The 123,774-nt window shown below is 43.2% G+C and overlaps 1 protein-coding gene across 1 annotated transcript; it reads right to left on the minus strand.

Annotated features, from left to right (window-relative positions):
- Positions 1-18,285: 18,285 nt before the first annotated feature.
- On the minus strand, positions 18,286-105,300 carry LOC115577862 (pregnancy zone protein-like; the record flags this gene model as incomplete). The annotated part of the gene is made up of 26 exons (XM_030410745.1): positions 18,286-18,395; positions 18,606-18,647; positions 19,166-19,271; positions 19,355-19,423; positions 19,521-19,611; positions 62,743-62,861; positions 71,188-71,222; positions 73,293-73,567; positions 73,848-73,994; positions 76,209-76,395; positions 76,465-76,627; positions 76,950-77,024; positions 77,291-77,447; positions 77,778-77,853; positions 81,233-81,409; positions 95,126-95,209; positions 95,295-95,346; positions 95,444-95,565; positions 95,714-95,840; positions 97,205-97,430; positions 98,271-98,436; positions 98,556-98,643; positions 98,746-98,895; positions 99,286-99,435; positions 104,980-105,125; positions 105,237-105,300. Coding segments are annotated over 26 exons (3,099 nt in total), but the record flags the coding sequence as incomplete, so codon positions are not given.
- Positions 105,301-123,774: the final 18,474 nt, after the last annotated feature.

The following is a 123,774-nucleotide window of genomic DNA, read 5'->3' on the forward strand; positions in this document are numbered from 1 at the left end:
CCAGAATTCGCCCGATTCCTCCTAGACAGGTTTGTAAATTTTATTTCATTTATGAAATGTAATGCGGGACGTAGTTTACAGCAATACATGAATTCATGTTGTTACAACAAAGCTGGCTAACATTACCACTAGATTAGCTCTAGTTACTACACTCGTGAAAACGACAACAAACGTCTTAGATCACGCATCCATTTCAGCTGTGTGTATGCTTCAGCCCAGCCGACCTGCAACGATGCATCGGTAATATCCTCTGTCATTATAAATGATTCAGTTTCTTACTTAGAACAAAACATCCATCACAATCACTGTGACTTTGCTGTAACGCTAGCTCTGTAGCACCGTGGGTAATATATATAGCTGGGAAATTGCAGCGCAACAGCAGCATTACTTTGTTTAACCGGCGGCATATTATATTAAGTAGAAATACAAATAGACACATTACCTCGTCCCTATGCACGCTGCAGATGGCTGCTAAAAAAAAAAAAGTTTCCAAAGCAAGTCCCGTCGTCTTTCCGACGTTATCAAAACAAATCTACACGCGCCGGCCAGACAAACGTCTTCACGACAGTGGGCGCTAGAGCTCATGGGAAATGCAGTCTTCATTCCGGCAAAACACTACCGCTTTCGTCCAGCGGGGCCGCCAAAATCAACACTAAATGAAAAGTCTGTACAGGGGCTTTAATATCGATGACAATTTATGCACATTCTGTGAAAATGACATTGAAACCACGGACCACATCTTCTTCTCATGTGATATAATACAAACATTCTGGTTTAACATTCACAATTGGATCAAACAAAAAATTGTATTGTTTCCAGCTATCTCTAGAGATGATGTTACTTTTGGGTTGATCTTACAAAACAAAAATGATGAACTCTGTTGCAATGTAATACTTTGTCTAGCCAAATTTTTCATCCACCAAGAATAGAGTTATGAAGTCATCGCCCAAATTTATTGTCTTCATGAATGAATTTAAATTGTACATGAAATCTCTAAAACTTCTAACAGAAATTAAGGCACAAAAATTATATGATAACTTAAAGAATTTTTATACTGAAATAGATAGTTAAGACTAATTTGAATCCCCCTTGAAAAAAAAAAAAAAAAGAAAAAATCAATGTTTATTCTATTTTATATACTTATTTTTCATTATTTATTTGAGATGTTTGTTTTAATTTTATTTCAATTGCTCTGAATGTATTATATTGAAACACTAATGTGTATGTTCTTATTGTGAGTTGACTTGCACTAATGTTGGATGATGTTCACCTGGCATTTTCTATATACTTGCGCAATGTATGTACTATGAAAAACGTGCCAGATTTGTTTATTTTGTACGGTTTCAATAAAGGAGAGGAGAAAAAAAAACAAAAAAACACAAACAGTATTTTCGGTCCACCGCGCTGCTCTTCTTCCGGTCTCCAAGCCCTCGAGGACGCGCATTCAGCGTCAATTAACGTCACGTCCGCAGGGCTGCGAGGGAAATTCGGACCCCAAATAGCAGTACATTATGCAGCACACAGCCTGTTCAAGGCAATGGGGAGATATGTGTGTGGGCTCATTCTTTTTGGTTTTGAACGCTTCATCACCCATTAGCATTAAAATACTTATAATGAATGTTTATTTTTTCACAAATCCTGCCCTAAGTTCCTTTTAATGGGGTGAAGCTGATGCGAGCTCAATGTGCAGCTGGGGTGTTGGATGTCTCCATCGCAGCAAGTTGAGACCTGATCAACTTCACGGCATTCACACCATATTCTTCTGCTGAGGAGAACCAGCTTGACAGTTCTTTCAAGATTTAAAAAATCATAGGACTATACTGAAAGCAACTCCAAATGTCTAAGTTGTTTTGAGACAATATATATCTTATCTGAGGGTTAGGAAAACAAGTAAGGCTTAAGGTAAACAACTAGGTGCTGATAGTACCTGTGTTCCTTTGGCAATTTCTCTACTTCCTCACAATCTGAAGAACTGCTGTCAATGATGACAGGTGCATAGATACTGGTGTATGTGCTGTAGAAGGAAGGTACACGAATAATTGCCTTTTGTATTAAACAATGGGATACATGTAATCTAGAAAGTATTCTGATACAGATGTTTTGTTGTTTTGGCTCTGTAGTGAAGTCATTTAACCTAATAGTTGATGTTAAATTTCAAATCCACTGTTCTAAAGTATAGAGCCATAACAATGAAAAACCATGTCTCTATCCCAATACTTTCTTACTGTACTGAAGATGTCAGAATAAAAACTCTTAAAGTTATGTTTTATGACTGACTTGTAGAAGTCACTGGAAGTAAGCTGATCTTCTGAGGTGGTTGTCTGTTGGGGCCTTGTCACACTCTTGGCCTGTATCATTGATCACATTACACATCACAGCACAATAATAGTTAGAACATAACATACGTAACCTGAAAACAAACACAAGTGCAAGTTTATTATAGAATATTACATACCTGTCCATTAAATGGATGGGATGTTGTGGTTGACCTAAAAATGCAAGTAATTACAAATTACTTAGTAGAAATTGTCATTGTGTTGTAGAGAACATAAAATGCTTTCTGAAACATACGGACATTCATGTCGCTGGAACAGGGATAACAACGTGTTAGCAGTGTTTACTTACCACTGACTACACTCTGGTGTACTGCACTCAGGACTTGTCCATAGCTGCCAAATGTAAACATCAAACCCTAACTTATTCATAGCCTTAACACTGAATCTAACCACTGTATATGCTTATTCTCATAATTGATGTCCAGAACATTTTACTGTAACTTAACTGTACAGCACAGACATCTTGAACAAATCAATCCCTGAGATGTACCTACCACTGTGTCAGAAAGAGGTGACATATTGGATGGCACCCTAACAACAACCTCATCATCCTCCTCCTCCTCATCCTCTGAGTCATCTCTGTCACCTTCCAAAAGATTTTGTGATCACTCCATTTAAAAATATATGCCCAAATAACATGCTAAGCAACTAAACTGTAGCTGGAATCAAACAAACTCAAACCACTAATCACAAAAAGAATCTGATTTGTTTTGCGTGTATATGTATTGTCTTTCATTACTTACTCAAGTCCTCAAGGGTGCAGATGTACAATGTGATCCTTTGATAAGCTTTTCCAATGGCCTCTTTGTACTTTTCAATTGTAAAGGATGTCTCAATCCCAGGGATATGTTTTATCTGCGAGCCATCAGCATAGAGCAAGACATAATCTCCATCTTTTATGTCTTGGTTGAAATCTTTTAATTTTTTCCAGGCAGCTGCCAAAAGTTTCTCTGATGACCACTGAGGTTCAACTTGTAGAGGTAGAGTTTTCCCTCTTATGGGCTTAAAGCCACGCCTTGCTCATAATCCCAACAGAAATCTAGATGAGAAATCAGAGGCAGAAGATAAGACTATTGTGTCAGACACTGCAATTTAACAGTATCAAACATCAATATTAACGTACCTTGACTGTTTTCATTGATCTATTTTTGGATTTTGAAAATGTCTTCCTCTCAATTTCTTTTAGTTTTTCTGTATCTCATGAACTGATGCACAGCTGACTTTGCTGGGATGGAACATGCATCAGTCCCTAAGAGAGAGAGAGACTGATTAAAAGTAGCTCCCATGTTAAGGCCGAGAGAATGGAGGTGGACCCAAAAGTGAGAGACTGCCTAAGAGTTGGCCACAAAAGTTTATTAAGAAAAGTTCAGAAAGGCCCAAAAATTCAACAAAAGGTGTCTGCGGCTGGAGGCAGGAGGCTGGTCCACAGGAAACAAAAGGGCAGTGAGGCACTGCACTGGTGAAAGAAACACGAGAGGATAATTAGGGCAAAAGGCTCCTCACACTGAGGGAATCACACTAGGAATCTCACTAAAGGTGCAGACAACTGGCTCTACCGATGAGACGGAATTATCTGGCACAGGAGTTGAGTCAGAGCCGGCTTCTATAGTAAGGTTGATTAGGTGGAGATGGAAACCAGGTGTGCCTCGCTGCACTTGCGTAAGTAGGTCAACTCGGCCTCCGCCGCCCTCCAGCACTGCAGGTGAAACAGGGGAGACAAGGAGCAAAAACAAAGTGCACAACAAAAACATAACCAAAGAATAATCAAACGCAACCCAGGCCATAACAGTACCTCCCCCCTAATGGATGCCACCTGGCGTCCTACCAGGCTTATCAGGGAATCTCTCATAAAAATCAGACAACAACTGAGGGTCTAATATCAAAGACTTGGAAACCCAAGAGCACTCCTCGGGATCGTACCCCTCCCAGTCGACGAGGTACTGATAACCACGGTCCCGCCTGCGGACATCCAAAATGCACTCCACAGTCAACCACAGGTTTTAGAAGTGACACATGAAAAACTGGGTGTACCTTGAGTGCTGCTGGTAGCTTTAGTCGGACGGCACTGGGATTGATGATGCGGTCGATGATGTATGGACCGATGTATCTGGGAGCCATCTTTTGGGAGTCTGTCTGGAGAGGAAGGTCCCGTGATGACAACCAGACCTGCTGACCCACCTTGTATTCAGGGGCCGGTGTACGACGACGGTCCGCAGCCGTTCTTTCCAGGGCAGCACGGGCTTCCCGCCAGACTCGGCGGGCTCGTTGGAACTGGGCTTGCACAGATGGAATGGCAACCTCTGTCTCCTGGCAGGGGAACAAGGGGTGTTGGAAACCGTGCGTGACCATGAACGGGGGCAACCCAGTGGCAGAGCTGACCAGGGAGTTGTGGGCATATTCTACCCAAGGCAGGTGTGTAGACCAAGAGGCCGGGAGACGGGAAGCCACACAGCGAAGTGAGGACTCCAAACCTTGGTTTGCCCGCTCTGTCTGGCCATTGGATTGTGGGTGGTATCCGGATGTGAGACTGACCGAGGCCCCCAAAGTTTGGCAGAAGGCTGTCCAAACTCGGGAGGTGAACTGGGGACCTCGGTCTGAAACGATGTCCTGGGGAATGCTGTGCAGACGGAAAACATGCTGTACTAGCAGGTTGGCAGTTTCCAAGGCTGTTGGGAGTTTGGGGAGGGGGATGAAATGCACCACCTTGGAAGAACGGTCTACAATAGTGTGGATGGTGTTGTTACCATCAGAAGGAATGGGTAAAGGCTGCAGGAGACCAGCAGGGGGGCGGTGAGAAGATTTACTACGGGCACAGACAGAGCAGGCCGCAATGAATTCCCTGGTGTCAGCTGCCATTGAAGGCCACCAGAAACGCTGTCGGATGAGGGAGAGGGTCGAGTGAATGCCTGGGTGACAGGCCAACTTGGATAAGTGTCCCCACTGTAGTAACGGAGCCCTAGCAGATGGTGAGACGAACAGTCACTCAGGGGGGCATCTGTCTGGGGCTGGATGAACCTGGAGGGCTTCCTGAACCACCTGCTCCACCTCCCACCTTTACCGCTCCCACCACACAGGATGGCGAGAGGATTGTCTCCGTCACAGGCTTTTCTTCTGCAGGGGCGAACTGGCGTAAGAGGGCATCGGGTGTAAGGTTTTTTGGGCCTGGTCGATAGGTGAGAGTGAAGTTGAATCTCCCCAGGAAGAGTGCCCACCGAGCTTGACGGGAGTTCAGCCTGCGAGCTGAGCAGAGGTAAGACAGGTTTTTGTGATCGGACCATACGATGAACGAGTGAACTGCTCTCTCCAACCAGTGCCGCCATTCCTGCAGTGCCAGGACCACCGCCAGCAACTCTCGGTTCCCCACGTCATAGTTCCTTTCAGCGGGGGTGAGACAACAAGAGAAGAATGCACATGGATGTAGCTTTTGGTCCGCAGCCAGGCGCTGGGAGAGGACAGCCCCCAATCCCGAATCAGAGGCATCCACCTCAACCCCGAACTGAAGGTCAGGATCTGGGTGAATCAACATAGGTGCATTAGTGAACATAATTTTCAGTTCATCAAAAGAATTCTGAGCAGCAGGTAACCATTCAAAGGCTTTCTTTACAGAAGTTAACTGGGTGAGAGGAGCGGCAATGCAGCTATAGTTCCTAATGAACCTCCTGTAGTAATTGGAAAAGCCCAAGAATCTCTGCAGTTGTTTTTGTGTAGCAGGAGTAGGCCAATCCTCTACTGCTTTCACCTTGGTTGGGTCTGGTCTGAGCTGCCTCTTCTCCACCACATACCCTAGAAAAGTCACTGTCACTGTCGTAACATGGAATTCACATTTTTCAGCTTTTACAAACAGTTTGTTTTCCATCAACCTTCTCACCAGTTCTCTGACATGACTTACATGTTCATCATACGTGCGTGAAAAAATTTAAATGTCATCCAGGTACACAAATACCACTCTGTTCAATAGGTCTCTTAATACATCATTGACAAGTGCCTGAAAGACGGCAGGTGCATTTGTCAAACCAAGGGGCATCACCAAATGCTCAAAATGTCCCAAGTGTGTGATGAACGCCGTTTTCCACTCATCCCCCTCTCTGATTCTGACAAGGTGATAGGCATTCCTTAGGTCTAGTTTAGAAAAGATTTTTGCTCCATGAAGTGGTCCAAAGGCGGAGTAAGGGCGTAGGGTGTTGTCCTTTTTCTCAACGAAGAAAAATCCAGCTCCTACTGGAGATGAAGATGGGCGGATGAGGCCTGCAGCTAGAGAATCATTGATGTATTTTTCCATGGCTTCTTTCTCTGGCTTACAGAGGTTGTAGAGTCTTTTAGTCGGGAGAGGGGAGCCTGGGAGCAAGTCTATGGTGCAGTCATAAGGTCGGTGTGGTGGAAGTGAAAGGGCACGGTCTTTGCTGAATACTTCTTGTAAATCATGATATTCACTGGGAATGTTAGGTCTATTTCTTCAGGTGGTTCTGGAGCACTGGGGCTTTTCTCTGGGATGGCTGAGTGCAAGCAGTGTGCATGGCAAAAGTTACTCCAACTACGAATGGTGGTAGTAATCCAGTCTATGTGTGGGTTGTGTGTTTTCAGCCAAGGTAAACCAAGAACTATGGGAGTCGACGGGGACTGAATAATATACAGTTCAATGAATTCCCGGTGGTTGCCTGACAGAGTTAGCTTTAAGGGTTCAGCTTTGTGAGTGACGACTTCCAACTGTCTGCCGTCTATAGCCAATACCTCTTTAGAGGCTTCTAGTTTAATCACTTGGAGGCCATGATGCTCAACGAGGTTAGAGTCAATAAAATTCATCATCTGCCCCACTGTCCACTAAAACCTGGACCCGAATTGTCTGTTGTGACCAGTGCAACATACCTTTCACTAGGACCCGGGCGGGGGAGGATGAGGTTCGGCTCACCAGTGCCCCCCTTTTCACTGACGAGCCTGGTCTTTTGGCACCTCCGGGCATTGGGCGAGGAAATGTCCCTCCTGAGAACAATAGATGCAGAGCCGATTGCGCAGGTGCCGCTGTCTCTCTGCTGGAGCAAGTCGAGCTCGTCCCAGCTGCATTGGCTCCTCTTGTGGCACTGGAGCAGGTCTACCGGGGGGAACCTCCGATAAAGTTGAGGGAGAAGGGGGCGGCAGGGAGGCCGCTGTAGTGTTGTTGGAAGGTGAGGAGGGAAATGGACGGAACCTCTGCCTGTCTGTTCTCTCCCTACGTCTCTCTCTCATTCTGTTATCTAATCGAATCGCTAAATCCATCAGCTCATTCAACGAGGAGGTTTCATCTCTTACTGCTAACTTGTCTTTAATCTCTCCTGACAAACCTTTCAGAAAAACAGCTTGGAGCGCGTCGTCCCAACCGCTCTCAACTGCTAAGATCTGAAAAGTTACTGCGTACTGGTCGACTGGCTGACTTCCTTGTCTCAAGTTCAGTAGCTGACCTACAACCTCCCGTCCTTTAACGGGATGATCAAAAACCCTCTTCATTTCTTCAGAAAAATGACTGAAATCTGAACACAATTTCAGGGCATTGACCAGAGACTGCCAAAGCCCAGGCAGCAGCTTGTCCTGAAAGCAGACTCATTACAAAAGCTACCCTAGACTGGTGAGTAGAGTATGTAACAGCTTGCTGATTGAAAACTAACGAGCACTGGTGTAGAAACTGTGCACATGTCCCAAAATCGCCTGAGTACCTGGCAGGGATGGGGATGCATAGTTCACGTGGTTGTCGTGTTGAAACACCAGGGGAATCCGCCGCTGGCGGTGCTGTCAGCGGAGGCTCTGCAGAGGGGATTGAAGGAATGAACAGGTCCGTGAGGGAATCCATCCGTCCACTGAGCTGTGTTACGCTGGTGGTGAGCTCCCGAAGATGTTCCAACACCTGACTTAAAGTAGTCTCCTGTTGACCAACCAGGGTGCCTTGGTTTGAGAGCGCTTGTCTCATGCGTTCGGTCTCTGCTGGGTCCATTTTTGAGGCCAGATAATTCTGTTAAGGCTGAGTGAATGGAGGTGGACCCAAAAGCGAGAGACTGCCTGAGAGTTGGCCACAAAAGATTATTAACAAAAGAAAGGCTCAAAGATTCAATAAAAGGTGTCCACGGCTGCAGGCGGCTGGAGGCAGGAGGCTGGTCCACAGGAAACAAAAGGGCAGCGAGGCACCGCGCTGGTGGAAGAAACACAAGAGGGTAATTAGGGCAAAAGGCTCCTCACACTGAGGGAATCACACTAGGAATCTCACGAAAGGTGCAGACAACTGGTTCTACAGATGAGACCGAATTATCTGGCACAGGAGTTGAGTCAGTCTTCTATAGTGAGGTTGATTAGGTGGAGATGGAAACCAGGTGTGCCTCGCTGCACTTGCGTAAATAGGTCAACTCCGCCTCCGCCGCCCGCCAGCACTGCAGGTGAAACAGGGGAGACAAGGAGCAAAAACAAAGTGCACAACAAAAACATAACCAAAGAATAAATCAAACGCAACCCAGGCCATAACATCCCACCTAAAAACATCCCACATTACAATGCGGTACAGTAAATAATAACCCATACAGGCAGTTCAGTAAGATAATATTAGCTTTGGGCACAATTTGAGATGAAAAAGGTCTTCACCTGCAGTCCTAGATACTGTAGAGGCTGCCTAGTTTATAAAGCTGATATCTCGGCCACAGGAATGGCAAAATTTTGGCGAGTTATCCAATCCGACGCCACAGAAAGGACAATACATTTTGATTTGAAAAAGACGTTTAGATACCATGTTATACTGTCTTCTGCTGTCCGTTCTTTCCTTATAGAATGGGTCGGTATACATCTTAAAATATTATTCCTGCTGTCAATTTTTTTTCGTCCTTGAACGTGACTTGGTGACGGTTCTAAGTAACTATAGTAAATAACTATAGCCAGCTAACAGCGTGTTTCAAACTATATACAGTCTATGGTTTCACAATGAATTAACCGTGTGTATTCATTTGATCAGGTTATTAGAATTAGCAGGCTAATTACAAGCAAAAGGCTAACGATAGTTTAGCAGCAGATCACTGCAATAGGCTGAATCATGTGATCACAATGTTAAAATAAATAAAAAACACATACTTTTTATCTCATTTTCCAACACCACTGATGGAAAGAGACTGTGACTGCGATGCCTGTGACTCAAAATCCGCGGCAACAATGAGCCTGTCCGCAGTGTTGACAACTCTTTTCCAATGAAAGTAGCTAGGACTAGCTCTAAAAGTCGCCAGATGACGTCATACGCTCATTTACATATTGATGACATAATCACGTACCATTTTCCATAATACTTACTGGTTGTGTCTCATGCAGTGAGGGGGAGATTATTTTAAGCAAAAGATTGATAGAGAAATCTTTACCAAATAATCACACTACAACTCACTACAGGGACAAATATATTTGAAGTAAAAACAGTAAAGGGAGGGAGAATATCAAACGAACTATGTGCATTTTTACAAGATAGAGGAACATCCTAATCTGGAGAAAGGGTGAGAGAGAAGATCAAACGTGATCTAGACTCAGCAGCTTAAGGTTATGACCGGTAAAGTACCAGTGGAACCGCGAAAGAAGTCGGAGAATTAACCGATCAAAACAGAGTAAACGGCAGCTGTCCGGTCTCAAATTCTCAGAGCGAGCAGCTGCGGCTTCCGCTCCTGCCTCCTGTTGTGGTCTTTGCAGCGGGTTTTTCTAAATGCTGCGCATGTGTTGTCAAATTGATGAAAATGTTTTCTCAATTTGCTTGTGTTTTGTCTTTTTGCATGTGTTTTCTTAAGTTGCAGTGCTGTGACCTTTCAGGGCCACCGTAAAAAACCATGTCACGCTATATTTACCAGAGACTCGTCAAGCACTAGGACCAAGCGGAAAACGGCCACTGAAGCTGAAGCCTCTTTCCATGAGTTTAGACCTGCCCACAGGCTTGTGTGATTGGCCATCCCCGCTGTCACTCCATCTTGCTTGCACACCGGTCTGCTAGTTGCCCAGGAGTCCTTATTAATCTGCCACTGTAAATTGCACTTAATTCTTCTCATAAATACATTTCTTTATCCAATATCTTTTCATAGGCTTTGTCATGGGCTTGTAGGCAAATTCCTTATTTTCACTTCATGCAGTGCGTAGCCTAAATGACTTTTCAATGGGCTGCCCTGTCACTCGACAACCAATCACCGTTGTCACCGCTTCTAAGTATGGAAGCGAATCTGTTCCATAATTCAAATTAAAATGCATTAACAGAAATGCTTTTTCATTTTCAGAATGTAGCTGCATTTTTTGACTCATAAATAAAATTAGTAATAAATCATCCAAATTGCATTTTCATTTTCTTCTTCAAGACTGCTCATTATGTAACTTAATTCAAATGATAAAGAAAAGGACATTTAAGATTTAATTTTCAAAAGATGGCCCAGCAAATAGGTACCAAAATTCAATTTGAAATGTCAAATTTGAAAATTAAAATGCATTAGCAGAAATGCTTTTTCATTTCAAAGTCAGAGCTGCATTTTTTGACTCATAAATAAAATTAGAAATAAATCATCCAGATTGCATTTTCATTTTCTTCTTCAGGACTGCTCATTTTGTTACAAAAATAAAAAGAAAACTGCTTTTTCGTTTTAAAGCCCGCCCCCCGCAAAAAAAGGTCCAAAATTCAATTTGAATTCGCAATGCCAAGCGGCGCAGGAGAGTGACGTCAGCGGCCTCTCTTCTTCTTCAGCTCCCAGTCTGACCGAACATGCTACGCATCTACTTTAGGGGGCGGCGGTGTGCTTATTCGACACTGGAGCAAGAGAAGGGACAAGAGGAGAGTGTGAAGGCTGTGTTGGTAGCATAGACTGTGGTACATGTTTTCAGAAACAGCGGGGAAATCACCACCATGTCCAGTTCTGTACTGCGGTCAAGCCAGCCATGGTTCACGTTTGCTTGGTTAAATCAGCCGCACATTTTTTTTCCAGTGCGCAAATTCTCTAACATTTACGGTGATCGTAATGAAGCCACTCTGAAGAGCTGCTGGCAGTGACTGTGGGTCAGACTGTAGTCTCACAGTCAGACACATGAAACACACACGGTACATTACAGTCAGTATTGCCTGTAATAAACTGACGGTATCAGCGCTGGACCGTACGTCGACGTCGCCCCCAAATTGGATGTGGCAGCTCAGCCCCGTGAACTAATACAAGTCAATGGAGTGAACTTTATAAAGCTCCTTCTACAAAGTGCTATAAGCTAATGTCTCTCTCTCTCCCACACCCACGCACAGCAGCGGGTCACAAAATCACCGGCCGCTTTATAGCCTGTAGCTAAATTTTATTTATGAGTCAAAAAATGCAGCTACATTCTGAAAATGAAAAAGCATTTCTGTTAACGCATTTTACGACTCCTACATAAAAACTTTGAGTCCGATTTAGGACTACTCCTGACGTTAAGATAAAAGTCTTTGTGAATCCAGGCCCAGGTGTTTATTTTGGACCAGGAGTTTAATTCAGCAGTTGTGCGTCCTCTGCAAGTTAAGTTGTTGCTGCAGAGGAAACGACTCATCTCTGCTGTCACTCACGGTGGTGTACAATTGTTTCGCCATCGCTCTGATCATTTTGCCGGACTCTCTCTCGTGGCGTGCCTGTTTGCTGATAACCCATCCCCGCATGTTTATCTCAGGCTCCTCGCTAGCCTTCTTCCTCCCTTCAGCAGGCAGCCTGGCCCTGCTGCTGTCCTCCTCGGACAGATGCTGAAGCTCAGTTTGATTTTTTCGCCCATCTCTCACCCTCTTGGGGTCGACAGAGAAACGTCTAGCAGCTGCTTCTCCCGAGTTTTCATCTGCATATTTTACGACAGAAATTTTAAATTTCAAGTCGTAGTTTTAATTTTTTTGCTGCACCGGAGCCATGGCGATCATCAGTGTGATAGTGACTGACAGAAAGCAGCACAATACATGAAAAAGGCGAAGAAGAAAAACGTGCAGTGTCAGTGAACACGTCTTCTTCCTTGATTGAAAAAAATAAATAAGTTAGACTCGGCATTTATTTGGAACCAGCGGTTATTTATCAAAATATACACCTGCACCCGACGCTTAAAGAGGAACCTGTGGTTAATTGAAACCCGGCTATTATTTGGTAATTTACGGTACTTGAAGAAATGCGTTACACCCATCCTGCAACACCTTCACTGGCTCCCGATAAAGCAGCATATCCACTTCAAGATCCTCCTCATCAATTACAAAGCTCTCAATAATCTTGTAAAGTGTCTTTGAGTTTTATTGAAAGTGCTGATAAATAAAATGTATTATTATTATTATTATCATAACTGTAGAGCCTCAACAAGATTTTAAAAAACCTTATATTTAACGCCAAAGAGATGCACTTATTTGTATTATTTTTATGTTGAAAGGCAGCAACTGTTTTAAAAAAAACTCCAACAATGAAAGATTTAAAATACAGTAAAACCTCAGATTACAAATGTGATTTTATACATCCAAACTCATGAGAATTGTGAAACTAAGTTTTTTCCTCTAAAAAATTAGGTCTGTTTACCATATATTCCAAAAATAAGTGTAAAATTGGTGGTACTGGATGGAGTAAAGTTGACTAACAAGGTGAAACATGCTTCACAACCAGTCAAACCAGAAAAGTGAACAGTAAACTAAAAGTAGCAATAGAAAACTAGAAGAACTACTAGAAAACACAGTGAACTGAAAGAGTTGGAGTTTTATTAAAAATACTTGTGTCCCCCCCACCTCTGCAATCAAAATTTCGTCCTTGCCCTCATACGTTGAGCTGGAGACACCATTCCAACTTTAAACGAGTCAGCAGACCTTGAACTATTGACCTCGTATTCAGTTTTTTAAAATCTTGTATGGTTTTGAAATAATCACAGTTTTAGTTTTAAGGATTTTTCGTCTGTTGTCTGATTTTATTATGGGTGTGTATTGCGTCAGCTAGAGTGCGTGACATCATCGCTAGAGTGTGGAGCAGCTCGAAAAATGGGAGAAAAAATTGTCTTCACCTTGATTTTGATCCCACATCTTTTACTTGACATAGACAATTTATGCATAGAAATGTAGGAGATGGGTTGGTGGCTTTCAGCTGATGATCTTATTTCAGATGTAGGACTTACAGTTTTGGATTTAGAAGCCCGAGAGCGACAAGAACTTGAGCAGCTGCCCCATAATCCTCAATGTTAATTTTGAGGCTAAATTTCTGGAGGAGAGCAGACGGTAACTGATTTGTCTCTCGCTTTTCTGCCCTCATTTCTCACTCTTTCCCATTCATTCTTATGGGGACATTTTCATCTTTGTCTCTCCTACTTCTCCAGCGTGTGTATCTGAAGAATGCATGTGTATTGCGTGAGCTAGAGTGCGTGACATCATCGCTAGAGTTGAGAGCAGCTGGAAAATCTGGAGAAAGAATTCTCTTCAGCTGGATTTGGATCCCACATCTTTTACTTTACATAGACAATATATGCATAGAAATGTAGGAAATCTTGTTGGCTTGCTCCACATGGTTGCTCCTGCTCCAGCATATGTGCAGCCATTTTATGCTGTTTCGGCCCTCTTACTCTACAGCTTTTCATCCTTTTTTCACCCTTTTAAGCTCTTTCGGCCTTAAACCTTTCACCTTTTTAGCCTTTTTTCACAATTTTAATGTCTTCCAGCCCTCTTACTCTACAGCTTTTCATCCTTTTTCACCTTTTTAAGCTTTTTGGCCCACTGACTTCATCCTTTTTAATCTTTTTAACCTCTTCCAGCCCTCTTAATCCACAGCTTGTCACCTTTTTTTCACCATTTTTTTTTCTTTATATGGGTGTCGGCTACTTTGGTGTCTCTTCTTTCTTGATCCTCTATATGTGTGTAATAGTGCTGTGTGTGACATGGAGCTTCAATTTCCTTGAAGGAACCAGCCAAAAGGATGAATAAAGTTATAATATTAGAAAATAGTATCATGAATTGAAACAAAATAAAGCTATACACTAATCAAACATTATCAATTATAAATAAATAATTAAATAGCTCCAACAATTGCTGATGGGTTACAATACAGTTGTAATGTCTTCTTCACCATATTTTCTCTTAATTTAGACACTTGCCTTTGTCGGGGTGGTAGTTTCTGACTCGCCACTCTTTGTTTCGGACAATCATGGAGATTCGTTACGTTGCATCAAATCCATTTTATTTGTAATGCACGCGTTCAGTCTTAAACATGAACTTTCTCCTTATAAAATAACAAAAATGTTCCTGTGTGTGTGCGGTCAAAAAAAAAAAAACGCTTTCCCCTTCTCACCTTGATTTTCACCTGTGTCTGCAATTACGCAAACATTTAAAGGATTAGGTCACTCCCCTCTGGCGACCACAGATGCAATACATATTAAGGACAGCAGGGAGAAATTCAAACATACATATCCATGAATAATATCAAAATAACCAAGACTAAATACTCTTATAGCTGTCAAGGTAATTAATCAAACAATTATATCATACAGGCATAATAGAATTAATCAGAATAAAGTAGATGGGCTCTAACAACAGTGATAAATGTGCTTACTGTGTAAAATTCAAATACTTTTGTTTGCATGCAATGGATCAAACCAGCTCGAGCTACAAAGCTAAGTCAGGACCAACAGCAATGAGCCATTACTAGCAGAAAAAAATAAATAAATTATGGCTTTACTTGTCAGGTCTGGGGACCAGGGACTCAAATGCAGACAAGGGTTGATGCTAAATACAAGAGAATTTATTGAAGATTTGCACAGATCAGGTTGAGGTTAGTGTGGCAGGCATTCTTGTGGCGTCAGGGAGTGACGGTTGCGTTCAGGCTCCAGGCTCGAGGTCGACGACGCTGGCAGGTAGTCTGAGGCGAGACAGGGAAAACAGAATTAGCAACACGCTAAAATTTCACGAGTGGTTCGAGGTGGCTGGCGTTTCTCACAGGAGCTGATTCAACAATCCGGCGGGGTCTGGAAGGCTAGTCCTAGTATAAGTAGGCGAGCTGATTGCAGGATGATGAGCTGCAGGTGCGTCGGCAGTATCCTCCGTGACCACGCCCATCAGTGGCTTCCAGAGGAGAGGGAGGAGAAGGGCAGAACACAGAGATGGACACAAAAACAAAACACACCAAGCACACCAAAAGGAACAAAGGAAAACAAAAACTACATTCACACACATACTGAACCGGAGGTCCAAGTCATGACCTGCGGGTTGTGACATCACTCTAAGGACTATACAAAAAAGAGTTAGGACCATGTGGTGAAGTTCCAACACTATAGTATGGCTATGTGTTGACCTGACCCATCCCATTTCTTCTTCACATTCTCTGATTTCCAATTAATTACAATTAATCTTCTGGCCAGCAGGGTGGCAAAAGCAAGTACATCCTTTTTGGACTTAGTGAGGGAAGGAGGGGTAATCCCAAATAGTGCACTCAGAGCATTTGGCCTTATTTTTTCCCTAACTACCTCTGACAGGGTGTTAAAATCTCAGTCCAGTAGTTATATAGAGATGGACAATGCCAGAGCATGTGTATTAAGTTCGCAGGAGATAGCTGACACCTATCAAAAGTTGGAATTATACCCTGATAAATTTTAGCCAGTCAAGCCTTAGTATAATAGGTAGGGTGTACAATTTTATACTGAATGAGACTGTATCTTGCACAAATAATAGATTTATGTACCCGTCTCAAAATCTCTGTCCAGACTTCCTCTGATATCACCAATCCCAGATCCTCCTCCCAAAGAGACTTCATCAAGCCCAAGGGCTCTGAACGTAAAAGATTAATTTGGTTATAGATATATGAGATACAGCCTTAAAGAGTGGTGATTGGTATCAAGAAACTATCCTAGGCTGAATCAGAGGGTAAATACAGAAAGCTACGAAAAGTGTCATGAGCAAAGCTTCGGACTTGTAAATATCTAAAGAAATGTTGTTTAGGAAGTGAGAATTTATCTGAAAGTTGCTGAAATGAAGTGAAGACATCATTAATATACAAGTCTTTAAAGTTATTAATGCTAAAATTTGTTCACCTTAAGAAACACTGTCTATTAGGCAAGGAGGAAATGCATGGTTAGCTGCTAGTGGTGCGTAAATGGAGAATGTCAGTAGGCCAAAGTAGCGCTTAAACTGAACCCAGATCCTGAATGAGGTCTTAACAATAACATTTTTGGTGTAGGGAAAGGTGGAGGAGTGGATAGGAGAGTGCACTAAGGCTTTCGGGGAGACTGGGTTTGCTGAATTTGCCTCCATAACCAGTCATCCTGGGGGAGAATCAAAAGCCTCATATTGAAGCCAGTATTTAAGAATCCTGATATTGGTAGCCAAATAATAGAACCTAAGATTTGGCAGGGCCAGCCCTCCCAGTTGCTTTGGTTATTTTGCAAATGTTGTTTGCGCAGCCTAAGGATCCTCTTATTCCAGATAAGTTCTGAAATCAGGCTATCTAGTTTATGAAAAAAAGACTGAGGAAGGAAGAACTGTGGAACAGGGTCAACCTTCCTCCAGAAGTCTATGAGGAGCTCTTATGTCTTCCTCATGTTTATCTGGAGAAAGGGCTCCTCAAACCACTGTTCAGATTCTTTGCTTCTACCTCAAAATGGGTGTGGCTGTTGGAAGTGTCGACCAATGCTGTGTTAACTGCACACTTCACGGCCATGCTCACACTGTCCGAACCTCTCAGGTCGTTGGTATAAGCAAGAACAGGATTGGGGAAATCACTAGCTTTTTTGACACATTTCACACATTATCTCTGGAGCGGTGGTTTGCCTATAGTGGTTTGCCAATTCTCCGCCGATGGTGATTCACAAAGAGCGAAGCATCTCCGCCATACCGCCAGGTAATTCACACAGGGAGCCGGCGCCGCGGCTCCTAAAGAGGCGTGACCGTACACGTCATGTTGATGACGTCGGTGCTTCCCAGGTGTCCCCCAGTCAATCTAAATCCGTGGACAGTTTATATTAATATGGATGTTGTTATAATGTGTAGTGATTGAGATCCTGACCCACCAAACATTCTGGAAAGTGACAAAGTTAAGTTTTTTGTGCTAAATTACATAATTCCATAATAACCATCAGTAAACTGGCGCTGTCTGACTCTCACTCAGGGGGACGGAGGCTGTTTTCTGGGGGAAAGTTCCCTGAAGTCTTGGTTGGGAGGGCTGATGGTCGCGGTGATTTATTTTCATCACAAACACTCGGTGAGTTAAAGTTCTTTGCTGGTGACAGATGCTGTTTTTTCGGGCAGAAATGTGATAAAGAGTGGGTAGGACAGTCGGGAGGACGGATGTTTCTCCATGTAAAGCTGTGGTATTTTTTTTCCTCTATAAGTTGCCAAAGACTGTTACAGCTACTACGTTACTTTTGTTTGGTCATGTAATGTTGCTTTGTGGGTTGAGCGAGAGACCTGTGCAGTTATCAGACTAGTCAAACCGACACGCCCCCGCTCCGCGCCTCGGGTTTATGCGTTCACACTGGGACAGCTCACCAATAATGCAGCCCTGATACTACCTCCAGAGGCAGATCAGCGCCGGAGCAAAATTTCCCCCTTCTCCGCATCTGAAACTTTCACACAGAGGAGGGTGTGGAGAATTAGTGCAGGATCCTTGCATGCAAACGGCAGTGTGAATGGGGCTACTGTCCCCTGGAGGGTTCCGTGGATGTGAGTATGACACGTCCACTAGCTAACAAACAGCATTTTAATGGACAAACAGTTCAAGTAATGTCATCTAAACCTTACCTAAATAATAAAAACCCAAGAAAGCCATAAGTGCAAATTGTTACTTTTCTTGACATATATCCACTTTTCACAGAAGGGCTGACCTGTATAACCTTAACACTGGATGAAATATATGATGAATGCAGAGAAGAGAAACTGTGGAAAAACAGTGAAACACAATAGTAGTTGCAAGGTCGAGATTTAGATCACTTTATTTCATTGTCCATTGTGCATGTCTTTCGTTAACGAGCAAATAAGTCTTAACTGTATGTGCACAATTCCAGAAAACAGACATTGAATTACACAAAGTTCATAATGGTATCAAATAATTCTGGAATATCAGCGACCACCTAAGGACGGACTACACGTCACTCTTCAAGCTGTGAAAGAAAGAAAAGATAATTCACAGTGGTTGCTTTTTGTGGTTGAAATGTTTATATATATATATATATATATATATATATATATATATACATATACGTATATATATATATATATATATATATATATATATATATATATATATATATATATATATACATATATATAACGACTTGGACTTGCCTCTGTATGTTATTACAGATTGTTACCTGCAACACAAGGGTATGTGTATTCTGTCTCAGCCTGGTCACCTAGCAGAAGAGAGATGGAAGAGATAAACAAAAAAAGGAGTGAACTTTCTACTCAACAGTCTAACTCATTAGCAACATACAATACTCAAATGTACTCTCTTGATACTCCATTTAAACAGACGGTCTTTGGTTGAGTGAAGGTAAACAGTCAATGTGTAGAGCAAAAGAGATTGAAGAGAATGACTGAAATACAATCTTGTGATTCTTTGGGTATTCTTTGATGATGGTCTAAATTTGTATTGCTTTCTAAACATCTACATAATTCCTACTGTCTTGTCTCAAGGTGCTTATCGAACGGTAAATATTGACCTGGGCACGGAGAAGGAAGTCTTGGCCCTGATGTCCGTTATCTGGATATCTGATGGCTACAACCTCAAAACATTGGCCATTGCTCTCAAAGGCTAAACTGTCATCAGACGATAGACACTTGGGTCAGAGATTGCTATTCTGACAAATGCTCAAGTGTTTGATGATTGCTCAGAGTATTAGAGAGGACTGCAGGAGAGTATCTGATTTACTTGTCTGGTAGTAGTCATAGATCTTAACCACAGCTGGCTTCAGGTTCTGCACTGGGTGCTCCTGTACAATCTCAAGGATGTTGTTGATATGTATGTCCTTTGATAACTGTTGGAAGAAAAACAGACAACACAATCAGTAACAAATGTGTAGAACATCATTAATTGTTACTCACTGTGAATTCCTCTCACCCTCTGTAAGTACACAAGAATGTGATCTTCCTTTTGTTCTACACGATCCACCAGCTGGGCACCTTTGAGCTGTGAGGACATGATATTCAGCTATGTCATCCCGTTGTTATGACATCAACAACAATAATGCAAGTTTAAAATTTAACTAACTACTAAAATAGCTTACTCTCTTCAAAGACTTTGGGTCTGGTACAAATCCTGAGAGCATTTTGATATCCAGGATCACCATGTTAGTAGTGCTCTCCTTTCCACTATATCTGTAATGCAAGCATAAAAATTAGGGCTGGGACTTTATCGCGTTTATTACGATTAATTAATTACAGAAAAAATAACGCGACAAAAAAAAATAACGACAAAAAAAATAACGCATTTAATCGCAATTTATTTTTGCACTCCAAACTGTGGAAGCAAATTTGTACCATAATTCAAATTAAAATGCATTTACAGAAATGCTTTTTCATTTTCAGAATGTAGCTGCATTTTTTGACTCATAAATAAAATTAGTAATAAATCATCCAAATTGCATTTTCATTTTCTTCTTCAAGACTGCTCATTTTGTAACTTAATTCAAATGATAAAGAAAAGGACATTTAAGATTTTATATTCAAAAGATGGCCCAGCAAATAGGTACCAAAATTCAATTTGAAATGTCAAATTTGAAAATTAAAATGCATTAGCCGAAATGCTTTCTCATTTCAAAGTCAGAGCTGCATTTTTGACTCATAAATAAAATTAGTAATAAATCATCCAGATTGCATTTTCATTTTCTTCTTCAAAACTGCTCATTTTGTTACACAAAGACAAAGAAAACTGCTTTTTTGGTTTGAAGCCCGCCCCCCCCGCAAAAAAAGGTCCAAAATCCCAAGCGGCGCAGGAGAGTGACGTCAGCGGCCTCTCTTCTTCAGTGTTGCCAACTTGGCGACTGTCTCGCTAGACTTAGCGACTTTTCAGACCCTTTTAGCGACATTATTTTTAAAAAGCGACTAGCGACAAATTTAGCGACTTATTCAGATCGTCGGGGGAAAGGCGAGAAATAGATTATATTGTAATTCACATGCTGCTCAGAGTCATCGCAGTCCACGGCTCCTCTGCAGCAGCGCCGTTGTCTCTCCTGTCCCCTCCCGCGCGGCTGCGCAGGCAACAGGCCGGTGTGTGGGGGCTGGCTGGGGCAGGCAGGAGCGTGGATCTGATACCGGATAGCTGCCGTTTACTCTGTTTTGATCTGTTAATGTTAGGTGTCTTTAGCACAGGTGAGACCCAGAAGCGGACAGGAGGCTGTAGCTGGATGCAAGGAGTGTTTATTGTAACACGGACAAAGTCAGAGTAGGAGGGGTGTGCACGGGGAAGCCACGCTCCAGGGCGCCGGAGAGCTGGCAATCCTGTCGGCACTCGGAGGAGCGCCGGGCGGGTGGAGCCGGAGCGGGGTCTCGGCTCGGTCGCGGCACGGGAGGTCATTGGAGGCAGAGTAAAGCAGAGTTAGAGGGGAAACACTGGTAGAAGTTAATGCACAAAAGCTTTAGTCTTGGCAAAACTATGACTTAGCCAAATACCGCGTGTAGTACACGAAATCATCTGGCAACGGGGCGGCGCGAGGCACAACACAACAAAACCACAAACAACAACAACAGCAACAACAAACAACACAAAACAACAAAACAACCCCCCAGGGGGGACAGCCTGACATTCCGACAAACCACCATTGCGAAACCATGCCACAACAACAATATTGCTCCAAGCACCAAGAACCACGAAAAGAATACCTAGCACAGTACCATTATACTTGCTGTGTGTGTGTTTATGTGAAATAATAATAATAATAATAACTTTGAACATTTTCACAATTAGCCTAAGTTATCAATCTGCGATGTAAACAAAATGCAAACATTACAGACTTCTAACCATTTTTCTAAAAGTGTCTGTATTTTAATTGAGAATAGTTTTTATATAAATTACACAAAAGGAAAAGAAAATGTGATTTGTTTGACCTATTTCAGCCATAAGCGGTCATATTGACCGCACATCATTTCGCGGGATTACATTCATTGTCTCTCTTGTCTCTAACTTTGTTAGCGGTCTCCAGCTGTGCGACTGTAACACAACTTTATATGAAGAAGGACTAACACTAATAGCCTAATTGATTCTTATTTCTTCCACTTACAGAACTGTTTACGACTCGAAACAATGTTATTATATATGACGTTTCTAAACCAAATGTCGCGGCTTCAAATGCATCAAATTCCCACATCCAGTTAGGCAGGCAGCTGTCCAGGGTGCTGAACCAGGTCACAGACAAAGGCTGCACTCTGCGTTCTGATGTTTGCTGGGCAGATCTGTCCCCCTTGCTTTCTCATCCACTCTGTTGTGGGAGATCTCCCACAGAGCAAAAGAAATGCAAATTTTTTCTCTCTCGGCTGAACTCTGGCCTGAGCCCACTTCACCCAGGCGCGAGCCTGCAGCCCCCGCTCCTGCTGACAACAGACCGGGGGAGAAAACAGACATTCCTTTGCTCAGAACCCATATCAGGCTGTGTCTGAATATGCACGAAGATCGGTATAACGCATTGGAGCAATTTTCATACAATTTCGGATATTTAGCATGATAAAATAATTTCAATTCAACATAGCCATTTGTCCAGCTGAAGCATAATGAGCGTTATGTCATTAATATGAAGTAGGCTTGTTTTGCGGTTAATCAGCCACATGATCCGTTTGAACCCACAAAGGAAAAAAGGATAAATGCGCAGCCTCCGTTTCCTTTCTGATTGTGTCTGTTCGAGGTGGGGGGGGGGTTTCCCCAATAGACTTTTCGGAATAGCGGGGTGAGCTGTCTGGAGGACAACACATTCTGACTTACTTAACTTAGATTCAATCATGACTGACCCACTTAGTTTGAATTCAGTCATGACCAATTGATTTTTATTGTGTGAATAGAAATCCAGGAGGTAGCTTCCAACTGTAAGGGTCAAAGGTAACAGATGATTAAGTGCTTAGCTAAGCTTGACCTGCATGCCAAATAATAAGAGATGACTAGGCACAGATAGAACCCCTTTGTCTCCTGTTAAGTAATTTGGCAAGGGAACCAATCAGAAGAAGTGGGTGACTTTGAGGAGAGACTCTTAAAAAAGGCCCTGACAGAAGGAACGGGGGGGGGGGGCATTTGGAAAAACCTTGTAAGAGCACAGGCTGAGGTTTTGATGGAGCAGAGGACAAGCATTTTGGCATTGTTTTGTCCACAGATTTGAAAATATCAGAATGCGGCCGCTTCTGATCCCGGACTCAAGGCATTAGATTTTGTTTAAATAAAGATCGCTCTATTTTCCACCCGGCCTTGCCTCCGCAGTATCCTTTATTATCGAACTACACGCCGACACCTTTGAAGAGGGAAGCCCAGACACATCAGGTGGCGTCACGAACAGGATCGCTTTTGACAAATTGGATGCACGGCAGGAGCCCAGAGACTGACTTTCACCCCAGCCGGCAAACAAGGTGAGCATTTTCACTCTTGGGGTCAAACTCAGGCTCTGGACAGAACTGTGAGTATGTTTTCCAATGTCAGGCTGTAAAGTACCAAATTGGGGGGAGAAACGGGCAAAAGGTGTGTAGTTTGATGATACGGTTCTGTCTAAATTTTCTAAATTAAGAGAAGAGAAACTTATGCGGTAGAGATTTATGAATCAATTAGGAATACGGTGCAGACAGTAGAAAAGTATGACACTAAGCTTATATTGTCCTAAGACAGGCGTGAGATTGGTCATTATTTCCTACGCGCTAAAGTTGTCTCAAATAGAGAAGTAAAGAAGAGAAACTGCTGCGCAGAAGTGATAGAACTGGTGACCAGCCGCTGAAGATTTGTAACAGGCAAGGCGTTGAGCTTATACTATCGGACTTGCGAGGCATTAGTCGTTGTTCTGTGTGGTTCAGTCTCAAAGAGTAAAAAGGGTAGAAAGAGTAGAAAAGAGTAGGGAAGCCTGGCCAGGGCAGAAGACCACGAAAAAGTAGAATGAGAGAGAAATGTTATGTCAAACCAAGCTGTTGTGACAATAGAAAATTCGGCATGTCCACGGGACGCTCGTGGACTCTAAAATAAACAATGCGGTATGGCACTTGGTGGGCTGTTAGAGACGGTTTACCGTACTCTGAGTCCAACAAACCAAGTTGAAGGAGGTGTCATGAAATTCAGCTGTCTATCTAGTCAATAAGTGTCTATGTGTGTGAGTAGAAGGAAAAAGTAGGGGCCAGCCCGGTTGTGTTAAGTGTTCAGTGTTGATTGTGCCCATTGTGTCCTCCAAAGCTGCGTGTGGGGGTTGAAATTCAGCTTACAGTTGATGGGAAAGCTGATTGTTTGTCTGTAGAAGGGAGTATAAGTAATTTATATACATGCGCATTATTAGAATATATCAGATACAATGCATAAGTGTTGTAATCGATAACGTGATATATAACAGATATAAGAATACATAAATAAATCATACAAATGTAGTAATGTGGAATGTTTCATCTAACTTCTCAGTGATGTGATTAAGTGGGTTGTACTTTGCTCTGCAACTGAGAGGTGACAGTGAGTCTCGTCACTGTCACATGAGAACAGAGATGAACAACTGTGAAAGATAAAGGATTTCACATAGAGGATATATTAATTGAGATAAATTGACTGTTTAAGAAAGAAAAGGAGGACTTGGTGGCATGAAGAGATACCTGTTAGTAAAGTTATTATTTATATGCACAAAGAGCACTATTACCCACATAAAAGAGAAGGAGTAGAAGCAGTAAGGAAAAGCTAAGGGGAAATTAGGCGGGGAGAAGAGGAAGAAAGTAGTCAAAAATGATAGCAATTCAAATATAAGATTAAAGGCATCCTGGTTGAATGTGGAACAGAGGAGTCCAATAGGGTGCTCTTTGTCTTAATCAAGCGGGGGAGATGTGATTACCTGAGGAGGATGATTGATTTGTTTCACAGTAGAGAGGTTCAGTGAGTACGCTGAGTAGGCATTTGTGGACGTACGGACAATTGTTTATTTGATTGACTGGTGCAGCTGGTCAAAGTATGAAAATTGGACTTTATGCACTATAGCCCCACATATTAGAGTGGGAAGTAGTGAGGTAGATAAAGATAAGTTAATTGAGTTGAGCAAGCAAAATTTAAAAGCTACAAGTAGGTACAAGAATTTGACGCCAAATTTGAACATATAAATCTTTAAAGATCTGAAGACAGGAGACAGCTAAATATGCATGCTTAAAGTAGTGTGACAAACACCAAACCACAGTACTGACAGGATTGGGTATTTAAATATATTGGGGAATTCGGGGTTATCCAAAGCCATTTAGTTAGACATATAGGGCTCGGATATTTTCGTACAGGAAGTAAAACAAAATATACATTGATTTTGCTTTAAAAGACACCACCTCCGAGCAAATAATTAAATTGAAATTAATAAACAATGATAGTGGTTGTGAGTCTAGCTATATCTTTCATTTAAGGCGTGATTTTTTTTTATCTTAAATGCTTGTGTGAATGTTGGCAGATAAAAGTGGTAATTTATAACTGACAATGAGCCGATCCAGATCACTTCAGTCTCTCTGCGGTTGAGAGGAGTTCAGAGTGCGCATGTCCGCTGAGAAGCAGAGAAGGGGGGCTGAGCAGCTGGTGTGTGAACGCGCGGACAGAGACAGCGCCGCTGCAAGAGTGTAGGTGCTCCCCCTCCCACACTTAAGATACAGGTAATCAGTATAACGGTGAAAAGCTTTACGGGTTTGAAATAAACAGGAGCTGCATTAATGAAATGATAATAATGTTAAACGAAACCTGTACAATGTTATATTACTAGGATGACGATAAAAGAGTGACATTTTTGCCTTGCTCCATGAACAAAATAATATTCTTCATTTGTGTCTTTTGTCCTCTTCTTTCTATACACCGGGGACGCGAGAGTCCAAGAAAGAAGCGTAACATCTTAAGTTGGAACCGGGGGACGGACAAGAGATGTAACACCCGTTACATCGGTTGATGTCATCCGCCTGGGTGACCCACACTAAATCTGTCAGGCTAGTGCGACTTTATCCACAAACTCTTTAAGGACACACACACACACACACGCGCAAACACACACACACGCACACGGACACACACACGGATACAACCCCGTGAGATAATTCTATGAAGACAGAAACACACACACACAAACACAACCCCATGCAAACACATACATTTGATGCTACAACAGTGACATACACATAAAGCGTTTTGCACATACATGGGGAATACCAAGTAAGGGAAGAATTAGGAGTGAAGCTTGGCAACTGACTGACCCGCTAATATGATAGGCTGTTGATAGTGATTTATTATTTGAGTTTATATTCTGATTTAACCTTGAATTTAGGATCTGAGGTCTGAGGATCTGAATTGGTTTATAATTGTTGAAGGACATAAACAAGGGGAAGACTAGCTCAGACGTCAGAAACAGTTTGTTGGTTCTCAGAGGGAACTGGTGGACCTTTAGGTATCTATTTTCTTGTGTCCTCACAGACAGTAGAGTTGAGAAAAGTAACAGGGGTTTCAGGGCAATATATTACTGGTTTTCTCTGAGGTTGGCAAAATTTACTCCATTTTCCATTAGATAGTAGTTGTGGTGACACAGTGTTCAAAAAAGTAATTTCTACTTGGTTAATTTGATTTAGGTGACCCCTTGGATGGAGTTAATGATCTTTTCTTTAACATTGTTTTAAAGGATATGAAGGTTGATTGAGTACAAGCTCTCTTTTCCAATGATGCCCTGAACATAACATATATGAGTATACACAATATGATCCTAAATCACAATTACATTCAGACTGCAGAACATTAAAAAACAGGAAATTTGGAAAATATCTAAAGAGATAAGATAGTTTAGCTTAGCCATTCCACTTCTGAGGGACACTGGCTTGAAAAGCATTCTTTCCCAATACGATTCTTATAGTGGGAATGTCTACAGTATAGGACTATAATGAACGAGTTACAAAATTACAGTTGCTAAAGAAGATAATATTGTTAAGGTAGTTGGATAAAACATGTAGCAGGGCCTCTAAATAAGATGATACAGTACTGTTCCCTCCTTATGGTAAATGATGGTCATCCAACTTTGAAATGAAGAACACAATGATGAGTTCTAAACCCATCACCTTCAGTACAACCGAGTGCAAAGTGATACCCTAAAGAGCAGGAATATAATAACTTCAACATGCTGTTTTCTACATTTCAAAGTAAAGCAAGCTCGGTTGTGATAAATCAGTGGTCATTTACTCTTTAGTTTTTAGTAATTCAATAATTTGACTCATCATCTATTCAGATACTCAGATCTCTGTGACAGGACCTTTCATAAGGAGTCCCAGTCAGCGAAAAGATTACTGTTTATAAGAGAAAAGGCAGACAGAGCTAACTACCTGGAAGTTGTTTACAAACTAGGGATAGAAAGGAGATAGGAAAGAAGATAGGGAACATGCTTGCGGAGGAATCGAGTACTTTGGTGTGCTGCCTGGTCGGGTTCAGATGAATGGATCTGATGGATGAATGAGTCTGCAATCAAAACAAACTCTGCTCAGCTCCACTTGCATAATTGTGGGACCACAAGGAGCAACTACAAACGAAAATGAATATCTTGGAAAATAATAGGACACTGAGGGAGGTATCCCACGTGATTCGGATGAAGCCACTTCTGTTCCAACAAAAGAAACTCTGCCATTTGGGGATACTACAGACCAGAGATTCATAAACAGGATAACCTCTGCCCAAGGACGGGGACAATCACAGACAGTACACCTGACGCAGAAATCAATGTTCAGTGTCAACTAAGATGCGAATGGCTGGAAAAGGAGATGGTGCTACAGGTTCTGGAATGTTCGCGGTTACAACACACCACGGACATCGGACTCATGAAATTAACCAAGCATGGAGCCTGGCCTCCATGGAGGAACCAGTATTCACTGAAGGAGGAGGCGATCCAAGAGGATTTCACCACAAGTTAAAGGGCTGCTACAACAGAATGTCTGGAGGATAACTCAGAATCCCCAGAGCAACACACCGTTGTTGCCTGTAAAAGAAATCAGATGACTCTTATCTCTTTGCGTAAGATTTAAGAGAAGTGAAGGAAGTTGTTGCTGATTTTCCAGCAGATGTACCTGATCTGCATGCCCTGGTGGCTCACATTCCTCCAAAAGCTATGTACCTTACAGTGTTATATTTAAGTTGAGCTTTGGGCAGCGTTCACCTTACTGTTGAATCCTAGAATTGTTTGGTTTCACGTACAGGAAAAACATCACACATCATGCATCGTCTAATTTTGTACAGTGGAAATTAAAAGAAAAAAAATTAGCTAAAAACTTCTTACATTCCAGATCATACTAAAATATTGAAGGGAACTAAAATACTAATAGTAAAAAGAAAAAGAAAACAAAATAAATCAGTAAAAATGTTCAGGTTGTAAAATATACATGAAGGATAAATATAAGTAATTGAATAAATAAAATAAATACAGCAAAGGGTAAATAAAATAAATACAGCAGGAGCTCCACTCAGGAGGGGTGAACTGAATATCAGAGTGTGATAGACAAAAAACTGTCGTTTAGAATTGGACCACATAGATGATGCAACTTTTTCGCATACAAGGTCTCCAAAGTGAGCTTTGGCTCACTAAGCAACTGGCAAAACCGGTTTACTGTTTGGATGAATCAGCCTTTATTTTCCAAAAAGAGGGTTCCCAAGTCAGGCCACTAGTGAAAATGATAAAACAGATTCAATAAAACATATTAAAAGAGGGTCACGATAGATTTGTCAATATTGAAGTGACGTAATTACATAAACAAAAAAGACATAAATTATAATTGAGGAAATTTCTTGAATCATGGTACGTACGTCTTGACCAGGTCTGGGCTCAAGGACTATCACAAGTAACAAAAGGTCAAGTTAACAATGGACACCACAATAGAATTTATTGAACATTTGCCAACCCCAGAGAATAAGATATCACGTGCTGGTGTCAGAAAGCAAATGGGCAAGCCCATGTTGCAAGGGGGGAGGTTAAGAGAAAAGAGAAAAAATCTAAAAAAAGTAGGTTTTTGGGCACCACACCTACTGGAACAAATTGATCATGTTATAAACAAATGTACAATTACAAAAATAATGTTAGAAAAGGGGTGATGGTTATATTCTGACTCCAAGAGATTACATGTGTGAGCTAGTTAGGGATTTTGTTAACATGATAAAACCAATTGAAGGTAAAAGAGATACAGGCTAGTAGGTGTAGATGGATTTTTGCAATGACCTGAGGTTTGTCCCATCAAGTGAAAGGATGCTCAGTCTGTTGCCAAGTTCTTAGGTTGGGAGGTCATAAAGCCGATGGGGACTTCCAGATCACATATTTACAGATAAGGGGAAAGAGTTTGTGGATAAAATACAATTTGATTCTACAGAAATTGGGAATTCAACAACAGTTATCATCCCCTCAATGCCAGGATATTTGCGAAAAATTAATGCCGTTTTGAAACATCGCATTGTCAAAATCTGCCAACACAAATGCCTAAATTGGGTAGTAGCGTTTCCGCTCACATAGATGGCGTGACGCTTAAGCATACTTTGAGAGAATGTATCCCATTTGGAAGATAAAAAGGGAGGTGTATGTCACGTAGGTCTCCGACAGGCAAAAGTAGGAGGAGGCACTAGAGAGAAAAAAAATAAGGACACGTGGTCTGAGCCAATCTACAGGACCAACAGTGCGAGTCTGGTGACAAATACATAAAAGTAATGAAATGAAATGAAATAAGGGCAGACAAATGGGGTGTGACTACTGAAAAGTAACATTAAGAATGTTTAAAGAAGGACAGAGCAATGAGCAGCAAAAAGACAAGAGCAAAATTAGACATAAATAATGATGAGACACACAAGTACACTTAAACAATGGGTGAGCTGAGACTAAGCATTGCTTTAAACAATATTTGATAGTTTTGATGGCCTTCAGTAAGAGTTTAGTTTGGAAATATAAATGCTGCGAATTCTGTTAATGTCTAGTCAAAGTTAATTTGTAGAATACGTAAAGAAAACATCCATTCAGCCCTAAAGCTGTTGCAGTCATTGCTCTTGTTGTTCGGTCTATAATAAATCAAGGTACCATTGTTGAATAGCTAAATCTCGCCATGTATAATCTTGCCTGAAAAATAAATCAAATGGGGGAGTATATTAAAACATCTGAGGGTCTTAAATGGAGCTGGGCAGCATCCAGCAGATGGTGTAATATTAATGTTAAAAAATTCTATCAGACGGTTCAGCTATTGATTTAACAAATGCATATTCTTGTGTTCCTGGTCATCCTGACTCACAGTTCTGGGTTGCTTTCACTATCAATGGTGAATTTTATTCTTGGATGCAGATGCCATAGGGTTTTCTTCTCCAATCCATCTCTGTTTGTGTGTAACTGGGAGGGGAACATCAGTGGTCATTGTGTGATAGTGCACATGTTCGGAGGCGAACAATGGTTGTGTATAGGTATTCCTATACAGGGGCATAGTTAAACTGAGACAATGTCTCTACTTTGTTTTCTGGCAAAAAACAGTCCTTAAGCTTGAAGGACAAAGTTGCAACTTATTTTACAAATTTAAAGCGCTATTATACTCCGGAGGGTCATGAATTGGGTTCCAATTACATCCAGACAATCTTGGATGTTCAAAAATTGTAAAAGAAAACAAACGATTGCCTCATTGGATTTTACAGGCTATTGTTGTCCATGGATTTGTAATTTAGTGGAGATCTCCTAAACTCATGTATGACTTCACACATGGGGGAAACATTTGACCAAGACTGACGTTGACTGACTTGTGAGGCAGAGATAACCTCTACTGACTTAAAATTACTGACTTAGATCAAGCTTGATAAGGCCTCTCAAACCATTGATATCCTTGAGAAGTTTTTGAAAATTTGTCAAAGGGCGGTAACAGCTGCCTTTTCCAAAAAGTTATGGCCATAACTGATATAATTATGTGTTATCTAACTGTTCGTGTTTTGCATGCTTCTCCCGGAGGAGAAAATTATTCACTTAATCAAAGCATGAGTGTGGAACTAACAAAGGTGCTACTAACAATGTTGCATGTCACGCTGAAATGATGTACAGTCCTTAAACACATTAGTTTGGCTTCATACAGGTCCGGATGGAGAACCACATCCATGTTTGGAAGTGGTCGATACTGCTTTAAACTAACTAGGAATTGTTTGACACACACCCTTCATTAACACAAACTCGGTTTCTTTTCAGATGATTCTGCTGGAAAACATCCAACCAATGGATCCCCACATGCCTCATAAGCAATATGTATTAATATGTCTGCTCAGGCAGCTGAAAATGTGGAAATAACTTGAGGTTTTTCTTTCTAGGAACAGGGAAGGACGTTGCAGTCAGCACTAACTTTCAAATATCATTAACGTATACCTGTCTGTGTAGTGGTATGCAAATATAATGTTTATACAGGTTTGCTGACCCAGTGCAGCTCCAAAGACAGTTGCTCTTACATCTATCTCTCCAGGGACAAGAAGTTGGAAGTAATGGAGCACCAAGGGAAGGTGTTGGGAATGTCCTCATAAGCAATGAATAAGACAGAAGATTTGGTGACCCCAATTCATAACATGGTTCAGAAGCAGCAGGGAAGACGGTTCCAGAGAATTTAAGCAAAATACAGTTAAATAAAAATGTTATTTGGTGTTTATTACTTAGTTTGTAAATGAAATAACAGATGAGTTGCTGATGACAAGAAGGCAGTAGTGTTGTCTGGAGCAGAGGTGTCCAAACTTTGAAATAAGAATCAGGGTGGACGAAGGGGGGAATGGAAGAATAAATACAGAATATTAAGGCAAACCTGTAGATTGAAAGTAAGATATAAGATTGAAACTTTGAAATTTGGAAAATGTATGATAATTAAAGCAAATTAGGGTTGCACAGTTGTTATTCTATGCTACATCAGGCAATTAGTATGACATGACAGATGTATATGAGCAGATTAACATGACATGCCATACAAAGCAAAATAGAAGTAAAGGGGAAAAATAATTGAGAGCCGTTTCAGATCCTGGAGTTGGAGTTTGGACATGCCTGATCTAGAACACACAGCAATAATGACAGATGTTGTATTCATAATATAGAGTATCTGATTTTTGTTTGCATAGATAGTGGTTGGTTTTCTCAGGATGACAGCGGAGAGATTAACCTGCCCAGGGACAGGACGGGACTGAGAGAGAGAGTGCATCGATTCAGAATGTCATTGACAACATGCGCATTACACATAAACGCTGCTGAAGAGCGAGAATTCAGCTGATTTGTTATATTATGTAGAATTAGATACATTTCTGTTCTCTTATCAATGCATGTCCATACATTATGATGTGAAAAGTGGTTGTGTTCTGTTGTAATCTTGTGCTAATTGCAAATGAACCATGGAATGAGCAATAATCTTAATAATATAATTGTTTAACTAGGTTTTAATCTTTATAACATCACACAGCGATGTATACTTTTTAGCAATAGTTTAAAATAGGACCTGTGAAAGGTTTGGAGTTCAATGGCCGCTTGGCATATGGTCATTCAATTAGAAGATACATGGTTATTGGTAATTGTAAAAGGAGTTTCCCCGCCTGGATTGGCTTGAAGGCGTGGATTCTCCATAGTTGATTAGTAAGGTTTCCTATTTCTTTTTAATACTCCTTAGAGGGGTAGAGTTTTGGAATAGGATGCAACAGCTGATTTGTGGGATTCCCTTACAACTACACATGAGAAGCCATAAGCAAAGATTTCGAGAATAAGAAGTACCTTTCAGAGTTTACTGAAAAGGAGTGTACCTGAGGGGAGTCCTACAAGAGGCTAAGAGTAGCTGAATTTGACCTAATTAGGATGAATAATTAGTTATCTAAACATAAAATAACTTAAAATAAGGTGCTATAAGACCTAACAAGAAATTAATTAACTTTCCCTAAATTGCAGTGCAAAATAGAACTCTAATCTTAGTAATAGTATTGGATGAAGAGCCCTTTGTTAAAAACAGACAAACACAGCAACAGGAATTAGGCAAGGTAAATCATAGTAAATGTGTTGTGCCTTTTTTCAAGACCTAATAGGTCTCGAAGGGGGGAATATGAGGTGTCTGGAGGACAACACATTCTGACTTACTTAACTTAGATTCAATCATGACTGACCCACTTAGTTTGAATTCAGTCATGACCAATTGATTTTCATTGTGTGAATAGAAATCCAGGAGGTAGCTTCCAACTGTAAAGGCAGGAACACACTGGCCCAACCGTTGGACGTCTGAAGCATTTGGAGAGACTCGGACGAGGTCGGGAACAAATATGTTTGGTGTGTTCGGCTCTGTCGGAAGCTTTCGGAGCCGCGCGGACGTTGTCGGATCCGACTGAGCATGCGAAGTCTGAGGAGGAGGGCCGTCGGATGTCTGAGCCATTGGATCCTCTGATTGGTTGTGTGCCAGCTGAATGGCTGTTCTGATTGGCGGTGTGCTGGCGAATCAGCGCGGTGTGTGGGAGGGATGGAATACTATGTGCGCTTTGTTTTTCTATGCACTCCGTTCCGTCATTCCCCGTTTTCATGTTTTGCAGTAGTGGCACCAGACTAGTTGTTATGTCCGTTCAGGACGAATTAATTTGTGTTAGTTTGGTAATGCCTCGCCGCATGTTTAGTATGCAGCTGTTTTTATCGGAAATAGTTAAGTTTCGTTTTGATCGAAAGTAAAGAGAGTTGCGTGCATAAGGTTCTCGTTTACAACTCACAGCACAAGTGCCACCCGCTTATTGCATCTGCGCAAGCGCAGAACGTACACGCTACTGTGGAGTAGGCAGCACGTCGAAGCGGTGTGTTCAATGCAACTTTTCTGCCGAACGGCTCAGACAAGAGGCAACGGAGTGGTCGGAGAGTGGTCGGATAAGGCAGTTGGACGTCTGGGCGGTGTGTGGGGGCCTTAAGGGTCAAAGGTAACAGATGATTAAGTGCTTAGCTAAGCTTGACCTGCATGCCAAATAATAAGAGATGACTAGGCACAGATAGAACCCCTTTGTCTTCTGTTAAGTAATTTGGCAAGGGAACCAATCAGAAGAAGTGGGTGACTTTGAGGAGAGACTCTTAAAAAAGGCCCTGACAGAAGGAACGGGGGGGGGGGGCATTTGGAAAAACCTTGTAAGAGCACAGGCTGAGGTTTTGATGGAGCAGAGGACAAGCATTTTGGCATTGTTTTGTCCACAGATTTGAAAATATCAGAATGCGACCGCTTCTGATCCCGGACTCAAGGCATTAGATTTTGTTTAAATAAAGATCGCTCTATTTTCCACCCGGCCTTGCCTCCGCAGTATCCTTTAATATCGAACTACACGCCGACACCCTTGAAGAGGGAAGCCCAGACACATTTGAAAAAAAGGGAAACCCCGCCATTACGATGAATTTAAGTCTATGTTCGGAACAGCAGGGTTTCGGAAAGGCGGGGCTCCAGGCTATAAAGCGGCCGGTGATTTTGTGACCCGCTGCAGGTGCGTGGGTGTGGGAGAGAGAGAGACATTAGCTTATAGCACTTTGTAGAAGGAGCTTTATAAAGTTCACTCCATTGACTTGTATTAGTTCACGGGGCTGAGCTGCCACATCTAATATGGGGGCGACGTCGACGTACGGTCCAGCGCTGATACCTTCAGTTTATTACCGGGAATACTGACTGTAAAGTACCGTGTGTGTTTCATGGGTCTGACGGAGTCTGCAGTCTGACCCACCGTCACTGCCAGCAGCTCTTCAGAGCGGCTTCATTACGTTCACCGTAAATGTTAGAGAATTTCGCACTGGAAAAAAAATGTGCGGCTGATTTAACCAAGCAAACGCGAACCATGGCTGGCTTGACCGCAGTACAGAACTGGACATGGTGGTGATTTCCCCGCTGTTTCTGAAAACATGTACCACAGTCTATGCTACCAACACAGCCTTCACACTCTCCTCTTGTCCCTTCTCTTGCTCCAGTGTCGAATAAGCACACCGCCGCCCCCTAACGTATGCGTAGCACATTCGGTCAGACTGGGGGCTGAAGAAGAAGAGAGGCCGCTGACGTCACTCTCCTGCGCAGCTTGGGATTGCGAATTCAAATAGAATTTTTGACCTTTTTTTGCGGGGGGAGGGCTTCAAAACGAAAAAGCAGTTTTCTTTGTCTTTGTGTAACAAAATGAGCAGTTTTGAAGAAGAAAATGAAAATGCAATCTGGATGATTTATTACTAATTTTATTTATGATTTTATTTACTCTAATTTGACATTTCAAATTGAATTTTGGTACCTATTTGCTGGGCCATCTTTTGAAAATTAAATCTTAAATGTCTTTTTCCTTATCATTTGAATTAAGTTACATAATAAGCAGTCTTGAAGAAGAAAATGAAAATGCAATTTGGATGATTTATTACTAATTTATTTATGAGTCAAAAAATGCTGCTCTGACTTTGAAATTAAAAAGCATTTCTGCTAATGCATTTTAATTTTCAAATTTGACATTTCAAATTGAATTTTGGTACCTATTTGCTGGGCCATCTTTTGAATATTAAATCTTAAATGTCCTTTTCTTTATCATTTGAATTAAGTTACAAAATGAGCAGTCTTGAAGAAGAAAATGAAAATGCAATTTGGATGTTTTATTACTAATTTTATTTATGAGTCAAAAAATGCAGCTACAGGGGAGTCACGTGGGTGCGGCGAACAAGATGGCGGCTGGTTAGAGGCTCTCCACCTTTCCCACATGTAAATTTGCAAATTATTATTGGTTAGTGGCTCACAGTTTTTTAAGTTTTTACGCCGTTTGAATGAGTAAAGAGCCTAAGTCTGTTTTGGGGGAGCAAATGACTGAATTACAGATGTCAGCGTCCAAGTATTTCAAGAGCACGGGCCGCGTGTCCACCCGGAGCAATGCTCAACCTGACGGTAATGACAATGGCGAGCCGCCACCCCGTCTCGAAAGCCTGTTTGCAGAAATTACTAAAGTGAACGCCACACTACAGTCTGTGGCAACAGACGTTTCCACTATTAAGGAGACAACGACTGAGCTGAAAACAACGGTGGCGGCCATGCACGAGAGACTCGGGGAGGCCGAAACACGTATTGTCCGTCTGGAGGAGACCTCAGAACGGCTGGACGCGGCTGAAGGCATGAAACGTAAGCAGATGGAGGTGATGTGGGAACGCATTCAAACACTCGAAAACCATAGCAAACGAAATAACGTGAGACTCGTTGGCCTGAAAGAGACTTTTGGCACCAATGGGACATTGTTAAACTGTGTTCAGAAGATTTTGGCCGAGGGGCTCGGAGTCTGTGTCGATCCTGAGTTTGAGATTGAGAGAGTGCACCGGACGCTCGCACCAATGCCGGACCCAGACCGGCCTCCGAGACTGGTGCTTATACGTTTCCTGAGACAGTCAGCGAGGGACAAGGTGATTACAGCGGCGAAAGAAAAGCGTGGGGTTGAGTGGGAAGGATGCCGTCTTTCTGTGTTCCCTGACATGACCAAGGAGCTGGCAGAGAGGAGGAAGGCTTTCACCGCGGTGAAGCGCAAGCTCCAGGAGTTCAACGTGAAGTATACACTGGCCTATCCGGCCACATTGAGGTTCAAGTGGAAGGGGAAAAACGTGAGCTTTACCAAAGCGAAGGATGCAGACAAACTTATCAGCGACAACGAACATGGGGATTGTGCTGATTCAATGTGAGATAAAAGATAAACGGACACTATCTGAACCTGAATGAGCCACGGGAATGTTGTGTGGACTGTTGGGGAAGGGGGCCTGAGCGAGCCACCGTCGAGGGAGGAGAGTAGCGGTAACCCACGGACCAGATAAGGTTTTTACGTTCAGTTTAGATTTGATATGGCAGCAAAAGAGGGACTGCCCGGCAGCTTGCGGGCTGTTTTTTGGTTTGGTATAATTTGTTTTTTCCTTATGTGTTTAGTATGTTGGAAATGTTCCTTTTCCATACTTTGTATTTGTGTTTATGTTTTGACGGGACATATGGCATTGGCAGATCATAACTCGGGAGGGGGCAGACGTCATGGGCAGACATATGTTAGTGTTAATAGTAAAACAGACATGGATATAACAATACGTGCAGGTAATTATGACAGGGAAGTGTATTAAATATGTGTCCTGGAATATTAATGGGAGTGGAAACCCAGTTAAACGGCGTAAGATATTGGCATATTTGAAAACCAATCAGGCAGATATCATTTTTATACAAGAAACTCACCTAAACGAGGGAGAGGAGGTCAGATTTAAAACAGGATGGATAGGACATATGTTTCACAGTTCGTTGTCAAGTGCACGTAATGGTGTAATGATTTTGGTTAAAAAGAATATACAATTTGTGTTATTGAAAGAGGTTAAAGATGCAGAAGGGCGAATGGTATGTGTACAAGCATCAATAGAGGGAGTGAAAGTCATACTATGTAACATCTATGCTCCCAACAAAGGGGATCCACATTTTTTTCATGGTATAAATAAGGTCTTGGGAGATATGGATGGGCATGTAATCTTAGCAGGAGATTTTAATGAAGTGATGGACCCCATCCTGGATAAAAGCAGGTCTAAGGGCCCATTGAGGACCAAAGATAGAGAGGCAATTCATATGCTAAAGGCAGATATTGGACTAACAGATATATGGAGGCTTACTAACCCCCATGGGAGGGAATATACCTTTTTTTCTCACTGTCACAAATCTCATTCTAGAATTGACTTGTTCTTGATTGCAAATTCCCTGATAAAAAGTGTAGTTAGTTGTGACATAAGAACTATTGCCATAACCGATCATGCAGCAGTGGAGTTATGTTTAAAGGTGGAGCTGGAAACAGGTGGGAGGCCTAGATGGAGAATGAACACTTCTCTACTACAGGACAAACCTTTCAAAATATCACTGGGTGAGGATCTAAAATCTTTTTTTGAAATAAATATTGGAAGCACAAGAGAAATTAAAACTGTTTGGGAAGCATCCAAAGCTTATATAAGGGGGAAATTGATAGCATATGCTTCTCAAAAGAAAAGAGAAAGCCTTAACCAAATCGAAGATTTGGAGAAGGAAATTAAATCAAAGGAAAATCTACTATCTGCGCATTATTCAGAGTTACAATATCAGGAACTTTGTAAGCTGAAATTCCAGTTGCACGAAATTTATAATAAGAAAGTAGCATATGCTTTGTTCAGAATAAAAACTAACTTTTATGAGGGTGGGGAGAAAACAGGGAAAATATTAGCTAGGCAAGTAAAACAGAAGGATTTTTTGAACACCATCCCAGCCATTAAACAGGGGGATACCCTATTTACCTCAGTTAAAGATATAAATAAGGTATTCAAACAATTCTATGAGAAATTGTATACATCAACAGCGTGTAGCAGTATTGACCAAAAGGAGCAGGAAATGTTCTTCTCTAACATTGACATGCCCAAATTACACTCTGACAATGCAGAGAAACTAGAGTCTCCGATAACTGAGGGCGAAATAAGGAAGGCAGTTTCATTAATGAAAACCGGGAAATCGCCGGGTTATGATGGATTTCCGGCAGAATATTATAAAGAGTATATCGATATTCTTGCTCCAGTTCTGCAGAAGGTATATCAGGAGGCTTTTGAGAAGGGACAGGTGCCACCCACTTTTAACGAAGCCTTAATATCTTTAATTCCTAAGAAGGATAGGGATATAACAGATCCATCCAATTTTAGACCCATTAGCTTGCTCAATTTAGATTGTAAAATATTAACAAAGGTGCTAGCCCTACGTTTACAGCAAGTCCTGCCCAACATTATACATCCTAATCAGACGGGCTTTATGAAAAATAGATCCTCTACAGATGGTATGAGAAAATTGTTACATTTAATGTGGTTAAGTCAGTCAAAAGATGCACCAATAGCTGCAATTTCCTTGGATGCCGAAAAGGCTTTTGATAGGGTGGAGTGGGGATTCCTATTCTCCACCCTATCGCATCTGGGGTTCGGTCCATGCTTCTCCAGATGGGTTAAGATATTATATAAGGAGCCAAAAGCTGCAGTGATAACTAATGGGATAATATCACCATTTTTTGGCCTCTCCAGAGGGACCCGTCAGGGCTGTTCTCTGAGTCCCTTACTGTTCATAACTTTTTTGGAATCGTTAGCAGCCAGTATTAGGATGAATAATAACATTAAGGGAGTTGAGATTGGAGGACAGGAACACAAACTATTGCTTTATGCAGATGATATTTTGGCTGTGGTGAGTAACCCCCTCACTTCATTACCACACTTGATGGACACCATTCAATTGTATTCTAAATTTTCAGGCTATACAATCAATTGGAATAAGTCTGAGGCTATGCCTTTATCCAAATCATGTTATTCACACATGGTGGAAAAGTTTAAATTTAAATGGGTCCCTAAAGGAATGACGTATTTAGGAATTAGACTTAGCCAAAATCTGGATGAACTACCCCTACTGAATTTTAACCCAGTGTTAGGAAAAATTAAAGCTAATTTAGAGAAGTGGGAAAAAATCAGGCTTACTCTGTGGGGAAAGGTAAATATTGTAAAAATGAGTGTTGCCCCTCAATTTAACTATTTGGTTATGATGTTGCCAATTACTATTCCGCCTGACATTTTTAAGAGGTATGACAATATAATCAAACATTTTCTTTGGGAAGGGAAGAAAGCAAGAATCAAATTGAGTAAATTATGTGCCCCCAAGGAGAAAGGGGGAATGGGGTTACCAGATCCAAGATTGTACTATTTAGCATTTGAAATGTCCAAATTAGCCAAATATTGGGAAGAGACTGGGGACACAGTTGATTGGATGGATATTGAGAAAACACTGTGTTCACCATTTAATCCGACTGAGAGACTGTCTCAGCAAGTCAACACAACAAACCCAATTCTTGCTCACTCTGGGGAAGTATGGACTAGAGTGCATAGAGCAAATAAGTTATCACATTATGTACAAAAGTACGCATCCTTGTGGAATAATCCTGCCATCTGTATTGGAAAAACACCTGTTTGTTGGAATCAGTGGTATTCATGTGGCATACACACTATAGGAGACTTGTATAGTGATGGCGTGTTCATGTCCTATACTGACCTCACTCGAAAATTCACTCTTGAAGGCAAACAACATGTTTGGAGATATCTACAATTGAGAAACTGTGTAGCCTCTAAATTTAAAGTAAACATAGATAATCAAATTCTGGATTATCTTAAAAAGCCACATGAGTGCCATACAGCTTCACTATTTTATAAACTAATTAACCATTCGGTGAGTGGTGAATTATCTAATATGAAGTTGCTGTGGCAGAGGGATTTGAGAACAGGTTTTACACAGGAGAAATGGTTGGAGATTTTGTCGGAGTGTGGAAAACATGTGAGAGAGGTGAGAGGAAAGTTCATACAGTATAAGATTATACATCGATATTACCACACGCCGACGAGACTTCACAGGATGAAACTGATGAATGACAACCTATGTTGGAAATGTAAAACAGAGGTGGGAACTTTTCTACACTGTATATGGGAGTGTGCCCTGGTGATGCCGTTCTGGGTTAAAGTGATAGAGGTTTTGAGTGGCTGGCTTGGTTCAGCAATACCTCTGACTCCTGAATTATGTCTATTAGGGGACAAATCCCAAATACCTAACATTTCAAAAGGTACCTTTTCTGTTATTATGGTCGGTTTAATCACTGCATCAAGAATCATTTTGAGACATTGGAAAACAGTTAAATGTCCAAATATGAAAGAGTGGTCGGACGCAATGGTCGAGACTGCATCTTACGAGTCTATGCTCAACAGATTAAAAGGTAAACTGGAGGATGGGACCACCTCCTGGGACTGTTTTTGGACACATATAAAAACTGAGGAAGGCCCTGGTTTGAACCCAGGAAGGACTGAGATCCCTCAGTGACGGATGATTTCATTCTTCATGCCATGACACTGTGAGCTAGACTCTGGATTACATATGGACAGCATGTTTGTATTTTTATTTTTAGTTGGGTTTTCTTTCATTGGACTTTCATGTGCCATGTCTTGTGATGTCTGTGCTATGGTCAGAGGGGGCCTGGGGGGGTTTGTGGGTGCCATGTGCCGTTGATCTCTTTTGTTTTATTGTCTTGTTTTGTGTTTAGTATTCTGTTTTGAAACTTGAAAATGTCAATAAAAATTTGAATTACAAAAAAAAAAATGCAGCTACATTCTGAAAATGAAAAAGCATTTCTGTAAATGCATTTTAATTTGAATTATGGTACAAATTTGCTTCCATACAAAACAGTATGGAACGTTGCTCGTTGCACGAGTTCCCGGCAAACTAGTAATACTGATGCACAGGACACAACACGAGAAATGAAACCGATGAGAAGTCCTTGCTGGGTTCGGTGGGCGGAAATTTTAGTTTAAGAAAACTACTGGGTAGAAACCTGTATAGCCCTGTTTAAATGTAAATAAGTTAATCAGTTAAATAAATAACTATAACAATTTTTTTTCTATAAATAAGTTCATCCTATTGTAGTTCATATAATAAGAACTGTTATTTAAAATGCTATGAGTTCAGTTTAAAAAGTATTAGAACAATTTATCAGTCAAGACAGTATTCAAAATTGTGTTTATAATATGTTTGGCTAAAAGTACAGACAACTGGTGTTTTATCTGTCACTCATCCCGGTATAGCCTGTCGATTGGTCATCTGCTCCATTGTCACGGGTTGTCGTTCAGTCGGGAGAGCAAGGGGGTGGGACATAGAGGAAGCAGGTTAGATCAAGGTAGAGAGACGAGTAAGAAAGAGCAGAGTACATATATAGTCGGCTGCATATGTGAAAAAAAAACACCTAACCCTGAAAAAATTCTAACAAAAGGTTTCTCATCTGTTTTTTGTAGTATTGGGTGTCCTTAATAACATACTAAAAGTTTACCAAAGTTTGACCACTAGAAAGGTGTAATTTTCAAGATGGCGTCCAAGATAGGCAAGAAGCCCTTAAAATATTCTAACTTATTTGACCTAGCCATGTAATCTTGGTGTCTAACCCCATGTTTTCTGGGTCTATGAATCCATTGGACTTGTCTAAATTGCATTGGCATGATTACATACTTAAGGAATACATGATTTTGTGAGATTACTGTAAGGTTTTATCTTTGTTTGGGGTAAACTAGAGATGTAAACGATTTAGCCTATGTCATGTAACACCTACTCAATATTTTTTGAACACATACACTTTTTTTATGCTCTTCACAGACTTGACATTCAATGTAAAAGTTATTGCACCCAAAAGTAACTTAAATTGGAGTTGTATAACTTTGATCATTAACAACTGCGAATTTACCTGAACAGAGGCCTGTGTGTGAACCCTCTGAAATGGTCACTCATTTCAATTTGAATAAGGTAATACATATGTTATGCATCCTCTATAGATGTTTTTGAGTCTAAAGGTGGAATTATATTAAACCCAGCAAAACTAAATTCACAATTTTCAGCAATTCAGAAGATGGTGGAGGAGAATGCTGACATTTGATATTGCTTGCCTCATTGAAATTACAGCACAAATGTCTTATTCTCAGACAAATGCTTAGTGTCATTTTATGGGGGTGTCAGAGTTAGAACATTAGACAGATTTGTTTTTTTCTTAGTTTTTTGTCATAGATTTTATATACAACAATCAAAGAACCAAAATAATACCCAAACATATATCCTCAAAACACAACAGACACTGACAACAAAAATGAGAAACAAATAAAACAAAGTGGGAAATGACCCACTCACAATAATCAAAAAACTACCACAATAAAACAACATAAATTATTACATTCGGATCATACCATTTTTTGCTATGCCTTATTGACCCAGAACACTTATAAGGGCAATCTCATATATATATATATATATATATATATATATATATATATATATATACATATATATATATATATATATATATATATATATATATGAGATTGACAGATTTTTAAAAAGTCTGAGGATCTGCCTTTACTCCTATAATATATACTGTCCAGTGTGAGGTAGCTTGAAAGTTCATTCCACCAGTGCACTATTACTGGGGGTTCAGATTCTTTCCATTTTAAAGTTATACATTTCCTGGCTGCCAACATAGCAAGATCTATATACCTACTTTGATGTTTATTCCACTTGTCAGACATACTAGTTCCCGAAAGACATAAACGAGGTGACAATGGAATGGATACATGTAAACATTGAGATATCAACTGGATAACAGAATTACAAAAAAAGGAGAGTGAGTCACGTGATCAAAACATGTGAAAAAATGCTACTTTTTGTTTCTTACAAAGCCAGCAGAGAAATGACATCTCACTGTTCACTGGAGTGTAATAAATCCTATGTATCATCTTAAATAAAGCAAGTTTATGCCTTAAATTGTAATAGCAACTTGCCTACGAACGTAAGACCAATCCTTTTCTGAATTTCCATATGAAGATCTTGTTCCCACTTTTGTCTTACATTATCAGTATTTACTACAGAACAATCAATAATAATTGACCTGATATAATTTAGAAATAACTTTCTGCTTGTCCTGCTTCTTATTGTTTAATATAGCATACATTTCTGATGGTGTGGGTTCTTGAAGAGAACCATTTTCAATATTTAATGCATGTTTTATTTGAAAAAATCTAAATAAATGGGAAAGAGGTAATCCATATCTCTGTTGCAGCTGAGAAAATGAAAGAAATGTCCCAAGCAAAAACTTAAACAGGGGTCAATCAGCACATTCTCAGATATGGTTGCTGCAGCACTTAGATGTGAGGAGCTAAAGGAGATCTCACAGCTTGTGGATATTTGTGCTACATTTCAAGCTTCCAGTGCAGATTGTGAAAGAGGATTTAGTTTAATGAATCATATCAAAACAGCATCCAGAAATCGTCTGGCACATTTGGACCAGCTGATGCGCATAAAGTCAAAGCAAGAAGCAGATGAAGCCATCAACCTGGACAAAGTGTACAACCATTGGAGAAGTGAGAAGAACAGACGTGAAAAATAAGGTAAAATTTAAGTCAGATTTGTGCATATTCTAGTGACATTTATTAAGATTTTTTATTTATGGATATTAATCATTAAATGCTGTTACTACTAGATAATTTATGGGTGGTAGAAATGCTAATAAAGAACTGAGTAATTACATATTTTACAGACAAAGAGTTACAGGAATTTACACTATATCACAAGCTACAGCACACGTCATTGTGCAAAATGTGAATGTTTTAATGTGAACAAAATGTTATGTCTGAAAGGTGTATATGTATCATTTCTTCCAGAACAGGACCGCCAGCCAAGGCCACAACTGGACCTCAGCCAGGCCAAAGCAGGACTCTTCCCATGGCCAAAGCAGGACTCTCACATATAACATACTACACATCTCATGAACAACAAGATTTTTGTCTTTTTCATTTTAAGTGGGCCAAATCACTTATATCAAAAGCAAACTAATGAAAATTGCTGCTGTAATTTGATTCTTTTAATAAGCCATGTAACTTGCTATGATCCAAGGTTTTGAACAGGTGTGATACTGGCGTGTGGCCACAGCGTGCACATCTGATGTTGCTCACAGTGGTCCTCAGTGTGCTCAGGGAGCTTGTGTGTATGCCCAGTCACATGAAAAATTAGAGGGAACATTGCTTGCAACCAATTGCTTTAATATATATTTGTACTTATAATCACGTATCAATCATGCAGATATGCTAATTAGAATATTACATGGCCAAAACATGTATCAGGCACTAGTGTTCCTGGTCTAGAAGGAATACAAAGGAGTAATTGTCATTTTAAGGACCTGACGGCCGCCATTTTGAAAATGGGGCCTTTCTTGGAGTCAAACTTTGGTAAACTTTTAGTATGTTTTTAAGTACATCTGATACTAATGTAAACCACTGAGAAACCTTTTGTTAGAATTTTTCAGGGTCAAACCCTATTTGCAGCTGACTATTAAGTGAAACAGGAATTCAGAAGGTTTTAAATTTATTTGATAAAGTATGGGAAGAAAGAAAGATTCCTGCAGGATGGAAGGAGGCAGTTATTGTTCCAATAAGAAAACCAGGAAAAGATGCTAGTAATCCAGCTAATTATAGGCCAATAGCTCTAACTTCTCACTTAGGTAAATTAATGGAAAGGTTGGTGAATGGAAGGATAATGCACTTTATTGAAGAAAGGGGGGTGATGACTAGTTGTCAGAGTGGTTTTAGAAAGGGGAGAAGTACTATTGATTCAGTCATATGTCTTGAGGATGAAATAAGAAAAGCACAGGTAAAGAAAGAGACTGCTGTGGCAGTATTTTTAGATGTGGAAAAAGCATATGACATGCTATGGGTAGAGGGCCTTTTAATCAAAATGCATATGTTAGGAATTGGGGGAAATATGTTTAACCGGGTGATGGACTTTTTAAATAATAGAAGTATTCAGGTGAAAATAGGGAAAGAAACATCTAGAAGGTGCTTGGTAGAAAATGGGACACCACAAGGAAGTGTGATTAGTCCATTACTGTTCAACATCATGATTAATGATATTTGTGCTAATGTTCAGCCAGGAATTGGAAGATCACTATTTGCAGACGATGGTAGCTTATGGAAAAGGGGGAAAAATGTAAAGTACACCCTGAAGAAGGTACAGGAAGCTCTAACACTAGTGGAGGACTGGGGAAGGAAATTGGGCATTAGATTCTCTATTGAGAAGACTAAGGTTATGTTTTTTACTCGAAAGAAAATAGATGAAAGTATAAAACGGGAGCTGTATGGTAGGAATTTGGAGAGGGTTAAAAGTTTTAAATTTCTTGGTGTGTTTTTTGATACAAGACTTGAAATGTAAAAAAGTAATGAATTTAACAAGATGTATTGCTGGAACAGTATGGGGAGCAGATATAGCTTCTTTGCAGCAAATTTATGTATATTTAATCAGAGCAAGAATTGAATATGGGTGTTTGGTTTATGGATCTGCAGCCAAATCAGTTTTAGCTGGATTAGATAAAGTCCAAGCTATGGCACTTAGAATATGTACAGGAGCTGTGCGATCCTCTCTAGTATGCTCTTTGCAGGTAGAAACAGGAGAAATGCCACTCTGTCTAAGAAGAAAGCAGCTTCAGGCTAACTATTGGGTCAGCTTGATGGGTCAAAGGGATGACCACCCAGTTAAAATAACAATACAGGAAAGCTGGGAGAGAGAGGTGGCAGGACTTCCAAGTTTTGGATGGACCGGGAAGGCAGTGGCACAGGAAATGTCAATATATGACAAGAACTTTTGTACAGGAGTACTGTGGCCATCAGTTCCTTTATGGAAACTGGAGGTACCAAAGATCGACTTAGAGGTACTTGAGATTAAATCAGATAATCCTGAATCAAATTTGGTGCATCACTTCCAGTGTCATGTAATAGAACAATATCAAGATCACATATTCATTTTCACTGATGGTTCAAAGGATCCAGAAACAGGTGTTACAGGAGCAGCTTTCGTTGTGCAGGGATGGAATGCCCAAGCTTTTGAGAGAACCTCAAATTTCCTAAGCGTGTTCACAGTGGAATTATATGCAATCCTGATGGCAGTGCAATGGACAGAGCAGATCCAGAACCATAAAGTTTTGATATGTAGTGACTCTGTGTCAGCTATCAATAGTGTTGGGAAAGGATCATCAAAGAGTCGACAAGACCTTGTATATGACATTCTTCTGGCAATAAGAGATGTGAAAAGTAGAGGGGTAGAAATATCATTTCTATGGGTCCCAGCTCATGTCGGTATTGCAACAAATGAAAAGGTTGATAAGTTGGCCAAGGAAGCTGCTCTAAAGGAAACTGTAGATGTCAACATAAATCTATCAAAGGCAGGAAACCATTTTAAAATGGCAGCAGCTCTGGGAGCAAGAAAACAAAGGAAGGCACCTATTCTTATTATCTAGTAGGGTAACTGACTCAGTTAACATCTGCAAAAGAAGGGGGTTTAGACGTAAGGAAGAGGTTATTATTTCTAGAATGAGAATTGGTCACACATATCTGAACAGCACTTTGTTTATTTTAGGAAAACACCAGAGTGGCTTGTGTTCCTGTCTGGAACCTGAGACAGTACAACATGTTTTGATGTCTTGCAGAAAATATGACCGCCAAAGACAAGACCTTCTTAAAGAAATGCGAAAAATTGGATTAAAAGAAGTATCTCTTAAAAGTATTCGGAAGTTGGGTCAAGCAGGAGGGGAAAAAGCTGTTTTTTCAGATTCTTAAAAGAATCTGAAAAAAGTAGGAAAAGTACAACACGAGTTGTAAATTAACACCGGAGTATTGTCCTTGTATCGGGATAAATGCAGAGTTTTTCAGCGGTATATGGAAGTACAACGGTTTACAGAAGGTAAATGTTTATTTGTGTTGTGGTAATTACGAACTGTGTTACTGCTAAGGTTACAATGTGAATGCTAACCGTGATTAGCGTTTAGCTAGCATGCAAAGGCTAGTTGCACAGGGTTAATTGTAGAGCCTCAAGTTACCCATTTTGTTGACCTGTTTGTGTACTGCTGTGTGAATATGTGGATTTGGACTGAGTTCATAGAAGTGTATAGAGGTTTTATTTATGATTAAAATATGTAAATGTATGTTATCAGAGGACTGGACCAGGAAGCCCTCCGTGGACCTTTTTTCCCCTCTGAGCAACAGCAGTCGGACAGCAGCACGTGTCGAGGTCACAGCAGTAGGAGTCCCCGTCTCCATTCCCCTCTTCATTCTCCCTCCATCTTCGCCTGTAACATTCTTCATTCCCCCCATCTTCACACGCATCACACACTAACTGGACAAGAACAGTGAGTACAAAAAAAAACCCAGTTGCACCTGCACAGTTTTGTTTTATTTTGCTGAAGAGAGCGAACGGGTCAACCCTTGTAGACCTCAACGTACCCGAGCACCGATTCAGGCCTGCAACGTTTTATTTCTGAGACTGTCTGAATTTTATTAACAGTGCATATTTTTTGGGTATTGACTTTGTGTTTATGGAGATGTGCTGTGAATTTGACTGAAGAGATTGTGATACACGATATTTTTGTGTTCACTAATGAGCTATATTTGATACTCAAATTTGTGCTAATACACAGATTTTTATTTTAAAAAGTACTGTGTGTGAGCGATAATTAGAGTGGTAATTAGAGCAAATCACAGGGATTCATTGGTTAAAAGTATGATTTGTTCAGGGTTAAAACATCTAGTGTGAATAAATTAAAGGACCAGCCCATACAAAATCATTTAAATTCATATTATTTCTTGGTAGATTTTCTTATCTCATTTTATAATCTACTAAATGGAGGCACCAATCAGTTATTGTTTTCTCACCTTATTTTTTGAGAGAAAGTACCTTTGTATGGTCAATACATGGGTTAATACGGCACCACAAAACCTTAAAATTAAGAACCCAGAGCCCTCTCAGAGTGATACTTTGCACATAGTTTATTGTAAGTAAGGAGATATTCTAAATCACCGGGTAGGGTGCTACATAAATGGAGGCACCGCTGGGATGAAGTTCTTTATTTTCCCAGAATTGTTTTGATCAGTAAAGTAAATGACCAACTTTCCCTGAACTGTTTAATTTTTAGAGCCACCTTTTTAAGTATTGCACATTACAGTAGACCTAAACAGCTACAGACATGAGCCAATCAGCCCAACTTGAGTTAAGTTACTGGTGCAGAGGGGAGGGAATTCCTGTTACACAAGCCCTTATGTTGTATGGTGTCTCAGAAGATGAAGACATTTCAGTCATAGAGGAATCAATGCAAACCATCAAAGCACTGGGCAAAGTCAGAGTGAGAGGAAAAGTATTTCACACTAAGACCCAAACTGTTACTGTTTTATGTTAGTGTAAGGAAGAAATAGATCCGACCAAGGTCCCGCCAGAACTAATTTCGCCCACAGAAGGTGTTAAGTGGACAATAGTGATAGCTCAACCTGAAACAGACGATGCAGCCAACTCCTCAGAGAAATTAGTTCAGTTTCCCCAAGAGGAAGGAAAATCAGTGGAAGACATCCCAACAGTAAACCCTTGTGGTAGTGAATGGCACAGCACTCCTGAATCCATAATTCGTGCTGTTGGTGAAGTACTGAGACAAAGCCCTAAGTCCACTGAGAGTAACAACTATCGCCGTCTGAGAACTTTTTCCGGTATCAGCCCCACTCCACTCGGTGAGGAGAGCTTGGACAGCTGGCTGGATCAGGCAAGGTTTATGGCTGAAGAGTACGAGTGCTCGGAAAAGGAGAAAAAACGAAGGATTGTCGAAAGTCTTAAAGGGCCAGCCATGGAGATCATCCAAGCTGTTCGATGGTCAAATCCTAATGCTAGTTGTATAGAGTACATACAGGCTATAGACAATACCTTTGGAAGTACTGAGTCAGGAGAAGACCTTTACTTGTCCTTTAAGTCTCTTTATCAGAAGCCAAATGAACGATTATGTGAGTTCTTGCGCAGACTAGAAAAATCTCTGAGTAAAGTTATTCGGAGAGGTGGTCTGCCAGGTAATGCAGCTAACCGAGCTAGACTTGACCATCTTATTAAAGGTGCAGTTGAGTCTGATCTCATGTTAATTCAGCTTAATCTGAGAGATAAGAGAGATAACCCGCCAACATTTCTAGATCTGCTGAAAGAGATAAGGGAGGCAGAAGACCTTGAAGCTGCTAGGCATGGTCTCAGGAGACCTGCACCTCGTCAACATGGACATGTAGCACAAGCAGAGAAAGAAACAGAGTTAGATGGGCATCATGAAAAGCAGCTCAGAGCAGAGATTGCAGAGTTGAAAGCTAAACTTAACCCTCTGAGGTCGATTGACGCGCCGGCGCGTCAAAATCGCGTGACTAATTTAAGATGACGTAGCAGCGAGGCGGAGCCTCTGTGAGTCTCTGTTCTGACTCTATATGTTAGAACAACCTTCAAACTATATGCCAGTTTTTAAATCGTGTTGATAGGCCAACTAAAACTTGATTTACGATGTATTATGTACGCCACACTTTTTCGCTAACGTTGCCGTCACATTTGCTGCGCGTTTGGTGCAGGAAGAGACGGTAAAGAGATCGGGCTTTCCTCACGAACGTGTCCGCAACCAGGAAGTGCAAGCAAAAAAACACTTTCCTATTGGTGGAAAAAGGCACCACACCAGCCAATCACAAAATTACATGGCAAACCACGTGATTTGGTTGCTGAGGGCGGGGGGGAAGATTTGGAAGGGACGGGGCAGAAAAGTGAAAGCAGCAGTGCTGGTCACAGAGGCAGCGACAGAGATTGCAAGTTTTGAGAGTTGGGAGATTTGTGACATTTAGTGTGTTTGGAGTGCATAGTTAGTGTGTTATACATTGTGTTTAGTGTGTAGTGGAGTCGTTTTTTTGTTTAATGAGTCAAAGCAACAAGGAGAGTGCCGAATGTGGAGCAGGCAGTGCAGCTTTTCATTGAGCTGGAGGAGCTCAGGCAGACCTGAGCCTGAGGCGTTGCCTGCATTTAAATGTAAATAGCTACATATAACTTTGTAAATTTCAAAAACTTATGCACAAATTTAGCAAACAACAATTTATATTTGTGTAGCGTAGTGCAGAGTGAAGCTGCCCTCCACTACACATTTAATTTGAAAGTCTTTTATTTAGAGCAAAAACATGTATTTTATGGTCACAGTTCACCACACACATAGTAACTTCACACTCAAGTGTGTGTTCTCATTCTCTGAACGTATTCTTGATATTCTAACACAGAAAAATCATGAACATTCAGAATCAACTTGTTTTATCAAATACACAGTCAGCCAATCATGTCTAAACATTGTCAAATTAATCAAATCAATCATGTATCTATTGTAACCTTTTTATCTATTTATCTATGAACTAGACACGAGCGGTCCGGGCTCCTTAGACCGGCTCATTGTTCTACTCTCACGCTCGCTCGAGGTAGCTAGGCAAACAGTGCTAACCATAGACATATATACATAGACGCCTCATTGAGCGCTGGACCGTACGTCGACGTCGCCGCCATATTGGAGGAGGCAGATCCGCCCCGTGAACTAATACGAGTCAATGGAGTGAACTTTATAAAGCTCCTTCTACAAAGTGCTATAAGTTAATATGTCTCATTTACACATTCACACACATACGGATATATTCAGGAAACAGAGAGGAACCAAAAACAACGTCTGTAACGTTCTCTGAGGATTATAAATGTTAGCTAATCCTCATATGTTCAGTATACAGGTCGGCACCAAACCATTTTATAATGTTTTTATGAGTGTTTACAGCTGCTAATGTATGTAACGCTGTTACTGTGATGATACATGACAGTTAAATATTCAATCTGTCCATAATAACCACATCCTGACATGCAAATGAGACATCTGTCCGCCATACTGTCAACTTGGTTAATCTAATTTAACTTTATATGGACAACTGACTGCATAATATACGAATCAGAATCAGAAATACTTTATTGATCCCCGATGGGAAATTCAAGCGTTACAGCTGCTCCCATTCAAAGTCAAGAATATGCAGAAAATACTACTACTATGATTTCACTAATAATAATGTTGAAAACTATATATGGTGCATATTTATAATAGTAGCCTGCTGATACTTCACCTTTTTTTTTTACCATGAAATGTTATTTTATACCATATTTGTCATGGTGTGTATCTCTTCACTGCTGTTGCAGTTTCTCATCTTGATTTGCAGACTTTATTTTTGTCGCCATGATATTATTAGTCAAAAATCACTGTATTTATAAAATGACGGTGTTTTTGATTCACACAGATGCCACATTTGCATGTCAGGATGTGGTTATTGTGGACAGATTAAATATTTAACTGTCACGTATCATCACAGTAACAGCGTAACATACAGCTGTAAACACTCATAAAAACATTATAAAATGGTTTGGTACCGACCTGTATACTGAACATATGAGGATTAGCTAACATTTATAATCCTCAGAGAACGTTGTTTTTGGTTCCTCTCTGTTTCCTGAATATATCCGTATGTGTGTGAATGTGTAAATGAGACACATTAACTTATAGCACTTTGTAGAAGGAGCTTTATAAAGTTCACTCCATTGACTCGTATTAGTTCACGGGGCGGATCTGCCTCCTCCAATATGGCGGCGACGTTGACGTATCGCAGCAGCGGGCCAACCCGCTCAATGAGGCGTCTATGTATATATGTCTATGGTGCTAACCACTAGCTAGTCGTTGTCAGTACTGACCAAGTAACGTTCATAAACAATCCCACATAAAACCAAACCGGGATCATAAACTACGACATAACATATTCACTCCTCCATTACACAATTCTAACTCTCCCTTCTTACCTGCAAAGAGCAAAAACATGTATTTTATGGTCACAGTTCGCCACACTCAAGTGTGTGTTCTCATTCTCTGAACGTATTCACGCGAGATTTCCCTTGTTCCTGAACACACACAGTGTAGCGAACGCGCCCTCTGCTGGTCGGAGTTAGACACTGCATACTGCTGGATAACACATTTTTCAAACAATAAACCAACCTCTTCTCACCATAAAAACACACAGACAATTTTCACCACACTCTGAACTTGAGCGGTGCTAAATGGAAATCATCAATCTATATCGTTTATATCGTTGCTTTTTCGATATGAATATCTTGAATGTTCATATCTAGATATAGATACGATAACGATATATCGTTCAGCCCTACCTTCAATGAGACTTCAGGCTGTATATAAACAGATACAGTCTCAAGCCAACCGACCTCAGAAGAACAGCAGAAGAAGAAGCCATCGGACAAGTGAGATGGCAAGGTCCAGGTCCACTCTCCATAGCTCCTGGAGAGAAAGTGTGTGCTATTTGTAAAGTAGAGAAACTGTCATCGTCGTCCAACAACTTCATTCTCATTGACAACCCAGTTAATCCACAGCTTCCTGCTGGAGTGATGATACAACCAGGAGTACTTCCTGACACCAGCATTGATTTAAACCACTTTACAGTACAGCTACATAATGAGACTCAGAAACCCACCTCCATCCAGGTTGCACCGTCCTAGCAGAAATGTATGCTGTAGATACTGTTGTTTTGCCGCAGTCTTCAGACAAATTTTCTGATCCTCTTGACCCAGAGCTCTTTGACTTTGGAGACTCACCTGTTCCAGAAAAATGGAAGGAAAGACTTCGTCAGGAGCTGGCAGCAAGACGAGATGTTTTCTCTTTTCACGAATGGTATGTTGGTTTGGCCTCAGGAGTAGAGCACCAAATCCGATTGAGCGACTCCACCCCTTTCAGAGAGAGATCCCATCCATTAGCCCCTGCGGACATCGATGATGTCAGACGACACATACAGCAGCTGCTCGCTGCGGGTATAGTGAAAGAATCAGGGTCCCCCTATGCGTCACCTACAGTGGTGGTGCGCAAGAAAAATGGCTCCATCAGAATGTGTGTTGACTATCGCACCCTCAATAGTTGGACGATACCAGACCAATACACTACACCCCGTATTGATGACGCACTGGATTGCCTAACTGGCAGCAAGTGGTTTTCCGTGTTGGATCTCCGCAGTGGATACTATCAGATCGCTATGAGCGAACAAGACAAAGAGAAGACAGCATTTATCTGTCCTGTGGTATTTTATCAATTTTAAAGGATGCCACAAGGCATTACTGGTGCGCCAGCCACCTTTCAGTGACTTATGGAGAAGGCAGTCGGTGATATGCATCTCCTCCAAGTCATCATCTATCTAGATGATATTATTGTTTTCGGAAAATCTCTGGAAGAGCACAAACACTGCCTTCTAAAAGTTCTTGACCGTCTGCAGGAGGTTGGACTCAAAGTGTCGTTGGACAAATGCCAATTCTGTCAACCCAAAGTCAAGTATATAGGGCACATCGTGTCTGAAACAGGAATCGCCACAGACCCAGAAAAAGTTGAAGTGGTGAAGCACTGGAAAGAGCCAACTGATCTCAAAAGCCTCAGGTCATTTCTCGGTTTCTGTGGCTACTATTTAAGATTCATCGCCAATTATTCCCATATTGTTCGGCCACTTACTGAGCTTACCCAAGGATATCCCCCTGCTCAGAAAGGGAGGAAAACACAAGTCATAGATCCATCAAAGACCTACCTCAAGGTATCCGAACCCTTTGGAGAAATATGGGATCAGTCATGCCGAGACACCTTTAAGAAGGTCATTGACTGTCTCATAAATGCCCCTGTACTGGCTTTCGCCGACCCTGCAAAGCCATACATTTTACACATTGATGCTAGCACGAGTGGGCTAGGTGCAGTGTTAAATCAGGAACACCCAGAAGGCCTTAGGCCAGTGGCTTTTGCAAGCCGGAAACTCAGCCAGTCAGAGCAGCGATACCCTGCACATCAGCTAGAATTCTTAGCATTAAAGTGGTCCGTGGTCGACAAGTTTCATGACTACTTAAACGGAGCCCAGTTCACAGTGAGGAGTAGGAGACTATGCGGCACGTGGACGGCACCATAGATATAAATGTAGGGGACTATCACTGCTTGATAATCAAGGTCATTAATCACTGGTGATTAATTTTACACTCGTAGATGGGGCACCACCTCCGTTGTTTGATTTACTGGACTAGGCCGGAGGGAACTATTCCAAACATCTAACTGTACAAGTTTGACTTGGACAGCTAGAGTATCAATTTCAAATCAATTTATTCAATCTCAATATTCTGAAGCAGTGAATTCTTTGCACGTATCCATTGATTCTCCACATTAAAATTAAGTTCCAGACAAAGACAAATGATTATATATGTTTATTGGCTAAATAATTTGGGGTAACATAAATGAACTGACAATTTAGACGAACAACATATAACAGAAAGGTAAAGAATGTAATAAGCAAAGTAAAAAAGTTACGTGACCGTCGGCAGATGGTAAAGTTAAAGGGTCGCGTTTTATATATTAAATATTACGGGAGTAATCTTTTAAAACTAACGAGACCCTAACCTCAACTTTCTTAAGTTCATAAGATAGAAGTCAGAACTTTAGACAGAAGTCAGAACCTGAGACAGAAGTCAGAACTTTAGACACCACTCATTCTCACGTGTGTGTGGATCCAGCTGTATGATGACGTTCAGCCGGTTTTGTCTGGGAGTCAGGAGGCACTGAAGTTTGGTGTTCTTGAGGGTTCTGGGTTGGACTACGGCACGGCGCGTTGGTCCAGTAGCCAGCGGGAAGGCTGGTACTCTGTTGAGGAACTCTTGGTCCGAAGGCCCAGCAGGTTTCCTGCCTTGGGAGCGCTGGGGGCAGAGTTGGTCTCGGCTGGGAGCACACAAAGTCTCTTTTGTTGGAGACTCCTTGCACGGCTTCTGGGGCAGACGATGGACTGCAACGTTCTTCATCAGATGATCACAGTCTTAAAAAAATACTTTTTCTTGATGTTTCAAGGTGGTTCTCAAGTTCTGATCCTTTAACTAATTCAACTTCTCCTGGATCAGGCGGTGATACTTTAACGTTATATTAAAATCAAATCAAAAATCAAAAAGAAAAGAATTTGTTCTATTAAAAACTTGGATAAAAGTAAAGCACTTCAAGTAGTTATTCAATTCACCTGTCTTAGAGCTTGTTGCAAAAATAAAAGTAAAGATTACTTTAAAAATAAAAATAAAAATGAAAAACAAAGAAGTGAAGAGAAGAGAAGAGAGAAGGTGAAAGAATAGCAGTGACCGAAGTCAGACCGAAGGTGAAACAGAGAGGAGAGAAGTGTAGTAACAGAAAGAAGTGACCTAAAGTCATGACCGAAGTCAGGACCCAAAAGGGGGATGTGCAGAGCATCTTCTCTGGTTTTATGAGCTTACAGCAGGCAGACTGAACAGGGGTGGGGCTGGCTGACAATGCTCCTTCTGTGTTCGGAGTTTCGACCCACAACACTTTAATTCAAATAAACTATATTGCCTTAATGTTTCGAAATCGTGTTTTAACTTCCCGAAAACTTTACCATCTTGAAAGTCGAATTTTTGTCTTCGTTAAAAGATGTAACATGGCTATGATCCAAGAATGAAATAATTAAAAACATGATTAAGGCATAAAACAATAGTATACAACATAAACAATAAAGCATACAATACACAGTAGGACCAAGGACTTGTACATATTCCTTGTAGTTCTATCTTAACAAAACATATCAGACATTTAACTGGTAAATAACACAAGCATTACACACAAAGAGAATCATGATATGCAAGTCTGTGCCCATCGCAAAGGTGGGGGCTGGTTTCTTTCAAACCCCAAATTCATTAAGTAATAAACTTCATTTGGGCTTGACAATAACATGGGAAAGATCTATTGTATGGCCTTCTTGGCTATTTGGGAGTCTGATAAAATTAAGAAGATGAAATTGTAGTTAATAGTTATTCAGAACATATTGAAATGTGGATGAGTATAGGGAATGCAGCAAAGATTGAAATGTCACGGACAGGGTCATAAAAACGGCTTGGGCCTGTGGGAGGGGGACTGGGTCATCTCTACCCCAACCAACATCTACCCCCACTTCCTGTCATCTGATATGAAGAGAGAGAGGATTCTATTGTGCTTAGTCGTTAATTTGTAAGAGAAGGTCTCCGATGATCTGTTTATAGCAAGAGAGCAACACATCGTCCTACTCTATAGGGAGAAGAGACCACGTACTGGACATCGTTTGGCCTGAGGAAGAAGGAGTTCATCTTCTTTGTGAGGGGGGAGAAGAAGTGAATATTCAGTCAAACAGATAGGCTTTGTCTGTTAAGTTAATCTTGTCTTGTGGTTGAGAGGTGAGAGGTCAGAGGACAGGGAAAGGAAGCAGAGCCTCGTGATGGAGACATAAGGGCTGGTGTTCCTACAGAGGACTGACAATAACCCCCTCACTTATGTCCTCACATCAGCCTGTTTAAATGCTACAGGATGTCGCTGGCTAGCAGCCTTAGCAATTTATTACTTTACAATCCAGTATCGACCTGGCCGTCAAAATGTGGATGCTGATCTGCAATCCAGGCAGTATGCCACTGAAAACCAAAAAGATTGGACAGTCATTCCACCATCAGGTATCAAAGCTCTCTGTAAATGGGCATTGGCCACAGAAAGCTCAGGTGTAACACCAAGGCTAGTAGACCAGCTTGGTGTCTCCCTAGAAGCTGTTCCTGAGGTGTACACTTGCTCGGTAACACTGAGTGGCAACACCCTTGACCAGCTTAGCTCAAGAGAGCTAAAGTTTGCTCAAGAGTTAGATCCTGTCATTGGACCTGTAAAAGCAGCCATTGAAGCAGGTCAAATCCCAGTCCATACTAAAAACGACCCCCCTGATGTAGCTTTGATTTGTCTAGAAGTCCCTAAATTACAGATTAAAGATGATTTGTTGTACAGAGTCAGACAACCGGCAACTGGTAAAGAGAGTAAACAAATAATCTTACCTGAGAGGTTTCGAACCATAGTTCTAAAATCCCTTCATGATGAGTGTGGACACTTGGGGATAGAGAAAACATCAGTGCTTCTCAAAGATAGGTTTTATTGGCCACATATGTCTACTTAAGTTGAACAATACATCAAAACGTGTGGAAGATGTATTTCTAGAAAGACGCTTCCCCAGCGTTCAGCTACACTGAATCAAATCACTAGTACTGGCCCATTGGATCTCGTCTGCATAGATTTCTTGCAGATAGAACCCGACAGCGAAGGCATAGCCAATGTGTTAGTTGTTACTGACCATTTCACAAGGTATGCACAGGCCTTTCCTACAAGAGATCAAAAGGCCATGACCGTCGCCAAAGTGCTATGGGAGAAGTACTTTATTATGGTCTACCAGCCCGGATCCATTCGGACCAAGGACGAGACTTTGAGCGTAAAGTCATAAAACAGCTTCTCTCTAGTCTGGGAATCATAAAGTCACGCACCTCTCCTTATCATCCTCAGGGTGATGCCCAACCTGAGCGATCCAACCGCACTCTTTTGTCAATGCTGGGTACCCTGCAGAATGAAAAGAAGAACAAATGGAGTCAACACATTAGTCAGTTGGTACATGCATATAACTGTACTAAAAATGATGCCACAGGATACTCTACATATTTTCTCATGTTTGGCAGGGAGGCATGACTGCCTGTGGATATTTGCTTCAACACCTGTCTTGATGGAGAACATGAACAGGACCATCTTCAGTATGTCAGCAAGTTGAAACAAGACTTAAAGAAATCTTACAGGCTTGCAACTAAGGCAGCTGACAAACGTCACTTGAGAAACAAGTCTCACTATGATCGCCGTGTTCGAGGTCAGCGATTGGCAGAAGGAGACAGAGTCCTATTGAGAAATCTTGGTCTTACTGGGAAGCACAAACTTCAAGACAGATGGAAGTCCACTCCTTATGTTATTGTCAAACAGTTGCCGAACTTACCTGTCTATGAAGTTAAACCAGAGTGTGGTCCCGGAAGTGTCAAGACTTTTCACAGAGATCATCTTTTACCGATTGGTTACCTGGTAAGGATGCCATATCCTTCGGCCCAAGCAGCCAGAACCTCAGAACCGTCTGTCACAAGGTCACAGAGCACAAGGAAGAGTCAGAATCGCCAACAGCCTGAGCCTGCAGCTAGTGGTTCTTCTGATTCAGAATCAGAGTTTGATGAGATACCTGAGTGTCAATCCTTTGACATCGATGAAGTTGAAAGACGTGTCTTGTCTACTTTCCGTCAATCAAATCAGATCCCTAAATATCTGGATGAGAACATGGATGTGAGAAGAAGTGATGGAAGTGACACAAACTTACCTGATGGAAAGTCATCTGATGATGCAGAACCTGAGAACACAGGAAATGAAACAGAGACTGATGTAGAGCCAGAACTAACCTCATCTAGTAAAAAGACTGCTAGAAGTAAAGATAACCTGACTAGACATTCACAGAGACAAAGTAAGCCAGTCATTCGTTTGACTTATGACAAACCTGGTCATTCTATGGATGAACCAGTAACTATTGTACATCATGGAATGGTCATTCAGCTAAATCTGAATCCCCAAGCCACTGATGGTTCCACAGATAGAGACTCTACACCTACTAGGAAAGCCCCACTCAAGAACCACACGATTAGATGAGGACATCTAATGGTTTAGAAGGGGGAGGATGTAGCCCTGTCTAAATGTAAATAAGTTAAATAAATATTTATATAATTTTTTTTCTATAAATAAGTTCATCCTATTGTAGTTCATATAATAAGAACTGTTATTTAAAATGCCATGATTTCAGTTTAAAAAGTATTAGAACAATTTATAAGTCAAGACAATATTTAAAATTGTGTTTATAATATGTTTGGTTAAAAGTGCAGACAACTGGTGTTTTATCTGTCACTCATCCCGGTATAGCCTGTCGATTGGTCGTCTGCTCCATTGTCATGGGTTGTCGTTCAGTCGGGAGAGCAAGGGGGTGGGACATAGAGGAAGCAGGTTAGAACAAGGTAGAGAGACGAGTAAGAAAGAGCAGCGGAGGAAAAGTACGACACGAGTTGTAAATGTAACACCAGAGTTTTGTCCTTGTATCGGGATAAATATGGAAGTACAACGGTTTACAGAAGGTAAATGTTTATTTGTGTTGTGGTAATTACGAACTGTGTTACTGCTAAGGTTACAATGTGAATGCTAACCGTGATTAGCATTTAGCTAGCATGCAACGGCTAGTTGCACAGGGTTAATTGTAGTAGCCTCAAGTTACTCATTTTGTTGACCTGTTTGTGTACTGCTGTTATGTGAATTCGGACTGAGTTCATAGAAGTGCATAGAGATTTTATTTATGATTAAAAGATGTAAATCTATGTTATCAGAGGACTGGACCAGGAAGCCCTCCGTGGACCTTTTTTCCCTTCTGAGCGACAGCAGTCGGACAGCAGCACGTGTCGAGGTCACAGCAGTAGGAGTCCCCGTCTCCATTCCCCTCTTCATTCTCCCTCCATCTTCGCCTGTAACATTCTTCATTCCCCCCATCTTCACACACATCACACACTAACTGGACAAGAACAGTGAGTACAAAAAAAACCCAGTTGCACGTGCACAGTTTTTTTTTTTTTGCTGAAGAGAGCGAACGGGTCAACCTTGTAGACCTCAACTTACCCGAGCACCGATTCAGGCCTGCAACGTTTTATTTCTGAGACTGTCTGAATTTTATTAACAGTGCATATTTTTGGGGTATTGAATTTGTGTTTATGGAGATGTGCTGTGAATTTGACTGAAGAGATTGTGATAAACGATATTTTTGTGTTCACTAATGAGCTATATTTGATACTCAAATTTGTGCTAATACACTGATTTTTATTTTAAAAAGTACTGTGTGTGAGTGATAATTGGAGTGGTAATTAGAGCAAATCACAAGGATTCATTGGTTAAAAATATGATTTGTTCAGGGTTAAAACATCTAGTGTGAATAAATTAAAGGACCAGCCCATACAAAATCATTTAAATTCATATTATTTCTTGGTAGATTTTCTTATCTCATTTTATAATCTACTAAATGGAGGCACCAATCAGTTATTGTTTCTCACCTTATTTTTTGAGAGAAAGTACCTTTTGTATGGTCAATACATAGGTTAATACGGCACCACAAAACCTTAAAATTAAGAACCCAGAGCCCTCTCAGAGTGATACTTTGCACATAGTTTATTGTAAGTAAGGAGATATTCTAAATCACCGGGTAGGGTGCTACACCTGGATAAAAGCACAGTTGTGTGCAAATCGTGTAAGAAATCACCGGAGCACTTCCAGCCTCCACTGCCACCTTAATGCCAAACATGTTGCAGCTAGCACAGACAGTGCTCCTAGTTGGAGCAGGCAGTGTCTCCAATCCACGCTCGACAAGATGACAGGGTTCAGAGCCAAAATGAGTCCATGACTGACAAATTGACAAACGCACTGGCGAAGTGGATTCTTGGTGGTACATTCCGGAATGTACTGTACTAAGTGCTGTTTTTTTTTTTAAAAACAAATGTGTTTAAGACAGAAATGTTCCAAAAAGTCCTGAAAAAGCTGAATATAGCCAACTTGAATTTAAGTTTGTGCCTTGTGAGCAATGCAATCATAATATTCTTTATTCATATTGCACCTAATGTTAACATGCAGTGATGAAAGTAACATGATTTTGTTGTTTAAGCTCATTTATGTGTTTATTCATTGATCCAGTCATATACCAAAATCCATTTAAATTGAATAATGTTGCTTCTCGTGTCAAATATTGACATGCGATTAATTGCGACTAATTAATTGCAAAGCCTCTAATTAGATGAATTGTTTTTAATCGAGTCCCACCACTAATAAAAATGTCATGTTACTGAGTTACATTTCATCAATTTCTTCAAAGATCTACTATTTGCATGCAGAGAAACCTTTTAATAGGGCTTATCTACAGTTAAGATATGCTTGAGCAAAGTATAAACTACTAAGTTATAGAAATTTGCCACATGGTCATTTGCAGAGGATTGTTCAGTGTTTAAGTATACTTCTATCATTGCTGTATTGTAGACAGGGCTGTAAACTAGCGGTCGCCACTCGCCAAATGCGACTAAAATATTCCTCTGGCGACTTAATTTTGGAGGGATACATGCCACGGGGCGGGTAAATGTTTGTCCTGATGGTCGTGCTCTTGCAATAAATTATGCATGATATAGCAAAACATTGTAGTAGCTGTAAAGTGATAAATTATGACGGTAGCGAACGTTAGTGCTAAACCGGCTATTTGTTGTGTGTCGCACTGAAGTAGCTCCCCGGACGCCACCGCTGTAGAAAATAGTTCCCCTCAGAAGCAACGTAGCGTGTGCGTCACCGCTCTTTAAAAGTTTGGCGCAGTCAGGGACGTCGCACCCATGGGGGATGTGTGTGTTTTAACACCCACACTTTTCCCGGTGAGAGGGTTCAACATCCACACTTTTTCTGCAGTTTTTCTGCAGTTTTGCACAAACACCTTACTCTAGTCTGTGCTCGCTGCAGCTGCCTCCTCTCCCCCTCCCTCTCCTGTTGCTGCTTCAAACATGACACCGGCTTTGGGACTGACCGGCTGATGATTGGCTGTTCTGCCTTAAGTCCCGCCTCTCTTGCTATGTTAGATTTATTGTTCAGCTCGTGCTGATGAGGCGGGATCTACCGTAAAATACCAAATAATAGCCGGGCGTTTATTTGTCTCAACCACTTAACAGACCAGGCGTTTATTTGGGACAGGTGTTTAATTCCCTCCTCACAAAAATCCAGGATGAAAATGTCACAAACTTCTCCAGCTTCTCTGTGAATTCTCTGGAAACGGAGAGCAACCAAAAACAATGTCTGTAACGTTCTCTGATCATTATAAAGGTTGATTACTCCTGATACGTTCAGTATACAGGTCGACACCAAACCACATGATGTGTTTTATAATGTTTTTATGTGTTTACAGCTGCTGATGTATGTAACACTGTTACTGTGATGACATATGACAGTTAAATATTGAATCTGTCAATAATAACCACATCCTGACATGTAACTGTGATTTTTGATAATCTAAGTACTAATAATAACAATCATGACAAAGATTAACAAAGACTGCAGATCAAGATAAGAAGCTGCAACTGGCAGTGAGCTGCTCTCTTTTCTGTTAGCAGTGAAGTGACAGAACATTATAAAATATGATAATGTATAAAATAACATTTAATGGTTAAAAAAAGTACAGTTGCAGTAGACTTCTATTATAAATATTATAATTAAACGAATCAAGACAGATGTCACATTTACATGTCAGGGTGTGGTTATTATAGACACAGATTTAATATTTAAGTGTCATTTATCATCACCCCCCTACCCAAAATTGTTTAAAAAAACACCACCACCACATCCATCCCCCGCACTTTTGAAAAGCTTGCTACACCTCTGGGCACAGTGACTGTGATTCCAGTGCAGCAATGACGACACCTCTAACTCATGAGCTGTGGGAAGTTGTACTTAAGTTGCGCATAATTTCTTAACGACTTCCTTCAATTAGGTTTCAGTTGTCACGTCACAAAATGTGTAAAGCCATGGGTCTATCAAATCCAGTGTAAATGTTATTATGGTACAGTTGCCACTGACAAGTCTATTACAGAGCCTGATAGTTAATTAATAAGTGTTTCCTTTGTCAAAGTTTTGCACTGTTCAAGTCTTCAATTTGCAATGTTATGAAATGTAATTAATGATATTAAAATGTATTTCTAAATAATACTTTGGCCTCTTTTCTAAGCATGTATTGGTATATAATACTGTTATCTCCATGAAAAGTACTGAAACAGATGTATATGCAACAAAAAGAGGCCATTTATTATTTGGCCGGTAAAAAATGTACTTGGCCGGTAGATTCTTTCATCTACCGGTCCCCTTGGCAGGTGAGCCAAAAAGTTAGTTTACAGCCCTGATTGTAGATCTAGTTGTTGATAATTACTTACAGGGACTTAAGCTTCAGAGTAAGTTTGGGTCTCTTGCGGGTGCAGTCAGCCTCTGGTGTAACCTCCACACTGAGGGTATCGACATCAGTAGGAGTTGGGATGTTGTAGTGGAGAGAAATCTGGGAAAAAGGTGCACAAGGACGGTTTAATATTCATAAACATGAACAAATGTGGTTTAAGTAGGGCTGGGCAGTTAATTGAATTTCAATTTTGATTTTGGCTTCCCTCGATCATGAAAACAAGATAATCATAAAAAGATCATTCTGCCGCATTCCGGGTCTTGTCTGGTAAATGCAGCGAACCCTTCCACCTCCACCGGTGCACAGACAGGTAAAGCGAATTCTGTGGTGTGGAAACACTTTGGTTTCGAGGAGTCTGACTCGGAACAAATGAAGATATTGTGCAAGATATGCCACACTTCCATGTCTGCACCTCATGGGAACACGACCAATTTATTTAACCATTTAAAGTCCACACACAGAGTAATACATGACCAAGTAGTGAAGGAACAAAAAAACTAAAAAATTAAAAGCTCATCAACTCCTGCCACCGCTACACAGTCCTCAATTAAGGACACACTATGTGTTACCATCACGTCACCATTTCAGCAGAATTACGCTGCCTGCCCACCACAACAGACCTATGGTCGAGCCGCACCGGGATGGTGTTTATTTTTAATTTTTAGATATCATTCAATTCATTTTAATGATATATTTTTCTCTTATTTATTTGCATTTTTCTTGTTTTTCAGGTCAAAATTATCATGTTTAAAGAAATACCAGAGTTCAAAGTTCAATAAGTGCTTGTTCTCAAATTAATAAATAATCATCTTTAATAATCGTGATTACAACATCAATCAAAATAATCGTGATTATGATTTTTGCCATAGTCAAGCAGTCCTAGGTTTAAGTAACACTTTTATTTGCCCTGGCAATCAAGCCATTTACTATTGCTATCTGCAGGTAATTACCATGGCATTGAGCATCGTGTTTCACTCTATGCTGATGACATTTCAATATCTTTTCCCTAACGTTTATCTGGACCTGCTAAAAGAGAATTACTATGTTTTTAAATACATGCCCGGTGTTTACATACTTTGGTGTGTAAATCATTCATTCTTACCAAATGTTTTAGAATTGACTTAGTAAGTGACCTCAGCTGAGAGCTGAAATACAGCTACTGGTTACAATGTAACCCTTTTGGGGCAATTCCAGCTGTCGAAGTTAAAGGGATAGTTAGGGTTTTTTTTAAGTGAGGTCATATAAAGTACATATCTTTAGTCAGTCTGTTCCCTACCATAATAGCCGAAACAGGTGATCTGTGAGCGGCGAAATACAATGCGAGGCCCAGTTGTGCTAATGCATAGGGATACGCATGTTCTACGGTGTATATAACGTACACTTGAACTGATTTTAGATTTTTTTAGGTGGGCCTTGTTTTAGGTGGTCAAATTTCATTTAGCATCTGGACTCTCGTTCATTGCGGTGCAAAGCAGAGTGTCTGGGCTGGAGCAACTCTCTGCTTCTCCAAACTGAGGCTGCGCTGATCAGCAATTACGGTAGGGAACAGACCGAATATAGATATGTACTTTATATGACCCCACTTAAAAAAAACCCGAACTATCCCTTTAAGTTTACTTTAATTGCTTGTTTTGCCACTGACAGGCTGAGATTGTTATTCTGAAAACATTACAGAAAAAAATTGTATGGAAATAGAGCTTTTTGTTCAATGATGAGATCTGTTTTGTAACCAGAGGTTAGTTGCTGCAGGAAGACCATGCTGTAAATGTGGGTCAGAGCTAGAGAATGCTTGTGGACGGGTTTACTGCAGTGTGTGTGTGTGTGTGTGTGTGTGTGTGTGTGTGTGTGTGTGTGGTGCCGCCCCCTGCTGGTGGACGGGTTTACTGCAATGTGTGTGTGGTGCCGCCCTCTGCTGGTGGACGGGTTTACTGCAGTGTGTGTGTGTGGTGCCGCCCCCTGCTGGTGGACGGGTTTACTGCAGTGTGTGTGGTGCCGCCCTCTGCTGGTGGACGGGTTTACTGCAGTGTGTGTGTGTGTGTGTGTGTGTGTGTGTGTGTGTGTGGTGCCGCCCCCTGCTGGTGGACGGGTTTACTGCAGTGTGTGTGTGTGTGTGTGTGTGGTGCCGCCCTCTGCTGGTGGACGGGTTTACTGCAGTGTGTGTGTGTGTGTGTGGGTGTGTGTGTGTGGTGCCGCCCCCTGCTGGTGGACGGGTTTACTGCAGTGTGTGTGTGTGTGTGTGTGTGTGTGTGTGTGTGTGTGGTGCCGCCCTCTGCTGGTGGACAGGTTTACTGCAGTGTGTGTGTGGTGCTGCCCCCTGCTGGTGGACGGGTTTACTGCAGTGTGTGTGTGGTGCCGCCCCCTGCTGGTGGACGGGTTTACTGCAGTGTGTGTGTGTGTGGGTGTGTGTGTGTGTGGTGCTGCCGCCCCCTGCTGGTGGACGGGTTTACTGCAGTGTGTGTGTGTGTGTGTGTGTGTGTGTGTGGTGCCGCCCTCTGCTGGTGGACAGGTTTACTGCAGTGTGTGTGTGGTGCTGCCCTCTGCTGGTGGACGGGTTTACTGCAGTGTGTGTGGTGCCGCCCCCTGCTGGTGGACAGGTTTACTGCAGTGTGTGTGTGTGTGTGGTGCCGCCCCCTGCTAGTGGACGGGTTTACTGCAGTGTGTGTGTGTGGTGCCGCCCTCTGCTGGTGGACAGGTTTACCGCAGTGTGTGTGTGTGTGGTGCCGCCCCCTGCTGGTGGACGGGTTTACTGCAGTGTGTGTGTGTGGTGCCGCCCTCTGCTGGTGGACGGGTTTACTGCAGTGTGTGTGTGTGTGTGTGTGTGTGTGTGTGTGTGTGTGTGTGTGTGTGTGTGTGTGTGTGTGTGTGTGTGTGTGTGTGGTGCCGCCCTCTGCTGGTGGACGGGTTTACTGCAGTGTGTGTGTGTGTGGTGCCGCCCCCTGCTGGTGGACGCGCGTGGACTGCTAGGGCCCGTTCAACGCTGCTTGCAGCTTTAATTTTATTTATATTTTTCTTTTTTTTTGCAGAATGTATTTTAATCCTTTACTACAACCAGACTGTTACCCCCTGCTGGTTGACGGGTTTACTGCAGTGTGTGTGTGTGTGTGTGTGTGTGTGTGTGTGTGTGTGTGTGTGTGTGGTGCCGCCCTCTGCTGGTGGACGGGTTTACTGCAGTGTGTGTGTGGTGCCGCCCCCTGCTAGTGGACGGGTTTACTGCAGTGTGTGTGTGTGGTGCCGCCCTCTGCTGGTGGACGGGTTTACTGCAGTGTGTGTGTGGTGCCGCCCCCTGCTGATGGACGGGTTTACTGCAGTGTGTGTGTGTGTGTGTGTGTGTGTGCGGTGCCGCCCCCTGCTGGTGGACGGTTTTACTGCAGTGTGTGTGTGTGGTGCCGCCCTCTGCTGGTGGACGGGTTTACTGCAGTGTGTGTGGTGCCGCCCCCTGCTGGTGGACGGGTTTACTGCTGTGTGTGTGTGTGGTGCCGCCCTCTGCTGGTGGACGGGTTTACTGCAGTGTGTGTGTGTGTGGTGCCGCCCCCTGCTGGTGGATGGGTTTACTGCAGTGTGTGTGTGTGGTACCGCCCTCTGCTGGTGGACGGGTTTACTGCAGTGTGTGTGTGTGTGTGTGTGGTGCCGCCCTCTGCTGGTGGACGGGTTTACTGCTGTGTGTGGTGCCGCCCCCTGCTGGTGGACGGATTGGACGCGCGTGGACTGCTAGGGCCCGTTCAACGCTGCTTGCAGCTTTAATTTTATTTATATTTTTCTTTTTTTTAGCAGAATGTATTTTAATCCTTTACTACAACCAGACTGTTACCACAATACAGTTTATTGTCTTTCTTTTGTTGGGGGGGGGGGGGGGAATATTTACCATGTTTATTTAGACAAGTCATTTACTTCTTTTAATGCGGAGACACTGTTCATTGTTCCTGTTATCTTAAAAGAAAAGCAGTAGGGCAACATTTGTATTTCTGTACTGTGCCGTGTAATTTGTCCCTAATAAAAATTTTAACGGAAAGTACACAGTCTGTTTCAAAATGAGTTGATGGACATGTTCTGTTTAATGTTAAGTATGGGTTGTCACTTTAAGAGAGAGGTTGCGGAGTAGCTACATGTGCTGTTTTGTTTATACTATTGGGGGAGAGAGCACAACCTACCTAAGTTTAAAAAAAAATAAAAAATGTGATTGGCTGTTTGAGTCTTGTCATTTTTCTGTGCTGTGATTGGGAGTAGGGCGGGACAAATAGAGACTGAGAGGTGGAGGTGAAAAGCACAGAGTCGAGACGAGATGGGATAAAGGCCGAGAGGGTTTTGCAAGTTTAGAGTTGTGTTAACAGTTCAGGCTGTTGAAAATAGAGCCTAAGACTTAAGGACATTGCTTTAGGTGGACCCGAGAGTCTAATATGAGACATCAGAGGAGAAGAGATATTTCTCCTGCTGCCACAAGAGTTCGTCATCAGGAAGAGTTGGAGGAGCACACCTGCTGCTGCATGTTTTTCTCGAAGGACATTTCTCTCGCATCAACAAGGATCGGCAAGCTGAGGGAGCGAGACGGTTTGACCTGCCTGTTTCGTGGATCCAGAGCCTGCAACCTGCTAGCTTTCAGCTCGGCTGCTGCTTCAGCCTTTTGTCTTTTTCCCACCATCACCCAGACACTGACTTGAACTCGATCGAATACAGTGCCTTCCTTGCCCTCCACGGCTTGGTCAGCGCTATCTGTGATGCCCCACCACGGCAGTTCGAGGACCGAGCATTAGCACACCAGTTAATTTCTTGACTTCTTCACAGTTAGCACACCAGCTAACTGCCTTGACTCCCTGCTTGCACACCAGCTCACGGGGAATGGAGGCTAAAATCCCTCACACCAGAGGGCACAGAGACTCTGGGGCCCGACTCTGTCGTTGCGGGAATGAGATATCGAGTAAGGATCCACCCCAGATCTGCTCTAGCTGCCTGGGGCTGGAACACGCCCGGCTAGCTATCGACATTCCCGGCTCATGTCAACACTGTGCAGTGTTCATCATCAAGAATATCCGCAGACGGCTAGCTCGCCAAGCTAGCTTGTCTGGACATGACCCCTATCTCCCTTCTGACAGCGGCGCCGTCGAAGCCGGAGAGGAAACGGGGGTCGTTGTGGTGGTGATACCGGAGGATGGCGCCAGCTATGGTTCCCAGCTCGACCTAGCCGCGGATCCCCCGCAGGAGGAAGACGTCCTGGAACTGGACTATGGGGATGATGAAGATGCCACCTTGGAACTCCTCATATCAGGATGAAGAAGAGGATGACATCTTCATCACTCCGGCCTGGGCTGCGCAGCCCGCGACCTCCATCGCCTCTCGGGATGGAGATGAGAGAAGCACACCAGCTTCTCCTCTACCCTGCTCGGACATGCTCTACGTGTGCAAACCCGGGGAAGAAATTGCCCTTGGCCAAGAGTGTGATGAAGCAACTTCTCTCCATCTTCCCAGAGGTGCTGGATGAGGTAGCGTGCTCACGGAGAGACCTTCCTTACAGCAGCAGGATCCCAATTCCCGGAGCCTCGTCCCTCGAATGTGAAGCGATTGAGAGCCTGGGTCTGCTCTGCATGCCTCCGATGCAGCCACTCGTTGCAGCGCACCTTCATCTGCTGCTGTCAGCAGTGTCCTCCCGGAGCCCCAGCCTACCATCAAAGTCCGACCGTTTTCAGTCAGCTCTGACTGAAAAGGTGTTCAAGGCGGCGGCGCTTTCGGCCAGAGCGCTCAATGTCCTCTCCCTGCTCACGGCTTATCAGGCTGAGTTATGCGAGGATTTGGGGCAAACTCAGGACCCAGCCACGTGGGAGGAAATACCGGTCATCACCAGCCTGTGCCTGTGGTGGAGGGGCTGCGGAGTGTGTCCACTCTCTCCCTCAGATGCGAGAGATGGGCCGCGCTCGCAGCTCCACCCTGAGTGTTAAGGGCGATCTCGAGGGATACAGGCTGCAGTTCACTGCTGTTCCCGGTATAATACACTCCAGGGCTCAGGGAGAATAAGCTTGCATTTTACAGGAGGAAATCCTCTCACTGTTAAGCAAAGGAGCAATTTGTGTCATCCCTCCTGCACTGTGTCAGAGCGGTTTTTACTCCAGGTTTTTTTTTCTGTCCCCAAACGGTGGGAGCGATATTCGCCCAATCCTGGATCTCTGGCTCTGAACAAATATCTCAGCAAATACACGTTCAGGATGCTCATTGCATGCATTCCTGCTGCGCCTTGTGTGACAGAATGATTGGTTCACTTCTGTCAATCTGAAAAACGCGTACTTCCACATCTCGATCTATCCTGAAGCTCAGTGGGTAGAGCAGGCGTCCCATATAAAGAGGCTTTGTCCTCGCTGCAGCGGACCCGGGTTCAAACTCCCGACCCCGGTCCGTTTGCTGCGTGTCATTCCCCTTCTCTCCCATCCTGTTCCCTGTCCAAGTCTTCAGCTGTCCTATCAATAAAAGCCAAAAGGCCCAAAAAATACCTAAAAAAAAAAAATAAAAAAAAAAATATCTGAGATTCGCTTTCCAGGGAATCTGTTACGAGTACCGTGTGCTCCCTTTCAGTCTGTCTTTAGGCCTGAGGGTGTTTGTGCGGTGCACGGAAGCGGTAATAGCCCCACTGAGGCGGCAGGGCATCCGTTTGGCCACATATCTGGACGATTGGCTGCTGTTGGCACAGTCGGAGCAGGAGGCTAGGGCGCACACGCCTATTCTCATAAGACACCTATTCAATCTGGGTTTTATGCGGAAAACAGCATGCTGTCTCCAGCACAGGGCATAATCTTTCTGGGATTATCCCTGGACTTGGTGACTTTCACAGCGCCTCTCGGCAGAACGAGTGAAAACATACATGCAAATCTGTCCAATTCAGACTGTGTCTTCGATTACTCGGGCTGATGGCATCTGCCATTCTCATAGTCCATCTCGGTCGCCTCCACATGAGGGAATTTCAGTTCTGGGTGGCCTCATACAGGCTGGATCCCGTGCGTCATGGTGCACAGAGAGTGCTGGTCACACCGGGGTATGCCAGGGTGCTGCGCCACTGGCGAGTTCCGTCCTTTTTTACACAGGGATGCCCATGGGCTCCATCCTGTCCAGGAAGGTGGTCACTACAGACGCCAGCCTGACGGGTTGGGGTGGAATTCACGATGGCCGATCTGTGTGGGGCAACTGGAGTGTGGACCTCCACTATACAAAGTGCTCAAGCCTCCTCTACTAGGTCTCTGTATGACTGTAAGTGGAGAGTGTTTGAGGGGTGGTGTCCCAGAAACGGCCACATTCCCTTTCAGTGTCCAGTAGGAGTGATATTGTCATTCTTGCATGACCTGATTGACAAAAGTAAAGCCTTCTCTCTTTTTTTTTTTTGGCATAGACACCTTTAATAAGCAGTAGACAGACAGGAAATATGGGAGAGAGAGGGGGATGTGACATGCAGCAAAGGATCTCCTGCCGGAATCGAACCGGGGTCAGCTGCGTTTATGGCATGCGCTCTAACCACTCGACTATCTGCGCGCCAAGTAAAGCCTTCTCCACTGTTAAAGTGTACTTGGCAGCTACATCGCTTGTCAGGCGGGGTTTGGGAAGCAAACAGCAAGCCAGCACCCGCTGGTTTGCTGTTTCAAGAAGGGAGCGCGCAGGCTTCTCCCCCTGCCCAGACTACTGGTACCACAATGGGATCTGGCTGTGGTTCTGGAGGGGCTTAAAGGCCCTCCCTTTGAGCCACTGGAGGGAGCAGACTTGTCTCTCAAGATAGTGTTGTTACTGGCTCTGGCCTCAGCTAAACGGGTTATCCATGAGCTTGCGGTGCATCCGTCATGTGCTCATTTGGAAGGGACGGGGCGAAAAGTGAAAGCAGCAGTGCTGGACACAGAGGCAGCGACAGATATCGCGAGTTTTGAGAGTTGAGAGATTTGTGACATTTAGCGTGTTTGGAGTGTTTAGTGTAGTGTGTTATGTAGTGTTTAGTGTAGTGTGTAGTGGAATCTTTTTTTGTTTTATGAGTCAAAACAATGAGAAGACTGCTGAATGTGGAGCAGGCAGTGCAGCACTTCACTGAGCTGGAGGAGCTCAGGCAGACCTGAGCCTGAGGCATTGCCTGCATTTAAATGTAAATAGTTACATATTACTTTTGTAAATTTCAAAAACTTATGCACAAATTTAGCAAACATAATTTATATTTGCATTATAAGTAATAAAAATGGTTCGTTGCGCATATTTGTGGTTTTCACAGTAAAAAAAATGAACTTTTTCTTACTCAGACTTTATGTTTTTTTGTGATTTTAGGTCCATTGTGTTAATACAGTATGTCAAAATAAAAAAATAAATAAACGTGAGGTTGTGGTGAAAATAACGACACCAAACAAGGCAAGGTAAATAGTTTTAAAGGTGAAATATAATGGTAAAATCAAAAATAGTCAACAACGGCCAATTATACCCCAGACCCCAGAGGGTTAAGGTAGATGGGACTACCTGAGGCAGACGGACACATTCACCAGCTAGGATTGGTGTATTTTGTAAAACTGCAACACAATGAAATATACAGAATGTTACAATTGAAATCAAATATATGCAACAACACTGGTCACACTTTCTTTTCATTTTTCATTTTTCAGGTTACAGAACAGGTAAGCAACACCATAAACACAGTAAATGGCAATGGTTCACACATAAACGTAAAATACAACATGAATGAGGCTGGACACTGAATTGAATTTGCTATGCTACTAGCTACGATCCTGTTAGCATTAGCATTGTAGGCATTGTTTACCAACTAAAAGATAAAAAGGGTTTTGAACTTCAATGCGCCTTTAACAAACTTAAACTTAACTTAAATGAGCTACGATCTGCCATACTTACTGATGGATCTACTCCAAGGCTCAGACAACAACCACTGCGGTGTAGCACAGTCTGTGTGTGTTATGCAGGTCACCTCCCTAGTCAGATCCCTTTTTAAGGCGTAAAACCCTGACACGCCACCAGGGGGCCAATAACATCACTCAAACACTGACAGGAGTCAGAACAGGAAATAAATCATGAGGCTGAGATAAAAGAAGGTTAAAGGAACAAATGTGAATTTCATTTAAAATCTTTGGAGTATAAAATAAGCCAAGTGAACTTCATAGCGAACTTCATGGCTATTTTGTATACGGAAAACTACTAATATTGACAATTTCTGTGTCTAATATTTTATTTTGAAGAGTGTCTGATTTTGCCAAAGGTCCTTATTTTCATTTTAGTTCATAAATTGACTCAATCTGAGAGAAGTTGTTTTGTGATGTCTGGTAGTAATAAGTCATAAGCCAAGAGTAAAAAGAGTTTGGGTTTTGATCATTGACTGTATAACACACCGAGAAAACTAATTTAAAGTTACTGACTTTAAGAGGGCTTGATTAATCAACACAAGGGGAATAAAAGTTTTGAACACAGGGCCCTGCCTATAGGAAAGATACAGAAAGGGTTACATAGACTGTGGCTTAAAAGCTTCTGAAGACATGGAGTCATATTTAGAAAGTCTATAGCGCATGGTCTAAAGCACAAAGCACTAGTGGGTTTAGGTCGCAGTCCATTTTGCTAGCTGAGGGAAAGATTATCAGGGTGCAAAGTGAGGCGTAATGGGTGGTATTTATACTGTGTTTTAGGTGCAACATAAATAAAACTAGGGATGTCCCGATACAGCTTTTTCACTTCCGATACGATACCGATATTGCAGCCTTGAGTATTGGCCGATACGGATATTGATCCAATCCGATATCAGAACAAATTATACATACTTTTATTACTTATGGAATGTTAGAAAAGGCTTGATCAAGTGATACTACTCAAACAGAGAACAACAGTCAGCAACAGGGTTAGGAAAACTGACCCATTTATTATTAACCAATGGGTTACATACATTTTAACCTTCGACATAAGAATATTCTACAATTGAATAAAATAAAAAGACCCTGAAAAATAACCAATAAAAACAAAAAGTTATATTTTTAAAGTGCAATATAGCCACTAGTTTAACTTAAACATAAGAATATTCTACAATTGAATAAAATACCTAAAAAATACATTAGAAGACCCTGAAAAATGATCGCAACAAATCCAATAAAAACAAATTATACTTTTTAAGTGCAGTCGACAGCTCAAATTTCACTGACTGTGCCCAAAACAATGTGGTCATTGCTTTTAGTCGTCACTAAAAAAATAGAGTGTAAACAAAATAAACATGTCACTCTAATAACAAGAGCAGAAACCAAATAATAATCAGTCAGTTAACTAAAGCTGACTACCCTTACTACTCCTCCATCTCCACTTTCTGCAGTCCGAGCATGATGTGGAGATTATTTTTTAATTAGATGCTTAAGATAAGCATTTCGGCATGCTTTACTGTCAGCCTGCTCCAGTGCTCCTCAGTGATAATTGACGCTGCGCTAAAGAGCCTCTCGCTCTCGACACTCGTGCAGGGAGTACAGAGGAACTTAGCTGCTGTTGCTGCCAGGGTGGGGAATCAAGCTTGGTTGGCTCTCCAGTAATGTAAAGGATTGTTCTTACGTTCAATAGGAGCCTCACATAGGTAGCTGTCCCTTTCACTGATTGCCCCTGGGGTGATCTGCTCAGAAGGACCTGCTGCTGTGCTGCTCTCCTCCAGTATCTCATCGAAGATGCTGCCAAGGCTGCTGCTTGCACCCTCCATCCGTGGAGTCTTGTTCACTGGCTCGGACACAGTTTCATCAGATGGAGGCGTGGTCTTCAGCTCTTCTTCTACTTTCACCGCTGCCTTTAATGCTGCCTTTGCATATCCCAGGTTTTCCGCGTTTGTTAAGTACCTGGCATAAATATAAAATATATAATATTTTAGAGCTTTTCAAACCCACACACAGTCGCACACAGTCATGATAATCTAAACAGTGATTCTGTAACCCACTTCAATAATTTTATATCACTATGGGTGCAATATTTATTCATTATAATGATTTCTTCATCTGCCCAATAGTAAGTTATTATCTGTGCAAACTTTCAACTGTGAAACACTAGAACAGTACAGTTTTCCTCATATACATCATAGTAGGCTAAATAAGTGTAACAATTTAATATAAATTCCCTTACCTGTCTTTATACTGTGGATCCAGCAGTGTTGCCACGGTGTAGAGGGGCTCAGATTCCACATGCCTGAAACGTCTGTGGACTGTATCCAGAAGGGTGGCTTTCATAGTTTGGAGTCCCTGGTCATCTTCACTCTCGTTACTGAGAAACCTTACCAGTACATGGACAGACGGGATGACATCGGCTGCGGTAGCAGAGGCGGCACTGACCAAACTTGTTAGCTCTTCAAAGGGGGTCAGAACCTTTGAGGTCTTCTCTTACAGCCCCCACTGGTTTGCTGTTAAAATGGCTGGCAAGGTGTTCTTTTCTTCAGATGAGCAGACATGCAGTGGCTGTTTTTGATGAATGAGGCTGTCAATCATGTACTTGGTACTGCTCCATCGTGTCTGGCCATCCTGCTGGAAACGTTTTGTGTGACGTTCAGCTCTATTTGTAGGTCTTCAAGGCTTGAATAAGCCTTGGGGCAATGTTTAAAGTGGCCCACTATTTTTCTCCTGTTGGCCCATGCATCACTTACAGCTCGCTGTGACAAGACCCCTTCATGGACTACAAGCTAAAGACTGTGCGCAAAACATCCCAAGCTTGGCACACCTAACTGACCTAACCTTTCTCATATTAGCAGCATTGTCTCTTTAAAACGACATGGACCTTCTTTTTGTCAATCTTCCAGTCACGCAGCATCTCCTCCATGGCGTTCGTGATGGCATTAGCTGTGTGTGAACCTCTGAACTGGTGTGCATGTAACACTGCTCTCTGCAATGTAAAGTCAGTGTCTATCCAGTGTGCTGTCAGACTCAATAAGGACAGCGGACGATGGTCTGAGCTCCAGATGTTAGTGGTGAAGCTAACAGCATTTGCTTTCTCCACATGTGCGGCAATACACTTTTGAACTTATTTATGCTTCTGGGGTATAGTTTTGTCGACAATGTAGTGGCGGCTCGGCATAATGTAACGAGGATCGAGGTGCCCAATTAAGCATTTAAATCCGACATTACTCACTACCGACAGGGGCTGGTCATTGAGCACAATAAACTGGGCTATCCTTTCTGTTATAGCCAATGCCTTTTTGCCGTCCCGTGGGAGTTTGTCACGCTTTGCAAAAGTTTCGGCCAGCCTTGGTTGTTTGAGGGAGCCAGAGGTTTGTTGTTTCTTCGCCTCGGTGGTCTTGCGAAAATCCTCATGCTGGTTTTTGTGATGCTGCTTCAAATGCACGATGAGGTTGGTCGTATTAAACTTCCCCCAGCTCTGTACCACCATGGGAAACTTGTGCATGACAAGTTTTGCAATCAGCTGCAACGTCTTTTTCTGACACCATGAAAAAATACACACGGCCGACATCACTTCTCCTTGCTACTTTGTTAGCAGTACCACACACACGCTGTTGGTGTGATCACGTGGGCTCTGCATGCATCCAATACGCAGAGCCCAGGTGATTGCAACAGGTGCTGCTGGATAGAAGTGCTGGAGCGAAACGGAACGGACTGCTTGTATTGGAGCGCTTATATCGGAGATTTTAGATGCAGTCCGATATAATCCGATACTCGTTTTTTGGCTGATATCGGATCGGGACACCCCTAAAGCAAACCAATTCAAGTGTCATCTCTCATACCCTTTAAGAGCCTGGTGGGCCAAGACCTGACACATATTAACCAGTGAAACCCATCTTTGCTGAGGGAAAGGATGTGATCCGCGGCTGCTGGACCCTCCGCACCATTTCACATCATCTCTCCCATCAACAAGTCTGTTTGACTGTATATGATAAAAATGCACTGATATTTAACTGAATAGGAAGAGGGGGAGAAGGATCTTATGATGAATACTTCAAATAGCAGGAAACAGACTGCACCCTTGATGTTATACTAGATTTTTTTTGGTCCAAGGCTCCGTCGCTTTCTGTTGCCTCAAGATAGCAATCTGCGATCATTGCGCCACCCACACTTCACTTTAAGACCAACATGGGGGCGCGCAGGTGGGGGCTGTCCATTTGCTTATTACAGAACGTCGGGGCTGGGTGTGATAAGGAAAACTGCATTGGTCGGAAACTAGTGCAGACACCTGCGCTGAGCGCGCTGCTTTGCACCAGGCACAAGATAGAGTCCATGGTAGTTTAAATAGCTAGCCATCTGGACATGAGCTAGAGTCTGATCAGCCTTGGCTCGGTCACACTGGGGAGGGTGTATGACGTAGAAAGACCTGAAACACCCCATGATTTCAGAAACATCACTAAAGATGTGTCTAGATGCCTTAGTAAATGTCTGTCCAAAGTTTCACAAAGGTTTAGCTGTTTTTTGACATTTTAATGAAGACATCTTACATATGATATCTTTATCTCAGAGTCCAGCATTACTCTATTTAATCTGTAACTGTGTAGAGGAGAAGCCTCCATAGTAGTTCTGCTGCCCTGTGAGCCATCTGACAATCGGTGTTGCGTAACCCAGGTCTTCAGCAATAGGAGAGGCACTGAGTTTGGCCAACAGCACATAGGAGCTGATCTCCACAGACAGAGAGGCTGACGTTTCTGTTGCTGTCTGAGACCAGTGGAGGAAACCGCCTACAAACAGAAAAAAAGCACACGGTGAGCTAAATTTACAATAATGGTGCCTCAATGAGGATGACTCACCTTGTCTTAAGGCAACAGCGTCTAGGTGCTTCAGAAGGTGAGCACAGGCCTCCATGTCTCCTGCCAGGGTGAAGACGTATGCTAGCAGAGCAGTAGTGTAGGTATTACTGAGGTCACTCATGGACTCCCTGAGGCATGACAGACTCTGTTTTACCACGGCATCCTACAAAAGATAAAAAAAAAAAAAAACATAATACGTAAATATATCATCAACTGAATTTATTGATCAAAATACAGCATGTTTCTTCTGTTTCATGATAATTTTGTGTTTAGAATGTTGTGTGAACAAATTCTTGTATTCAAGTAAATTTTGGTCAAAGACTTCAGTGAATGGATGCTGAACAAAAGGAGGAAAAATAATTGACTTTATTTACAAAAGTTTAATGTATCCAAAACTATACTTACTGTGTTTTATTCATTATTGGCTATGTCAAAGTTAACAATTCAAACAGCATTAACTGTTTGTACGGCCAGACTCTACTCACATTTACAGACATATTCATCTCCAGGAAGGCAGCAGTTATGTAGGCACTGAGAGTCACTTCATCAGACACTCCACCCTGTAGAGATTGAGCATCGTGCAGATATTATAACGCTGTATCTCCAACACTCAGGAGCCCAAAGTTATTCAAGTTATTTAGACAACTGCTTACATTCAGGTGCATGGTGGCAGTCTTTCAAAGTTACTACTGAGCCATGAATAGCTGATGGTGCTATGTAAATGAACATGTCTTAGCTTCATCAGTTTCAGTTATCAGCAGCTGTGGATGATGTTAACTGAAAGTCATTTTAAAATATGAAACACTATGGGGATTTTTGACCTTACCTTCATTCGGTTGTTGAAGAGTTTTCCTGACTGTTCAAAACAGCCATTTTCGCGTTGTTTTCTCTCCAGCCAAGTCTTTGACTCCTCAATCTTTGTTGGGTCGATGAAGATGAAAGACTGGGCTTTGGCGAAAGATCTGAGCACAAAAGCTGTCAGCCTGAGGATATAACAACAAGGTTAGACATCAACTGACAGGATACGACACCAGGACAGACTTGATCTGTGTAATGTCTCAGGATAGTCATCAGAAAACACTAAACATTAAAAAAAAATGGTTTCCTGTGTCTTCATCAATGTAAAATTAAAAAGGATAAAGGAATTTAGAAAGATTATTCAGGCAGATTTTTCATGATACACAACATCGACTTTGTGCTTTTAGTATGGTTCCTTTTCTTTAGGTCAACTGTATTTCATTGATAAGAGATGGTCAGTGTTGCACCTGTAAAAGTACTATTCTATATGGATGATTGATTAGTAGTGTCCTCACCAAGTGTTCCCTGCTCCTGCTCCAAATGTGCTATAAGCACCATCAGAATGTTTGTAGTTCAGCTGTCTCTGGTAGCCTGAAGAATAGAAACCAGTCAGTAAGCCATTAGTGATTCACATATTTACACGGAGGGAAATTTATTCATGATGTCTCAGTCAGTTTAAATGTACAGACAAAGATAAACAACATTTCGGGGAATATTTTGCCTTTATTGGACAGCTTGAAGTAGAGAGATTACAGGAATTGAGAGGAGAGAGGGGGAATGCAATGCAACAAACCAGTGACCTCGGGATTATGTTTGGGATGCCGTCAAGTGATTAAACACACCAGATCTCCTGCTAATATAGTTAGCAAAAAAAATCTGATCTGGTACATTTGGTACATGATACATTGCATCTTTTATGACAACGGCGGCACGTCCAGACGCAGCGGCTTAGAGCTCCCTGTTATTTTGCATCTTTTTTGTGTTTTTTATGTCATTTTTTTGTTCTTCTGGCACACACATGCCACAGCGGCCCATCTACAGTCGCCAAGACTTGATAAGAATTGGCTTTCAGGCAAAAATAGAAATCACAGGTGCCTTCGCACTGACCCACGGCATCCCACCGGAGATAGCGAGACCGCCGGACACCCCATGGATTGTTATCGGGTCCAGCAAGCACTGGAGGCGGCGCAGGGAGAGGAGGCAGAAACGAGGATGCCGGGCAGGACTACTAAATCAGCTTAGGAACGAACCACACAGACCTCCGCTACCATCTATCTTCCTCACAAACGCAAGATCCCTTGCGAACAAGATGGATGAGCTGCAGTCACAGATCACCTACAACCGCCACATCCGTGACTGTTCTCTTTTGATTGTTAGCGAATCCTGGCTGTGCCCGCATATCCCCAATGCTACCGTGGAGCTTGCAGGACGCACCTCTCACCGCTGCGACCGGACTGAAGCCTCCGGTAAGAGCATGGGAGGGGGACAAGTTTATGTGCTTGAGGACTGGTGCTCGGACAGCAGAGTGATAGACACCCACTGCTCACCGGACTTAGAGGCCATGTCTGTTCAGTGCCGACCCTTCTACCTGCCACGGGAGCTAACGGTTGCCGTAGTAACCGTTGTTTACATCCCTCCCCATGCTAACGTTAGCACAGCACTCGGCCAGCTTGAGCTCATGGTATGTAAACAACAGAGGGCTCATCCGTATGGCGTGCACATCATTGCTGGGGACTTTTAACAAAGCATGCCTCAAGACTGTTCTCCCCAAATTTCACCAGCATGTCAAGTGTGCAACCAGGGGAGAAAACACACTTGATCATGTTTATTCTAACATCAAGCATGCCTACAGAGCGACCCCCCTCCCCCACCTCGGACAATCAGACCACCTCTCTCTGCTCCTCTTCCCTGCCTACACCCCCCTCAGAAGGCAAACAAAACCAGCCACCCAGACCATCAAAGCCTGGCCTGAAAATGCTCTCAACCAGCTGCAGGACTGCTTTGCCTGCACAGACTGGAGCATTTTCGAAGATCAGGACCTGGACACACACGCCGAATCTGTCCTCTTCTACATCAGGTGCTGTGTAGATAACGTCACAGAGGATAGACGCATCCGGATCTTTCCAAACAGAAAGCCCTGGATGACAAAGGAAGTCCAGACCCTGATCAGAGCTCGTAACTTGGCCTTCAGGACGGGAGACAGAGCTCTCTACAGCACTGCCAGAGCTGACCTGAGGAGGGGCATCAAACAGGCCAAGGTCTCCTACAAGAACAAAATAGAAGGATACCTGAAGGACAATAACCCGCGTCAGATGTGGAGGGGCATCCAGGCCCTAACCAACTACAAAGGCAACCCCCCTCCCACATCCTCCAACAGCAGCAGCACACTGGCAGAGGAGCTAAACAGCGTCTTTGCCCGGTTTGAGACCACCACCACACACCTGCAGTCACTGCCTCCCCTTGGTTCCAGCACCCCACCTCTCTCTCTCCAGGAGCACGAGGTGAGAAAAAACTTATGAGCAGTGAACCCCAGGAAAGCTGCTGGTCCTGACGGTATCCCAGGGGCGGTGATTGAAGCATGTGCAGACCAACTGGCAGGGATCCTCACCAAAATCTTCAACCTCTCCCTGACACATGCCACCGTCCCCACATGTCTGAAGGCCTCTATCATCGTCCCCATCCCCAAAAAATCTGCCATATACAGCCTGAATGATGACAGACCTATCGCTCTGACGTCTGTAATCATGAAGTACTTGGAGCGATCAGTTTCCCAGCACATCAGAGACTGTCTCCCTCCCTCCCTCGACCCCCACCAGTTTGCCTACAGGGCAAACCGTTCTACAGAGGACGCCATCGCCCTCACACTCCATACAGCGCTGAGCCACCTGGAGAACAAGAAGAGCTATGTGAGGATGCTCTTCGTTGACTACAGCTCAGCATTTAACACCATAATTCCAGACATTCTCATATAGGACACATCACCAAACTGCTGGAACTACAGATCCCCCTCCCCACCTGCAATTGGATTAGAAACTTCCTGTCAAGTCGCCCACAGTCTGTGAGACTCGGCCCCCACCACTCCACTGCACTCACACTCAGCACTGGTTCCCCTCAAGGCTGCATTCTGAGCCCTCTTCTGTACGCCCTGTACACCTACGACTGCTATCCAACTCACCCAACCAACCGCATTATTAAATATGCGGATGATACCACAGTGGTTGGACTCATCCGAGGCGAGGAGGAGACAGCGTACAGGGCCGAGGTGGAGGAACTGTCGCTATGGTGCTCAGACAACAACCTGACCCTGAATATCCAAAAGACAAAAGAACTCATCATGGACTTCAGGAAGAACAGACATGACCACACCCCCCTCCTCATAAATGGAGAACAGGTGGAGACTGTCACCACCTTCAGGTTTCTGGGCACCCACATCCCTGCAGACCACTCCTGGACCTACAACATCAGGGCCCTGGTTAAGAAGGCTCAGCAGCGACTACACTTCCTGCGTGTCCTCAGGAAAAACAAACTGGACACAAAGCTGCTGCTGGCCTTCTATCACTCCTCTGTGGAGAGCGTACTGACGTACTGGCTGGGTGTGTGGTACGCAGGCTCAACAGCCGAGGACAGGAAGGCGGTGCAGAGGGTCATAAACACTGCCCAAAAGATCATCGGCTGCCCTCTGACCAGCCTGGAACACATCGCCACATCCTGTTGTCTCAGGAGAACCAAGGCCATCACAGGAGACCCCTCACACCCTGCCTACCCCCTGTTTGATCTGTTGCCCTCTGGGAGATGCTACAGGTCAACAAACTACTATTTGTTCTATGTGTTGCTTTTTTTTATTTGTTGCTGCGGGAGCACCCTCAATTTCATTTTACTCTCCTGTACAATGACAATAAAGACTATTCTATTCTATTCTATTCTATTCTATTAAGGGTCTTATATGTTTTTTAAACAAGCAGAGACTCACCACTGGTCAGGTAGTTGGTAGACTTTTCTGTGATAGCTGGGGTCAGCTGCTGTGTATTTCTCAGGTACTGGAGGATGTAAATGTTCGGGGCCAGAAGTGCCATGTTCTGCTCACCACATCCGTATGGCATCCTCAGCAGCCCATCCAGGTTCTTCAGGGCTCGACCCAGAATGTCACCTGCACAAAAACACTGACTTGTTAAGCAAGAACATGTAACTAACCTGAAACAGATAATAAAATTGTGTGTTGTGTTGCTAAACCACCCATAAAATACCCACTCATAGAATCAAATTTAATACTGCATGATGTTTATTATTGAAACAAGATTTGTGTTTTAACTTTGTTTTATTCAGTGAACGTAACATATTTAGGTGGCAAGTATCTATGAGGGATGACAATTTGATCCAAGTTGTATTTGTCATAGTTTGTGTTTTTGATTTAGTTATTTCCTACTTTATTTTGAAGCTCTTTCCTCATGTGTCATGTTTTGATCCTCATTTCCTATGGAAGTGAATTTGTACCATAATTCAAATTAAAATGCATTTACAGAAATGCTTTTTCATTTTAAGAATGTAGCTGCATTTTTTGACTCATAAATAAAATTAGTAATAAATCATCCAAATTGCATTTTCATTTTCTTCTTCAACACTGCTCATTTTGTAACTTAATTCAAATGATAAAGAAAAGGACATTTAAGATTTAATATTCAAAAGATGGCCCAGCAAATAGGTACCAAAATTCAATTTGAAATGTCAAATTTGAAAATGAAAATGCATTAGCAGAAATGCTTTCTCATTTCAAAGTCAGGGCGTGTCAGTCGTAACTTTAGGACTCCAAATTTTTGAAAATAAGAGTTATTCACAAAACATTTTAAACCTAAAAGTAGCACCTAAGTCTGGGAGACCTTAGAAGTAGTCCAGAGAACTCCTAACTCACTAAGACCTGGTCACAGCCGAATGTTTTGGAGACGCTAAATGACAGGGAATTATTAAAACGATGTTGGATGGACCGCGAAGGGATTGAAGTTGTGGTTGCGTTGGTGAGGGTTGCAATAACGTCCCCAACCAACCGAAACAATCCAATAACGCCAGAGTTAAAATGTTTGGCAACAGTCCGGTATTTGTCTAGGGGGAAAATGCAGCTCTGTGCAAGGGGTCTAGTATTACCTGGGGACCTCAAGTGATTAGGAAATTATCCCACCACGTCAGTGTTTCGTGCGGCGCATTCGCACATGATAAGCGAAGTCTGTGTTTTAACTCGAATTTACTGACATATTCCCCGCGATCGATTGCACCGGAGCCCTTACTGGAGCAGCACAACGGTTAGATATGGATACTTTTAATATAATAACTGGTGAGCCTGTTGAAAGATGGAAAAATGTTTCTTACCGCATGCTGCCATGCATGTATTACATCTAATCATCTTTCGAAATTTCGCTCTTCTGATGAGCCTCCTGAATTTGCACCCAAAATGCTGTCAAAACTTTCATTTATAATTCCCAACGCAGCCTCCATAATTCTCGACCGGGAAAAAGGCAGAAAAAGGTGTGGAAAACACAAAAAACCTTAAGAAAAACTAAAAACGACCCCAAATCACAGAGATGCCACTTTGCACAGGACTAATATTATCAAATGACCTCTGTGTTTGGTAAAATATAATAGGTAATTTGCGGTGGAATTTTTACATTACAAATAAAGGACATGGCAGATTCGCACGGGATTAAGATCACAGACGACCTCCGCAATTATTACAAATTACTGGAGGTCCCCAGGTTATACTAGTCCCGTGTGAATAGGGCTTTTGTCAATCGGAAAAAGTTGCATTCCATCAACACGCAAATTGTATTTGACGCATGTTACAATATACTGGACATTGTTGCAAAATGGCCCGATTCCCGAATTTTAATGGAGAGTTGTTTGACGCAGCTTTTCGAGCAAATGACGCTTTTATTGACAATTCACGCTTTTCATCGCAATCTTCTAATTTGTAATTTTTGTCCTAAGTGCTTTTTTTGGGGGGGGGGGGGGGGGGTGGGCGGGCAGTGAATTCTCCTCATAAATAAATTTCTTTATCCAGTATCTATTCATAGGTTTTGTCATGGGCTTGTAGGCAACTTCCTTATTTTCACTTCATGCATTGCGTAGCCTAAATGACTTTTCAATGGGCTGCCCTGTCACTCAACAACCAATCACCGTTGTCACCGCCTCTAAGTGTGTCCTTATAAAATGACATCATCCATAGCAACAGACAGTTACTTCTAGTTTAGGAGTTCACTGTTTTCATAACTAAAAGTAGGTCTCAGCAGCTTTGTGAATTACTTTTAAGAAACGACTCCTACATAAAAACTTTTAGTCCGATTTAGGAGTACTCCTTACGTTAAGATAAAAGTCTTTGTGAATACGGGCTCAGAGCTGCATTTTTGACTCATAAATAAAATTAGTAATAAATCATCCAGATTGCATTTTCATTTTCTTCTTCAAAACTGCTCATTTTGTTACACAAAGACAAAGAAAACTGCTTTTTCGTTTAGAAGCCCTCCCCCCGCAAAAAAAGGTCCAAAATTCAATTTGAATTCGCAATCCCAAGCGGCGCAGGAGAGTGACGTCAGCGGCCTCTCTTCTTCAGTGTTGCCAACATGGCGACTGTCTCGCTAGACTTAGCGACTTTTCAGACCCTCTAAGCCACATTATTTCGAAAAGGCGACTAGCGACAAATTTAGCGACTTATTCAGATCATCGGGGGAAAGGCGAGAAATAGATTATATTGTAATTCACATGCTGCTCAAAGTCATCGCAGTCCACGGCTCCTCTGCAGCAGCACCGGGGTCTCTCCTGTCCCCTCCCGCGCGGCTGCGCAGGCGACAGGCCGGTGTGTGGGGGCTGGCTGGGGCAGGCAGGAGCGTGGATCTGATATCAGATAGCTGCCGTTTACTCTGTTTTGATCTGTTAATGTTAGGTGTCTTTAGCAAAGGTGAGACCCAGAAGCGGACAGGAGGCTGTAGCTGGATGCATGGAGTGTTTATTGTAACACGGACAAAGTCAGATCAGGAGGGGGTGTGCACGGGGAAGCTACGCTCCGTGGCGCCGGAGAGCTGGCAGTCCCTTCGGCACTCGGAGGAGCGCCGGGCGGGTGGAGCTGGAGCGGATTGAGTGGATTGAGCAGTGCTGCTCAGTTTGTCTTTGAAAAAAAAAAAAAAAAAAGCAGAGGAGAAGACAATAGGCTACCTATGTATTTTTGATTCAATAAAAACTACATGAAATTGATTGTGTATCCATCTCTTATAGCCATAGACGGATTATCATGACCACGGGCCTACACACGCAAACTGTGTGTTACATTATTACATTGAATGTAATAATGTCCGCAAACGTAATAAACCTTGAACACCTATAATACTGACCGTGCGTGCAAAATCCAGCTGCTGACCCTCCGCTCCGCTGTCACACAACGGATCCCCCGTCCGCGCTCCCTCTCTCTCTTATAATTGTTTGCCCGAAAAATAATTTCCATGAAGAAAACATCGCCTGACATTTAAATTTAAATTCCCATTGACAATACAAATCTCAAGAAATCTGGATGTATTGCTCATTTGTAAACACAACACTTATCAGTCTATAGGAATCACCAAGAACCACGAAAAGAATACCTAGCACAGTACCATTATACTTGCTGTGTGTGTGTGTTTATGTGAAATGATAATAATAATAATAATAACTTTGAACATTATCACAATTAAGTTATCAATCTGCGATGTGAAGAAAATGCAAACATTACAGACTTCTAACCATTTTCTAAAAGTGTCTGTATTTTAATTGAGAATAGTTTTTTATATAAATTACACAAAAGGAAAAGAAAATGTGATTTGTTTTACCTATTTCAGCCATAAGCGGTCATATTGACCGCACCTCATTTCGCGGGATATCATTCATTGTCTCTCTTGTCTCTAACTTTGTTAGCGGTCTCCAGCTGTGCGACTGTAACACAACTTTATATGAAGAAGGACTAACACTAATAGCCTAATTGATTCTTATTTCTTCCACTTACAGAACTGTTTACGACTCGAAACAATGTTATTATATATGACGTTTCTAAACCAAATGTCGGGGCTTCAAATGCATCAAATTCCCACATCCAGTTACGCAGGCAGCTGTCCAGGGTGCTGAACCAGGTCACAGACAAAGGCTACACTCTGCGTTTTGATGTTTGCTGGGCAGATCTGTCCCCCTTGGTTTCTCATCCACTCTGTTGTGGGAGATCTCCCACAGAGCAAAAGAAATATACATTTTTTCTCTCTCGGCTGAACTCTGGCTTGAGCCCACTTCACCCAGGCGCGAGCCTGCAGCCCCCGCTCCTGCTGACAACAGACCGGGGGAGAAAACAGACATTCCTTTGCTCAGAACCCATATCAGGCTGTGTCTGAATATGCACAAAGATCGGTATAACGCATTGGAGCAATTTTCATACAATTTCGGATATTTAGCATGATAAAATAATTTCAATTCAACACAGCCATTTGTCCAGCTGAAGCATAATGAGCGTTATGTCATTAATATGAAGTAGGCTTGTTTTGCGGTTAATCAGCCACATGATCCGTTTTAACCCACAAAATAAAAAAGGATAAATGTGCAGCCTCCGTTTCCTTTCTGATTGTGTCCGTTCAGAGTGGGGGGTTTTCCCAATAGACTTTTCGGAATAGCTGGGTCTTTGAAAAAAAGAGAAACCCCGCCATTACGATGAATTGAAGTCTATGTTCGGAACAGCAGGGTTTCGGAAAGGCGGGGCTCCAGGCTATAAAGCGGCCGGTGATTTTGTGACCCACTGCAGGTGCGTGGGTGTGGGAGAGAGAGAGAGACATTAGCTTATAGCACTTTGTAGAGGGAGCTTTATAAAGTTCACTCCATTGACTTGTATTAGTTCACGGGGCTGAGTTGCCACATCCAATATGGGGGCGACGTCGACGTACGGTCCAGCTGATACCTTCAGTTTATTACCGGGAATACTGACTGTAAAGTACCGTGTGTATTTCATGGGTCTGACTGTGAGTCTGCAGTCTGACCCACCGTCACTGCCAGCAGCTCTTCAGAGCGGCTTCATTACGATCACCGTAAATGTTAGAGAATTTCGCACTGGAAAAAAAATATGCGGCTGATTTAACCAAGCAAACGCGAACCATGGCTGGCTTGACCGCAGTACAGAACTGGACATGGTGGTGATTTCCCCGCTGTTTCTGAAAACATGTACCACAGCCTTCACACTCTCCTCTTGTCCCTTCTCTTGCTCCAGTGTCGAATAAGCACACCGCCGCCCCCTAACTAGATGCGTAGCACGGTCGGTCAGACTGGGGGCTGAAGAAGAAGAGAGGCCGCTGACGTCACTCTCCTGCGCCGCTTGGGATTGCGAATTCAAATTGAATTTTGGACCTTTTTTTGCGGGGGGAGGGCTTCAAAACGAAAAAGCAGTTTTCTTTGTCTTTGTGTAACAAAATGAGCAGTGTTGAAGAAGAAAATGCAATCTGGATGATTTATTACTAATTTTATTTATGAGTAAAGGCCAATGCATTTTAATTTTCAAATTTGACATTTCAAATTGAATTTTGGTACCTATTTGCTGGGTCATCTTTTGAAAATAATATCTTAAATGTCCTTTTCCTTATCATTTGAATTAAGTTACATAATAAGCAGTCTTGAAGACGAAAATGAAAATGCAATTTGGATGATTTATTACTAATTTTATTTATGAGTTGCCCTTGTGTTCTAATGTGCTAATGCGGCTACTCTTAGTCTGGGGCAATAGGACTAATGTAATTTTGAGAGAAAGGCTTCAAGGGAGGTCATGCTGTTAACTTTACAGATTGTGTATGGTTAAAACCAGGGATTAACCAATTACTGGGGCTGTCAAACTATAAAAAAAATCTATCATTACAAGCTCTGTGATTGATTATCAAAATTAATCACATATGCTTATATTTAGTGTAAGCATTTAAAAATATGTCAATACAAATGAATTTTGGTCGATGAGTGAATCAATAAATAAATAGATATTCTTAATATTTAAAGGAGGTGGTATTTTAAGTTGAAGTACTCTGATGGTTGGAAGCTCCACTCCGGTGTGTTTTGGCAGACTCGGAGCTCGCGACTCAAGTCAGAGCAGGATAGCACAAACAGCCGGCTATGTTCTGAATGAGTAGCAGACGAGCGAGTGAAGTCTCTGGGTTGGACTTCCTTGAGTCAGCGTGAAAAGCACATCCCTGTCATAGTACAACAGAAGTCATTCTTTCACCTCTGAAATAACATACACAATGTTCTGCAGGTAGCCTAGGCTACTGCAGGTTTTGTGTATAGATGTAGCATAATAAAATGTTCGATCGATCTTTTCAAAATAAAATAATTTATATGTGAATATTATTTATAATAATTAAGCAGTATATTGTAAGTAAGCTATTATTATCTCTCTTTTGCAGCCTAACCCAGGCCCCCTTGACCTCTTACCCCAACAACAGGACAGGAGTTTCCATGGTGATTAGGCAATACTGACTCAAGTGACTCAATTGACTTGCACAACCCAGTTCAATTTAGTGAGTGACTCGTAATGACTCGAATCCTTAAAAGGAACCATGTTTACCAGCTCTACTTTTTAAGATCAAGGCAGTGTGTGGAGAGTGTGCCTCCATCATGTCAACAAAGCTACTGTGGAACATGTGTGTCAGTGATGTAAGGTCAAGGGGCGCCATGAGGCGCGATTTATCTGCGTTTTTTGAAAAAAATCTATAAATGTTTTGCAGTAACTTTTCATTAAAATATTTAAACATTATGAAAACATTCCCACCTCATCTTGAGACAAAAATGTCCTCAGTAGGATCACTGATAATTTCCTTAACTATTGGAATTGGACTATTATGTAAAAGTTTAATATCATCAATATTCAAAAGTCTTTCAACAGAATTATTTATTTATATCCTTTTAGTTAAAACAAGGGTTAGGGTTGCGTTTTTTCAATTGCACTTTCCCCACAAGACATTCTGCAAGAACCAAAAAGACCAAAAAATCAACAAAAACTGGCAAACCCCCCAGACATGTGGACTTTAAACCTAAACTTTAAATGTAACTTTTTGGCAACAACAATAAAGTAAAACGTACTGTAAAACACTTGTGTTGATCTGACATTGTCATCCTCCTGAATTCCTCTCTAATTGTGTCACCAAGATCTGTCAATACAGGCATTTTACATGCATATTACCTGTCTTTCAATCCCAGGAGAGGGATCCAACTCTGTTGCTCTTCCTGAGGTTTCCTCCATTACTCACCCAGTAGGAAATCCGTCCCATGTAGCCTGTGCTGTAGAATACATATTGTAAAGCCCCTTGAGGTAATTTTGTGATTTTGGGCTATAAAATGATTTGTTTGATTTTACCTGAATATTCTTGACCCATTGATTGTGATTGCTTGTGATTGTCACAAGTTAGAATTACGCTTAGGTAGCATACTATGAGTTATGATCCACAAATGGCCTGTTGGAGATAAATCTGAAAGATGTCGGTGTTCACACTGTAAATTTGATTATCAATGGATAGCTCACACAACCCAGCTAATTACATCTAAGTTACAGTACACACCAGGTTGAAGGCACTGGTAATGATGCCACCTGGTCACCTTCTTTTGATATCCTCAATTTGTCCTGGAAAAGTAGAGACTAGGACAAATGGACATCAGGGAAGGGGACAGTCATGTTAATTAATCCCCTATCCCTATATCATTCAGAGGATGTTCTCACCAATTTACTGGTAGGGCTACTAGGCCTATGTGTAAGAATCAGAATGACACTGATGGCCATTAAGGCAACTGCAGACAGCGACCTTGCACAGGAGCGAGCAGCCAGTTGCCAGACAGCATGGATCTGGCATTAGTTGCTCTGTAGCTGATGAAGTCATTTGCAAACAGCAACCTAGCCAATTTATCAGCCCTGGGATGGCTGGGAATCTGGATGGATTGGCGACGCCATTGTGATGTGTTTGGTCGTGTCTTGGCTTGCATTGGCTTTTCTAAGGTAACTTAGCCTTCTTCCCTGGAGCTGGCATGAATTATGACATTTTATTAAAAAAAAAAGTTCTGTTATCTAAGGCCTTAAAAACATCCCCAAAACATTTTCCAAATGTTGCTTTGAGAATGTTCTTCCTTTGTTAACATATCACATTACAGAAACATTTTATTAAAAAACATTCTGTTAACTGAAGCCTTAATAACATCCTGAAAAGATTACCTGACCGTTACAGTGAGAATGTTATTCCTTTGTGAACATATAATATTATGGGAATTATTTATAAAACAACGTCCCCCAAACATCCTCAGAGTGTTGCACTGAGAATGTTATTCCTTTGTGAACATGTAATATTGTGGGAATAATTTATAAAACAATGTCCCCCAAACATACTCGGAGTGTTGCAGTGAGAGTGTTATTCCTTAGTGAACATGTAATATTGTGGGAATTGTTTATAAAACAGTGTCCCCCAAACATCCTCACAATGTTGCAGTGAGAATGTTATTCCTTTGTGAACATATCACAATACAGAAACATTTTATAAAACAGTTCTGTAATCTGAGGCCTTAATAACATCCCCAAAAAATCCCAAGAATGTTACACCTAAAACATCCTTCCTTTGTAAACATATCCTATTTCAGGAATGAGGCCTTAAAGACATGCCAAAGTGTTGCTTTGAGAATATTTTTCCCTTGTTATCATCTAACATTGTGGGAATGTTTTAAAGAAGAACATTCTATAATCTGTTAACTGAACAACATCACCAAAACATTCTCAGAATGTTGCAGAGAAAATGTTCTACCTTTGTTAACATATCACATTACAGGAATGTTGTAGAAAAAATGTTTTGTGAACTGACATCTGTCGAGGATCCTGAGGGTGATCTGGAGGAGGGGGAAGGTTGCCCAACAATGGAGATCCGCGGAAGGGGTGTGGGTTCCAAAGGATGAGAAGTCAACCACCATCGAGCAGTTTAGGACCATCTCACTGCTTAATGTCGAGGGGAAGATATTCTTCAGTATCCTTTCCCACCGGCTGTCAGACTACTTCCTAAAGAACCAGTACATCGACACCTCTGTTCAAAAGGGGGGGATCCCAGGGATTCCAGGGTGCCTTGAACACAGTGGAGTGGTGACACAACTGATCAGAGAGGCCCGTGAAGGGAAAGGAGACCTGGCTGTACTATGGCTGGACCTAGCCAATGCGTATGGCTCCATACCCCACAAGCTAGTGGAGGTGGCATTGGAGAGGCACCATGTCCCAAGCAACATCAAAGTCCTCATCATGGATTATTACAACAACTTTAATCTGAGGTTCACTTCCGGCACAGTTACATCAGAGCATCATCGACTGGAGAAAGGGATTATCACTGGATGCACTATTTCAGTGATACTCTTCGCCCTTGCCATGAACATGCTGGTCAAGTCTGCTGAGCCGGAATGCAGAGGCCCCAAAACCAAGTCTGGTATCCGTATGCTCCCCATCAGAGCATTCATGGACGACCTGACAGTAACAACAGTGTCAGTTCCTGGATGCAGATGGATCCTCCAGGGCTTGGAGAGACTAACCATCTGGGCTCGGATGCGCTTCAAGCCGGAAAAATCCAGGTCTCTGGTCCTGTAGAGAAGGAAGGTGATCAACCGGTTCCACTTCTCTCTAGGAGGTACCTGCATACCATCAGTCACAGAGAAACCCGTGAAGAGCCTCAGAAAAACCTTTGACTGCTCCCTAAAAGATGCCGCTTCCATCAAGGCAACTAATGAACAACTGGAGAGTTGGCTGACAACAGTCGACAAGTCAGGTCTTCCGGGGAAATTCAAGGCATAGTTATACCAGCATGGCATCCTGCCTAGAATACTGTGGCCATTGCTGGTATATGAATTTCCCATCTCTACTGTGGAAGGACTCGAGAGGAGGGTCAGCAGCCACCTGCGATGTTGGTTGGGCTTACCTCGAAGCCTAAGCAGCATCGCCCTCTACGGTAACAAGAACAAGCTGACGCTCCCCATCAACAGCCTTATCGAGGAGTTCATGGTCACCAGAGCAAGGGAGGTGCTCCAATACCGGGAATCCAAGGACCTGAAAGTATCTCAAGCGGGCATTGAGGTGAGGACTGGCAGAAAGTGGAGGGCACAGGAGGCCGTGGACCAGGCAGAATCATGGCTGCGTCACAAAGAGCTTGTGGGATCGGTGGCAACTGGCCGTGCAGGTCTGGGAACAATTCCGACAATCCACTACAACAAACTTGAGGGCAAGGAAAGGCGGGGCCTTGTTCAACGCGAAGTGAGAGCTGGGGTCGAGGAACAGCGTGCAAGCCAGACAGTGGGACTGAGACAACAGGGCGCATGGACCAGATGGGAAGAAGCCATGGATAGGAAGATCTCGTGGCCTGAGTTGTGGAAGGTGGAACCCTACCGCATCAAATTCCTCATTCAGTCTGTCTATGATGTCCTGCCCAGCCCGTCGAACCTCTTCTGTTGGGGTAAGGTCGATACTCCAGCCTGTCCCTTGTGCCAAGGAAGAGGAACTCTGGAGCACATCCTCAGCAGCTGTCCCAAAGCACTTGGAGATGGTCGCTATCGCTGGCGCCATGACCAGGTGCTGAAGGCGGTTGCTGAGTCCATCAACACTGCCATCGACCAGAATAAGCGCTCGCAACCACCAAGGCATGAAATTTCATTCGTGCGAGCTGGAGAACAACTACCCTCCCTACCGAAAGCCCAAACAGGCCTCCTGGGAGCAGCGAAGGACTGGCAGCTAAGGGTGGACCTGGGTACAGCTTCGATTCCCTGAAAACATCATGGAAACCAGCCTTAGACCAGACATCATCCTGCTCTCAGAGTCATCCAAGCAAGTCATTTTGTTGGAGCTAACGGTGCCCTGGGAGGAGAGGATGGAGGAAGCCAGGAGGAGGCGTGCAAGGTGCTTTCCTATTGAAGTTGGAGGACGGGGCTTTGCAGGAAAGTCACTCTGTAAGGCCTACAGCCTCCTGGGCATCACCGGAGCACGCAAAAGAAAAGCCATCAATACAGCATCCGAGGCTGCAGAGAAAGCCTCACGATGGCTGTGGATCAGGAGGGACAAGCAGTGGGCGACAGCTTCTTGGACACAGGCCGGGAACTGATCACTCCCGGTCGGGTCGCCTGGGTGAGGGGGTCTGAAGTTGAAAGACCCGAAACCCCCCCGTGACCCCAGGTACTATCACTGAGGATGTGTCCAAGAGACTGCATCACAAGATGTATGTAGCAACCACACCCCAAAAACATTTTCCAAGTGTTGCTTACAGAATGTTCTTCCTTTGTTGTCATTTAAAATCGTTGGAATGTTTTATAAAAAAACGTGATGTAATCTGAGGCCCAGTAACATCCTGAAAACATTTTCTAAATGTTGCTTTCGGAATGTTCTTCCTTTGTTTTCATGTAACATTCTGGGAATGTTTTATAGAAAAACATTCTATAATATGTTACCTCACCCACATCCCGAAACATCCTAAGAATGTTACAGCTAAAACTTCCTTCCTTTGTTAACATATCACATTACAGGAATGTTTTAGAAAAATGTTTAGGGATTGTAGGCCTTAATTATATTCTGAAAACATTTTACGCATGTTGCTTTGACAATGTTCTTCTTTTGTTATCATATAACATTGTGGAAAGTTTTATAAAAACGTTCTGTAATCGGAGGCCTAAAGAACATGCCAAAAACATTTTCTAAATTTTGCCTTAAGAATGTTCTTCCTTTGCTATTTTGTAACATTATGGGGGTGTTAATAGAGGAGCATTCTATAATCTGCTACTTCAACAACATCACCAAAACATCTTCAGAATGTTTCACCTAAAACTTTCTTCCTTTCCTAACATTTAACATTATAGGAACATTATTTGAAATCCTTAAAATGTTCTCTGAACATTAGATAAAAACGTTTTTTTAAAGGAGTCATCACTCGGAAAATCGCAATTTCTCTCGTTAAATCATGCATATTGGTGTTGGACCTCTGTTGAAACTTGCCTGAAAAGCTGGAGTCTGAAAGTGGCTTATTTTTTTCGCTTTGGCTCTTTTTCTGAACAGGAATAGCGCACAATAGTGTGCGTTCCTAAAGCACGAGATTTTGACTCTGCTCCTGTGGTGACGTTACCACAGGAGGCTACTTGCATATGCATCGGCTCACAGCCGTCCTCAGCCAGAGTGAGCACGCCGAATCTGCTTATTTCTCTGTCATTTTCACGCCATACATCGTCACCGCCAGCATTAAAACTCAGGTCTTACATGTAAAACATAAGTGTGAAAAGTAAGACGGAAAAAAAAAGAATTTACCATTCAGAGATGTCCTGGTAAACGTGTCTCTTCCACCGTCTCTGCCTCTTCACTCTCCCGTTCGGTTTCCGACTCTGGCTCGTACATAAATGCCTGAATTCCGTAAGGTTCGTCATTTAGTGTGTGCGCCATGACTGGGGGCTGTTTATGTTTTGGAGTCTGTGTGTGCATGCAGGCTCGCCCCCCATTCCGGCTCTGTCCTTCCTGCGGCCAATCAACACGCGCCTCATTACATATTAATACAATGCACCAGAGTGATACAGTTAACAGTTACAGTTTCTCTCTATGGTGCTGCAATGCACATCCGGACCGGTCAAAACCTCGCGCATAATCTCATGTGAGAAAGTCGCGGTATGAAAAAGTGTCAGAACAAGCTCTATGTTTGATTTAAAAAAAATAAATAAATTCTAATAAGTTTTAAGAATTGATCCAAAGCGATCCAAGAGGGACTGGATATGTAAAAAAACAGGTGATGACTCCTTTAAAACATAAGAACTTGTAGGGAATGTTAGCCAATGTTGTGGGAACATTCCCTGCTAGCTGGGCGGTTTGGAGAGGTGACCATGGCCACTGAGCAGAACTGTCATTGTTTGAATTTGTTTATTTCCTGTTTGATTCTGAAGTTATATCCTCCTGTGTTAGATCCCACTTTCCTTTTCCTTCCTTTGTTGGTGGTCTGCCTCTGGGATTGTCTACCACTTCCTAATATGTTCACCTGTGTCATATTATTTAATTAGCACTTTTTAGAGTGTATATAGTCTGTGTGCTCCCTGTTGTCTGTAGTCACATTTCCATACATGCATTTTTAAGCATATTTTGAAGAATATTGCATAAGATTTTTTTTGGAAATGGCATGATTTGAAAAAACTTCCTCTAATTTGCAAAAAGTTTGCACGTACACTTGAGGTGTTTTTTGTCTTTTGCAAATCAGAGTTAATGTGCAAAATGTTCGAAGGAAACAGATTTGCCGGATAAACTGGAACGAACAAATGAACAAAACATTCAACTCACATGGCTGATCAGCTGTTTCAGCTGTCTATGAAAAACATGTCTGTAGGCAAATCGTGTCTGAACAGCATGCAACATGGCTAATGCTGGCTGACATTCGATAACAATTAGAAATTGCCCTATGTGTCTTGCATTTTGGGCCTATCCTGTGTGTTCTGACAATAACAATGCAGGAGTAAGAAGTAATTTAGACTGAAAAGTAACTAATACTCTAAAGCAGTGGTGTCAAACTGATCCAGTAATGATTTGGATCAGGTGTGTTCTTGCTTGGTTGGAATGAAAACCTGCAGCCACACGGCCCTTTACTGGATCAGTTTGACACCACTGCTTTAGAGTATTAGTTACTTTTCAGTCTAAATTACTTCTGCTCTAAATAATAATACTGCTCTAAAGTATTATTTTAATACCAGTAGCTTTACTTGAGTAATTGAGAAATATTTCAGTAATGTTACTCTATTTGGGGTTGAGTTCAGGATTTCAGTACCCTTTCCACCACTGGTTAAAACAACATTCCATTCAAATAATTTATTAGTTTACCCAGGACTGATAGTGTAGCTCGGGCAGATCCATCAATCACGTTCTCAGGGAGTTCTATGTCTACTTCCTCTGTCAAAGCCTCATCTGTGTGCAGAGAAAGAGAATAGACTGGAAATAAGATCAGTGTCACGAAGTGGATCCTTCCATCCATCCATCCATCCATCCTGACCTTTTGGACAGAGCAACCAGTTGTAGTTCTTCGTCATCTCAGTTCCCTCAGCCTGAGAGGGAAGACAACAATGACTTCTCTTAGTTTCTATTTGCTATTAAATACAGTGCAGACATGGTTTCTTTGTCATCTTTTGTTAAGGTACCGACCTTTACAATGAGACATCGTGTGACCACATCAATACGACCTCTTTCTGGCATGCTCACAATCTCGTTGCCACACAAAGCATGGGATGCTACAGCCTTAGCAGTCACAGATACATTCACAGCCCCTAAAAAAGATCAACCAACACAGCATGAAACGCCATTAAATATTATAGTGTGAAAACATTTTGTTACTTATTTCATCGAGATTAAAAAAGGGAGTGCTGGGGACCTCTCAACATTTTACCCCAGTGTGGATAAAAGTTTGACCCTTACCCAATACTGAGGGAGCCATAGTCCAGCTGAGGGTCTTGCGCTCACTGCCACACAGACGGGATGTGTACTGGTTACCAGAGAGGGGGGTGAGGGTGTAATCTAAGGAGGGCGCTGGAATCACAGTGACCTGTTAAATGGAGACATCGATTTATATTTTTAGGTTGTCCATATCAGAAAAACATCTACAACTGTGAAAGCAGCTTATTATCACCCATATTTATGTTTTTTGTTTGCTGGGGACCTACATTTTCTGCAATATTATTAACAAGACAACAAAGGAGGAAGTCAGTGTCACTGCCAGCTAAAAACCATGACAAATGATAGGAGAGGACACAAGAAGTTTAAGCAAGGAAATCATAATTTATTGAAACTAACTCAGAAACCAACATATGAATGTGGAAACAAAACAAGGAGCGTGGAGAGCAGAGAGCAGGATTTCTCCCTTGTCCTTCCTCTCTCGCTCAGAGCCTAGTGAGGTATGCTCTTATAGTACTGGGAACACCGGGCCCAGGTGTTCCCAGCAACTAACGACGCCGAACCCCTCCTGCTGGGCAAGCTTCAAGACAAAGAGGACAAGCAAACAGCCCAACAGCACCAAAGGCATGGCTGTCACAGTTAGCTTAAGTGGTAAAAATCCACATATGGAGGAGGCTAGGGATGGATGGTCAGGTCAAACAAGCAGAGGATTCTCACCCAGGTTGTTGTTGTTATTGTCTCATGTGAAAGCCAACTGTCAGTAACTTTAACTCACTAACAACCTTAAGTTACATCACTTTCATAACATAACCGAAGTTACTTACATAATGTAGGTACATTCATGACTGAAGTAACCTTGTAATCTTAACCGAATCATGAAGTTTTTCTGAACCCAACCAAATAGTTATCTTGCAAAAAAATTACCCATACAGTGAGCATACAGTGAATGACCATTATGCCTGTTGCTGATATACTGCAACAGTCATGTTGTTTTTGGGAACAGTGATATATATTATTTCAAGTTGTTTGGGTATGAGAATGTGTTGTATATTTTATGACTGGGAATCTATAGTATATGGAGAACAATTGTTCAAAATGTTGCATAACACAGCACACGTTTAATAATTCGAAGCTGGATCTTGGGTTTTTATTTCAAATAAATCATACATCAAAATATAAAGTATTCTGTAAACTAAACTAGTTAAGAAAATAAGGACAATCCCAAATGTTTACCACAACCTGTTGTCATGATTGAGTTGTGCCAATATGGTAAACATAAGTATGGTAAGCATGTTAGTGTTGTCATGTTCTCATGCCGACATTAGCATTTAAATGCACAATATCTGGTTTCTGCATTTAAAAGGCCTCTTCATCAGAAAACAAAACAAAAGACTTATAGAAGGGAAGGCTGTTTGTTGGTAGAAAAACTCAACGAAATATCGAAGTCTTGTTTCGACAATTTGATGCAGAAATCTTCCATATTGTATCTTTAATTAATGTAAAAGCATTGATTACCATGATGCAGCTGGACAGGTAGTTGAAGGTGGTTGCCTTGAGTTCAAAGTGCTCCCCCTGAATGATGGAATAAGGCAAGTTCAGCTCAAGGAAAAAGGGTTGGAACACTTTGATCTCTTTATGAGGGGCCAAGCCAAAACCCTGAGGGGACAAACAGAAAGCCTCTGTCTCCCAAGTGGTGATTGTGTCTGGGACAGTGAAGGGCACGTCCTTCGTTCCAGACTCTCTGGATGGAAGAGTACACACAAACACATTCAGTGAGCTGGAAAAACATACTTACATAAATCAGTTTTAATATTAATTAAATGTGAAGGCTGTAGCTCAGGAGGTAGAGCGGGTCCTCTAATAATTGGAAGGTAGCTGGTTTGAATCGAGGAAGATACTGAACCCCAAATTGCTCCGGATTAGCAGCTGGCACCTTGCATGGCAGTCCCTGCTATCAGTGTATGTGTGTTTGAATGGGTTAATGTGACAAGTGTTGTAAATTGCAAGTCCATCTACCATAACATTTAAAAAAACTATTTGAGAAGATGAGTTAATGTGTAGGATTAATTGTACTATTGTAACCAGCTCTGCAAAGTAGGTACTCTGACCTCAAATATCCCTTGCAAATGTGCAAATACTTCTATATCTTGGGTTCTTGAGAATTCAGATATTCAGTCACTGAATGAGAGAGTTACAGAGTTTTGACGCAATTCAATGGAAAAAAAAGACAATATTTCTCATTATGAAGAGCATAACTATAAATATGATGCTATGTTACGGAACAATACTTTTGTCAAAACATATCGTGTGTATACTGATTAATAAGCGACACATAAAATTACAAAAATGACATTACATAAATTATTTGTTATTACAATCGATAACAATGAAAAGAAAAGGCCTGAAAGAGTAGTGTCAATAGATTACTTTCATGCCTTACACATGCTCTGGCACTATAAAAAATAAATAACTAAAATATCTATGATAATAATAATGATAATGACAATAATAATAATAATGACAATAATAATAATAATAATAATAATAATAATAATACATTATAATATTGCGAGAAGCTCACCCAACTTCCACCAGGTCCCATATCCAGGTTTCGGGGAAGAAAGTGCGGACAGTCTCTATTGGTGAAATATCTTCAGGATAACTTCCCCCAAATCCCCCAGCAGGAACTGCCTGCCCCATAACAACTCTGCTTACCCCTGGAACATTGTCATACCTCATACTAATACCTGAAATGAAATCAGAAAATATTTCATCACAAGCAGAGCACAGCAATGACACAGTGAGCTGTTTAAAATCTAGTAAGTATTCAGCATGTGTCATTTTATAGATAAGATAAAAAAGTCACCATAGCCTTGGTGGTATTCTCTGCCCCTGTATCTGAGGCATGAAGGTACTTGGATGAGCAAGTTTGTTGCCATCTTCAGCCCTACATTCTAGATAATACAACACAATGCAGTCATCAATAAAACGTTATTCAACTGTAAAATAACATAATGTATCAATATATTTTTGGGGTGTCATTTTTTGTGCAGTACCTGGAAAACTGTATGAGCGTCGCTTCTATCATCACGGTCAGGAGGATATGGCAAAATGTATCTTCTAGGTCTCACATGCAGACGATCGACAGGATCTTGAACGTCATATGGCGTATGGGATACTTTTCTGACAGGCAACAACCCAAATATCTGAAAAAGAAAGGTATGGCTTAAGGCTATTAATGACCAGATGTTTGTGTTGTATGAAGATCTGACGAATAATAACCCCTGGGATTTTATTTGTGCTCTTCAAATGTGGATCTAGAGTATAGCTGTCAAAACTGTACCAACGTATTCTCTAACAGAGGAGTACGTCTCACATATGTGAACATAATTTTTTTGTACAGTATTTTCATTCCAGCGTGCTTCACAAGTGTGTGAAATTATAAACAAAAATCTGTACAGTTGGTTAAAAATCTACAACTGGCAGAGGGAGAAAGGAAACATTAGCAGATTGAAATGATAATCTTATATAAGAAAAGGATTATTCAGGTGGCACACAGGTGATCTACATCTATCTGTGGTGATTCCAGCAGTTACCTGCTCTGCCTCCAGGGTCTTCCCTGGCACTTTGATGAGGATGCTCTGGTCGACAGCACTCACACCACAGAGAGAGTCCGGCTGGGCTGTCACCTGCAGGTTGGTCCCCTCTCTTGGGACAGCTGAGGAGGGAGAAAACTCCACGGACACCTGACACATACAGAAAGACACAAAACGCACCATCTGGATTTTAGTGTATCAAGATGGCAATCTCTAAACTCTTCAAATATGTAAATGACTCCAGAAAATCTCCTTGATTGATTTTTAATCAGGAGGCCTATCAAATGAATTCACTGTCCTTTTCATCAAGCTAACACCTTTATGTGGAAAGTACCTCGCAGGGGAGAGGCCACATAGAAGTCACTCACTAGTCAGAAGTGCTGAACAGAGGAATGGTTTCCTGGTACTTAACTTTAATTTGCCTGATACGCTTTAGTTTATGTTAGTAAGTATGACTACTGCAAAGGGATTGCAGAACCATACCTGTGAAATATTAAAGGAACAATTTGTAAGACATGGCAAGAATTTTTAAACATTAGAGAAAAAAAACTCACATTATCATCAGTTTGAAGAAACAACAGTGTCGACGTTATTCGTCATGCTAATCAGCTAAGCCTGTCCTGTCTTAGAATAACACTCTGTACCTCAGCTCGGAGCTAGGAGTTTCATTTACCCAATTTCCACAAGTTCTCTTAGCTTGTAGTGTCATAAATGAACAAAACAACTGACAAAAACAAGAAAGTAAATACTTTTCTATCCATTTTCCTTACCAAAAAGTAAAATATAAACATTTGCCATCTGTAGTAACATTTCTCTCTTTAACTGAACAAAGAGGAGCTAACTTAAAACGTTAATTCATCTTAAAACTGTCATGACTGTAAATCTGTCTGTTGTGTTCTTGTCTGGTTTTGTCTTGTGGCTTCTTGTATTTGATTTCCATGTCTATGTATCTTGTCTTGTGTCTTGTTTTTCCCATGCCCTCATGTGTCCTTTAAGTTCTCCTGTGTTTTTTCCTATGTTCCCTCTGGCTCCCTCTGTCCATTGCCCTGGTCCCTTCATGTTCACATGTGCTCCTCCCCTTCGTTACCTCACCTGTTGGTCCACCTCACCTGTTCCTCGTCTCGTCATCAGTGTCTGTGTACTTAGTCTGTGTGTTTCCCTTCACTCCTTGTCTGGTCATTGTTCTTGTCAGCCCCTGTTTACGTCCGTGCTCTCGTCCATGTTCTTCGAGTCCCGTCTTGGTATGTTTTGGTTTTGAGTTTTCCATGTTTGATTTGTACTTCGCCTTTTTCTTTGCACTTTGTGGAACTGTTTTCTTTTGCTACTTTGTCTTGCTGTTGTGTTGCTACTTTGCCTCTTGCCCCTGTTTTGTCTGCTTTTGGTTTTTTTGATATCAGCTTTGGTAAAATAAAGCTCGCTTTTGTTTCCCAATATCCTTGCCTCCCGTGCTTGACTGCATTTGGGTCCACCTTCCCCTTATCCATAGTCTTCCCTTAAAACCCCGACCTGACAGAATGACCAGACCAAAATTGGACCCAGCAGACTACAGCCTACAGCTTTGTAGGCTAGGGGACAGATTGTTGGAGGTTGTCAGTGGCGAGGCTGACACAGAGGAGAAGCTAAGAGCCATAGCGAGTTTCGATGAGGAACTGTTTATTAGGCCTTGGTTAAAGGAGATCCCATGTGTCGCACTTTTTATAGCGGAGCTGGCTAACCTCAGAAAGGCCTTGGGTTCTTCAGCCTCAGCCCATGCCTCAGCTGAAATGTCTCCTTTTTGTGGAACCCGGCTGGCCTACAAGGCTCCACCGAGAAAGCGACGAGCCCGTCCACGTCCTGGCTCCCTGAAGTCAGGCTCTGGGGCCCCAGCCCAAACTCATGCCTCAGCCCCAGCCACAGACCACGCCTCAGCTCCGGCCACAGACCACGCCTCAGCTCCGGCCACAGACCACGCCTCAGCTCCGGCCACAGACCACGCCTCAGCCACAGTACAGCTACCAGCCCACGCCTCAGCCACAGCACAGCTACCAGCCCATGCCTCGGCTCGATTCCCAGCTCCTATGTTGGCTGCCCAGCCGATGACAGCTGGCCTTCAGTCGGCGGCCCGGTCGACACCTGCCAGTGGCCTTCAGTCGGCGGCCCGGTCGACACCTGCCAGTGGCCTTCAGTCGGCGGCCCGGTCGACACCTGCCAGTGACCTTCAGTCGGCGGCCCGGTCGACACCTGCCAGTGGCCTCCAGTCGGCGGACCTGATGGCGCCTGTTCCTGCCTGTGGTCTTCAGTCGGCGGACCTGATGGCGCCTGTTCCTGCCTGTGGTCTTCAGTCGGCGGACCTGATGGCGCCTGTTCCTGCCAGTGGCCTCCAGTTGGCGGACCTGATGGCGCCTGTTCCTGCCTGTGGCCTTCAGTCGGCGGACCTGATGGCGCCTGTCCCTGCTCCTCGGTCGGAGGCCCGGCCGAGGCCCATGCCAAGTCCTGTCCCAGCACCTCGGTCGGAGGACCGGCCGAGGCCCGTCCCTGCCCCTCGGTCGGAGGACCGGCCGAGGCCCATGTCAAGTCCTGTCCCTGCTCCTCGGTCGGAGGACCGGCCGAGGCCCATGTCAAGTCCTGTCCCTGCTCCTCGGTCGGAGGACCGGCCGAGGCCCATGTCAAGTCCTGTCCCTGCTCCTCGGTCGGAGGACCGGCCGAGGCCCATGCCAAGTCCCGTCCCAGCGCCTCGGTCGGAGGTCCGGCCGAGGCCCGTTCCTGCACCTCGGTCGGAGGTCCGGCCGAGGCCCGTTCCTGCACCTCGGTCGGAGGTCCGGCCGAGGCTCGTTCCTGCACCTCGGTCGGAGGTCCGGCCGAGGCTCGTTCCTGCACCTCGGTCGGAGGTCCGGCCGAGGCCCGTTCCTGCACCTCGGTCGGAGGTCCGGCCGAGGCCCGTTCCTGCACCTCGGTCGGAGGTCCGGCCAAGGCCCATGCCAAGTTCAGTCCCAGCACCTCGGTCGGAGGACCGTCCGAGGCCCATGTCAAGTCCTGTCCCAGCACCTCGGTCGGAGGACCGGCCGAGGCCCGTCCCTGCTCCTCGGTCGGAGGACCGGCCGAGGCCCGTCCCTGCTCCTCGGTCGGAGGACCGGCCGAGGCCCATGTCGAGGCCCGTCCCTGCTCCTCGGTCGGAGGACCGGCCGAGGCCCATGTCAAGTCCTGTCCCTGCTCCTCGGTCGGAGGACCGGCCGAGGCCCATGCCAAGTCCTGTCCCTGCTCCTCGGTCGGAGGACCGGCCGAGGCCCATGCCCAGCCCTGTCCCTGCTCCTCGGTCGGAGGACCGGCCGAGGCCCATGCCAAGTCCCGTCCCTGCTCCTCGGTCGGAGGACCGGCCGAGGCCCATGCCAAGTCCCATCCCAGCGCCTCGGTCGGAGGACCGGCCGAGGCCCATGTCAAGTCCTGTCCCTGCTCCTCGGTCGGAGGACCGGCCGAGGCCCATGCCAAGTCCCGTCCCTGCTCCTCGGTCGGAGGACCGGCCGAGGCCCGTCCCTGCACCTCGGTCGGAGGTCCGGCCGAGGCCCGTCCCTGCACCTCGGTTGGAGGCCCGGCCGAGGCCCATGCCAAGTTCAGACCCTGCACCTCGGTCGGAGGCCCGGCCGAGGCCCGTTCCTGCACCTCGGTCGGAGGACCGGCCGAGGCCTGTCCCTGCTCCTCGGTCAGAGGCCCGGCCAAGTCCCACGCCAAGTCCAGCGCCTGCTCCTCGGTCGGAGGCCTGGCCGAGGCCAGTACCAAGTCCCGTGCCAAGTCCAGTGCCAGCTCCTTGGTCGGAGGCCAGGCCTAGGTCGTCTGCTGCCAGCGACCCTTTATTGGCTCACAGGCCACCAGCTCCCTGCGAACCTCTGTTGGTGGTCCGGCCAAGGCCCAGGAGGGTTTCCCAGTCAGCGATCCGGCCTCAAGAGGGCTTCAGCCTTCGCCTCCGCCGCCGGCCTCCAGTGGGTCCCAGCCCACGTCTTCGCCGCCGGCCTCCAGTGGGTCCCAGCCCACGTCTTCGTCGCCGGCCTCCAGAGCGCCTTCGCCTTCGACTTCGTCGCCGGCCTCCAGAGCGCCTTCGCCTTCGACTTCGTCGCCGGCCTCCAGAGCGCCTTCGCCTTCGACTTCGTCGCCGGCCTCCAGAGCGCCTTCGCCTTCGACTTCGTCGCCGGCCTCCAGAGCGCCTTCGCCTTCGACTTCGTCGCCGGCCTCCAGAGCGCCTTCGCCTTCGACTTCGTCGCCGGCCTCCAGAACGCCTACGCCTTCGTCGCCGGCCTCTAGGGGGTCCCAGTCCACGTCCCCGGCCTCTAGAGGGTTCCAGTCCTTGCCTCCATCCTCCTGTTTGTTTGGACCTTGGCCCTCCTCCAGACCCCCTCCACCCTCCCAGGCTCACTGGGACTTATGTTTTGAGGGACATCTTGAAGCTGTCCCTTGAGGGGGGGGGTACTGTCATGACTGTAAATCTGTCTGTTGTGTTCTTGTCTGGTTTTGTCTTGTGGCTTCTTGTATTTGATTTCCATGTCTATGTATCTTGTCTTGTGTCTTGTTTTTCCCATGCCCTCATGTGTCCTTTAAGTTCTCCTGTGTTTTTTCCTATGTTCCCTCTGGCTCCCTCTGTCCATTGCCCTGGTCCCTTCATGTTCACATGTGCTCCTCCCCTTCGTTACCTCACCTGTTGGTCCACCTCACCTGTTCCTCGTCTCGTCATCAGTGTCTGTGTACTTAGTCTGTGTGTTTCCCTTCACTCCTTGTCTGGTCATTGTTCTTGTCAGCCCCTGTTTACGTCCGTGCTCTCGTCCATGTTCTTCGAGTCCCGTCTTGGTATGTTTTGGTTTTGAGTTTTCCATGTTTGATTTGTACTTCGCCTTTTTCTTTGCACTTTGTGGAACTGTTTTCTTTTGCTACTTTGTCTTGCTGTTGTGTTGCTACTTTGCCTCTTGCCCCTGTTTTGTCTGCTTTTGGTTTTTTTGATATCAGCTTTGGTAAAATAAAGCTCGCTTTTGTTTCCCAATATCCTTGCCTCCCGTGCTTGACTGCATTTGGGTCCACCTTCCCCTTATCCATAGTCTTCCCTTAAAACCCCGACCTGACAAAAACAAACTTCACTCAAACTCAACAAACAAAATACAACTCATTCACAATATTTGTCTTTCAGTCCTTGGATACATTTGTCTCTCAGTAAGCAACACATCTCAGGCTGGACTAATTATTCTGTCTTTGTACGGAACGCATGTGTGTCAGCCCAAAGAGAGTACAGCATACGGTTTGACCCAGGTATCTCTTAAGTAACCATGGACATCCGGTCCAGTTTTCCTTGATCAAGCCTATCAATAAATGCTCTATCTTAAGACATTGGGTCTCCTGGTATCTTCTTCATAACCACAAGGCCACCAGCAAAATTTCAGCTCGACATGCCATTTTCAACCACTGCTGATGTCTGACTCTCTCGCTCCTCCCCTGCTGTATGCGTCTGCTGTCCCCACCTGTCATGTCTTCTCATCCTTGGAGTTATAGTCCTGTCAGAGCCCCTGTACATCAACTCTGTACTGTATCCCCTGATGGTCAAACTAACCTCAGTCGGTCTTGGAGGCTGTCTTGTAGGGCCACATATTGACCTTTTGAAATACAACTAATATACCTTTTAAATCTACACCTGCTTCTGACAAGCACAGTCAGTACCACAAGTCTTCTTCTTATACTGACCTTGTTACTGAAGCATTTCTCAGTGGAGAAGTCAGCACTGTGGGCAATCACAGTCTCACTGGGGAGGACAGCGTAAGCCACAATCTGGACGTCTGGTGCTATCTCTGCAGACACTTTCAACTTGAAGGACACCTCACCCTCAGTCATTGAAACAGCAAACCAGCTGTTATTGACAACAATCATCATACACGCAAAACTATAGATTAATAACAATGCAACTCAAAAAACATTCAACCAAGATGTCATCCTTTGCCCACCTGATTTATTTTGCACCTCGATCTGTTTAAGTCCTTGCATGACAATGGCTCCTCGGGATAAAACCTGAAGAATTTGAGAGAAAGGGACACAAAGAATGAGTAATGTTACTCTAAAAACTGATCCTTTAACATCAGGTTACAACACTGCCTGGTGTTCTGGTGTGTGATTATTTGTCATTTTATTAAGAAATGAGGGGAATCTGTTTATATGAGTCAGGTCAAAAAGTTTGCTGCACAAGTTCAGTGTGTAGGACAACAATATTTGGTTGTTAAGCTAAAGGGCAGTCATGCTAAAACCAGATCTGGCACCTGTCTCATGAAGCAAGTTCAACATTTGTTGCTCATCTCCTATTATTTGGATAGAAGCAGTAGACGGAGACAAGGTACAAGGTACAAACATACAACAATCCATATCTTATTTTCTTTTTTTGGAAAGGATTCTTATTTGCAACATTTGGAAGTGTGCAGTGTGCAATCTTAGAGGCTGGCCACTCATCAATGGGGATCAGTGTACATTTTATCTATAAAAAATGTTTTGGTCCATCAAAACATTTTTGTTCTTCACACTGTAGCCTCATAATATTCAATTGTACATTTTAAGTAGAGATGCACCGATCGATCGGCAACCGATCGCAGTCGGCCGATAATGCCCCTATCGGTTTTGATCGGAGTTCTCAAAATAGATCACATCAGGCCGATCAGATGACGTTTGAGTATAAAGACAGTGCATTAACTGCATGCAGGGAGGGAATTTCATGGCCGCCGTTGCCCCGCACTTTGGCCTTGATGCCCCGTGAAAAAAAACTGTGGTCTCTGTGCCCCTGGCCCGGTCAGCGTAGCGGGCTTGCCTTTAATTACAGCCACCTGAGTGCACAGTAGTCACTCACAGTAACTTCAGTGGTTCGTGCAGGTGGAGTCTCATCATCACGATGATCTCACGTGAAAGCCTCTCAAACAGCAGCAGCGTCTCAAAACAGAAGAACGAAACTTACAGCACAGGTGCGAAAGCGAGCGCGGCCGGTTTTGACATGATACGTAACTGACTTATGTGGTAGGATTTAGTCCGGTAAAGTTGGAAATATATTCACAGATTCAAACTTCCCGGATCAATAACTCATAAGTGAAACCTTGTTAAAACACAAACGACGGCTCTTTTCTACGATAGTAAGGTAGACAACGAGCTACAACCGTATTTTCATCCAAACAAGTGTCTGGACATTAACTCTGGTCTGTATGGTCAGCCGGCTGTGAGACGAGGGCGCAGGGACTGTCTACAAAGTGCAACACCGAAAAGAGAAACTACAAAAAATTCAATAACTTCACTATTATTCAGAGTGTAGTGTCACCAAAATCACTCCACACATCAGTGGTCTCCTGCTGGTTATTCTACATTTTTTTGTTTGGAAAAAATGTGCTTTGCCATAATTTTGGGGAATTTCTATCAGGAGAAATATTCAATAACACTAATATTCAGTGAGGTGTCACAAAACCCACCTCACCCTAACCCTACTTAACAAAAACTACTTTCTAATGTAACTTTAACTTGATTTTGGTATAAAAAAATGTTTTAATACACAATCCATGTCTTATTATAAATTAGGATGTTATGGTATCAGTCTGAAAGGTAAATCAACACATTTTACTCAGTGGCCTTTATGCCCTGTCATGTGGCCTTGGTGCCCCTGAAAACAAAAGTGAAGGCCAAATGGACTTGCCCCTAAAATGACAAAATTCCCACCCTGACTGCATGCATTCCCACTAGTAAGCTACAGTTACTCTATGTAAGCTGAGTCCAAGTTGTCTCCAAGAGAGTCTCTAGAGTGTGAAATATTGCACATTGCCTCAGCCTGCAATAAAACGGTGGTCAATTCATGATACGTTCTGATCTCCTAATTTTTATACTTAATAATACAATGTCAATGTTGTGTAAGAAGTATCATTAATTAAATATATGAAAGTTACACAAGACAACAATATAGAAAAATTTATGGATTTGACACTGTGATCGGTGATCAGCAATATCGGGATCGGCAGATACTGCTTTCGGTGATCGGTGATCGGCCCCAAAAATCCTGATCGGTGCATCTCTAGTATTGACCCTAATATAGGACGACCCTGATTATAAGACGACCACTCTTTTCAAGATTAATCTTCAGAAAAAGACTCTGATAACCAAAATTAGTTTCTCAATAACAAACTCACATACCCTCCTGTCAGTCTCTTGGAAGCGGCCGCTTAGAGGACCACGATAAGCTTTTCTCTTACTGTTAGCATTTTCAGACGGTCTTTTTGGACCCGCCATCTTCGGACGTTACACTCCATACCTCCATATTTCTTGGCTGGCTGACAGTTGTTTGGCGCCTCCGCTGCATTGATCACCATTATCTTATAGCATCATAGCTCCGCCTCAGATGTCTGTTAACTTGCCCCACTTGATCCACTTTGCTCCGTAAAATCACCGCGTCTCTCCATTTTTCATCTCCTGTCACTTCTCCTCCGCTGTGATTGACAGATAACCCGAGCCACAGTGTCAGTGACGTCTCTACAATAAGCTGGCGCCCTCTGCTGTTGCGGTCGTGTAGCGACCCAGACAACTATCAGCATGTGTCAACGGTTAGACCCCGATTATAAGACGACCCCACTTTGTCACATAATTTTCATCGAAAAAAACCTTGTCCTATATTCGGGTCAATACAGTACATGTTTATCATTTTGAAATGCAGGCATATTTTTGTAGATGTGTCGCTAATGATTTTTTTTTTTTTTTTGCACCTGACGCCATGAAAATGACAATCGCAAAACCCGACCCGCGCTCTCTAGGCGTCCGACCCGATCCTCACCCGTGTCCGACACAGGACATTATTTTTCACCCGTTTCATCCAAATTGTGCGGGTCACCCGTCGGGTACCTGCGGGTACCCGAACCCGTGCAGGACTCTGGCTCAGAGTACTGGATGCCAAACTTGAAGAACAACCCAAACCTAACCCACACGACCACACTCTGAGAGGTCATTTTACACCACACTCTGCCATATCACATGACACCAGCACACTCTGCCATGTCACGTCACACCAGCACACTCTGGCATGTCACGTCAGACCACCACACTCTGCCGTGTCATGTCACACCGCCACAACCTGGGTCACGTCACCATATGCTGGAATGTCACGTCACACCACCACGCTCTGGGACACATCACCACACTCTGTCATGTAATGTCACACCGATACACTCTGGCATGTCAGGTCACACCACCACACTCTGGCATGTCACGTCACACCAGCACATTTTGGCATGTCACGTCACACCACCACCACACTCTGCAATGTCAAGTCACAACACCACACCCTGGCATGTCACTTCACACCACCACACTGTGGGTCACATCACCACACTCTGCCATTTCACGTCACACCACCACACTCCGGCATGTCACGTCACACCACCACAGCCTGCCATGTTACGTGACACCAGCACACTTTTGCATGTCATGTTAGACCAACACATTTTGGCATGTCAAGTCACACCACCACACTCTGCCATGTCATGTCACACCACCACACTTTGGTATTTCACATCACACCAGCACAATCTGCCATGTCACATCACACCACCACACTCTGCAATGTTGCGTCACACCACCATACTCTGGCATGTCACATCACACTACCACATTCTGGGTCACACAAACATCACACTCGGGTATGTCACGTCACACAACCACACCCTGGTATTTCACTTCACACCACCACACTGTGAGTCACACCACCACACTCTGCCAGTTAACGTCACACCACCACGCTCTGGCATGTCACGTCACACCAGCACACTCTGCCATGTTAAGTGACACCAGCACACTCTGGCATGTCATCTTAGACCAGCACATTTTGGCATGTCAAGTCACACCACCACACTCTGGCATCTCACGTCACACCACCACACTCTGCAATGTCAAGTCACAACACCACAACCTGGCATGTCACGTAACACTACCACACTCTGCCATGTCACATAATGCCAGCACACTCTGGCATGTCACGTTAGTCGAGCACACTGTGGTATGTCAAGTCACATCACCACACTCTGGCATGTCACGTCACACCAGCACACTCTGCCATGTTAAGTGACACCAGCACAACCTGGCATGACACGTCACACCACCACACTCTGCCATGTCACATAACACCAGCACACTCTGGCATGTCACGTTAGTCGAGCACACTGTGGTATGTCAAGTCACATCACCACACTCTGGCATGTCACGTCACACCAGCACACTCTGCCATGTTAAGTGACACCAGCACACTCTGGCATGTCATGTTAGACCAGCACATTTTGGCATGTCAAGTCACACCACCACACTCTGCAATGTCAAGTCACAACACCACAACCTGGCATGACACGTCACACCACCACACTCTGCCATGTCACATAACACCACCACACTCTGCCATGTCACATAACACCAGCACACTCTGGCATGTCACGTTAGTCGAGCACACTGTGGTATGTCAAGTCACATCACCACACTCTGCCATGTCACGTCACACCAGCACATTCTGGCATGGCACGTCACACCAGCACACTCTGCCATGTCACATCACACCAGCACACTCTGGCATGTCACGATAGACCAGCACACTCTGCCATGTCACGTCACACCACCACACCCTGGCATGTCACGTCACACCACCACACCCTGCCATGTCACGTCACACCAACACACTGTGGCATGTCATGTCATACCACCCCTATTCTGCAATGTCACATCACACCAGCACACTCTGGCATGTCACGTCACACACCACACTCTGCCATGTCACCTCACACAACCACTCTCTGTCATGTCATGTCACAACACCACACTCGGGTATGTCACGTCACACAACCACACCCTGGTATTTCACTTCACACCACCACACTGTGAGTCACACCACCACACTCTGCCATATAAAGTCACACCACCACGCTCTGGCATGTCACGTCACACCAGCACACATTTGCATGTCAAGTCACACCACCACACTCTGCAATGTCAAGTCACGACACCACACCCTGGCATGTCACATCACATCACACCACCACACTCTGGCATCTCACGTCACACCACCACACTCTGCAATGTCAAGTCACAACACCACAACCTGGCATGTCACGTCACACCACCACACTCTGCCATGTCACATAATGCCAGCACACTCTGGCATGTCACGTTAGAGCAGCACACTCTGGCATGTCACGTTGGACCACCACACTCTGCCATGGCACTTTAGACAAGCACACTGTGGCATGTCAAGTCACACCACCACACTCTGCCATGTCACGACACACCAACACACTGTGGCATGTCACATCACACCAGCACACTCTGGCATGTCACGTTAGACCAGCACACTCTGCCATGTCACGTCACACCACCACACCCTGGCATGTCACGTCACACCACCACACTCTGCCATGTTAAGTGACACCAGCACACTCTTGCATGTCACGTCACACTACCACACTCTTGCATGTCACGACACACCAACACACTCTGTCATGTCACGTCACATAACCTCGCTCTGGGTCACACCACCACACTCTGTCATCTCATGTCACAACACCACACTCGGGTATGTCAAGTCACACAACCACACCCTGGTATTTCACTTCACACCACCACACTGTGAGTCACACCACCACACTCTGCCATTTAACGTCACACCACCACGCTCTGGCATGTCATGTTAGACCAGCACACTTTGGCATGTCAAGTCACACCACCACACTCTGCCATGTCACGTCACACCATCCAACTCTGCATAGTCACGTCACAACACCACACCCTGGCATGTCACTTCACACCACCACACTCTGCCATGTCACGTCACACCAGCACACTCTGACATGTCACGTCACACCACCACAACGTGGGTCACGTCTCCATATGCTGGCATTTCACGTCACACCACCTATCTCTGCAATGTCAGGCACACTCTGGCATGTCACATTAGACTAGCACACTCTGCCATGTCACATCACATCACCGCACTCTGTCATGTCATGTCCCACAACCACTCCCATGCATGTCACATCACACCACCACACCACACTTTGTCAAGTCACGTCACACCTGCACACTCTGCCATGTCACATCACACCACCGTATTCTGGCATGTCACGTCACAAAACCACATTGGCATGTCAAATCACACCACCACACCACACTCTGTCATGTCACGGCACACCAGCACACTCTGCCATGTCACATCACACCACCACATACTGCTATGTCACATGACACCAGCACACTCTGGCATGTCACGTTAGACCAGCACACTCTGCCATGTCACGTCACACCACCACACTCTGCCATGTCACGTCCCACCAGCACACTCTGGTATGTCACGTCACACCACCCAATCTGCCGTGTCATGTCACACTACTACAACCTGGGTCACGTCACCATATGCTGGGATTTCACGTCAAACCACATAACCCTGGCATGTCACGTCACACCACCACACCCTGCCATGTCCCGTCACACCTGCACACTCTTGCATGTCACGTCACACCACCACATACTGCCATGTCACATGACACCAGCACACTCTGGCATGTCACATCACACCACCACAACACACTCTGTCATGTCACGTCACACCACAACACTAAGCAATGTCGTGTCACAACACCATACTCTGGCATTTCACATCACACCACCACATTCTGGCATGTCACACCACACCATCCAACTCTGCATGTCACCTCACAACACCACACCCTGGCATGTCACTTCACACCACCACACTCTGCCATGTCACGTCACACCAGCACAACGTGGGTCACGTCTCCATATGCTGGCATTTCACGTCACACCACCTATCTCTGCAATGTCAGGTCACAACACCACACCCTGGCATGTCACGTCACACCACCACACCCTGCCATGTCACGTCACACGAGCACACTCTGGCATGTCACGTCACACCACCACATACTGCCTTCAGTTGACACCAGCACACTCTGGCATGTCACGTTAGACCAGCACACTCTGCCATGTCACGTCACACCACCACACCCTGGCATGTCACGTCACACCACCACACTCTGCCATGTCACGTCCCACCAGCACACTGTGGCATGTTAAGTCACACCACCACACTCTGCCATGTCACGTCACACCACCACACTCTGGCATGTTAAGTCCCACCAGCACACTCTGCCATGTCAAGTCACACCAGCACACTCTGGCATGTCACGTCACACCAGCACACTCTGCCGTGTCATGTCACACTACCACAAGCTGAGTCACACCTCCACACTCACACACTGCCATGTCAAATGACACCTGCACACTCTGGCATGTCACGTTAGAGGAGCACACTCTGGCATGTCAAGTCACACCACCACACCCTGGCATGTCACGTCACACCACCACACTCTGCCATGTTACGTTAGACCAGCACACTGTGGCATGTCAAGTCACACCACCACACTCTGCCATTTCACGTCACACCAGCACACTCTGGCATGTCACGTCACACCAGCACACTCTGCCGTGTCATGTCACACTACCCCAAGCTGGGTCACACCACCACACTCTGCCATGTCACATGACACCAGCACACTCTGGCATGTCACGTTAGACCAGCACACTCTGGCATGTCAATTCACACCACCACAAGCTGGGTCACACCACCACACTCTGCCATGTCACATGACACCGGCACACTCTGGCATGTCACGTTAGACCACCATATCACACTCTGTCATGTCATGTCACAACAACACACTCTGTCATGTCACGTCCCACAACCACTCTCTGCCGTGTCACATCACACCACCGCACTCTGGCATGTCACGTCACAAAACCACATTGGCCTGTCACATCACACCACCACATCACACTCTGTCATGTCACGTCACACCAGCACACTCTGCCATGTCACGTCACACCAACACACTCTGCCATGTCACATCACACCAGCACACTCTGGCATGTCATGTCATACCACCACATTCTGCCATGTCACATCACACCAGCACACTGTGGCATGTCACATCACACCAGCACACTCTACCATGTCACGTCACACCACCACACCCTGGCATGTCACGTCACACCACCACACCCTGCCATGTCACGTCACACCAGCACACTCTGGCATGTCACATTAGACTAGCACACTCTGCCATGTCACATCACACCACCGCACTCTGTCATGTCATGTCCCACAACCACTCCCTGACATGTCACATCACACCACCACACCACACTTTGTCAAGTCCCGTCACACCTGCACACTCTGCCATGTCACATCACACCACCGCATTCTGGCATGTCACGTCACAAAACCACATTGGCATGTCAAATCACACCACCACACCACACTCTGTCATGTCACGGCACACCAGCACACTCTGCCATGTCACATCACACCACCGCACTCTGGCATGTCACGTCACAAAACCACATGGGCATGTCACATCACACCACCACACCACACTCTGTCATGTCACGTCACACCAGCACACTCTTGCATGTCATGTCACACCACAACATACTGCTATGTCAATTGACACCACCACACTCTGCCATGTCACATCACACCAGCACACTCTGGCATGTCATTTCATACCACCACATTCTGCCATGTCACATGACACCAGCACACTGTGGCATGTCACGTTAGACCAGCACACTCTACCATGTCACGTCACACCACCACACCCTGGCATGTCACGTCACACCACCACACCCTGCCATGTCACGTCACACCAGCACACTCTGGCAAGTCACGTTAGACTAGCACACTCTGTCATGTCACATCACACCACCGCACTCTGTCATGTCATGTCCCACAACCACTCCCTGGCATGTCACATCACACCACCACACCACACTTTGTCAAGTCACGTCACACCTGCACACTCCGCCATGTCACATCACACCACCGCATTCTGGCATGTCATGTCACAAAACCATATTGGCATGTCAAATCACACCACCACACCAAACTCTGTCATGTCACTTCACACCAGCACACTCTGCCATGTCACATCACACCACCATGCCAGCACACTCTGGCATGTTACGTTAGACTAGCACACTCTGCCATGTCACATCACACCACCGCACTCTTGCATGTGACGTCATGCCAGGGTGTAGTGTTGTGACCTGACATTGCAGAGATAGGTGGTGTGACGTGAAATGCCAGCATATGGAGACGTGACCCACGTTGTGGTGGTGTGACGTGACATGTCAGAGTGTGCTGGTGTGACGTGACATGGCAGAGTGTGGTGGTGTGAAGTGACATGCCAGGGTGTGGTGTTGTGACGTGACATTGCAGAGTTGGATGGTGTGATGTGACATGCCAGAATGTGGTGGTGTGATGTGAAATGCCAGAGTATGGTGTTGTGACACGACATTGCTTAGTGTTGTGGTGTGACGTGACATGACAGAGTGTTGTGTGGTGGTGTGATGTGACATGGCAGAGTGTGCTGGTGTGACGTGACATGCCAGTGTGTGCTGGTGTGACGTGACATGGCAGAGTGTGGTGGTGTGAAGTGACATGCCAGGGTGTGGTGTTGTGACGTGACATTGCAGAGTTGGATGGTGTGATGTGACATGCCAGAATGTGGTGGTGTGATGTGAAATGCCAGAGTATGGTGTTGTGACACGACATTGCTTAGTGTTGTGGTGTGACGTGACATGACAGAGTGTTGTGTGGTGGTGTGATGTGACATGGCAGAGTGTGCTGGTGTGACGTGACATTCCAGTGTGTGCTGGTGTGATGTGACATGGCAGAGTGTGTTGGTGTGACGTAACATACCAGAATATGCTGGTGTGACGTGACATGGCAGAGTGTGGTGATGTGACTTGACATACCAGAGTGTGCTGGACTAACGTGACATGCCAGAGCGTGCTGGTGTTATGTGACATGGCAGAGTGTGGTGGTGTGACGTGACATGCCAGGTTGTGGTGTTGTGACTTGACATTGCAGAGTGTGGTGGTGTGACGTGAGATGTCAGAGTGTGGTGGTGTGATGTGACATGCCACGGTGTGGTGTTGTGACTTGACATGCCAAAGTGTGCTGGTCTAACATGACATGCCAGAGCGTGGTGGTGTGACGTTAAATGGCAGAGTGTGGTGGTGTGACTCACAGTGTGGTGGTGTGAAGGGAAATACCAGGGTGTGGTTGTGTGACTTGACATACCCGAGTGTGGTGTTGTGACATGAGATGACAGAGTGTGGTCGTGTGACCCAGAGCGAGGTTATGTGACGTGACATGACAGAGTGTGTTGGTGTGACATGACATGACATAGAGTGGTTGTGTGACGTGACATGGCAGAGTGTGGTGGTGTGACGTGACATGCAAGAGTGTGGTGGTGTCACTGTGGCCTCTTCATATGAAAAGTGCAACAGGAAGCCCAAGGAGAATATAAGTGTACGTATCACGATGCACAACTTGAGAGCGCAAAAGAACGAGGCGTGTGGACTGAGTCCGTCTACAGAACCAAAATTGTGCTTTTAGTGGTAATGAATAAAAGTACCACTGTGGGGCCAAGAGTTTTTGAAGAAACAGGAAGAACTACAACCCCAAAATCTATTTCCCAATTCTAGAATAATGAAAGCAAGAAAGACCCCACCTCTGCGGGTCTGGAGGTCATCAGTAGTTCACGAGTGTCTCCGTTAACTACCAGTAAGCCTGAGACATCCCAGGAGACTTTAATGTCTGGATGGTCAACGGTAAAAGTTAGGTTAGGATATTCAGCTCACCTACCGTGCAATTGTTCTGAGTGGAATACTGTTGGTAGAATTCCTCCGGTATGGAGAGACAGTCAGGGTAAAACCATGAAGGTGACAGGACCTGTGGTTGATGGTGTCTCTACTATTCAGGAAAAATATTCTTTGTTTATCGAAGATACGTGGTTTAAAGCTGAAGGTGACTGCTCAGTTGTTTTGAATGATGCCCAGTGGGAGGACGAAGGGGTATATACTTGCACCTATTTCGCTCTCCCAGAATATAATTCATGGGTAGCAGGTTATGTGACTCACAGAATATTACTGATAGTGGAAGACAGTATTTCCATTCATCCCTCCACAGAGGTTGAAAGGATTGGTGAGGGAAGCACTAAAGCGACAGGCTTCCCAGCAGATAGTGAACGAATGATATCAATCACTTCAACTTTGGATGCCACCATCAGTACTAGTATACCAACCCCAGTTACCTCCCGATGTACGATTGAAAAGGAAACTAATGTGACCATGACGGCGACAGTAACTTCTATCCCCGTTAATCTTAACTCTTCTGCATATATTGTAGATGAAATAGAATTTCTAACAATCGAACCTTCCGGTGAAATGAAAGGGCAGATACAAGTGGCAGGAGAAGTAAAAGCAGTTGTTAGCAATCAGACAATATTACCTTTGGTACAGACAAAGGTGGTAAAGATAATCTAGGAACCCATTAACTTTGTAAACGTAATTCAGAAGCCTATTATAGAAGGCAACATAAGCTTGAATAATGCTACTGAGAAATCGGACAATACTCCCATTTCATTTGTTAGTAATCTAGTGACGCATGAGAGGGACACAGAACTGCCGGTAACGACCCTGACGACTATGACTTCCGAAACAAGCGATTTCACTGACATTGACTGGTCACAAGAGGAGATAATGGAATCTGTTCATACAATATAGAAGCGTGAAGCTCGGTGGAAGGCATTGGGGTTTGATTCCTCGGTATTACGAATCACTGATCCATGGGCAAGTAAGAACATGTGGTTTCGACAGCTAACTCACTCTGTAAGAGCGTCTACCAGAGATGGCTGTCCATGTGTGGTTAGAATTCCATCACCAAACACCTGGCCTTCAATTATGGAAACAGATCCTGAACCACTGAATCGCATTTGTCAGTGGAATGCTCTGTCGTGGTTGCAGTTCAAACAAAAAGCGCCGCAGGACAAGTGGATGTCTAAATCAACGGGGTTATTTAGACCACAAGGTGCTTGCCTTTGGTTGAACCGACTGCCGTATGTAAATTTATTGGATCAATTTGAGGATATCACAACAGCAGTCCCCGAACCAATGGAGGTAAACCTTGTAAAGGCAGGAGATTGTTTTTTTTCAAATGACACTCATGGGGGAATAGGTATGTTTATGGGAATTGCTGAATGTAAAACTTATGCAATGCAATTTGCTAAGCAGGGACGTCGCGTTGATAGAGGGCCACATCAAGTAACTTTTCATGCACCGGACCCACGACTGAGTAAGATATTAATGGTAACGAATCAAGAAATGCCAGTTAATGTAACTATAGGAAGCTTTAAGGACATTTGGTGGGTTTGTGGTAAAAAAGCCTACTTATTTTTACCCTATGGATGGACTGGATGTTGTTATATGGCAAAATTGAAACTCCCTTATGAAGTTTTGACCATTGGGCAGGGACAGGAATTGAACAAGACTAATCTTAGTAGGAGAAAGAGAGAGTTGGCCCAATTCCATACCATAAAGGCCTACCATTGGAGGATAAGCCTGAGTGAGAAATGGGGAATAGGAATATTGCCATGGTATGGTGTAACATATTTGGCTGATCATATTGATAACATCACTTACACTCTACAAGGTTTTGCAAATGAGACTATAAAGGGATTCGAAACTTTGTCTAACACCCAAAGAAGTCATAGATTGACATTATTGAAGCATGATATGGCTCTTGATTATATTTTGGCTAAACAAGGAGGCCTTTGTATGGCTTTGAATTTGACGGGAGATGCTTGTTACACTTTGATTCCTGATAATTCTGACAATACGACTAGTGTGTTAGATGCCTTGCGTAACATCAGAGATGCGTTTGGTGCCTCTGAAGGGTCAGGATGGTCTGCAAATGCTTGGCTGCAAGATAAATTTGGACCTATAGGAGCCATGTTGGTTCAAGTGTTAGTAGTGCTTGTCCTGGCATTGTGTGTAATGTTTTGTTTTTGCACATTACTGTTGACTTTTGCTAAAGCCAGGATACTTCGTTGGGTTGGAGTGGTGATGCCGGGTGATCAAACTCAGATGCCACTACTAGGAAGGAGAGCCTCCGACGAAGAGGAGGAGGCAGGAGTTGTAGAAGGAGAGATAATTGATATGTACCCAATTTGAATATCTTACTCTGGTATATTCTATCATTTTTGAAAATATATTTTGTTATGTTATCTCTAATCTTCAATTATCTATTTTAGGCTGGAGTTATACCTGGTTTGTTTGGTATATTTTAATAAATGTATGTTACCCAGTTTGCTGATAAAATGAAATGAGTTGTTACTTATAACAACGGAGGGGAAACAGTAGTGTTGCCTGGAGCAGAGGTGTCCAAATCTTGAGTAGGAATCAGAAATAAACAAAGGGGGGATGGAAAATGCCAAATTGTAGATTGAAGACAAAATATAAAATTAATAATTCGGACGGTGGAAAATGTAAGATATTAAAAGGGGAAAATAGTATGACATGCCTGCAAAACAACATAGAAAAAACAAGGGAGATTACGTAAGAGCGGTAAATGCGCCGTTGTAGTGTCAAACTACTTGTCTAAAGTTTACAATTATCTGACTTATCAACTATAAAACACTCACAGATGGAGTCCTAAATCAAGGATGAAACAGCTGGTCCTCAGGTCAAAGATATTTATTTCACACAGCAGGATACATGCAGTGAGCTCTCCCGGGATGAACTGAACTGCCTGTCTGATGCTCCAACTTATAAACTATTCTGATCTGGGGGTTTCCACGCCTCTGGATCCTCCTTCTTTTAGGCCTGATCAATATCCTCATCCTCGATTATCTTCTATTTTTAGATTATACCGGTGTATTTCCCTCCAAATAAGGCCTTAAAAATATAGCCAGACACCCCACCCTCGGCCCCCTCCCTCCTCTGGGCCTTGGGTGTGACGTGGCAATAGTCATCTTTTGTTTATTTCATACATGGCACTTATAATTTCCATATACAGCAATTGTGACTCTAGTGGCCTTCTTGGGGATTCCTTCTCCAGTGTTTTGCACAGTGCAGGTCTCCTAGGTACTTTCTGACTCTTACACAACACAGTTGAGCATTTCTAAATAGGGTGATGGTATTGCAGCTCAGATTTTATACACTACACCGTTTCTGATCCTGGAGTTGGATTTTGGACATTCCTGATCTAGATATGTAGTGATAGTAATGAATGTTCTACTCATTACAGATTTTGATGTTTTTGTCTGCAAAGATACTGGTTGGTATTTTCTCTCTTCTCAGGAGGACAGTAAAGAGATTAACCTGTCCAGGGACCCGAGCATGGACAGTGAAAGGATTCAGAGACTCAAACATGGACAGTGGAGACGGTTGCGGGCCCTGGACAGAGAGAGACAAGGACTGAGAGAGAAAATACATTGATTAAGAGTGTTATGAGCAACATGTCACCCAAGATGGCAACGCTGCTGAAGAGCGAGAGTTCAGATGACACAGCATGATGATATATTCATTTTGTTATGTAAAATTAGATACATGTCTATGTTTATATATATATATATTTATCCATACATTGTAATGTTGAATTGTACTTTGTTGTAATCCTGTGATAATTGCAAACGAATCAAGGAATGAGCATGATCTTAATAATATAATAGTTTAATTAGATTTCACTTTTTATACTATTGCATAGCGATGTATTTACTTTTTATTGATATTTGGAAAAATAGGACTTGTGAAAGTTTTGGAGTTCAATGGCCTATTGGCTAATGGTCATTCAATTAGTGCATAAATGGTAATTGGTACCTGTAAATTGTAAAAGGAGTTTCCCCGCCTGGATTGGCTTGAAGGCGTAGATTCTCCATAGTTGATTAGTAAGGTTTCCTATTTCTTTTAGATACTCCTTAGAGGGGTAGATTTTTGGAATGGGATGCAACAGCTGATTTGTGGGATTCCCTTACAGCTACATATGAGAAGCCATAAGAATTTGAGAGTATGAAGTACTTTTCAGAGTTTGCTGAAAAGGAGTGTACCTGAAGGGAGTTCTGCAGGTGAGGCTAAGGTTAGCCGAATTCGACCTAATTAGGACAAGTGAGTGAGTTAACTAGTCCTAAAGTAACTTAAAATACGGTGCTCTAGGACCTGAAGAGGGAACTAGTTAATTAGCTGATTCCAAATTGCAGTTCAAAATAGGACTCTAAAAGTAGTAATAGGTTTGGATGAGGAGGACTTTGTTGAAAACAGACAAGCTGCGACATGAGTTGGACGAAGGTAAACAATTGTGAATGTGCTTTTCGAGACCGAGTGGGCCTCGAAGGGGGGAATATGAGGTGTCTGCACATTTACACATTCAGAGTTAATCTTTAAATAGTGACAGTTGTTTTCTTTTACTGTGAGGTAAGAGAGATGGTCAATGGGAAGTTTACATAGCTAGGGGCCCTGGAGCCATTAAACAGCTCTCTTTGTGTACATTAAAGGTTAGCTGGAGGACAGATTCATATGGAGCAATCCACTGCATTTATCTCTTATGACAGTTGTTAAGAGTTGATTTAAGATGTACATTTCTCTATCAGTAGGAAGAGACCGTCTGGTCCATTTCAGGCTATGAGTTCCAAGAAGTGACCTCAGCGGAAGTTAGATAAGGTACAGGAGGAGGTAGACTAACTTCTCTTTTTCTACTATTGGATAGATGGACCCTCAATCCACCAAAGCGACCAATTGGAGTAAGTGGGACGATGCGAGGAATTAGACTTTAAAAAGACCCGCACAAGCGGAGATGGGTGTGGTATTTTGTAGATTCCAAGATCGAAGGCGATAGGAATTCTGTTAGAGTAGAGGGCAAAGCATTGGGCAGGACTTTGTCATGGTTAATGGCCGTGCCTGGACGGACGCTGGCATTGAGATCTGTTTTCAATAAAGATTGCTCTAACATTCCACCAGCCTGGTTTCCGCAGAATCATTTCTGAACATACTTAACACCGACACCTTTGATGAAGAAAGCCCAGAAACTACAGTATGTTACAAAATGCTTAGACATTAAAGAGTATGCTTAAGTTGTTTGTTTTAATCAGAGTTCAGAGTACTTATTGTTGTCATTACACTTCTAGAATTCTCTCTGGTACTGTTTGTGCAGAGAGACAGTGTGTGATCCACAACCCACACACGCATGCTCTAACAGTCTCAGGTAGGACTTAATGCTCATTGATTTATAGCAACAATGTCCATATGTGTGTGTGTGTTTATGTATGTGTATGCGTGTGTGTATATATATATACTGTATATGTGTGTATGTGTGTGTATGTATATATATATATATATTTATAATGGGAATTAATGGTGGTCAACCAGCATTGTGGTTTACGTGATTTAAACATACAGACTGTTTTCTTTCGTGGTGCATTAATATGATTTTTTGTATTATATTGTATAGTGCCGGAACCCTGGTCGGCCCATACTCCTACCTGTTGGGTGCACAGGTGCCTCGGGCCTAGGAGGTAGGATATTGGGCTTGCCAGTAAATGTACTAATATTAGGTAATATGTAATGAAGATGGGGTTTAATTGCTCCGGGAATTTACTGGTGTTTTTGTATTATTGCAGGCTGAACTGGTGACACACAGGTCCGTGGTCAGCAGGGCAGCCATTGCTCTTTTCCTCGTTTTTGATTTGTTTAATAGTTGTACTCAAGTGCCTCACTGTTGTTCAGTCTTTTTATTCTAAGATGTATTTTTGGAGAGTCTTCATTTAGGGTACCCTTTATTGATGACCGTGCTTGCACCTTCCCTTTGTCAGTGTGTAGTGATTTTACAAGAGTGTTATATTTCCTATTGAGTGTGCGCAATACATAAGTCGCAGTCTTAACAGTTTACAGTGTCCTAACAATTTGCAATGTTGTTTTTGTTGATTGTTGTTGTTGCCCCCCTCGGTCAATGAAAAATGGTACCGGCACACAGTGCTATTTGTTGACTCACTATTGCTGCTATTTAAATAAAGTTGTCATTTGTTTGTACACCAAAAAGCCTCTGTCTGTCCTAACTACCCTGTATGGGGATATTAATTTGGCCACAATAACAGAGTAAATGTATAAGTGAGTCGGGTCTCCCACCCTATACTTGGGAGTGGCGTTGTCACTTTATTTATTCATTCAAAAGTACTATTAGTGTCCTTCTGGTCACATATATATATATATATATATATATATATATTAGGGCTGTCAAAGTTAAAGCGTTAATAACTCGTTGACGCTCGGTAAACATGGTTTCAGCTGTTCTATCATTCGTTATAGTCAGAAGTATTTTCTGGCCATATTGTGCTTTTCAGAGCGCTAGCAGCACTTTTTGGCCAGTTATAGTCCACTAAGCTGTATTTCAGTCAAAAATGGTTTCTCAACTGAAATTGTACTCAAAAGTGTGTGAACTTTGCCGAATTATATTATTGAAACATGGTTTCAGCTGTTCTAGTCAGTTCGTTTTAGTCAGAAGTATTTCCTGGCCATAATTCAGCTTTTCAGAGTGCGAAAAGCTGGTTTTTGCCCTCATATTAGACTAAGCTGTAGGAGATATCCGGTCAAAAAAGTGCTTCTAGCGCTCTGAAAAGCACAAATATGGCCAGAAAATCCTTCTGACTAAAACGAATGATAAACAGCTGAAACCGTGTTTCAATACTATAATTAGGGAAAGTCCACACACTTTGAATACAATTTCCCTTGAGAAACCATTTTTGACTGAAATACAGCTTAGTCTGTCATGAGGGCAAAAAACAGCTTCTTTTGCTCTGAAAAGCACAAATATGGCCAGAGAATATTTCTGACTGAAACGAATGATACTACAGCTGAAACCATGTTTCAATACGATGATTATGTAAAGTTCACACAATTTGAGTACAATTTCACTTGAGAAAGCATTTTTGAGTGAAATACAGCTTAAGTAGACCTTAACTGGCAAAATAGTGCTTCTAGCGCTCTGAAAAGCTCAAATATGGCCACAAAATACTTCTAACTAAAACTAATGATAGAACAGCTGAAACCATGTTTCAATACTATAATTAGGCAGAATTGACACAATTTAAGTACAATTTCACTTGCAGAAACCATTTTTGACTGAAATACAGCTTAGTCTGTCATGAGGTCAAAAAACAGCGTCTTTCGCTCTGAAAAGCACAAATATGGCCAGAAAATACTTCTAACTAAAACTAATGATAGAAAAGCTGAAACCATGTTTCAATACTATAATTAGGTAGAATTCACACAATTTGAGTACAATTTCACTTGAGAAACCATTTTTGACTGGAATACAGCTTAGTCTGTCATGAGTGCAAAAATTGAAGCTTAATTGGCGAAGTTTCAGGAGCAGGACCACACCTCAACAGCGCCAACTTCCGCATTTCTATAAATAAGCACCTGACCCTCTCCTCTGCTTCGCTCTCTCATTCTGCACCCCTCCCCCCCACCCCATTTCTCTCTCCCCGTTTCTTCTTTCTCTCTTCTCCTTCGTAGGTCCATGAGGGGGTCCGTCGTTGCCCGGGAGCAGCGGCGGATTCTCTACAAGAATCCCCACAACGCACT

This window comes from Sparus aurata, unplaced genomic scaffold (genome assembly GCF_900880675.1).
Source record: "Sparus aurata unplaced genomic scaffold, fSpaAur1.1, whole genome shotgun sequence".
Lineage (NCBI taxonomy): Eukaryota > Metazoa > Chordata > Actinopteri > Spariformes > Sparidae > Sparus > Sparus aurata.